Raw genomic sequence first — 134,532 nt, 5'->3', positions numbered from 1 at the left:
CGTTAGTTAATGAACCATGGAGGTACCCTGCTCTACAGGTGGTATCATTGGATCTGATTCATTTGATTAAACGCAATTACATGTTTTAGGGCTGCAACCATAGAAATACAATGTATATATTCTACTAAAAAGCTATTGTCAACTTCATGTCTATAGTTATTTTGTTCAGTGTTCACTGTGAGCCTGTTTGTGCAACTATTATTGAATTTGCATAGAAAAGTAATTTGGTTGCAAATGCAACTGGGGCCATGTAAATCATTTTTAGGCTACTGATTCCACCAGTGGCACCTTGTATGACCATACAAGTCTATTATGCGACTGAGCACAGTCAAATTATTTGGTTGCAAAGTCACTGCCCTGCCCTACCTCTGCCCCACAAGGACCATTAACACAAGGCTTATAGTTCTGCCTGGACAGGAACATTAACACAAAGCTTATAGTTCTGCCTGGACAGGAACATTAACACAAGGCTTATAGTTCTGCCTGGACAGGAACATTAACACAAGGCTTATAGTTCTGCCTGGACAGGAGCATTAACACAAGGCTTATAGTTCTGCCTGGACAGGAACATTAACACAAAGCTTATAGTTCTGCCTGGACAGGAACATTAACACAAGGCTTATAGTTCTGCCTGGACAGGACCATTAACACAAGGCTTACAGTTCTGCCTGGACAGGACCATTAACACAAGGCTTATAGTTCTGCCTGGACAGGACCATTAACACAAGGCTTATAGTTCTGCCCGGACAGGAAAATTAACACAAGGCTTATAGTTCTGCCTGAACAGGAACATTAACACAAGGCTTATAGTTCTGCCTGGACAGGACCATTAACACAAGGCTTATAGTTCTGCCTGGACAGGAACATTAACACAAGGCTTATAGTTCTGCCTGGACAGGACCATTAACACAAGGCTTATAGTTCTGCCCGGACAGGAACATTAACACAAGGCTTATAGTTCTGCCTGGACAGGAACATTAACACAAGGCTTATAGTTCTGCCTGGACAGGACCATTAACACAAGGCTTATAGTTCTGCCTGGACAGGAACATTAACACAAGGCTTATAGTTTGCCTGGACAGGAACATTAACACAAGGCTTATAGTTCTGCCTGGACAGGACCATTAACACAAGGCTTATAGTTCTGCCTGGACAGGACCATTAACACAAGGCTTATAGTTCTGCCTGGACAGGAACATTAACACAAGGCTTATAGTTCTGCCTGGACAGGACCATTAACACAAGGCTTATGTTATGCCCGGACAGGAACATTAACACAAGGCTTATAGTTCTGCCCGGACAGGAACATTAACACAAGGCTTATAGTTCTGCCTGGACAGGAACATTAACACAAGGCTTATAGTTTTGCCAGGACAGGACCATTAACACAAGGCTTATAGTTCTGCCTGGACAGGAACATTAACACAAGGCTTATAGTTCTGCCTGGACAGGACCATTAACACAAGGCTTATAGTTCTGCCTGGACAGGACCATTAACACAAGGCTTATAGTTCTGCCTGGACAGGACCATTAACACAAGGCTTATAGTTCTGCCCGGACAGGAACATTAACACAAGGCTTATAGTTCTGCCTGGACAGGAACATTAACACAAGGCTTATAGTTCTGCCTGGACAGGACCATTAACACAAGGCTTATAGTTCTGCCTGGACAGGAACATTAACACAAGGCTTATAGTTCTGCCTGGACAGGAACATTAACACAAGGCTTATAGTTCTGCCTGGACAGGACCATTAACACAAGGCTTATTGTTCTGCCTGGACAGGACCATTAACACAAGGCTAGTTCTGTATCTTTACCTGATAAGGTACTGCAGGATAGAGTTCTTAAATGCCAAAGACAATAAGTCATGTTGAGACAATGGCTTCAACAAATGTAAAAAGTCTACTTAATTAATGTCCCTAGCCAGTGGGTTTGAGTAGGGTGTCTCCTTTCTCACTACTGGCTATTATATCATTCAGTGTCGTTTTAAATGTCAGAGCCTTATCTGCTACACGTTCCTGCACCATTAGAATGTTTTCTGTCTGCTTGGCCTTTATAACAATCGATCTGACAATAGCTACAGCTAACCAGTCAGTTGCTGAAAATATCCTATACCATGTAAATACACCTGGCTCTGTCCATACTGGTCTTTATTCTGTCCCTTTGAATAAACCTCAAGCACAACATGACATAATACTGTCATGTGTTCAATAGTGCCTCTAACAATTTCTGCCTTGAGATCATGTAAATTCTGCCATGAGATAATGTAAATTCTGGCATGAGATCATTTGAATTATACCTTGAGGTTTTAGGCTATTGTTCCAGCCCAGCACTAAAATACCTCATACAACTAGTTAAAGCCACTGTCTGCAAGATGTCCAGTAATTTCACATACTGAAATATGACTAGTTTTGAATACCTTTATGTAATTGTCTTACTTTATTATAACCCCCATAAATGTAGTGTAATCTGAGACTTATTTAGAGCTTCATATCACGTTTAAAACATGTCATGGGATGTCATTCCTTTAGCACTACAGGTATAGCATAGAAATCAAGTGGTCGTTCTGATATTTCTTCATTTCTTTCTTTTTACATTGGATGATGTGCTTTCTAGGTATTATTACTGCACGGTTGGAGCTAGAAACACAAGCATTTCACTGCACCTGCGATAACATATGCAAATCTGTGTACACGACCAAGAAAGTTTGATTTGAAGTGCTAGTTTCATGTGAAAATCTCGTAGCATGCATTTGTTCCATTGTTTACTGTCGCGACTTCCACCGAAGGTGGCTCCTCTCCCTGTTCGGGTGGTGCTCGGCGGTCGTCGTCGCCGGTCTACTAGCTGCCACTAATCCTTTTTTCTTCTTCGATAAGTCTTGTCTGTTTTGTTTGTGCACATGTTCCTTGTTTATGTTGATTAGTGTGGGTATTTATTTTCTCTCTACCCGCTTTGTTTCGTGTGGGTTTGTTTTCGTTTCCCTGTTTTATGTTGGGTGACGTTATTTTTGTTAATCAATTTCATTCAGGTTATGTCCTTAGGATTTTTGTTCTATTGGTCATTATCCGACAGTGTATTTTTGTCCTGTGCCTGTATGGTTTTGGATGGACTTTATTAAACTCTTGTGATTGCATTTATCTCCTCTCCTGCGCTTGACTCCTACACCCACCTCTCGTTGAGAGACGTTACATTTACATTGTTGTTGGTGGCCCATTTAGTTTAATCAATGCTACAGTAAATATAGTTACAGTAAATGCTACAGTAAATATAGTTACTGTAAATGTAGTTACAGTAAATGCTACAGTACTTATAGTTACAGTAAATGCTATATATGACCAGGCCTGGGTTCAAATACTATTTGAAATCTTTCAAATACTTTGAGTGTTTTCTTTAATCTGCCTGGTGTGCCAGGTGGGCAGGATTTGCACTTTTGGGACTTTTCTTTTGATTCCATTGCAGCCAGCATGCTCAATCAAGCACAGCTAAGGTATTTGAACCCAGGTCTGTATGCAACCTATGGTGAAGTTGTTGGTACTGTAGCAGTTGTTTCGCATTGGGTTTCTCCCAGTGTGGGCATTACGGTATGGAGCCTCCATCATATTTGTAGAAACGAAAGAAAGAAAGGTGGGGAACTTCCAGTGATGTGTTCCTATGGGAATACTTGAAAACAAATTGGAACATGGATTGCATCATTCAAGTCACGAGAGTATCCCAAAGTTGATGGGTTTATTGTTCCCCTCGCCACTCTCTAGAAGTCACCCTCTGAGTTTCGTCAGCAACACGTGACAACAGAGGGCTCACCGAGCGAATTGGTAGGGGCAAGGGGGTGATTTGGGATTCACGATCTCTGTCTGTCTGTCTGTCTGTCTGTCTGTCTGTCTGTCTGTCTGTCTGTCTGTCTGTCTGTCTGTCTGTCTGTCTGTCTGTCTGTCTGTCTGTCTGTCTGTCTGTCTCTCTGATTCTCTCTTTGTCTGTCGATCTCTCTCTATTTCTATCTCTCTTGGTCAATAACAAAAGTATTTATATGCCATTATTATTATTATTGTTATTTCTATTATGATTAGTGTTATTGTTCTTATTATTATTATATGTCATGTTGCCTTATGTTGCATTTTTACATATTTGTTTACATGATTCTAAATGTTTTTACATTACTTTGAATATTTGAGAAAAGTTATTTTATATTTTCCATTTCTACACAAAGCAGGAAAAACAGTAAAAGTTGCTTCAATGCCAACTGGTAGTTTCCAGTATCGCTTTACTGAACAACTAATTCATTAATTGAGTCATTCATTAGTTAATCGTGTGTCATGGCCTAAGTCTCTCAAAAGTGGAGAAGGCTTCAGTGGAAGTTTAACAAAGACATGAGAATGTAATAATGCTGAATGTTTTTCTTTATTAATGTTGGCAGAAGCTGCAAGCATCTCCTATGGAGTCCGTTACACAGGGTAGTACAAGTCTAGTGACTGTAACATCTTAATGTCTGTGTCCTGATGTCAGAATGTAACAATAACAGTGGACCACTAACTCATTAAAATATAACTAACAGACATTGAAAATATATTTGTATCACAAAATATATTTGTTAATTTTTTGTTTGTTTTGAAAGCAGAAATAGACTTGTTTGATTAAAACATCTTGACGGAAAATGAACCAAGATGAATGTATGTCTCGAAAAGATATGGACCACGCACACGACTCAATAGTTTTCTGAATTCACAAAATATAAGTTTACCCTAGATGTACAATTTAGAGTTGAATGAACTTGTACACTAATATGAGGTTATGTTAACAAAATGTCCCGTGTTGACATAACTTACCATTTTAAGGCAGTGGGTTATAACATTTTACAGTTTTGGTATTGATAGAAGCTGTAGACAGAGGCGCCATCTAGATGACAGATTTCAGTAAATGCAAGATGTCATATTTAGAACTTAAATCTCAATGCAAATAGGTACGGATATTGCTCATATGTTTCTCCACATACGGCAAAGTAGTAGAATCCTTATCTGATTCCTAACAGGGGCTTGATCTGTATTTACACTAAAGCACAGTTCAGATCACTTAAATATGTTGCACTTTTCAGTTTGAAAACAACTTTGCACCACAGGTCTTTGACTGTTTCTCTCTTTTTCACATCCTCAATTTTAAATTTCTCATAAGGGGGGATCAAAACCTCTGCCTCAAGTGGCCCCACGATCGTATATTTTTCCACAGAGGCACCATAGCATGTTTCAATTTCAAAACAATTTTCAGTTCCAAATTCTGCAGCAAGAGTCTGAGAAGTAGAGGTTGAGAGGAATTTGCCAAATCTAATTTCTTGATTTAATTGACCCTGGTAAACACGTTTGGTTCCACGGTATACGGTTTTCAAACATTCATTGGGATTATTTTTTTCTTTCAGAATACGTATGGCATCAGACAGTAGAAAATGCCATGCATAGAACTCAAATGTTTTTGCTTTGTATTTATCTTTTCCCACACGAACTGCATCATTGAGGTTTTTGTACAAAACACCAGAGTACAACTTGATTGCAAGAATATGTTCAACTGTAAGTTCCCCATCAGATTCTTTGTTGTCAAGAGCATCATAATGGTCTGTCCAACCAGTTCCGAAGTCGTCCGTATTGGCTGTAATCTCGTCTTTCAGGTACACTTTCACCTTAGTCAACATAGCTGGTACACAGCCCTTGTATGCATCATCGACAGATGAAAGTGCCATGTCCAGAACGGTATCAGGCCTCACCTTGGAGAGAAGAAAAAGGATTTAGCTATTTCACCTTTTTAGGATTTAAAATTCATTTTAAACATTCAGTTTGGGTATGTGACACGTGCACACACACAAACATACCATTCCATTCACCATACTGAAGGTCAATGAGAAAACAGCCCACACTGCAAACTTCACCATCTTCACTGCAATCTAGAGTATACTCAAAGATTATCCTAGTTATTATCAGGTTACAGCTCTCTGGTGCTTGTGGCTGTGATGTTACCAAGTTGCCTTCACTTTGGTGCGTCTCCCTCCCTCCGGACAGTAATTTATCCTGTATCTGCTATTTGCATAGCTAAAATGCCACTTCAGTACAGGTCTCATTCATACAATAGAAACTCTCGTGCCAGTCTCCCATTGGCTGTTTTTGCAAGTTAGTTTTGAATCTATGTTGGTCTTATTCCTCTACCCTTTTTTGTAAATTGAGCGTTGCCCAAGGAAGATGAAAACGGACATTTACATGTCACTTGACATCATGTTTACTCCATAACTCTGTACTGAGTAGGACCAGTTTGATACTGTATTGTAGCTGAGCTTCTACTGTTGTCAGTACCCAATGTTTGTTTTAGCTCGTTGCCTCTAAATGAATAAAACAGCATAACATATCTTTTAAATCTAGTTTTTGAGTGCTGACACAAATTAATCTGATGTTTTAACTTACATTGCTTCTCGACGCCCGCCTATGCCCAATTACAAAAAGTAATGTATGAACCACTAATTGTAACTCTAATGTCCCTAGGCGTTGTTTAACTGGGCTATATTCTCTCTATCTCACTCGTGACCATCCCCTTCACACCACTTGAACAATTTCAGGCTTATTCACTGTTTGTTCAGAGCTTAATCAGGTGCAGTCCAGGACCAGGGTTGTGGACCAATGACCTGCCGGCCAATTTCCATTTACAACTAACATGCCACTTCAGTTTAAGTCTCGTTTTTACCCCACAAACTCTTATGCCTGTCTAGTTACTGGTTTGTTTCAGAATAACGTTATACGTTGGGCTCATTCCTCTGTCCTTTTCTGGACATCAGAGGCTGACTTCTCATTCTGCCTGGACAGGTGTATTGACACAAGGCTTGTAGCTCATCTTGATAATGTACTATAGGATAGGGTCATTACCATATTGCTCTTCACATGAGCCATTGCTGTTGAGTGGTTGTAAGTCTACTCTGGCCAACGCTTCTAGGCTCCCCCTTACATCCCCCCAATACAATAGCACAAACAGCAGGCCTTGGGTCTATTTAACACACTCCTGATGTAATGGAATGTCATTCCTTGAGCACTACAGATACTGTCATGTCCCTAGTGCTATTTAAATCTCATATGTATTTACTCTACTGTAACTGATATACACTTTTTAAGAAGACTGTGGCTTTAAGGCCTTTGATGATGAGTTGATGATATGTTGAATTGAGTGTTTTTATTGCTGGGCTGGAACAATAGCCTGCATCTGTAGCTCTCCAGGACTAGAGGTGGTTACCACTGATGTAGAGAAGAGAGAGAGGTAGCTGAAAATAGTCGGTCTGTTTTATGCATGAAATGCTGCTCCCCTCTGGTAGTTGTGGAGAATGCACAATGTAATCACTTGTTGCCGGTGGACTTTGAATCCCATAGAACTGCTTTAATTGTGCTCAGTGATGCTTTATTGATGCTACAGGGCAAGTGCTCAAAATATATGATAAATCATAATTAAATATAAATTACACCACATTAGTGAATACATGTTTCTATATAGACACAGTAAATGCTACAATACATTGTTACAGTAAATTCTACAGTTGTCATATGCGTCGTAAGGATTGGACCAAGGCGCAGTGGGTAAAGTGCTCATCTTCTTAATTTATTAGAAATAACACTTAAACAAAAGAAACAAATGACGAAACAGTCCCATAAGGTGCACATACTATACAGGAAATAACCACCCACAAAACACAAGTGAAACAAACACAACTAAATATGGCCTCCAATTAGAGACAACGACAACCAACTGCCTCTAATTGGAGGTCATTGCCAAAAACCAACATAGAGCTAGAAAACTAGAATAAACATAGAACAAAACCAAAAACACACAGAAACAACACCCCCCACGCCCTGACCATACTACAATGCCAAATTAACCCTTTTACTGGTCAGGACGTGACAACAGTACATATAGTCACAGTAAATACTACAGTAATTACAGTTACAGTAAAGTATACAGTAAATAGAGTTACAATAAATGCTACAGTACAAATTGTTACAGTAAATGCTACAGTACATGTAGTTACAGTAAATGCTACAGCAAATATAGTTACAGTTAATGCTACAGTAAATATAGTTACAGTAAATGCTATGTATGACCAGACCGGGGTTCAAATACAGTTTTAAATCTTTCAAATACTTGGAGCGTTTTATTTAACCTGCCTGGAGTGCCAGATGGGCAGCGTTTGCACTTTGTAGACTGTTCTATTGGTTCCATTGCAATAGGCAAGCTGAATTAAATGCAGCTAAAGTATTTGAAAATGTTTCAAATAGTATTTGAACCCATGTGTGTATATAACCTATGATGAAGTTGCTGGTAGCAGGATTTCTATATTAGATTTCTCCCTGTGTGGGCATTACATTATGGAGCTAAGGACCTGGCAGAAGAAGAACAATGTGAATATACAGTATATAACATAGGTCTACAATGATGGGAGAATCCACAGGGAACAACCAAGCAAAAGCAACCCAGCCTGTTTCGTTTCACTCTCTGAATGAGAGAGAGGTTCATTGACTAACAGACAGTTCGACTGCTGTATTTTCCTAAACAGCTTTACAATTCAGATTGTACTGGAACCCTACACTCTCCAGTTTGAAGAGAGATTTACAGTTAAGAACATTCTGGCCTTTTTCCTGTTTGGTAATTTTGAACATCTCAAAAGGTGGTATCAACACCTCCTTCTCCTGTTCTCCCAACACTGGGTAGGACTTGAGATAAGCTCCTGCACATGTCTTTATCTCAAAGCAGGACTTCTCTCCAAATGATTGACTAATTCCCTTGTCAAGAGAGCTCGAGGCAAAGAAGCCAAATCTGATTAGTTGGTTAACTTTACCGCCAAACTCCATGTTGGTTCTCCGGTATGTGGTGTGACAGCCCTGTTGGTTTTCTTTCAGGAGGCGGAGAGCATCAGTCAGCAGGAAATGCAGGGAGTGGAACTGGAAGGAGGTTGTGTACTCTGTTCTATTGGTCCGGACTGCTTGGTTGAACACTGGGTATATCTTAGTTTGACCTCCTGAGTAAGCACAGATAGCCTTGATATGATCATGTGTAAGTTTGTCTTTAGAATTGTACTTGGACTTGTCCTTTTGGAATCGTTGCTTCACATTTTTTGCACATCCTTCTGCCTTCATCCAGGCTTGTTTGAAGATCCCTACATTTCTAATTTCATGTTTCAGATATTCCTTCTGCACCTTGTTGTGCATTTGTTCAGTGCAGCCATTATACATGTCGTCAACACAGTTAAGGACCATGTCTAAGGGTTTGAGGGAATTGAGACCGGGCCGACGGAGATGAACCTTCAGAGAATAAGGAGGGGAAAAACAGCCCAAAAAACAAGAGGAATGGTTTATGAAAACGTTTAACTGTAGTGATCTTGTTCACAGATGAATTATAGCACCACCATATGCTGGTAATACCCTTTCATAACAAGGTTCTCATCTCAAAATCCTATAGTTCTACAGAACAAACAGAAGTTGATGCTGGATAGTGAGCAATGCTGAAAAGGCCTATGTGCTAAAACACTTCCAGAAGTAATCTTCTAGTTCTATGTTACAGATTGAGATCCTCTTACCATCTTGGAGTCCACACCCAGAGTCCAAGCATGGAAGACACACAGCACAGCAAAGGTCAGGATGATTTCTCTCCTCATGACTTCAACACCTGTAGTAAAACAATATGTACAGGAGACAAATACCAATCAGCATAACAGTACCCAACATGATACAACATAGCTTTGATATTATTCACTTTTAATAAATAGAAAAATAGGATTAATTGCAATAGCACCATATAGGAGCTGATAGTAAACAAACATACTGGCAATCATTATATTCATTATACAAATAGCTTATAATGATCTGGTAGTTGAACTTACCAGACTGGAGCACGACAGAGGTTGTTTTGTATTGTTCAGCTTCAGGACTTGTGTTTTGCAGACTCTCTGATAAGATCTACTTATACCAGATATTGTGTTTATAGTGGTGTCAAAGCAACAGTTAGTGTCAAAGCAACCTGTGGATAGACAGTAGATGTTATGACAGTTAACCTGTGCATAGACAGTAGAAGTTATGACAGTTACTCTGTGGATAGAAAGTAGATGTAATAACAGTTAACCTGTGGATAGACAGTAGATGTTATGACAGTTTGCCTGTGGATAGACAGTACATTTTATGACAGTTAACCTGTGGATAGACAGTACATTTTATGACAGTTAACCTGTGGATAGACAGTACATTTTATGACAGTTAACCTGTGGATAGACAGTAGATGGTATGACAGTTAACCTGTGGATAGACAGTAGATGGTATGACAGTTAACCTGTGGATAGACAATATGATGCTCATTTGTTGCTGCGTGCAACTCAACTGCAATATAGTTGGCCTGGAACGAGACATCTCTCTCCTCATTGTGGTTGATAGATTGAGCACTACTTAGCTCTGACCTCACAGATACAGGAAACTACTAACCCTGCTGCTGCTCTCCCTCCCATCTCACTCTGACAGAATCAGTTTCCTCTTTTCTCTGGTTTTCCAGTCTACTTGTTAATGTTTGGCCTCAAGTCTATTTCAAAGCCATGACTAAGTGTTACTTCTCTGTAAAACTATATCTATAACTATGACTCATTTTAAAGTCAACAATAGGTTTTTCTATATGTCCTACCTGCATGTAAGTGGAATGACAGTGTTGATCAGATGAGCCACTTCAGCTTCCTATTTGAGGTGTAAGTTGCTAGGGTGTGCTGCTGCTGCTTACCATTTTAAACCAATCAGAGAACAACTTGAGAACTAGTGGAGTTGCTTTTAGTGAGATACATTTACATTTAAGTCATTTAGCAGACGCTCTTATCCAGAGATGTAATATTATCTTCTGTAGATTCACACCAGATTTACACATGGTGGGTAAAGTGGACAGGAGATGTAATATTATCTTCTGTAGATTTACACCAGATTTACACGTGGTGGGCAAGAGGACATGAGCTGTAATATATATCTTCTGTAGGTTTATACCAGATTTACACATAGTGGATAAAGGGGACAGGAGCTGTAATATATATCTTCTGTAGGTTTATACCAGATTTACACATAGTGGGTAAAGAGGACAGAAGATATAATATTGCTCAATGCTTTTCTTTGCTGGTTTTAAGTTCTAGTGCACATGACAACAAATCAGAACTTACGACCAGAGACGTCATGAAAATAGGGGGAACAGGGGCACGTGTCACCTCACATTTGTCCTGTAAAAAAATACATACAGTACATTTGGAAAGTATTCAGACCCCTTGACTTTTTCCACATTATGTTACGTTACAGCCTTATTCTAAAATGGATATAAAAAAAACAATTCCTTGTCAATCTACACACAATAACCCATAAGGACAAACCAAAAATGGGTTTTTGAAGTTTTTGCAAATATATAAAAAAATAACAACTGAAATATAACATTGACATAAGTATTCAGACCTTTTACTCAGTACTTTGTTGAAGCACCTTTGGCAGTGATTACAGCCTCGAGTCTTTTTGGTTATGATGCTACAAGCTTGGCACACCTGTATTTGGGGAGTTTCTCCCATTCTTCTCTGCAGATCCTCTCAAGCTCTGTCAGGTTGGATGGGGAGCGTCACTCCACAGTTATTTTCAGGACTCTCCAGAGATGTTGATCGGGTTCAAGTCCAGGCTCTGGCTGGCCCACTCAAGGACATTCAGAGACAGGTCCCGAAGCCACTCCTGCATTGTCTTGGCTGTGTGCTTAGTGTCGTTGTCCTGTTGGAAGGTGAACCTTTGCCCCAGTCTGAGGCCCTAAGCACTCAGGAACAGGTTTTCATCAATGATCTCTCTGTACTTTGCTCCGTTCATCTTTCCCTCAATACTGACTAGTCTCCCAGTCCCTGCTGCTGAAAAATATCCCCACAGCATGATGCTGCCACCACTATGCTTCACCGTAGGGATGGTGCCAGGTTTCCTCCAGACGTGACGGTTGGCATTCATGCCAGAGTTCAATCTTGATTTCATCATACCAGAGAATCTTGTTTCGCATGGTCTGAGAGTCCTTTAGGTGCCTTTTGGCAAACTCCAAGCGGGCTATCATGTGCCTTTTACTGAGGAGTGACTTCCATCTGGCCTGACTGGTGGAGTGTTGAAGAGATGGTTGTGCTTCTGGAAGGTTCTCCCATCTCCACAGAGGAACTCTAGAGCTCTGTCAGAGTGACCATCGGGTTCTTGGTCACCTCCCTGACCAAGGCCCTTCTCCCTGAATGCTCAGTTTGGCCAGGCAACTTGCTCTAGGAAGAGACTTGGTGGTTCCAATCTTCTATGATGGAGGCCACTGTGTTCTTGGGGACATTCAATGGTCCAGACATTTTTTGGTACCCTTCCCCAGATTTGTGCCTCGACACAATCCTGTCTCGGAGCTCTACAGACAATCCCTTCGACCTCGTGGCTTGGTTTTTGCTCTGACATGCACTGTCAACTGAGGGGCCTTATATAGACAGGTGTGTGCCTTTCCAAATCATGTCCAATCAATTGGATTTACCACAGGTGGACTCCAATTAAGTTGTAGAAACATCTCAAGGATGATCAATGGAAACAGGATGCACCTGAGCTCCATTTCGAGTCTCATAGAAGGGGTCTGAATACTTATGTAAATAAGGTATTTCAGTTTTTTAGTTGTAATAAATTTGCAAACATTTCTAAAAACCTGTTTTTGCTTTGTCATTATGAGTCATTGTGTGTAGATTGATGAGGATTTTTTTAAATCCATTTTAGAATAAGGCTGTATCGTAACAAAATGAGGAAAAAGTCAAGGGTCTGAATACTTTGCGAAGGCACTGTATGTATTTGTTTTTTCTCTCTGTAAAACAACCTATGACAATTTAAGAATTTGGCTTTAGCTAGCCCAGATAGGTAGGGCTCCTAAGTGGCGCAGCGGTCTAAGGCACTGCATATTAGTGTTAGATGCGTCACTACAGACACCCTGGTTCGAATCCAAGCTGTATCACAACCGGGTGGCGCACAATTGGCCCAGTGTTGTCTGGGATTGGCCGGTGTAGGCTGTCATCGTAAATAAGAATTTGTTCTTAACTGACTTGCCTAGTTAAATTAAAAACCTCATACTGTAACTAGCTACCAAGAAACCATTTCAGGCTATCAAGTTATTAGTATTTTTACATAGAATTAAGAGCAATGATTATGGCTATAGATTATTCCTGCAATCTCACAATGCATGGATAGGTGTTCAACGTATCAGTTAACCACATCTTATAATATAGGAAACTGATTCCCGATTACGCAGTTGATGACTTTACCAGCAGCCATTAGATAATGGCTGCAGCCTGTTTTCAATATAATTGTCCTGGAATGAGACCATTCTCTCCTTGTTGTTGTTGATAGATTGAGTGGTACTAAGCTCTGACTTCACAGACACAGGAAACTACTAACCCTGCTACTGTTCTCCCTCCCATCTCACTCTGACCTCACAGATACAGGAAACTACTAACCCTGCTACTGCTCTCCCTCCCATCTCACTGACCTCACAGATACAGGAAACTACTAACCCTGCTACTGCTCTCCCTCCCATCTCACTCTGACCTCACAGATACAGGAAACTACTAACCCTGCTACTGTTCTCCCTCCCTCCCTCCAATTAATTTCAAAGCCATGACTAAGTGTCATTACATTGTACAACTACTGTATGTTGAATAATGGGTGAAGAATGACCACGTTATCAACAATCTCACTCAGATGGGATGATTGAAGCTTCAGGTTATCTTTGGCTATATCTTTATTTAAATCTGAGTATCTTTGTAGCCCATTCTAATTATTACCTGAGAACAAACACATTTTCTTCAAGTGAGATGAAATTCATCTCTTTATAATGGATGTGTAGGTAGTGGATAAATAGGACATGAGATGTAATATTGTTGAATGCTTTTCATTATAGGTTTTTAGCAAAAGCTGCAGTTCACATGACAACAAATGCAAATTCACTGGCAGAAGAAATGTTAACAATCTAAGCAAACAATGTGGGAAACATTTATAACAGGACAGATCTGACAATCTGAAAGTGGATGGGGATGCCAGGGGTTGAAATAAAATCTGCATTTCATATTTGACTGAAAGCAGAACAGCTGTGTTGCTGTTTTAATTTTACTCTCCTTGGAGTGGTCCAACAATCTGGCATTTCAGGTTACTTTTTCCTTTCTTAGTACTCTCCAGTTTGTAGACAACGTCACACCAGAGGTCGTTCTTGTCTTTTTTTTGCATCACCTTGGTGATTTTGAACACCTCGTAGGGGGGAATCAGCACCTCCCTCTCATGAGCCATCTGAGAGTACCCCCACAGTTGGGCACCAAAGTAGGTAGTGATCTCAAAACAGGTGCGAGTTCCAAAGCGTTCACCGGCGATTTTCTTGTCTAAAGAGCTTGATATGAACTGTCCGAATCGCATTTCAGTATTTCGGACACCGTGGAAAGACAGGTTGGTTCCTCGGAAGGTTTGGAAACGCTTATTGTTTGTGTTCAGGATTCGTAAGGCATTGGTCAGAAGGAAGTGCAGGGAGTGGTACTTGAATGTTGTGCTGTAGTTCTTCTTTTGGGTACGAGTGGCCTCGTTGAATGACTTGTACATTTGGGAGTATTCAGTCACATACACCTGGATTGCCAGGGAATAGTTTTTAGACAGTGCTTTGTTCGGTGTGTAACGGGCCTCAGCATCGGTCCAAGCCTGGTTGAAATCTTTGTTATTTAGTCTCTCTGTTTGCAGGTAATAGTCACGCACCTTCCTGAACATCTTCTTCTCACAGCCCTTGTAGGAGTCATCAACAGAGTCTGGAGCCATGTTTAAAGGGATGTTGGATTTTAGACCATGCAGAGGGAGACTGACCTATAGTGAATGGAGAGAGAAAAATAGACAAACAGGTAAAAAATAAATACAATTATGATGAGAGACAAAACGTAAGGCTGGCCATCAGTCATAATGTCTTCACAAACTTTGTCCATACTAAACTTTTGCTTGTTATTTTGATCATTTAATCACTCTCTCTCTCATATTCAAATGCACTCAAAATAGGGTTGTATCTTACCATCTTTGTGTCCACACCCGGAGTCCAAGCATAGAAGACACACAGCACAGTAAAGGTTATGATGTTGTCTCTCTCCATGACTTCAACACCTGTAGTAAAACAACATGGATAGGAGACCATACCAATCAGCATAACAATAACCAACATGATAAAACATAGCTTTGATATGATCAACTATTTAAAAATTGATAGGAGTTACTGCAATGCCACCATTTAATGAAGCCGTATCGTACAGAGATTACAATGAGGTTTACAGTATTTTTGGCACTTTGTACAACGATTTAGCACTACGAAAATGTCACCCTGTATCTTATATCCACTGTTGTTGTAACATCTTATCAGAATATAAAGATAGTTTAGCTGGACTTACCAGACTGGAGCACGGTAGAGGTAGTATTGTATTGTTCAGCTTCAGGACGTGTTTTTGCACACTACTTGCTACTTATACCTGGTCAGAGATCTGACTTTACAAGCAGACATGACCACAAACCCTGTTCCCACACTGAAGCACCAAGATAATATCTGCACAAAGTCATGCAGATCTTCATGTCTGCACATGTACACATGCATGAGAATGTACACAGCTCTTCCTTGGTTCACCACAGGGCCATTTTCAACTAAAAGTGATGCTGCTGATAAAGAGTTAACGTTCCCCCTTTCTGTCTTTCTGACGCTCCCCTAGACCCCAAATCAACCACTGCACCGTGTGGTCAGTTGTCATGTTCAGTCTCTCAGGTTGTGTGACTGGTAATGACATCACTGGATGAGTTCCAGACATTTCTCAGTAACACGTAGGAGTTGGCAAGACAGCACAATTCTTATTTTCGGGTATTTTCCCCCTCAGAACCCAGACTAAAGTTTGAGACCCTCTTGATGGTGTGACACAGTCATCATCTGGCTGAGTTTAGTGTAAACCACAACCACAACACAAACAACCTGACAAAGATAAATTCAGTTACCCAGATGTAACTATATAGGTGTCATCATTACTGTATAAGATATTCATGATCATTTCCATCTCTTAGAGATATTGTGTTTTATAGTGGTGTCAAAACAGGTGTCAAAGTAACCTGTGGATAGAGAGTAGATGTTATGACAGTTAACCTGTGGATAGACAGTAGATGTTATGACAGTTAACCTGTGGATAGACAGTAGATGTTATGACAATTAACCTGTGGATAGACAGTAGATGTTATGACAGTTAACCTGTGGATAGACAGATGTTATGACAGTTCACTGCCACCCAATGACCTCTGTTGCCTCTGCCAGTCAACAAGATGGCTGCTGAAAGCTTCCTTCATAACCAAGTCCCGCCCCCTCTCTCTCCTCCAACACCACTCATGATGTTGGCCACGTTCCAGGCTGACTACATTGAAGTCGCCTGCCAGATCTCACAACTCCTGGATTACTGTTTAACATATCAGTTAACCACATCATATGGTATAGCGATCTGATGCTCATTTGTCGTAGCGTCAAACTCAACAGCAATATAGTTGTCCTGGAACGAGACCGTTCTCTCCTTGGGGCCTTCCCTGTAGCTCAGTTGGTAGAGCATGGTGTTTGCAACGCCAGGGTTGTGGGTTCAATTCCCACGGGGGGCCAGCACAGAAAAAAATGTATGAAATTGTATGAAATGTATGCGTTCACTACTGTAAGTCGCTCTGGATAAGAGCGTCTGCTAAATGACTAAAATGTAAATGTTGTTGTGGTTGATAGATTGAGCATTACTGAGCTCTGACATCAGACACAGGAAACTACTAACCCTGACAGTGTTGATCAGATTAGCCACAGAGCTTTTAGCTTCCTATTTGAGGTGTTTGTTGCTAAGGGGTGCTACTGCTGCTGCTTACAATTTTAAACCAATCAGAGAACAACCTGAGAACTAGTGGAGTTGCTTTTTAATGAGATGTAAAATATATCTTCTGTAGATTTACAACAGATTTACACATGGTGGGTAAAGTGGACAGGAGATGTAATATTATCTTCTGTAGATTTACACCAGATTTACACATGGTGGGTAAAGAGGACAGGAGATATAATATTACTCAATGCTTTCTTTGTTTTTTTACACACATTCTAGTGCACATGACAACAAAACAGAACGTGTCATGGGGCACGTGCACCCTCACATTTGTCCTGTAAAACAAATATAAATATACAGTACCTGTCAAAAGTTTGGGTACACCTACTCATTCAAAGAGTTTTCTTTATTTTTACTAATTTCTACATTGTAGAATAATGGTGAAGACATCAACACTACGAAATAACATGTAATCATGTACATGTAGTAACCAAAAAAGTGTTAAATCAAAATATATTTTATATTTGAGATTCTTCAAAGCAGCCAACCTTTGCCTTGATGACAGCTTACACTCTCTTGTGCGTATGTATGGTCAAAAGACTATACATTACCCGCGCCTAGCTAGGACTCCCTCCCACCCGAAGGCCCAACTTCCTGCCTTTATCCCATCACTAACACACTTACCACAGTACAATGTACACACACACACACATAAATGGAGCTCTGAATGTTCTGTCTTTTATACAAATATGTCTAAACCAGCTTTAACTAGACTCTACTAAACATACATTCTACCAAACTAGTATCTCCCTACACTACTTCAAATGAACTATGATTTGCATATGTAAGTAGCCTTGTCTGAGCCAGAACAGCAAGAGGCCATCTTCTGTAACATGAAGAAGCTTGATGTACAAGTACGCCCCCTGGACAGGATGCTAGTACTTAAGGCCTTGTCCCCTGTTAGAGCCAAATAGCCAATTTGTATTTGTATGCAATAACCAGAGCATTATTAGTTGTATTATTAGTGTGAAGCCATTACTGGAGATGAATACCCCCCTTGCGGCCGGCGCAGTGGCTACAGGAGGAGGAAAGGTTATTTGAGGGAGGAAGTCGGGCCTTGGTTAGACGGGGGAGTGGTATAGTTTTTTGACCGCACTTGCTCGCACTTATTTCTTGAATTTACTGCACACAATATCAAATCAAATTTATTTAGATAGCCCTTCGTACATCAGCTGATATCTCAAAGTGCTGTACAGAAACCCAGCCTAAAACCCCAAACAGCAAGCAATGCATGTGAAAGAAGCACAGTGGCTAGGAAAAACTCCCTAGGAAAAACTCCCTAGAAAGGCCAAAAACCTAGGAAGAAACCTAGAGAGGAACCAGGCTATGAGGGGTGGCCAGTCCTCTTCTGGCTGTGCCGGGTGGATATTATAACAGAACATGGTCAAGATGTTAAAATGTTCATAAATGACCAGCATGGTCAAATAATAATAATCATAGTAGTTGTCGAGGGTGCAACAAGCACGTCCGGTGAACAGGTCAGGGTTCCATAGCCGCAGGCAGAACAGTTGAAACTGGAGCAGCAGCATGGCCAGGTGGACTGGGGACAGCAAGGAGTCATCATGCCAGGTAGTCCTGAGGAATGGTCCTAGGGCTCAGGTCCTCCGAGAGAAAGAAAGAAAGAGAGAAAGAGAGAATTAGAGAGAGCATATTTAAATTCACACAGGACACCGGATAAGACAAGAGAAATACTCCAGATGTAACAGACTGACCCTAGCCCCCCGACACATAAACTACTGCATAAACTACTGCGGCCTTCATTTATTGCCTTATAAGTTATTAGAATTAGAGGAATTATAAGGAACATTTTCGTTCCCCCATCTTTTATATTAGAAAGTCTGTAAGTTTTCTATGCTTGAACGAAGAAGCATCCTTTTGTTTGTAAACTTGCAATCCGAAGTGCCCCACTGCTATCATCTCTATGGACATGCAGTAAAGCCTGCGGTGAGTGTGTGTCCCAAATAGCCCCTCTCACCAGGGCAGTGGTCATATTTATTGGATGGAATAGAGAAAATATGCCATTACTTCCCGAATCCATCTTTTGAGTGCAGAGTGCCAAGCAGAGAGTTTTTGGGATGACTCAACTCCCTTTCAGTCTCAGGGCGGACACCGAGTTGGTTTTGTGTGTAATAGCCATTTCATAGAACTTGTGTCTGAATGCTCATATTCCACACGTAATGTTTTGCTTTACTCCACCACCTTATAAGACAGGTTTCGGCAACCCTGTTCCAGGAGAGCCCCAGGTACTGCAGGGGTTTGTTCCAACTAGGCACCACACTGAGCTACTTAGCTAATTGATCATCTTAGTGATTTCCTAAATTCAACACACCTGGTATTCCAGGTTGTATACAGATGGGCTATGAACAGGTGCAGTGATCTGTGAGCTGCTCTGACAGCTGGTGCTTAAAGCTAGTGAGGGAGATGGGAATCTCCAGCTTCAGTGATTTTTGCAGTTCGTTCCAGTCAGTGGCAGCAGAGAACTGGAAGGAAAGGCGACCAAAGGAGGAATTGGCTTTGGGGGTGACCAGTGTGATATACCTGCTGGAGCGCATGCTACGAGTGGGTGCTGCTATGGTGACCAGCAAGCTGAGAAAAGGCGGGGCTTGTAGATAACCTGTAGCCTAGCCAGTGGGTTTGGCGACGAGTATGAAGTGAGGGCCAGCCAACGAGAGCGTATAGGTCGCAGTGGTGGGTAGTGTATGGGGCTTTGGTGACAAAACGGATGGCACTGTGATAGACTGCATCCAGTTTGTTGAGTAGAGTGTTGGAGGCTATTTTATAGATGACATCGCCGAAGTCAAGGATCGGTAGGATGGTCAGTTTTACGAGGGTATGTTTGGCAGCGTGAGTGAAGAATGCTTTGTTGCGAAATAGGAAGCCGATTCTAGATTTAATTTTGGATTAGAGATGCTTAATGTGAGTCTGGGAGGAGAGTTTACAGTCTAGCCAGACACCTAGGTATTTGTAGTTATCCATGTATTCTAAGTCAGAGCTGTCCAGAGTAGTGATGCTGGACAGGCGGGCAGGTGCAGGCAGCGATCGGTTGAATAGCATGCATTTAGTTTTATTTGGCTAATGCTCAATGCTTTTCTTTACTGGTTTAAAACAAAGCTGCAATGCATAAATAAGACATGACGTACATGCTAACGAATGGCTATTCACTGTCTGAATAAAAATAAGCAATCCAAGCTAACAATATTGGTAACAATGTCTGACTAATTACACATGACTAAGACCATTTAGTCTGAACAAATTTCAAAAACAGTGTAAAAATGTTTCGTTGCATAAAAACGTACTTTGTGGCTACAGCCCCAAAAGAGAATTTAGAATGCTTACGGAGCAATCATTGTGGGTTACCCTAGGATAGGGGGCGCCACAGCGCATTTTGGAAAAAATTCGTGCCCATTTTCAACGGCCTACTAATCAAACTCAGAAGCTAGGATATGCATATAATTAATACCTGTGGATAGAAAACACCCTAAAGTTTATAAAACTGTTTGAATGGTGTCTGTGAGTATAACAGAACTCATATGGCAGTCAAAACCCCGAGACCGATTGAACCAGGAAGTGGAATTCTGAATTGTGGACTCAACTTCACGTCGTTGCCTATTATTCACACCGTGAGATATCGTTCATTGAGCACTTCCTATTGCTTCCACAAGATGTCGCCAGTCTTTACAAAGTGTTTTGAGCCTTCTACTGTCGAAACTCAGTGAATGAGACGCGTTGGAAATTGGTCACAGGGGGAGGGCCAATACCATTATGACGCCGGCGGCCCTGTCTACCCCCACCTTTGGAAACATTTTGAAACACAATGAAATCATCCCCCTCAAATCTTATTGGCTCTCTTGTTGAAACAGGCCCTGAAGATTTATGTTATACAACGTTTGACATGCTTGAACGAACCTAAATGGGAAAAAAATGTTTTATTTCGAAACGGCTGTAGCGCGCTCGGCAGAGTAGTTGGATACAGCATTCGGACACGCTAACAACAGCAAGCTAATGGAACATAAAGGATGGACTTTTTCGACCGAAAATACATCTGTTGTGGACCTGGGATTCCTGGAAGTGCTTTCTGATGAAGACAACTAAAGGTAAGGGATTATTGACAATATTATACAACATTAGATGTGAAATGCGATTGATCCAAGATGGCGCCGAGATGTATTTACTAGCTCATTTTCTGAGTATCGCATCCCCTTTTATCGCTAAGTGTGATTACCCAGTAAAGTTATTTTTAAATCTGGTATGACAGGTGCTTTCAAGAGATATTCATCTATAAATCTTAGAATGACAATATTACATTTTAAACATGTTTTCGAATAGTAATTCAGTAAATTGTAGCTCTGTTTCCCCGGATTGCATTTGACGGGAAAATAGTTAGTCAACGTCAGACGCCGATGTAAAATGCTGTTTTCATATATAAATATGAACTTTATTGAAGAAAAGAACGCATGCATTGTGTAACATGATGTCCTAGGTGTGTCATCTGATGAAGTTTGTAAAAGGTTAGTGCTGCATTTAACTGTTATTTGTGATGCATGTGGTTGGTCGGAAAATGGCTATGTTGCTGCTTTTTACGATGGACTCCTCTAACATAATCTAATGATTTGCTTTTCCTGTAAAACCTTTTTTAAATCGGACGACGTGGGTCGATTCAGGAGAGGTGTATCTATAAAACGATATGAGACATGCCTATATTTGAAAAAAAAAATTTATTAAATTTCGTTATGCTAATGTCGCTAGGAGTTTTCCCTGGATTTTGATCCCGCTGACGGGACGGGACGCTGGAGAGGTTAACCCCCTAGAGTCACTTGACATGCATCAATCTAATTAACATAATAAAAAAATCCACATCAAAATCCTCCTGTTTAAGCCAGAGATATCTGTTTTTGCAGGGGCTGTGTCTCAATCCATCACATCCGCCTATATCGGTCTTCCGCATCTGCGGTGGAAAGTGGCTGACCTACAGAAGTGTTTGTCAGACCAGGAACCTTTCGAAAATCGTTCTTCTCATGAAAACGTCTGCTCCATCCAAATGGTTTAGCCTAAAAACCCGTATGACCACTATGAAAAGGTGAGACTGACAAGCGTCAAGGGAGTTGTCTGAAGGTAACATTTTTTTTATGGAAGTATGGATGTAGTTCTGTGTCTTAGATATGGGTAAGACACTTCAAAACCTTATTCCAAATGATACATTTTTTTGACTGTATGTTTTGCCATTTATGAATGTGTTATTCAGTGCATTTTTATGGGCTATAGCAGAAGACAGGGACAAAATGTATGCACAGCGACGTGAGAGACTGATCAACAACTACAGGAAGCGTTTGGTTGGTTAGCGGAATAAACTAAGTTTGAGCCTATTCCTGGAAACATTGAACCACTGTAGTTTACATCAATTTTAATTTCTAGTGGTAGCTAGAAAAGTTATATTTTAGCGTTTTAGTGTTTCAGTGAATTGTTAGTGAGGGAGGCCCTGCTCTCTTGCTTCCCCAGTTGTTTAGATCATTTTTCATGCCAATCTCCTTTGCATTAGCGTAGCCTCTCCTGTAGCCTATCAACTATGTGTCGGTCTATCCCTGTTCTCTCCTCTCTGCACAGGCCATACAAACGCTTCACATCGCGTGGCCGCTGCCACTCTAACCTGGTGGTCCCAGCACGCACAACCCACGTGGAGTTCCAGGTCTCCGGCAGCTTCTGGAACTGCGGCCAACAAGGCAGAGTTCATCTCAGCCTATGCTACCCTCCAGTCCCTCGACTTCTTGGCGCTGACGGAAACATGGATTACCACAGAAAACACTGCTACTCCTACTGCTCTCTCCTCGTCTGACCACGTGTTCTCGCACACCCCGAGAGCATCTGGTCAGCGGGGTGGTGGCACTGGAATCCTCATCTCTCCCAAGTGGACATTCTCTCTTTCTCCCCTGACCCATCTGTCTATCTCCTCATTTGAATTCCATGCTGTCACAATCACTAGCCCATTCAAGCTTAACATCCTTACCATTTATCGCCCTCCAGGTTCCCTTGGAGAGTTCATCAATGAGCTTGACGCCTTGATAAGTTCCTTTCCTGAGGATGGCTCACCCCTCACAGTTCTGGGTGACTTTAACCTCCCTACGTCTACCTTTGACTCATTTCTCTCTGCCTCCTTCTTTCCACTCCTCTCCTCTTTTGACCTCACCCTCTCACCGTCCCCCCCTACTCACAAGGCAGGCAATTCGCTTGACCTCATCTTCACTAGATGCTGTTCTTCTACTAATCTCACTGCAACTCCCCTCCAAGTCTCCGATCACTCCCTTGTATCCTTTTCCCTCTCGCTCTCCTCCAACACTACTCACTGCCCCTACTCAGATGGTATTGCGTCGTCGCAACCTTCGCTCTCTCTCCTGCGACTCTCTCCTCTTCCATCCTATCATCTCTTCCCTCTGCTCAATCCTTCTCCAACCAATCTCCTGATTCTGCCTCCTCAACCCTCCTCTCCTCCCTTTCTGCATCCTTTGACTCTCTATGTCCCCTATCCTCCCGACCGGCTCGGTCCTCCCCTCCTGCTCCGTGGCTTGACGACTAATTGTGAGCTCACAGAACAGGGCTCCGGGCAGCCGAGCGGAAATGGAGGAAAACTATCCTCCCTGCGGACCTGGCATCTTTTCACTCCCTCCTCTCTACATTTTCCTCCTCTGTTTCTGCTGCTAAAGCCACTTTCTACCACTCTAACTTCCAAGCATCTGCCTCTAACCCTAGGAAGCTCTTTGCTACCTTCTCCTCCCTCCTGAATCCTCCTCCCCCTCCCCCCCCTCCCTCTCTGCGGATGACTTCGTCAACCATTTTGAAAAGAAGGTCGACGACATCCGATCCTCGTTTGTTAAGTCAAACGACACCGCTGGTCCTGCTCACATTGCCCTACCCTATGCTTTGACCTCTTTCTCCCCTCTCTCTCCAGATGAAATCTTGCGTCTTGTGACGGCCGGCCGCCCAACAACCTGCCCGCTTGACCCTATCCCCTCCTCTCTTCTCCAGACCATTTCCGGAGACCTTCTCCCTTACCTCACCTCGCTCATCAACTCATCCTTGACCGCTGGCTACGTCCCTTCCATCTTCAAGAGAGCGAGAGTTGCACCCCTTCTCAAAAAACCTACACTCGATCCCTCCGATGTCAACAACAACAGACCAGTATCCCTTCTTTCTTTTCTCTCCGAAACTTTTGAACGTGCCGTCCTTGGCCAGCTCTCCTGCTATCTCTCTCAGAATGACCTTCTCGATCCAAATCAGTCAGGTTTCAAGGCTGGTCATTCAACTGAGACTGCTGTTCTCTGTGTCACAGAGGCTCTCCGCACTGCTAAATCTAACTCTCTCTCCTCTGCTCTCATCCTTCTAGACCTATCTGCTGCCTTTGATACTGTGAACCATCAGATCCTCCTCTCCACCCTCTCCGAGTTGGGTATCTCCGGCGCGGCTCACTCTTGGATTGCGTCCTACCTGACAGGTCGCTCCTACCAGGTGGCGTGGCGAGAATCCGTCTCCGCACCACGTGCTCTCACCACTGGTGTCCCCCAGGGCTCAGTTCTAGGCCCTCTCCTATTCTCGCTATACACCAAGTCACTTGGCTCTGTCATATCCTCACATGGTCTCTCCTATCATTGCTATGCAGACAACACACAATTAATCTTCTCCTTTCCCCCTTCTGATAACCAGGTGGCGAATCGCATCTCTGCATGTCTGGCAGACATATCAGTGTGGATGACGGATCACCACCTCAAGCTGAACCTCGGCAAGACGGAGCTGCTCTTCCTCTCGGGGAAGGACTGCCCTTTCCATAATCTCGCCATCACGGTGGACAACTCCATTGTGTCCTCCTCCCAGAGTGCTAAGAGCCTCGGCGTGACCCTGGACAACACCCTGTCGTTCTCCGCTAACATCAAGGCGGTGACCCGATCCTGTAGGTTCATGCTATACAACATTCGCAGAGTACGACCCTGCCTTACACAGGAAGCGGCGCAGGTCCTAATCCAGGCACTTGTCATCTCCGGTCTGGATTACTGCAACTCCCTGTTGGCGGGGCTCCCTGCCCTTGCCATTAAACCCCTACAACTCATCCAGAACGCCGCAGCCCGTCTGGTGTTCAACCTTCCCAAGTTCTCTCACGTCACCCCGCTCCTCCGCACACTCCGCTGGCTTCCAGTTGAAGCTCGCATCTGCTACAAGACCATGGTGCTTGCCTACGGAGCTGTGAGGGGAACGGCACCTCCGTACCTTCAGGCTCTGATCAGGCCCTACACCCAAACAAGGGCACTGCGTTCATCCACCTCTGGCCTGCTGGCCCCCCTACCGCTGCGGAAGCACAGTTCGCGCTCAGCCCAGTCAAAACTGTTCGCTGCTCTGGCACCCCAATGGTGGAACAAGGTTCCTCACGATGCCAGGACAGCGGAGTCAATCACCACCTTCTGTAGACACCTGAAACCCCACCTCTTTAAGGAATACCTGGGATAGGATATAGTAATCCTTCTAACCCCCCCCCAAAAAAAGATATAGATGTACTATTGTAAAGTGGTTGTTCCACTGGATATCATAAGGTGAATGCACCAATTTGTAAGTCGCTCTGGATAAGAGCGTCTGCTAAATGACGTAAATGTTGGAGTCATTGCAGCTAAAGGTGGCACAACCAGTTTTTGAGTGTAAGGGGGCAATTTCTTTTTCACACAGGGGCATTGGATGTTGCATAACTTTGTTTATGAATTAAATGAAATAAGTACGTAATTTTTGTGTTATTTGTTCACTCAGGTTCCATTTTTTTTTTTTTTTCCCCCCTTTAATTAACTAGGAAGAGCTCATTGAGATTTGAAATCTCTTTTTGATGAGCGTCCTGGCCAAGAAAGGCAGCACCAAGTCATTACACAATTACAGACAGACAACATGAACAACTACAGGTAACTCTGCAGCCCTTTATCTAATATTAGGTTTTGGTTGAGGATCTGATAACATTCAGTATCAAAAATATGCAAAAAGTAGAGAAAATTAAATAGAGGGCAAATACTTTTTCACAGCATTGTATTACTCCCTGGGAAAAGTCATTAGTTACTGGTTATTGTGCTTTATATCACCCCAAAATGTTGGGCGTCCTCACTCAGTGTAAACAATGTCAACGTTACATTACATAGCCTATGCACCAGCTCAAGAAGCCTAATAATAACATCCCCAAAATCTACTACCAACACTCAGCTACAAGCTTCTTCGGCTCTCTGGGTCACAGCCTGTTCTCCTGAACGATTCGAATCAAGCATTGGTTGCTTGGATGAGTTAGGCCTACAGTCACCCTCAGCAGCAGTGGTCAGATCTCGGTAGGGGGAGTCTGTCGCTATGAGTTTTGTGTTGGTGCCATTACAAGTACTGGAGGAGATTGGAAGTTGTGTTTCTAGCAGTGGAGAGGTGTTTCTCGCCTGGGCATAGTTTACATTTTACTGTTATTTTCTTTCCATTTTGTCCAACCAAATCAAAGTAATGGGAGTACTTCCCCGCTGAGAAAGTCAAGGTTTTAGACACTTCTGCCATTTTTCATCTTCCTTACTAAAGCAGTTAGTTGTAGTGCTTGTGTAAACAGGAACCTGGTGAGAGGATGAAACCAATTAGAATCTGGGGCAGGGGGATTTAAAATATTGTGCCAACAGAGAGGAAATAATCATCACAAATATTTATTTGGATCAGTAACTTTAATTGAAAGGGAATGATAACAAAGTACAGATGAACTATCTTTGATCAGTAACTATAATGTTATTACTCAAATTGGAACAGTGTTAAATTGCTCCTTACCGCAAAACTTTATATTACTGTAACACATTGCCCCGACGCTGTTCATTGTTGTTAAGGATATTTCTGCTTGATTGTAAATGATTAAATAATTATACCCTGAATTTAGAGATATGGTCTATCTAGCCTGTAGAATGAGTAACTAAAGGGTTAAGCATAAATCTCATGAGATTGACTAGGATAAGAGAGAAATTGGTGTCTGTGTGTTTAAGTAAACACCAAGAACTGTTAAACTGTGGTTGACCTGACGTAGCTTGAACCCTCCAGATTTCCCTAATCTCAGAGTACTAAAAATGTCGGCAGGATAAGGATTTACGGTTTTGAGAGTTCTGGGGAAGAGGACAATTAACTCTTGATGTTAGTGTGTAATGTGTGTAAATGAGGAGCCTGGTATATAATGATGTCTCTGTACAATGGACTGCAGAACGTTCTCTGAATAAACTGTACAGACCTTTTGCAGAAAGCTGATTCCTTGTCTAATTATTCTTAACCCAGTGTCTTACAAATCTTGGGGATTAGTCAAAGCTTTTTGAATTATCATTGGGATTCAAAATTCACGTAACAGTTGTACATTGGTGGAGAGGAAGGATCAGTAATATACAATGAATATTAACATAATATAGATTATTATGTAGCCTGTATCTGATGCTCTGAGGAATGCAAAAAAACTGCTTCCCAGATAAATGTTTCCATCATTTCTCACCAGTTTGCAGTTCAGGATGCTCTTAGGTTCTCCAGTGCTCACTACTGTGTAGACTATTTCACAATCAGCTAATGTTCCTAATGGTGGGTTTGTCTTGACAATTGTGGCCTTGAATATCTCATAGGGGGGATTAAAACCTCACTCTCATCAACGATGGCAGAGTAGTTAGCCACATCTGCACAATAGCATGTATTGATCTTAGGCGTTCTGACACAATGTCTGATTTTGTTTCAAATGTTATTTGTCACATGGGTCGAATGTAAAAGGTGTAGTAGACCTTACAGTTAAATGCTTACTTACATGCCTTTAACCAACAATGCAGTTTTAAGAACAGAATAGAACAAAAAAAGTAAGAGATAAGAATAACAAATAACTAAATAGCAGCAGTAAATAACAATAGCGGGGCTATATACAGGGGGTACCGGTACAGAGTCAATGTGCGGGGGCACCGGTGTCAAGGTAATTGAGGTAATATGTACATGTAGGTAGAGTTATTAAAGTGACTATGCATAAATAATAACAGCGAGTAGCAACAGAGTAGAAGAGGGGGGAGGGCAATGCAAATAGTCTGGGTAGTCATTTGATTAGCTGTTCAGGAGTCTTATGGCTTGGGGGTAGAAGCTGTTTAGAAGCCTCTTGGACCTAGACTTGGCTCTCCGGTACCACTTGCTGTGGTAGGAGTCTTTGACAATTTTTAGGGTCTTCCTCTGACACCGGTCCTGGATGACAGGAAGCTTGGCCCCGGTGATGTACTGGGCTGTAGACACTACCCTCTGTGGTGCTTGTGGATGGAGGCCAAGCAGTTGCCATACCAGCTAGTGGTGCAACCCATCAGGGGGAATAGGTTTTGTCATGCCCTATTCACGACTGTCTTAGTGTGCTTGCACCATGTTAGATTGCTGGTGATGTGGACGCGAAGGAACTTGAAGCTCTCAACCTGCTCCACTACAGCCCCGTCGAGGATAATGGGGGCATGCTTGGTCCTCCTTTTCCTGTAGTCCACAATCATCTCCATTGTCTTGATAACATTGAGGGAGAGGTTGTTGTCCTTGCACCACTCGGTCAGGTCTCTGACCTCCTCCCTATAGGCTGTCTCATCGTTGTCGGTGATCAGGCCTACCCCTGTTGTGTCATCAGCAAACTTAATGATGGTGTTGGAGTCGTGCCTGGCCGTGCAGTCATAAGTCAACAGGGAGTACAGGAGTGGACTGAACACGTACCCCTGAAGGGCCCCCGTGTTGAGGATCAGCGTGGCGGATGTGTTGTTACCTACCCTTACCACCTGGGGGCGGCCCGTCAGGAAGTCCAGGATCCAGTTGCTGAGGGAGGTGTTTAGTCCCAGGTCCTTAGCTTAGTGATGAGCTTTGAGGACACTATGGTGTTGAATGCTGAGCTGTAGTCAATGAATAGCATTCTCACATAGGTGTTCCTTTTGTCCAGGTGTGAAATTGCAGTGTGGAGTGCAATAGAGATTGCATCATCTGTGGATCTGTTCGTGCGGTATGCAAATTTGAGTGGGTCTAGGGTTTCTTGGATAATGGTGTTGATGTGAGCCATGACCAGCCTTTCAAAGCATTTCATGGCTACAGACGTGAGTGCTATGGGTCGGTAGTCATTATGGCAGGTTACCTTAGTGTTCTTGGGCACAGGGACTATGGTGGTCTGCTTGAAACATGTTGGTTTTACAGACTCAGACAGGGAGAGGTTGAAAATGTCAGGGAAGACACGTCCTGGTAATCCGTCTGGCCCTGCGACCTTGTGAATGTTGACCTGTTTAATGGTCTTACATCAGCTGCGGAGAGCGTGATCACACAGTCGTCCAGAAGAGCTGATGCTCTCATGCATGTTTCAGTGTTACTTACCTCGAAGCGAGCGTAGATGTTATTTAGCTCGTGTGGTAGGCTCATGTCACAGGGCAGCTCTCGGCTGTGCTTCCCTTTGTAGTCTGTAATAGTTTGCAAGCCCTGCCACATCCGATGAGCATTGGAGTCGGTGTAATACGATTCGATCTTAGTCCTGTATTGAAGCTTTGCCTGTTTGATGGTTCATCGGAGGTCAAAGCAGGATTTCTTATAAGCTTCCGGGTTAGAGTCCCACTCCTTGAATGTGGCAGCTCTACCCTTTAGCTCAGTGCAAATGTTGCCTGTAATCCATGGCTTCTGGTTGGGGTATGGTCGTACAGTCACTGTGGGGATGACGTCCTTGATGCACTTATTGATAAAGCTAGTGGTGCACTCCTCAATGCCAACAGAAGAATCCTAGAACATATTCCAGTCTGTGCTAGCAAAATAATCCTGTAGTTTAGCAATTTTTTTAACCTTTATTTAACTTGGCAAGTCAGTTAAGAACAAATTCTTATTTACAATGATGGCCCTGCCTTGTTCAGGGGCAGAACAACATATTTTTACCTTGTCAGCTCGGGGATTGGATCTAGCAAGCTTTCGGTTACTGGCCCAATGCTCTAACCACTAGGCTACCTGCCACCCCAGACTACCCAGACTTCTTGCATTGCCCTCCCACTTCTTCCCAGCATCTCCTTCATCTGACCACTTTTTTGTAGACCGAGTCACTGGTGCTTCCTGCTTAAATTTCTGCTTGTAAGCAGGAATCAGGAGGATATAATTATGGTCAGATTTGCCAAATGGAGGGCGAGGGAGAGCTTTGTACGCGTCTCTGTGTGTGGAGTAAAGGTGGTCTAGAATTTTTTTCCCTCTGGTTGCACATTTAACATGCTGTTTCAAAGTATGAATGGCAACAGTCAGATATAAGTGCTGTGAATGATACTGGAATGATGTTGTTCCACACCCAGACCTGCGTTCTCAAGCTTTTTTGTTGAAGTCCTGGTAGATGGAGGGTTCTTGATTTGTGTATGCGTATATAGTACAGTATAGTGTAGTGTAGAACATAGCCATGAACTGTTGTTCTGGCAGAGCACGTCCACCGTAATCTTTCCATTCATCCTCTGCAACCTCACCTCATTGTACATGTAGTCTCTGCAGCCATCATGTTTGTCATCAACTGAACTATGGGACATGTCCAGTGGGAAAGTCATGTTGTCCAGTGAATAAGGCTTCTGTAAAAGTAACATTTAGTTACAGGTACAATACATTACTTTCTAAGACCTACCAGTTCCCTGTGTACCACTTAAGAACAACATTTGTTTACTCCTATGTGCATTAGTTTGATGTATATTCTCTCATATCACATATACTCAGTAGATAGCAGAGGAACTTGAGCTTTTAATGATCATCTCAATCAGACATGGGTTTTGAGATATTTTATCTGTGCCTTATTTTTAGCTTGCCTGGCTTAATAAACCAAAATAAAGTCCCCAGAGTGCAAACCCGACCCATCTGGCACTCCAGGCAGACAAACAAACACTCAAATTATTTGAAAGGATTTTCCAAGTATTTAAACCCAGGTCTGATGTCAATATAGAGCATCAAACTATGAGGCTTCACATTTCTAATAATACATAATACTGTGTGTATATATATATATATATATATATCTCACCAGTCCAAAGTAAAGACCAAGGATCAACACCAAGATCACCACTGCCACAATAGCACAAGTTCTGATTATCCATGTTTCCCTCATATCTAAAGATGAGAAAGACATAGAAACTGTGACTGACGATATGGATACACAATCAAATAGCACTGACCGGATGTTCAACAGGTTTAAGGAACAAAATATCATAGTCCAACTGGCAACACTCAATTTTAAATTGATAAAAACTACAATTAAAAAAGTAAAACATTCCATTCATTTATTATGGATTTTATAATTTTTTTACTGAATTCTAAATTGATTATTTTCTAAAACTATATCAATCAGTATTTCTTTCAATAATAATGTTTTTATTTGTATCAGTACATTTGTTGCTACATGAACAAACAACCAACATCAACTGCTGTTGTTAACTGTTCCTTAACTTTGTTTAGTTGAACTCACCACATTCAATGTTAACAGATCTTATCTTCTATTGTTCTCTTCTATTGTGTTTGCAGACTGGTTGCCTTGCTCTACTTGATCAGTCAGACACTGAATAAACAAGTCATAACTAGGGAGTTTCCTGTCTGATTTTATTATTCAAATAAATTATAAATGAATGATAGACTGAGGCTTGAAGGCTTCAAATAATCTGTTACTCTTTAATTTCACGCAGATTCTTTGGTTACAAGCAGTGTGCAAATTAATGGGGGGGTGCCTCAGCGACAAGTGTGAGACATGGGCTCCCATAAATGCAACAAAGTCAAACTGTGGGGGGTCTCTAAATATTTATAATTTGACTGACAGCAAGATATATCAATCTTACTGGAGAAAGCATCCGAGCGAAACAGTGCCCCTCTATCTCAGTAGACACTGAGTGTACAAAACATGTCCTCCACATTCTGAAATTGCAACCCCCCCCAGCTGGTATTGTAACTGCAATGTAACATAGCTCATGTTTCATCCCCTCTCGACTGAGGAGAATGAATATGCTATAAGGTGGCTAGTATTACTATCTAACAGCAGTTGTTTGTATGGAAATGTTTTGTAGCCTTTGTTTTGTCCCTTTTCAGAAGTAAATTAACTTGGCAAGCTTTTGCCAGTTGATGTACCGTTAGAGAGAGAGCTGGCCAAAAGTTGGCTTAAAACATTAGCAATTATTTTTACCTCAATCCAACTACATCTGAATCAAACGATAAAACCATCGGCCAAACGACTGAAGATTGATATTCAAACCTTTTTTTCAGTGCATTGTGAGTTGTATTAGTCAGTATGGCAATGTAACTTCATTGATCTGTCAGTTTCTGTAGCTAATTCCCTACTTTTCACTCTGATACAGTCAGTAGTAAACAGCTCTAACATTACAGGCTTCACTGTCATGGTTCACAGTAGAGGTCTGCGCAGGACTGATTTCTTCATCCTGCTCCCGCCCACACCCACTGGCTTTCTGTCCACAGCAAGAACTGGTCCAAAACCCAACCGCAGTCCCGCAATGTTATTTTAGGTGTATGTGACGCAGCTCACTTGCCAGCCATGGTCCCAGCAATTGTGCACCCTATAGGCAATATCAAATGCTAAAAAATAACTTAAGAAATGGGTTAAATTACCAATGATTCTCACATGGCCCTTACATTGTATTACTGGGCTATATCAGCCAACATGCTAGATGTAGTTTGAAGAGAGCAGAGTTGGAGAGACTTGCACTTTCTCTTGCAATATTTTTAAAGCCTACATTTTAGGAGTGTGAAGATTCCCAGCAGGGTCGGACAGCAAGGAAAGACCAGTCTATGGAGCTCAGGTGAATTTTGCAGTATTTTCAGTGAATAATACAAAGTTCCATCTTGAATTGATGGGTAGACCTACAGTAGCTTAATGACAACAGCTTAAACTTAAAGCTTCAGTCTGGGATCTGGGAATAATGGTAATTTCAATTATTGAACCATTTATTATTTTCTTGGATAATGTAATGTATAAATGTACTCCAATGTAATTATTTGTCATGCCTCATTTTAAGAGGATCGACTGGTGACAGGGGTCTCAGCAGGGTCAGGCAGCCGGGGAAGACAAGTCTGTGACAGAGGTGAGGTGAATTTTTGCAGATACAACACTTCATTCTCTCTGTCCAGCAAACACTGGACAAGCCAGATGCTAATTTAAGGCAGTCTGACAAACCTCCAAAGTTGATTTCCAAACTGTATCAAGGGTTGATAGAGGCTTTTCCCGATGACACAAAACATGTAAAACAAAAATGTGAGGAAGACCTAGGAGACGCTATTGATGATGATGATGAATGGATACAGACATGTATGAATGCCCAGTCATGTTCATATAATCAGACATAAATGACTGCAGTTTAAGACCATCCATAGAACATACTATATGCCAGTGAAACTGAATATCATGCACTCAGAAATTGTATTATTCTGCTGGAGGTGTAAAACACAAAAGGGGACATATTTGCATATGTTGTGGTCTTGTGAAGGCTGGCTAAATTCCGGCAGAGTGTGTTCTTTTATCTCACTTTCATAAGGTCTGGATGCTTTATATGGAATACTGTACTACTAAAGGAGTCTGTATTGAAAACATGCCCATGTCAGGGGAGATGCCTATTTAAGCAATCCGTAGCTGCTGGGCTGCTCAGTCCCGGCCCTGGGGGTCTGCTGTACTGTTATCACTTTGGACTTGGGCCAACACACCTGAAACCAATAATGAATGTTTCACTAAGATCCTGAAGCTGAGTGGGGTGTGTTGGGTTGGGGCCCTGCAGGGCCATGGACCCCTAGGGGCAGGACCGGGTGACCCAGCTATATTGTGTGCAAGTAAAAAGAGATCTACAGTACTATTAGGCCTATGATATGAATTATAGGGAGGTTGTACTGTTTCTGTCTGTTAATGTGTAGGTGTGTATGTGTGTTTTCATTGAACTTTTGATTTCGAAACCTTTCCCTTGAGACAAAAAACAAATATGGGAAGGAAACTGTGTTGGGGAGAGTTGAGTTATTGACTAGACTGGTGGGGGTCAGGCGTGTAGGCGGCTCGGGTTGGCTTGGCGGTCTGGCTGAAATTTGATATAGAGAATGTCTTAAAGCCAATCAAAAGTTAAGTCTGTACTTTATTTGTAAGAGTTGTTCATTTGTTAGGCTATTGGTTACAGGTGCAACACTTTATTGATTATTGAATTATCATGGCTCTAGTTCAGTCTTATCAATCACTTAACAAAACCATCAATAATGCCATAATGTTTCTGTTTGATCTTTTCCCCCTTTACGTCTGTAGTTGGTTTGAATGAAGATGGCAAAGAATGCAGTGTGGACAGTCTTCCTGTTGACCTTTGGTGTTACCATAGGGATGGCAAAGTTATATTCATTCAAGCGATACCTCTCTGTCCATTCTAGCAGCAAGCTACACAGAGAATGGATAAGTGAAACAGCTCGATTCGCACCAAATGGAATATAACATTGCGGATGAAGTTCAGAATAACACAATTTCATGTGTAGGACATCTAAAGACATGCATCATGAAACTGAGAGCGTTTCAGTTTCCAAAATGACGTATTTGGGTGTTTTTGGAGCATGTTTTGTTACTGCACAACGAGGATGAGGATGTGATTCGCTGGTTGGGATAAGTAAAAAAAAAATGTCTGTATCCTTTTATAGTATGCCATCAAAAATAGAGATTTGGTTGTAAAAAAGTTAACTTCTCCTTTAAACTGGAGTATATCCAGGCTATCTATGCTTACAGTTCAAGTCAGCCCGAAATATACAAAGATTTTAACAAAGCAGTCCGGACCAATAGGAAAGTCTACAAGTCCCCCGTCAAGTTCCACTCCCTGCATTTCCTGCTGACTGAAGCTATTCTCCTCCTGAAACAAAACCCAGATCAACAGGATTGTTACACCACATACAGAAGAACCAACACGGAGTTTGCAGGTGAAGTGAACAAGGAAATCCGTTTTGGCTTATTTTGCTCCAGCTCTTTGAGATAAAGACATGTTTTGGCTCAAGTCCTACCCAGGGATGGAAGAAAAGGAGAAGGAGGTGTTAATTCTGCCCTATGAGGTCCATTCATTTCTACTTAACTCTTTCTTTCCCCTCTTTTGACCACTCACAAGGCAGGCAATACACTTGACCCCACCCTTCCCCAGTCCCACTCACAAGGCAGGCAATACACTTGACCTCCCCTTTACTAGAGTCTGTTCTCCTACTAATCTCACTGCAACCCCCTCCAGGTCTCTGTTCTCCTACTAATCTCACTGTAACCCCCTCCAGGTCTCTAATCACTACTTTCTTTCCTTTTCTGTCTCCCTTTCCTCCATGCCTAACCCCAACCAGATGGTCATGTGCCGTCACAATTCTCTCTCTCTCTCTCTCTCTCTCTCTCTCTCTCTCTCTCTCTCTCTCTCTCTCTCTCTCTCTCTCTCTCTCTCTCTCTCTCTCTCTCTCTCTCTCTCTCTCTCTCTCTCTCTCTCTCTCTCTCTCTCTCTCTCTCTCTCTCTCTCTCTCTCTCTCTCTCTCTCTCTCTCTCTCTCTCTCTCTCTCTCTCTCTCTCTCTCTCTCTCTCTCTCTCTCTCTCTCTCTCTCTCTCTCTCTCTCTCTCTCTCTCTCTCTCTCTCTCTCTCTCTCTCTCTCTCTCTCTCTCTCTTATCATATCTCCCTTCTGCGAAATACTTCTACCGCATGTCTCCTGATTCTGCCTCTTTGACCCGACACTCCTCCCTTTCCGCATCCTATGATTTACACTGTCCCTTTTCCTCCCCTCCTGCTCCGTGGCTGAGTGACTCCTTGAGAGCTTACAGAACAGGGCTGCGGGCAGCTGAGCAAAAATGAAGGAAACGTCACTTCCGGAGGACCTATCATCCTTTCACTCCCTCCTCTCTACCTTCTCTTCTTTATCCGATGCCACGTTTTATCACTCTAAATGTGAAGTTTCTGCCTCTAAACCTAGGAAACTCTTTTCCACGCCCTCCCTCCTCCATCTCTGAGGAGGACTTTGTCAACCACTTTTAAAAGAAGGTTAACGACATCCGCTCCTCATTCACTCAGCCCATTGAGTCCACTGGCCCCACTCACACAGAACTACCCTATGCCTTGACTTATTTCTCCCCTTACTCTCCAGATGAAATCATGTGACTAGTGCGGTCTGGCCGCCCGACAACCTGCCCACCTGACCACATCCCCTCCTAGCCGCTCCAGCCCATATCAGGAGACCTTCTCCATTCCTCACGTCCCTCATCAACTCATCCCTGACCACTGGCTGCATCCCCTCTGACTTCAAAATGGCCAGAGTCGCTCCCCTCCTCAGGAAAACAACACTCGACCCCTCTGTCATCTAAAACAATGATATTTATTCCCGAAACACTTGAGCGTACTGTCTCTGACCAACTCTCTCACTATCTTTCTCTGAATAATCTTCTTGACCCTAACCAGTCAGGCTTTAAGATGGTTCACTCAACTGAGACTGCTCTTCTCTGTGTCACGGAGGCTCTCCGCTCTGCCAAAGCTGACTCTCTCTCCTCTGTTCTCATCCTCCTAGATCTATCTATTGCCTTTGACACTGTGGACCATCAGATCCTCCTCTCCACCCTCTCAGGGCTGGGCGTCTAAGTCTCTGCACACTCTTGAACTGCTTCAACCAGGTGGAATGGAGAGGATCTGTGTCAGCACCACGTACTCTCACTACTGCTGTCTCCCAGAGCTCGGTTCTAGGTTAAAATGTGTTAGAGCAGGGCTGGAACAAAAGCCTGCATACACAGTAGCTCTCCAGAGGAGGGTTGTCCACCTCTGGTGTAAAAGGATACAAAACAGTAGTTCTCCAGGAGGAGGGTTGTCCACCTCTGGTGTAAAAGGATACAAAACAGTAGTTCTCCAGGAGGAGGGTTGACCACCTCTGGTGTAAAAGGATACAAAACAGGAGTTCTCCAGGAGGAGGGTTGTCCACTTTTGGTGTAAAAGGATACAAAACAGTAGTTCTCCAGGAGGAGGGTTGTCCACCTCTGGTGTAAAAGGCTACAAACAAACTCTCCTCTTCTTCACTTGGAGTTAGTGTGCTCATTTTTACAGGTTTGCACTGTGGGAAGCAATGTAAACCCTGTCTCAGAGACACGTATGGAATAGAACATACCTTTGCATGAACTTCAGGTGTCTTTAAGATGCTGTATCTGTCTACAAGGCAGTCACAGCCTCTCCTCAGTGCTTCTGACAAATGACACTTATATAGAGTACCTGTCACACAAAAACAGACACACACACACACACACACACACACACACCCCACACAGGCAGGAAACACCACATGGCTTCTGAGAATTGTTTGTTCATACTTCTTTCATACTGAACTGTGTGTGAACATGACTAACAACAGAAACACCACTGCTGATACTGAGAAAGGGTATGCGTGTGTGTGTGCAAGCGTGCTTGCGTGCGTATTAGTACCGAAAGACCCTTAAACCTCATCATCTTTCCCCTCTATTCAGGAACCAATAGCCAATACACCACTAATCAATCAATTGATTGATCAATCAATCATTTGATCAATCAACCAATCAATTAATCAACTATCAGGGAATAAGGAAAACAGCACTAAGGCAAACCTTGAGGTCCCTAGTGTAAAATTCGAAGCCAATCAAGGACGGCAGAGGCGGGGCCCCACCTGCTATGAGAATCAGCTGGTGATGGGTGACATGCCTTTGGGCCAATCAGGGCGGGACGCTATGTGATGAGATGTCCAGAATTCACTTAATGGAAGTAAGTGTATTGCCAGGTACCACTTGTTGACGTATTTCTTGGTTTGTCTCTACCCAGTTCTTATTGTCCTTTCTGATTTCCCTCTTTTGGAGGGGGGGGGCTTATCATTTGTTGTAATCTATTGTTTAATTTTGCTGCACAAAGCAAGACAGTACAGTAAATATCCCCCCCCCCCACCAATCGGTAGTCTCCAGTATCATTTTATTGGACAATTCAACTTGTGTCATGTTATATTACATCTTAATCAGTGGCCCATGTAATGTTATAACTTCAGACTGTCTAAATGTAGTACAGTGAAAGTGAAAACTAAAAGGATGAGACATACTGTAGTCAAGATCAATGATTTTCTTTATTCGTTTTGCCACAAGCTGCAGAAGGCATATAAGTGTTTTAAAGTCTCCTATGGAGTCTGATACACAGGTTAATACAACAATCTTAATATTCACTATTTCAGACAGTCAGGATTGGGTTTTTATGTAACATCCACCAATAAACCAATTAAAGTTAAAACAAAAGCTTTAGACACTGAAAATACATTTTTTGGCTTCATTTACTTTAAGAAAGATAAGCAGCATAGCTGTTAGTTTTAAATCCTCTTTAGGGACAATGACTCAAGATCAACACAGATTTTCTTAATGAATTGTTGTTTTGTTAAAAATTTTGCAATTCAGGTTACTCAGTGTTTTGATACTCTTTAGTTTGTACACAACATCACACCAAAGGTTTCTATCATTTTCTTTCATCAGCACATCAGTAACACTGAACTCTTCATACGGTGGAATCAACACCTCCTTTTCATAATCCCCCAACACTGGGAAGGACTTCAGGTCAGCGCCAAAACACGTTGTTATCTCAAAGCAAGACTTTTCTCCAAATATTTCATTAATTCCCTTGTTGAGAGAGCTGGAGGCAAAGAAGCCGAATCTGATTACTTTGTTAACTTTACCATCAAACTCCATGTTGGTTCTCCGGTATGTGGTGAGACAGTTCTTTTGTTTTAGTTTCAGGATGCGAATGGCATCAGTCAGCAGGAAATGCAGGGAGTGGAACTGGAAGGAGGTTGTGTACTCTGCTCTATTGGTCCGGACAGCTTGGTTGAACGCTGGGTATATCTTAGGTTGACCTCCTGTGTAAGCACAGATAGCTTTGATGTGATTGTAACTAAGTTTGTCTATTTTATTGTTGTTTGATCTGTACTTTTTTGAGGCACAATTTTGTGCGTTTGCCCAGGCTTGTTCGAAGATCCCTCCTGTATTGATTTCATTTCGAAGATATTCCTTCACCTTTCTGCCCATTTTTTTATTGCAGCCTTCATACATGTCGTCAACAGAGTCAGAGACCAAGTCTAAGGGTATGCGAGAATTGAGACCAGGCTGACGGAGATGAACCTTCAAAGAAAATGGAGAGGAATAACAGGCAATAAGTGTAAAAACAGAGGAATATTTTGTAAATAGTTAAATTAATTGAAATTATCATTCTCTCTGCTCTCTTTCTAAATTTCATTAATTCAAATGTAATACGTTTTAATGGCATGAATAACGAGGTCAATTTTGCCAAAGCAAAGTGATACACACAATTATAAACAACAGTGACAACAATAAAAGTAGTAGCTATAATACTATGCACAATACCAGTTAAAAGTTTGGACACGTACACATTCAAGGTTTTTTCTTTATTTGTACTATTTTCTACATTGTAGAATTGTAGTGAAGACATCCAAACTATGAAATAACACATATGGAATCACGTAGTAACCAAAAAAGTGATTAAAAAAGTGTTAAACAAAATATATTTGAGATTTGAGATTTTTCAAACTTGCCACCCTTTGCCTTGATGACAGCTTTATACACTCTTTCGGGCATTCTCTCAACCAGCTTCATGAGGTAGTCATCTGGAATTGTCACGTCCTGACCAGCAGATGGAGCTATTGTATTCGTTTTGGGGTCAGGACGTGGCAGTTTTGTGTGTGTGAATGTTTGTGTTGGTGTTTGGGACTTCCAATTGAAGGCAGGTGTGTTGAGTTGCCTTTGATTGGGAGTCCTATATAGGTGTGTGTGTTTTTCTTTGGGGTTGTGGGTAGTTGTTCTTGCACTGCGTTTTTGTATGCCTGTAAGACTGTTCCTGTCGTGTGTATTGTTTTTCCAGTGGATGCTTTACTCCTTTTTTTTAAATTAAAATATGAGCATCCATATTCCCGCTGCAGTTTGGTCTATTCAACACGGCTCTTTTTGTGACAGGAATGCATTGTTGTGTTCGTTTCATGTTAATTCATTCTGTGTTCCCGGTCCAAAATGACCGCCCATTATAGCTTATTATTCATCCATAACAATATATATATTATCACCTAATGTTGTGTTAGATCTTAAGTTCTTGTGAACATAGGGCTCATTGACCTGAGCTCATACAACTCGTTTTTGAGGGGGGAAAGCATAATGTATGGATTATTTTGACTATAACAAATACTCAGATGAAACACGTTGTGCTATTTATCACAGACTACTTTTTGTCAAAGTTTAACAAGGACTCTCTCCTCTTCACCAGTGTCATGATCAAAGATATGATCAAGAGCCTCACATACAGTATATAATTTGGTCATTGTGCTGCCACAGAATGAATTGTGAGCAAGGCCTCAAAAAAGCTTTATATACCAGAGCTGTGACAAAAGTTCTATATATTATTGAAACAATGTTGCGATTGTTTGTGACAATGCCAACAGGTGTGGTTCCCGTGGGGGATAGATTCTATTGGGGAAAGGTTCCCATGGGGGTTGCCGTGGAAGCCAAGAAGGGGAGTGAGGTGTGTGTGTGTGTTTGTGTGTGTTCAAACCCACATGCATGTGGGGGTCTGGGAGAGGGAGTGTGTCCATCTGATGAATGGGGATGTCCCTGAACTCTATTTTATACACTAATTGTAGTCGCACTCATTAATTTCTAATGACCGATAATTTTTGACCGGGAACATCACAGGTGTGTTAAAGTTAAATGAAACACCCAAAATGTAATGAAAATCATCAAAATGTATTTTGTGTGTTCAGATGACCTGTGCGGACAAAGTCATGGAACCTTATGATAATCAGATTAAATTAACTACATTTTTCAGAGAGAACGTAAATCGGTCCAATTCGACCGGAACACAGCAAGAGGGTTAACAGGCGTGCCCTGTTAAAAGTTAATTTGTGGAATTTCTTTCCTTCTTAATGTGTTTGAGCCAATCAGTTGTGTTGTGACAACGTAGGGGTGGTATACGGAAGATAGCCCTATTTAGTAAAATACCAAATCCATATTATGTCAAGCACAGCTCAAATAAGCAAAGGGAAATGACAGTCCATCATTGCTTTATTAAGACATGAAGGTGAGTCAATCTGGAAAATTTCAAGTGCAGTCGCAAAAACCATCAAGTGCTATGATGAAACTGGCTCTCATGAGGACCGCAACAGGAAAGAAATACCCAGAGTTACTTCTGCTGCCTGCTGCAGAGGATAAGTTCATTAGAGTTAGCAGCCTCAGAAATTGCAGCTCAAATAAATGCTGAGTTCAGATGCATCTCAACATCAACTGTTCAGAGGAGAATGCATGAATCAGGCCTTCATGGTCAAATTGCTGCAAAGAAACCACTACTAAAGGACACCAATAATAAGAAGAGACTTGCTTGGACAAAGAAACACGAGCAATTGACATTAGACTGGTGGAAATCTGTCCTTTGGTCTGATGAGTCCAAATTTGAGATTTTTGGTTTGGTTGCAACCACCGTGTCTTTGTGAGACGCAGAGTAGGTGAACGGAAGATCTCTGCATGTGTGGTATCCACCGTGAAGCATGGAGGAGGAGGTATGATGGTGTGGGGGTGCTTTGCTGGTGACACTGTCTGTGATTTATTTAGAATTCAAGGCACACTTAACCTGCATGGCTACCACAGCATTCGGCAGCGATACTCCATCCCATCTGGTTTGTTTTACAACGGGACAATGAGCAGCCAACAAGTGCTCAGTTTATGTTCGGAATTCCTTCAAGACTGTTGGAAAAGCATTCCTCATGAAGTTGGTTTAGAGAATGCCAAGAGTGTGCAAAGCTGTCATCAAGACAAATGGTGGCTACTTTAATTTCTTAAGGCTAGGGGGCAGTATTCGGAAGTTCGGCGAGCTGGCGTGCCCAAAGTAAAATGCCTGTTACTCAGGCCCAGAAGCTAGGATATGCATATAATGGTATATTTGGAAAGAAAACACTCTGAAGTTTCCAAAACTGTTAAAATAATGTCTGTGAGTATAACAGAACTGATATGGCAGGCAAAAATCCGATCTCACCACTCATTATAATGACTGTCTATGGGAAAGTAAAAGATTGCAGTTCCTAGGGCTTCCACTAGAAGTCAACAGTCTGTAGAAAGAGTTTCAGGCTTGTTTTTTTGAAATTAGCTAGAATTTGTAGTTTTTCTAAGTGGCTCCCATTTTGGCTGTAGTCTTGTGGCGCTTGTGAATGAGAGTGCGCACTTCGATATTTATCTCTGGTAAAAAACATACTATTCTCCATCTTAAATTTGATCATTTATTTACATATTAGGGTACCTGAGGATTGTTTAGAAACGTTGTTTGACTTGTTTGGACGAAGTTTATTGGTATCTTTTGGGATTCATTTGTATGCATTTTGAACGAGGGAAACCGGTGGATTACTGAATCAAGCGAGCCAATTATACTGACTTTTTTGGGATATAAAGAAGGACTTTATTGAACAAAACAACAATTTGTGATGTAGCTGAGACCCTTGAGATTGCAAACAGAGGAAGATATTCGAAGGCAAGTGATTTATTTTATCGCTATTTCTGACGCCTCTGCTTGTTTGGGGAATGTTTGTAATGCTTTTGTACGCGGGCGCTGTCCTCAGATAATCGCATGGAATGCTTTCACCATAAAGCCTTTTTGAAATCTGACAAAGCTGCTGGATTAACAAGAAGTTAAGATTTTAAATTATGTAGGACACTTGTATGTTCATGAATGTTTAATATTACAAATTTAGTATTTTGAATATCGCACTCTGCAATTTCACCAGATGTTGGCTTGCGTCCCACCTAGCGCAAAGAGGTACTTTAAAGAATCTCATGGCTTAAAAATCCTTCTTTAACCTCTTATGGCTGAAATCCCGTTAACGCGATCGATTTGACAACATCCGGTGAAATGGCAGAGCGCCCAACTCCCATTATTACAAATATTTAACTTTCATACATTCACAAGTGCAATACACCAAATTAAAGCTGAACTTCTCGTTATTCTAGCCACCGTGTCAGATTTCAACAAGGCTTTACGGCGAAAGCAAACCACGCTATAATCTGAGGATAACACCCCATCAAACAAATACTGACAATCATATTTCATCCCGCCAGGCGCGACACAAAACTCAGAAATAACATATAATTCATGCCTTACCTTTGACGAGCTTCTTATGTTGGCACTCCAATATGACCCATAAACATCACAAATGGTCCTTTTGTTCGATTAATTCCATCGTTATATATCCAAAATGTCCAGTTATTTAGCACGTTTGATCCAGAAAAACACCGGTTCCAACTTTCACAATATGACTACAAAATCTCTCATACGTTACCTGTAATCTTTGTACAAGCACTTCAAACAACTTTCCTAATACAACTTTATGTCTTTTTTAACGCAAATAATTGATACAATTTAAGACGGGATAAACTGCGTTCAATACCGGAGGAAAACAAAGTGGAGAGTGCTTTTCAGGTCGAGGCCTCTATCAAAAAGTACACTTCCCTCGAGCCTCATTCTGAACAGGGCTACTTCTTCATTACACAAAGGAAAAACATCAACCAATTTCAAAAGACTGTTGACATCCAGTGGAAGCGATAGGAACTGCAAGCCACTGCCTTAGAATTCTAGAATCTCAATGAAATCTCATTGACGAGAGAGTGACCTTAAAAAAAAAAATTCCTGGATGGTTTGTCCTCGGGGTTTTGCCTGCCAAATAAGTTCTGTTATACTCACAGACATCATTCAAACAGTTTTAGAAACTTCAGAGTGTTTTCTATCCAAATCTACTAATAATATGCATATCTTAGCTTCTGGGCCAGAGTAGCAGGCAGTTTACTCTGGGCACATCAGTCATCCAAGCTACTCAATACTGCCACCCATCCATAAGAAGTTAACCTGTCTCCTCCCCTTCATCTACACTGATTGATGTGACATCTACAGTATATGAGATCATAGCTTTCACCTGGATTCACCTGGTCAATATGTCATAGAAAGCGCTCTTAATGTTTTGCATACTCAGTGTCCACTGAGACAGAGGGGCGCTGTTTTATTTAAATGCTTTCTCCGGTAAGATTGACGTACCTTGCTGTCAGTCAAATTATAAAATATTTAGAGACCCTCCCAGAATTTGACTTTAGGGGAGCTCATGTCTCACGCTATCATTCATTTACAATTTCTTTTAATAATAAAACCAGCCAGGAAACTCCTTAGTTATGACTTGTTTATTCAATGTCAGACTGATCAACTATAAGCAGAGCAAAGAGTGTGCAAAGCTGTCATCAAGGCAAAGGGTGGCTAATTTGAAGAACTTAAAATATACAATACATTTGTCACGCCCTGACCTTAGAGATTCTTTTTATGTCTCTATTTTGGTTTGGTCAGGGCGTGAGTTGGGGTGGGCATTCTATGTTCACCTTTCTAGGTTTTGTATTTCTTTGTTTCGGCCGGGTATGGCTTTCAATCAGGGGCAGCTGTCTATCGTTGTCTCTGATTGGGAGCCATACTTAGGCAGCCTGTTTTCCTTTGGGTTTTGTGGGTGGTTAATTTCTGTTTAGTGTTTTGTTATACCTGACAGAACTGTTTGGCTGTCATTTTCTTGTTTTGTTCAAAGTGTCTCGATTACAATTAAATATGAGCACTCAACACGCTGCGCCTTGGTCTACTCCTTCAGACAGCTGTTACAACATTTTGATTTGCTTAACACTTGTTTTTGGTTACTCCATGATTCCATATGTGTTATTTCATAGTTTTGATGTCTTCACTATTATTCTATAATGTAGAAAATAGTAACAATAAAGAAACTCTTGAATGAGTAGGTGTGTCCAAACTTTTGACTGGTACTGTACACACATATATATACAGTGGGGGGAAAAAGTATTTGATCCCCTGCTGATTATGTACGTTTGTCACGGTTGTCGTCGGTAATGGAGGACCAAAACGCAGCAGGTATGTGTATGCTCATCTTGATGTTTATTTACTTTCAAAAATGAATATCAAAATAACAAAACCACGAGAACGAACGAACGAACGAACGAACGAACGAACGAAATGAACGAATAACAACAACAACAAACAGTCTGGCAAAGCATAAGGCTCAACACAGAACAATCTCCCACAAAATACAAGACAAACACACCCAACTAATATAGGACTTCCAATCAAAGGCAACACCAAACAGCTGCCTTCAATTGGAAGTCCAACCCCAATTAACTCAACATAGAAACACACACACTAGACTAACCATAGAATACATGAAAACCAAACAGTGCCCAAAAACCCCGGAATACTTAAATCAAATGCCCTCTGCCACGTCCTGACCAAACTACAATACTAATTAACCCTTATACTGGCCAGGACGTGACAACGTTTGCCCACTGACAAAGAAAGGATCAGTCTATAATTTTAATGGTAGGTTTATTTGAACAGTGAGAGACAGAATAATAACAAAACAATCTTTGCATTTTAATGAGGGAAATAAGTGTTTGACCCCCTCTCAATCAGAAAGATTTCTGGCTCCCAGGTGTCTTTTATACAGGTAACGAGCTGAGATTAGGAGCATACTCTTAAAGGGAGTGCTCCTAACCGCAGCTTGTTACCTGTATAAAAGACACCTGTCCACAGAAGCAATCAATCAATCAGATTCCAAACTCTCTACCATGGCCAAGACCAAATAGCTCTCCAACGATGTCAGGGACAAGATTGTAGACCTACACAAGGCTGGAATGGGCTACAAGACCATCGCCAAGCAGCTTGGTGAGAAGGTGACAACATTTGGTGCGATAATTCGCAAATGGAAGAAATACAAAAGAACTGTCAATCTCCCTCAGCCTGGGGCTCCATGCAAGATCTCACCTCGTGGAGTTGCAATGATCATGAGAACGGTGAGGAATCAGCCCAGAACTACACGGGAGGATCTTGTCAATGATCTCAAGGCAGCTGGGACCATAGTCACCAAGAAAACAATTGGTAACACACTACGCCGTGAAGGACTGAAATCCTGCAGCACCCGCAATATCCCCTGCTCAAGAATACATATACATGCCCGTCTGAAGTTTGCCAATGAACATCTGAATGATTCAGAGGACAACTGGGTGAAAGTGTTGTGGTCAGATGAGACCAAAATGGATCTCTTTGACGTCAACTCAACTCGCCGTGTTTGGAGGAGGAGGAATGCTGCCTATGACCCCAAGAACACCATCTCCACCGTCAAACATGGAGGTGGAAACATTATGCTTTGGGGGTGTTTTTCTGCTAAGGGGACAGGACAACTTCACTGCATCAAAGGGACGATGGACGGGGCCATGTACCGTCAAATCTTGGGTGAGAACCTCCTCCCCTCAGCCAGGGCATTGAAAATGGGTCGTGGATGGGTATTCCAGCATGACAATGACCCAAAACACACGGCCAAGGAAACAAAGGAGGTACTCAAGAAGAAGCACATGAAGGTCCTGGAGTGGCCTAGCCAGTCTCCAGACCTTAAACCCATAGAAAATCTGTGGAGGGAGCTGAAGGTTCGAGTTGCCAAACGCCAACCTCGAAACCTTAATGACTTGGAGAAGATCTGCAAAGAGGAGTGGGACAAAATCCCTCCTGAGATGTGTGCAAACCTGGTGGCGAACTACAAGAAATGTCTGACCTCTGTGATTGCCAACAAGGGTTTTGCCACCAAGTACTAAGTCATGTTTTGCAGAGGGGTCAAATACTTATTTCCCTCATTAAAATGCAAATCATTTTATAACATTTTTGACATGCGTTTTTCTGCATTTTTTGCTGTTAAATAAACCTACTATTAAAATTATAGACTGATCATTTCTTTGTAAGTGTGCAAACGTACAAAATCAGCAGGGGATCAAATACTCCCCCCCCACTGTATATATACTGCTCAAAAAAATAAAGGGAACACTTAAACAACACATGCTAGATCTGAATGAAAGAAATAATCTTATTAAATACTTTTTTCTTTACATAGTTGAATGTGCTGACAACAAAATCACACAAAAATAATCAATGGAAATCCAATTTATCAACCCATGGAGGTCTGGATTTGGAGTCACACTCAAAATGAAAGTGGAAAACCACACTACAGGCTGATCCAACTTTGATGTAATGTCCTTAAAACAAGTCAAAATGAGGCTCAGTAGTGTGTGTGGCCTGCACGTGCCTGTATGATCTCCCTACAACGCCTGGGCATGCTCCTGATGAGGTGGCGGCTGGTCTCCTGAGGGATCTCCTCCCAGACCTGGACTAAAGCATCCGCCAACTCCTGGACAGTCTGTGGTGCAACGTGGCGTTGGTGGATGGAGCGAGACATGATGGCTCAGATGTGCTCAATTGGATTCAGGTCTGGAGAATGGGCGGGCCAGTCCATAGCATCAATGCCTTCCTCTTGCAGGAACTGCTGACACACTCCAGCCACATGAGGTCTCGCATTGTCTTGCATTAGGAGGAACCCAGGGCCAACCGCACCAGCATATGGTCTCACAAGGGGTCTGAGGATCTCATCTCGGTACCTAATGGCAGTCGGCTACCTCTGGCGAGCACATGGAGGGCTGTGCGGCCCCCCAAAGAAATGCCACCCCACACCATGACTGACCCACCGCCAAACCGGTCATGCTGGAGGATGTTGCAGGCAGCAGAATGTTCTCCACAGCGTCTCCAGACTCTGTCACGTCTGTCACGTGCTCAGTGTGAACCTGCTTTCATCTGTGAAGATCACAGGGCGCCAGTGGCAAATTTGCCAATCTTGGTGTTCTCTGGCAAATGCCAAACGTCCTGCACGGTGTTGGGCTGTAAACACAACCCCCACCTGTGGATGTCGGGCCCTCATACCACCCTCATGGAGTCTGTTTCTGACCGTTTGAGCAGACACATGCACATTTGTGGCCTGCTGGAGGTCATTTTGCAGGGCTCTGGCAGTGCTTCTCCTGCTCCTCCTTGCACAAAGGCGGAGGTAGCGGTCCTGCTGCTGGGTTGTTGCCCTCCTACGACCTCCTCCACGTCTCCTGATGTACTGGCCTGTCTCCTGGTAGTGCCTCCATGCTCTGGACACTACGCTGAAAGACACAGCAAACCTTCTTGCCACAGCTCGCATTGATGTGCCATCCTGGATGAGCTGCACTACTTGAGCCACTTGTGTGGGCTGTAGACTCCTTCTCATGCTACCACTAGAGTGAAAGCACCGCCAGCATTCAAAAGTGACCAAAACATCAGCCAGGAAGCATAGGAACTGAGAAGTGGTCTGTGGTCCCCACCTGCAGAACCACTCCTTTATTGGGGGTGTCTTGCTAATTGCCTATAATTTCCACCTGTTGTCTATTCCATTTGCACAACAGCATGTGAAATGTATTGTCAATCAGTGTTGCTTCCTAAGTGGACAGTTTGATTTCACAGAAGTGTGATTGACTTGGAGTTACATTGTGTTGTTTAAGTGTTCCCTTTATTTTTTTGAGCAGTGTATATATATATATATATATATATATATATATATATATATATATATATATCAAATAGAAAAAAACCCAAATACATATATATTACAAAAATGTAATACAAAAAGAAAATACTTTAATACCGCTCTCTCAATTCAATTTCACTTTAAGGGCTTTATTGGCATGGGAAACATATGTTAACATTGCCAAAGCAAGTGAAGTAGATGATAAACAAAAGTTGAATAAACAATAAAAATGAAAGGAAACATTACACTCACAAAAATTCCAAAAGAATAAAGACATTTCAAATGTCATATTACGTGCAAATATTTCTCTCTCTCTCTCAAAATAGTGTTGTATCTTACCATTTTGGAGTCTACACCCAAAGTCCAAGCCTGGATGAAATACAGCACAGCAAAGGTTAGGATCTTGTGTCTTGCCATGATGTCAACATATATTGGTCCAATTGCAAAATGTAATGGAGATGAGTTGCCTTTTAAGATACAGAAACAGCATTCAAATGTTCAGCTATCAGAGAGCCTTGTTATACCACTGTTCTTGAGGTTACTTTCACAGTCCCTCCTCTCTTGCTAGGAATAGGCACAAGTACCCATCAAACCACAAACACCAGTGCACGCACACACACACACACACAGACACACATAGCCAAGCGGTTAAGAGCGTTGGTCCAGTAATCGAAAAGTTGCTGGTTTGAATCCAATAGCTGGCAAGGTGGAAAAATCTCCCATTCTCCCCGGCTGCCGAGGACGTCGATTAAGGTAGCCCCCTGAACATCTCTGATTCAGAAGGGTTGGGTTAAATGTGTAAGATACATTTCGGTTGAATGCATTCAGTTGTGCAACTGACTAGGTATCCCATTTCCCTTCACATACTCACACACATTCAGTATGGTGCCTAGTTTGTACAAAATCCTGCAGTACCTGCGGCACTCCGGGAACAGGGTTTTCTACCCCTGGCCTAGTCTAAGCTTTGTCTGCCAATCATTCCGTTGAGTTAAATACTGCCCTCTTCTGCCCAGAATGCATCGCATCTAGACTGAAGGCCTCTGGGTACATTAGTGTGTGTTTACTTTTCAGTGGTCTCTCCTGCCAGTGTCCAGAGTATGATTTAGATAGTGTCCCAATATTCTAATAATGCTGGTTATGGTTGTTACCTTTCCTTTGTTATGACTGCGATGTGAGAGGCCTGGTAGGTTGACTGGGTTTACATTCCTTTGTTATGACTGAGATGTGAGAGGGCTGGTAGGTTGACAGGGTTCCATCATATTGCATTCATATGTTGAGGTATTTCAGTTCTGTGGTGGTTACAAAGGAAATGAGACAAGGAAAGGAAAGGAATGGAGAAGATTGAGACTATTGGGACATGGCCTTCGTGTTTGGGAACATAGCTGCTGAATCTTTCAAGTTTATGCCGGAGTCCAGCCACTGTCTAGATACTGTAGCACCTAATCCAGCAGACATATCTGTAGAGGGATGTGAGTTTGCACAGATCAATAGAGGTCACATTTGAACTCACACACAGGCAGGAAACACGACATGGCTTCTGAGAATTGTTTGTTCACACTTCTAGAAATACTGAGCTATGTGTGAACATGACTAACACCAGCAACATCCCCACTTATACTGAGAGAAGGTGTGTGTGTGTGTGTGTGTGTGTGTGTGCGTGACTACACACATCTCAGTTGATCAATCAATCAACCAACCAATTAATAAACTGTCAGGGAATAAGGAAAACAGCACGACGTCAAACCTTGAGGCCCCTAGTATAAACTTCGGAGCCAATCAAGGACTGCAGGGGCGGGGCCCCACCACCCACCACATGAGAATCAGCTGGTGATGGGTGACATGCCTGTGGGCCAATCAGGGCGGGGCGCTTTGTAAAGAGACGTCCAGAATTTACAGGTACCGCTTGTAGATCTCTCTCTCAAAAGAGTGAAGTATCTTACCATCATGGAGTCCACACCCAAAGTCTAAGCCTGGACAAAATACATCACAGTAAAGGTTAGGAACTTTTTTTTTTGCCGTGATGTGAAAATATATTATATATTGGTCCAATGGAAACTTTCAACGGAGATTAATTGTCCTTTAAGGTACAGAATCAGCATTCAAATGTTCAACTTTCAGGGGGTCTGCCAATCATTCCTTTAGCTGGTTGAGTTAAATACTGCCCTCTGCTGGCTGATGTGCAGAACACACCATGCCAAGACTAAAGGCCTCTGGGTAAGTTAGTGTGTGTTTGGTTTTCAGTGGTCTATCGAGCCAGTGTCCAGGGTACGATTTAGACAGTATCCCAATATTCTAATAATGCTGGTTATGATTGTTACCTTTCCTTTGTTATGACTGAGGTGAGAGGCCTGGTAGGTTGATAGAGTTCCATCATATTGTGATTGTATGGTGAGTTCTTTCAGATCTGTGATATTTTACAAATGATATGAGATAAAGAAAGGGGACAAGGAAAGGAAGGAAGCAGATTGAGACTATTGGGATGTGGCCTTAGTGTTTGGGCCACTGACTGTGTAGTAGATTGTGGCGTCCAGCCACTGACTGTAGTTTATGGTGGAGTCCAGCTTCTGACTGTGTAGTTTATGGTGGAGTCCAGTCACTGTATAGGTGCACATAATCCAACAGTTATATCTGTAGAGGGATGTGTGTTCACACAGATTAATACAGGTCACAATCTAATGCACGCAGGCATACACACACCCCCACACAGGCAGGAAACACCACATGGCTTCTGAGAATTGTTTGTTCATACTTCTTCAATACTGAGCTATGTGTGAACATGACTAACAACAGCAACACCACTGCTGATACTAAATAAAGGTTCCCATAGTAACAGTACAGAAAGACCCTGAAACCTCATCATCATCCTTCTCCTCTAATCAGGGACTGATTCTGGCCTGGAATACTGATAGCCAATATACCACTAATCAATCAAACACCCAGAATAATGGAAAGCAGCACAACAGTGAAGCTTGAGGTCCCCAGTACAGGGTTTCCCCAACCTTCTTCTCAGGGACCAACAGACGTGTCACATTTTGTTTTTAGAGCTACACTAGCACACTTGATTCATTCTACTAACCATCAACCCCTTGACTAAATTAAGCAGGTGTGCCAGTCTGGTGATCCCTGAGGAGAGGGTTGGAAAGTACTGAACCTAAACATTTTTATTTTATTTTTTTAAGTACTGAACCTAGTAAGCTACCCTGGTCCTGGAGTGCTGCAGGCACTTCATGTTTTTGATTTAACCGACCAGGAATACCAGGTGTGTTGAATTTCATCATTCACTTTACTGATCTATTAGCTCAGTTGGTCTGGTGTGGTGCCTAGTTGGGACAAAACCCTGCAGCACTCCAGGAACAGGGTTGCTTACCCCTGGCCTAGACTAAGCTTTGTCTGCCAATCATTCCTTTAGCTGGTTGAGTTAAATACTGTCCTCTTCTGGCTGCTGTGAGGAATGCACCTTTTCAAGACACTAAGGCCTCTGGGTACATTAGTGTGCGTTTTGGTTTTCAGTGGTCTCTCCTGCCTGTGTATGATTTAGACATTATTCCAATATTCTAATACTGCTGGTTACGGTTGCTACCTTTCCATTGTTATGACTGAGATGTGAGAGGCCTGGTAGGTTGATAGAGTTTACACCATATGAACACAATATGATGGGTCTTTCAGATCGGTGGTGGAGACAAGGAAAGGAAGGGATCTGGCCTTAGTGTTTGGAAACATTGCTACTGAATGTGTGAAGTTTATGTTAGAGTCCAGCCAATGTATAGATTGAATAGAGATCAATATAGGTCACATTCTAACACACACACTCACACAGGCATAACACCAGCAACACCACTGCTGACACTGAGAAAAGGTGTGTGTGTGGGTGCGTGTGTGTGTGAATGCCTAACAGTACAGAAAGACCCTTCAACATCATCATCATCATCCTTCCCCTCTAATCAGGGGATGATTGAGGCCTGGAATTCTAATAGCCAATATACCACTTTAATCTATCAACTGATTGATCGATCAGTCGATCAATCAACCAATTAATTAATCAACCTTTAGGGAATAAGGAAAACAGCACTATGGCAAACCTTGAGGCCCCTAGTATAAACTTCAGAGCCAATCATGGATTGCAGGGGTGTGGCCCCACCTGCTATGAGAATCAGCTGGTGATGTGTGACATGACTTTTGGCCAATCAGGGCGGTGCGCTTTGTGACGAGACGTCCAGAATTGACTTAATTGAAGTTAATGTATTACCGGATAAACCAGGTACCGCTTGTAGACTTCTTTCTCTGTTGCACTGTCTCTCTCTGTCTCTCTCGCTCTCCCTCCCTCTACCCAATTCTTATTGTCCTTTCTGATTTCCCCCTTATAGGAGACAGAATGTCCAGGGGGGAGTATGTTGTAATATTTAGTATTTTGTTGTAATTGTTGTAACCCATTGTTTGCTGTTGCTCCACAAATAAAGAAATTACAGTAAATATTCCCCACACCAATCGATAGTTTCCAGTATCACTTTATTGGACAATTCAACTTGTGTCATGTTATATTACATCTTAATCAGTGGCCCATGTAATGTTATAACTTCAGACTGTCTAAATGTAGTACAGTGAAGGTGAAAACTAAAAGGATGAGACATACTGCAGTCAAGCTCAATGATTTTCTTTATTCATGTTGAAACAAGCTGCAGAAGGCATATAAGTTCTTTAAAGTCTTCTATGGAGTCTGATACACAGGTTAGTTCAAACATCTTAATAATCACTATTTCAGATAGTCATGATGAGGTTTGTATGTAACATTCACCAACGAAGCAATTACCTTACTATATTAAAATCTTTAGACACTGAAAACACATTGTTTGGCTTTAAGAGGATAAGAAGCCTGGATGTTTGTCCCTAAAGATCATTTAAATCAATGACTCAAGATCAAGAGATTTTCTTAGTTAATAATTGTTTACTTAAAAAGTTTGCAATTCAGGTTACTCCTGGGGGCTTTGATATTTTTTAGTTTGTACACAACATCACACCAAAGGTTTCTATCATTTTCTTTCTTCAGCACAGCAATAACTCTGAACTCTTCATACGGTGGAATCAACACCTCCTTTTCATGATTCCCCAGTTTGGGGAAGGACTTCAGGTAAGCGCCAAAACACGTTGTTATCTCAAAGCAAGACTTTTCTCCAAATCTTTTACTAATTCCCTTGTCGAGAGAGCTGGAGGCAAAGAAGCCGAATCTGATTACTTTGTTAACTTTTACTGACATGTTGCTTCTTCGATATGTGGTGTGACAGCCCAGTTGGTTTTCTTTCAGGAGGCGGAGAGCATCAGTCAGCAGGAAATGCAGGGAGTGGAACTGGAAGGAGGTGGTGCACTCTGTTCTATTGGTCCGGACTGCTTGGTTGAACACTGAGTATATCTCAGGTTCCTCTGCTGTGTAAGCACAGATAGCCTTGATATGATCATGTGTAAGTTCTTCAGGATTGTACTTGGACTTGTCCTTTTGGAATCGTTTCTTCACTTTCTCAATAGTTGCACATCCTTCTGCCTTCATCCAGGCTTGTTTGAAGATCCCTTCGGTGGGGTTTTCATTTGGAAGATATTCCTCCTGCACCTTCTTGTACATTTTTTCAGTGCAGTGTTTGAACTTGTCGTCAATAGAGTTAGGGACCATGTCTAAGGGTACAGGGAAATTGAGACCAGGCTGATGGAGATGAACCTTCATACAATATGGAGGGAAAAAAATATAATTTATTTAATTTAATTTAAATTTCTCTCTCTCTCTCTCTCTCGTTGTTGATTTATTTTCTTTCTTTCTCATGTGCAGTCTAAATAGTGTAGTGTCTTACCATCTTGGAGTCCACACCCAAAGTCCAATCCTGGATGAAATGCATCACAGCAAAGGTTAGGATCTTCTGTCTTGCCATGATGTCAACATATATTGGTCAGATACAGAAACAGCATTGAAATGTCCAGCTTTCAGGAAGCCTTGTTATACCAGTGGTCTTGTGGTATTTTCACAGTCCCTCCTCTCTTGCTGAGAACAGACACCTACAGGCACAAGTACCCCTCAAACCACAACCCCCTTACCACAGTACACACACACTTTTTCTCAGTATCAGCAGTGGTGTTGCTGGTGTTAGTCATGTTCACACATAGCTCCCCGGGTGCCGATAACATTGATTAAGGTAGCCCCCTGCACCTCTCTCATTCAGAAGGGTTGGTTTAAATGTGGAATACACATTTTGGTTGAATGCATTCAGTTGTGCAACTGACTAGGTATTACCTTTCCCTTCACATACTCACACATATACTGTACAGTATGGTACCAGGTTGGGACATAATCCTGCAGTACTTGCTGCACTCAAGAAATAGGGTTGCTTACCCCTGGCCTAGACTAAGCTTTGTCTGTCAATCATTCCTATTGCTGGTTGAATTAAATACTGCCCTCTTCTGGCTGCTGTGAGGAATGCTCCGTGTCAAGACACTAAAGTGGCATTCCCCAAACTCTGTCCACGGGTCCCAAAGGGTGCACATTTGGGGTTTTTCCCCTAGCTCTATACAGTTTATTCAACTAATCATCAAGGTTTGATCATTTGAAACAGCTGTGTCGTGTTCTTGCAAAAACCAAAAAGTGCACTCCTTGGGGTCCCAACAACCGAGTTTGGGAAACACAGCCCTGAAGGCCTCTGGGTACATTAGTGTTTGTTTGTTTTTCAGGGTTCTCTCACCAGAGTCCAGGGTATGATTTAGACAGTGTCCCAATATTCAAATACTGCTGGTTATGTTTGTTACCATTCCTTTGTTATGACTGAGATGTGAGAGGCCTGGTAAGTTGATAGAGTTCCATCATATTACAGTCATATGGTGTGGTGTTTACAAAGGAAAACAGACAAGGAAACGAGACAAGGAAAGGAAGGGAGCAGATTGAGACTATTTGGACGTGGCCTTACTGTTTGAGAACATAGCTGATGAATGTGTAGTTTATTCTGGAGTCCAGCCACTGTCTAGATACTGTAGCACCTAATCCAGCAGACATATCTGTAGAGGGATGTGTGTTCACACAGATCAATAGAGGTCACATTCTAACACACACACACACACACACACACACACACACACACACACACACACACACACACACACACACACACACACACACACACACACACACACACACACACACACACACACACACACACATACACAGGCAGGATTCACACCACAAGGCTTCTGAGAATTGTTGGTTCACAATTCTTTCCATCTGAGCTATGTGTGAACATGACTAATAACTGTAAAGCCACTGCTGATACTGAGAAAAAGTGTTTGTGTGTGTGTGTGTTTGTGTGAATGCGTAACAGTACAGAAAGTTCCTTAAAGCTCATCATCCTTCTCCTCTAATCAGAGACTGATTCAGGCCTGGAATACTGATTGCCAATATACCACTAATCAATCCTTTGACTGTTCGATCTGTCGATCAATCAACCGACCAAATAATAAATGAATAAACTTTCAGGGAATAAGGAAAATAGCACTAGGTCAAAACTTCGGAACCAATCAAGGACGGCAGGGGCGGGGCCCCACCTCTTGTGAGAATTAGCTGGTGATACCAGTGGGCCAATCGGAGTAGGGTTTTTTGTGAAGTTGAAATAAGTGTATTACCGGATATGCTAGGTACCGCTTGTAGGCTTCTTTCTCCGTTGCTCTTTCTCTACCCAGTTCTTATTGTCCTCTCTGATTTCCCTCTTATTGGAGACAAAATGTTCAGGAGGGTGGAGAGTTTGTTGTAGTATTTAGTCATTTGTTGCAATTGTTGTAACCCATTGAGTGATACTGCTACACAAAGCAAGACAGTACAGTAAATATTCCCCCAGCAGTTGGTAGTTTCCAGTATCACTTTATTGGACAATTCAACTTGTGTCATGTTATATTATATCTTAATCAGTGGCCCATGTAATGTTATAACTTCAGTTTGTCTAAATGTAGTACAGTGAAGGTGAAAACTAAAAGGATGAGACATACTGTAGTCAAGCTCAATGATTTTCTTTATTCATGTTGAAACAAGCTGCAGAAGGCATATACGTTCTTTAAAGTCTCCTATGGAGTCTGATACACAGGTTAGTTCAAACATCTTAATAATCACTATTTCAGGTAGTCAGAATGAGGTTTGTATGTAACATCAACCAATGAATTTACCTTATTACAATGAAATCTTTAGACACTGAAAACAAATTTTTTGCTTTAAGAGGATAAGAAGCCTGGATGTTTGTCCCTAAAGATCATTTAAATCAATGACTCAAGATCAAGAGATTTTCTTAATGAATAATTGTTTTCTTAAAAAGTTTGCAATTCAGGTTACTCCTGGGGGCTTTGATATTTTTTAGTTTGTACACAACATCACACCAAAGGTTTCTATCATTTTCTTTCTTCAGCACAGCAATAACTTTGAACACTTCATACGGTGGAATCAACACCTCCTTTTCATGATTCCCCAGTTTGGGGAAGGACTTCAGGTCAGCGCCAAAACATGTCTTTATCTCAAAGCAAGACTTGTCGCCAAATTTGTTTTTACTCATTTCCTTGTCGAGGGAACTGGAGGCAAAGAAGCCAAATCTAATTACTTTGTTAACTTTACTGACAAACTCCACTTTGGTTCTTCGATATGTGGTGTGACAGCCCAGTTGGTTAAGTTTCAGGAGGCGAATGGCGTCAGTCAGCAGGAAATGCAGGGAGTGGAAGTGGAAGGAGGTTGTGTACTCTGTTCTATTGGTCCGAACTGCTTGGTTGAACACTGAGTATATGTCAGGTTTCTCTGCTGTGTAAGCACAGATAGCCTTAATATGATCATGTGTAAGTTTGTCTTTAGAATTGTACTTGGACTTGTCCTTTTCGAATCGTTGCGTCACATTTTTTGCACATCTTTCTGCTTTCATCCAGGCTTGTTTGAAGATCCCTTCAGTGGAGTTTTCATTTGGGAGATACTCCTCCTGCACCTTCTTGTACATTTTTTCAGTGCAGCGTTTGTACTTGTCGTCAACAGAGTTAGGGACCATGTCTAAGGGTATGGGGGAATGGAGACCAGGCTGACGGAGATGAACCTTCAGAAAATATGGAGGGAATAAAACAGGCAAAAGTGAAAAAGCAAGGATTTTTTTATATATTTAATTTTATTTAAATAGTCTTTCTCTCTCTTTCTATCTCTCACTCTCACGTTCTCAAATTCATTAAATTAAATTCAATATACTTTAATGAAATGAATAACAAGGTAAATGTTGCCACAGAAAAGTGACACACACAATTATGAAAACAACAGTGACAATAATACAAGTAGTAGCTATAATACTATAAAAATACTATATATACAGTGCATTCGGAAAGTATTCAGACCCCTTCAGTTTTTCCATATTTTAACAAATCGAACAAATAAACAAATATGTATCTAATACAAAAATGTAATACACATTTCTCTCTCTCCTTTCTTTCTATCTCAAATTCTTTCTTTCTTAATTGCAGCCAAAATAGTATAGTATCTTACCATCTTGGAGTCCACACCCAAAGTCCAAGCCTGGATGAAATACATCACAGTAAAGGTGAGGATCTTGTGTCTTGCCATGATATCAAAATGTACTGGTCCAATGGCAACTTGTAATGGAGATGAATTGTCTTTTAAGATACAGAATCAGCATTGAAATGTTAAACTTTCAGAGAGCCTTGTTATACCAGTGCTCTTTTGGTCATTTCACAGTCCCTCCTCTCTGACTGAATACAGGCACATACATGCACAAGTCCCCCTCAAACCACAAACACCACAGTTCAGACACACACACACACACACACACACACACACACACACACACACACACACACACACACACACACACACACACACACACACACACACACACACACACACACACACACAACACACCGTTTCTCAGTATCAGCAGTGGTGTTGGTGGTGTAAGTCATGTTCACACATAGCTCCCCGGGTGCGGATGACATCGATTAAGGAGGCACCCTGTACCTCTCTCATTCAGAAGGGTTGGGTTAAATGTGGAAGACACATTTTGTTTGAATGCATTCAGTTGTGCGACTGACTAGGTCCCCAGTTGGGAAAAAATCCTGCAATACCTGCAGCACTCCAGGAGTCTGTCAATCATTCCTTTAGCTGGTTTAATGAAATACTGCCCTCTTCTGGCTGCTGTGCAGAATGCATCGGGTCAAGACACTAAAGCAGGGTTTCCCAATCTCGGTTTGGGGACCCTAAAGGGGGCACGTTTTGGTTTTTGGCCTAGGCCTAGCTCTACACAGCTGATTCAACTAATCATCAAGCTTTGATAATTTGAAACAGCTGTGTAGCATTGGGGCAAAAACCAAACCGTGCACCCCTTTGGGAGAAACACTGCACTAAAGGCCTCTGGGTACATTTGTCACGCCTGCACCCGCTCCCCCTCCCTGGTGCTCGAAGGTGCAAGGCTCCTCAGCATCACGCACACCTGCCTTCACCCCGTCACGTGCATGAGCGATTATTGGACTCAACTGGACTCAGTCACCTGTGATATTACCTCCCCTATATATGTCTTTTCACCACTTCAGAGTTAATGTTTGTTGGTCTTAAATACCCGGTTCTGACGCTGTCGCTGTCCTGTTTGATGTCTGATGTCTGTTACTTATTAAATGTTCAACTCCCCGTACCTGCTTATCGACTCCAGCATTGGTTCTTACACATTAGCGTGTGTTTGGTTTTCAGTGGTCTCTCCTGTCAGTGGCCAGGGTATGATTTAGACAGTATCCCAATATTCTAATAATGCTGGTTATGGTTGTTACCTTTCCTTTGTTATGACTGATATGTGAGAGACCTGGTAGGTTGATAGGGTTCCATTCCTATGTTATGACTGAGATGTGAGATTGTCATCATATCACGTTCAAATGGTGTTGTCTTTCAGATCTGTGGTGGTTACAAATGATAGGAGATAAGAAAGGAAGCAGATTGAGACTATTGGGATGTGGCCTTAGTGTTTGGTAAGATAGTTCACAGGCCACTGACTGTGTAGTTGATGGTGGAGTCCAGCCACTGACTGTGGAGTTGATGGTGGAGTCCAGCCACTGACTGTGTAGTTGATGGTGGAGTCCAGCCACTGACTGTGTAGTCTATGGTGGAGTCCAGCCACTCTCCATAAGACACAAAAAAGTCACATGAATATCAATGTTTGTTCAGGAGAATGTTGCCATTGATAAACACTAATGTCGTTCAGAATGTCAACACTCATTATTTACCAAGAAGGGGAGAGAAAAGGTGTAAGTATGTTCCACCATCACCCTGTTACTGCTTCAATACAGGGACATTTTATTAGTCCACCATCACCCTGTTACTGCTTCAATACAGGGACATTTTATTAGTCCACCATCACCCTGTTACTGCTTCAATACAGGGACATTTTATTAGTTTACCATCACCCTGTTACTGCTTCAATACAGGGACATTTTATTAGTCCACCATCACCCTGTTACTGCTTCAATACAGGGACATTTTATTAGTCCACCATCACCCTGTTACTGCTTCAATACAGGGACATTTTATTAGTCCACCGTCACCCTGTTACTGCTTCAATACAGGGACATTTTATTAGTCCACCGTCACCCTGTTACTGCTTCAATACAGGGACATCTTATTTTTCTCTGTATCGGACCTGTGGGTGACTGTGTCCAGCGGAAGGCTAGAGAAGGAGGAGACATTGGCACAAACACTCACAATCACAGATTTCTACAGATTTGAAAGTCGGTGTCAATGTTCTCTCAAAAACAGAATGTTGGATGTCTGCATTCCAGCAACGTTCAGAAAACATTCTGATGTGTTTGGATAAAATGGTGCCATTGTCGTACTTCGGACCTGTGTCACTAAAGTTACAATAACTCAGGTTGTGTTATAAACTGGGTTGTTCCAGCCCTGAATGCTGATTGGCTGACAGCTGTGGTATATCAGACTGTATACCACGGGTATGACAAAACCAGTTTATAATAGCAATCAGGCACCTCAGGGGTTTGTGATGTATGGCCAATATACCACCTCTAAGGGCTGTATGCAGGCACTCCGCGTTGAGTCGTATGTAAGAACTGCCCTTAGCCGGGGTATATTGGCAATATACAACACCCCCTTAGACCTTATTGATTAATTATACCACGTCATACAGTATTGCTAGTGGTCAAAAATCTAGCCAAGGTGAAACACATTGACAGTGCTTCCTGGGTTAAGAACTGAGGTCATGTTTCTCTTAGCTGATAACATGTGTCCCTAGCAATGTAAGGGTGGTGGGTTCGATTCCCGCTGGAGTCACATACCCTATATTAAAGATGTATGCACCCACTGTACTATAAATCACTTAGGATTAAAGGAGTTGCTAAATATTTGCTAAAAATAAATGCAACAGTTTACTGAGTTACAGTTCATATAAGGAAATCAGTCAATTTAAATAAATAAATTAGGCCCTAATCTATGGATTTCACATGACTGGGAATACAGATACAGTATACATCTGTTGGTCATAGATACAAAAGGTAGGGGTGTGGATCAGAATACCATTCAGTATCTGGTGTAACCACCATTTGCCTCATGCTGTGCGACACATGTCCTTCACATAGAGTTAATCAGGCTGTTGATTGTGGCCTGTAGGAATGTTGTCCCAATCCACTTCAATGGCTTGTGAAGGTGGTGGATATTGTCTGGAACTGGAACACGCTGTCGTACACGTTGATCCAGAGCATCCCAAACATGCTCAATGGGTGACATGTCTGGTGAGTATGCAAGCCATTGAAGAAATGGGACATTTTCAGCTTCCTGGCATTGTGTTCAGATCCTTGCGACATGGGGTCGTGCATTATCATGCTGAAACATGAGGTGATGGCGGTGGATGAATGGCACAACAATGGGTCTCACAATCTCGTCATGGTATCTCTGTAGATTCAAATTGCCATTGATAAAATGCAATTGTGTTCGTTGTCCTTAGTTTATACCTGTGTTAATGTCATTGTAGGTGTAACTATCTGGAGGTGGTTTAAATAAACAAGGGATAGTTTCACTCAACCTGTTTTCCTATCACTTTCCCCTCTCTCTTTCTCACTCTCTCTCTACTCTATTTACTTCAATCAGTGGGAATTATATTTTACTCATCTTTGACTCCTCCCTGTGTCTCTCTCTATCTCTCCCTCTACCACTGTCTCTCTCTCTCTCCCTCTAACACTCTCTTTCTCTCTCTCTCTCCCTACCTCTCTCTCGCTACCGCTCTCTCGCTACCTCTCTCTCTCTACCTCTCTCTCTTTACCTCTCTCTCTCTACCACTGTCTCTCTCTCTCTGTGTTTAGTCATTGTATTGTTCCTCAGTGTATTTTGTGTGATTGTTGAGTATTCACACATGAAGTGTCTGTCATCACCACCTCTGAGTAGACAGCAGATACCTCCATACCAAAACAATATGAAGTGTCTGTCATCACCACCTCTGAGTAGACAGCAGACACCTCCATACTAAAGCATACAGATTGTTTGTAGTATACAGAAGCTATGACTAACCTTCATTTATACGTTCATTATCTCCTCTGTCATCCCTCTCTCCCACTCCCACCCTCTTTACAACTTTGTCATTCACCTTTTCCTTTCCTTTCTTCTAAGACTCTCCTTTTCTACATATTTCCTCCATCTCTCTCTCTGTCTTTTAAAGGTTATTGTCCTTTCTGGACATCTGTAGCATCCTGTTACTGTACTTTATGTAGAACTGGAATGATTCGCTCTACTTCTGTGTTACCTTCCGCCTGAACATTGACAGGAAATGGGAGTGACCTGATTGCCATGGAAATGAAGGTGAAAGCAAATGAATGGATGAAGAAGTAACCTGACAGGGTAATTGTGTCAGAACAGAGGAAGGCCAGAAAAGGAGAATCCGTTGGTTCTCTCTCTCATCACTTCAGGGTGAATCCTAACTTCAGGTCCAATTTTCACTTAATCTCCATATGACATCAATGCGTCACTAAGTGAAAGTTTGACTTACAATGGGGGAAAAAAGTATTTGATCCCCTGCTGATTTTGTACGTTTTCCCACTTACAAAGAAATGATCAGTCTATAATTTTAATGGTAGGTTTATTTGAACAGTGAGAGACAGAATAACAACAACAAAAAATCCAGAAAAACGCATGTCAAAAATGTTATAAAATGATTTGCATTTTAATGAGGGAAATGAGTATTTGACCCCTCTGCAAAATATGACTTAGTACTTGGTGGCAAAACCCTTGTTGGCAATCACAGAGGTCAGACGTTTCTTGTAGTTGGCCACCAGGTTTGCACACATCTCAGGAGGGATTTTGTCTCACTCCTCTTTGCAGATCTTCTCCAAGTCACTAAGGTTTCGAGGCTGACATTTGGCAACTCGAACCTTCAGCTCCCTCCACAGATTTTCTATGGGATTAAGGTCTGGAGACTGGCTAGGCTACTCCAGGACCTTAATGTGCTTCTTCTTGAGCCACTCCTTTGTTGCCTTGGCCGTGTGTTTTGGGTCAATGTCATGCTGGAATACCCATCCACGACACATTTTCAATGCCCTGGCTGAGGGAAGGAGGTTCTCACCCAAGATTTGACAGTACATGGCCCCGTCTATCGTCCCTTTGATGCGGTGAAGTTGTCCTGTCCCCTTAGCAGAAAAACACCCCAAAACATGTTTCAGTCCTTGATGGCGTAGTGTGTTACCAATTGTTTTCTTGGTGACTATGGTCCCAGCTGCCTTGAGATCATTGACAAGATCCTCCCATGTAGTTCTGGGCTGATTCCTCACCGTTCTCATGATCATTGCAACTCCACGAGGTGAGATCTTGCATGGAGCCCCAGGCCGAGGGAGATTGACAGTTCTTTTGTGTTTCTTCCATTTGCGAATAATCACACCAAATATGTCACCTTCTCACCAAGCTGCTTGGCGATGGTCTTGTAGCCCATTCCAGCCTTGTGTAGGTCTACAATCTTGTCCCTGACATCCTTGGAGAGCTCTTTGGTCTTGGCCATGGTGGAGAGTTTGGAATCTGATTGATTGATTGCTTCTGTGGACAGGTGTCTTTTATACAGGTAACAAGCTGTGGTTAGGAGCACTCACTTTAAGAGTGTGCTCCTAATCTTAGTTCGTTACCTGTATAAAAGACACCTGGGAGCCAGAAATCTTTGATTGAGAGGTGGTCAAATACTTATTTCCCTCATTTTAACTTCTTGAGGATATGGGACAGTATTTTCACGGCTGGATAAAAAACGTACTGGTTTTAAACTGGTTACTACTCTTGCCCAGAAATGAGAATATGCATATTATTAGTAGATTTGGATGGAAAACACTCTGAAGTTTCTAAAACTGTTTGAATGGTGTCTGTGAGTATAACAGAACTCATATGGCATGCAAAAACCTGAGAAAATCTCAACAAGGAAGTGAATGATCTGAGAAATGTACTTTTTCTTTCTAGTCCCTTTCGAAACTACAGTGCCTGTGGGGTTCTAAGGCTTCCATTGGCTCTCTAAAGGGTTCAGAAAGCGGATTGAGGCGTCATCTGTCTCTGGGCAGAGTATGTTAGCACACTTTGTCAGTGGACTGCCTATTGACTAGGACAGTGGGATGCGCGTTCACGAGACCAAACAATTTTTTTTCTTTCACTCTTTGAACGAATACACGATTGTCCGGTTGGAATATTATCGCTATTTTATGAGAAAAATACCATAAAAATTGATTTTAAACAGCGTTTGACATGCTTCTAAGTACGGTAATGGAACATTTAGATTTTTTTTGTCTCGATATGCGCTCCCACGTTACCCTTTGGATAGTGACCTGAATGCACAAACAAAATGGAGGTAATTTGGACATAACTATGGATTATTTGGAACAAAAACAACATTTGTTGTGGAAGTAGCAGTCCTCGGAGTGCATTCTGACGAAGATCAGCAAAGGTAATACAATTTTTCTTATAGTAATTCTGAGTTTAGTGAGCTCGAAGTTGGCGGTGTCTGAATTGCTAGCGGTGATGGCTAAGCTAGGTACTCAGAATATTGCAAAATGTGCTTTCGCCGAAAAGCTATTTTAAAATCTGACATAGCGATTGCATAAAGGAGTTCTGTATCTATAATTCCTAAAATAATTGTTATGTATTTTGTCAACGTTTATGGTGAGTAATTTAGTAAATTCACCGGACGTTTTCGGTGGGAATGCTAGTTCTGAACATAACATGCTAATGTAAAAAGCTGTTTTTTATATATAAATATGAACTTCATTGAACAAAACATGCATGTATTGTATAACATAATGTCCTAGGAGTGTCATCTGATGAAGATCATCAAAGGTTAGTGCTGCATTTAGCTGTGTTTTGGGTTTTTGTGACACATATGCTTGCTTTGAAATGTGATTATTTTTGGCTGTGTACTCTCCTAACATAATCTAATGTTTTGCTTCCGCTGTAAAGCCGTTTTGAAATCGGACAATGTGGTTAGATTAACGAGTCTTATCTTTCAAATGGTGTAAAATAGTCTATGTTTGAAAAATTGAAATAATAGCATTTTTGAGGTTTTTGTATTTCGCGCCACGGGGTTCCACTGGCTGTTGAAAATGGTGGGACCTTGACGTCCCAATGACCCAGACAGGTTAAAATGCAAATCAATTTATACAATTTTTGACATGCGTTTTTCTGGATATTTTTGTTGTTATTCTGTCTCTCACTGTTCAAATAAACCTACCATTAAAATTATAGACTGATCATTTCTTTGTCAGTGGGCAAATGTACAAAATCAGCAGGGGATCAAATACTTTTCCCCCCACTGTAAGTGGAAGTTAGGATTCTCCCCTGCGGGTAATAGTGATGAAACAGTGGGACGCCAGAAAAGGATACATTAGCTCACACACACACACACACACACACACACACACACACACACACACACACACACACACACACACACACACACACACACACACACACACACACACACACACACACACACACACACTGAGACATCTAAACAGTAGAGACTTCTGAGGGGAGGATGGCTCATAATAATGGCAGGTTGATGTTTGATATTGATATCATTCCATTGACTCCATTCCAGCCATTATTATGAGCCTACCTCCCCTCAGCAGCCTCCACTGATCTAACAGTACGTTCACAATACACATTCACTCATAAAACATGAAATATCACTTTTCTCCTATGTGTTGCTAAATGCTGCTTCTCTTATTGAACTAAGACAAAACCGACAACTGCTGACAGAGAAAAGAAGCCTTTATGGGAATGAAAAGTTAGCCAATTGTTATGAGATACATCACTTCACAGAATGTCCCCCAAATGGTACCCTATTCCTTAAATAGTGCACTACATTTGACCAGGACTCATAGGGCTCACAGGACTCATAGGACTCATAGTGCTCATAGGACTCATAGGGCTCACAGGACTCATAGGGCTCACAGGACTCATAGGGCTCACAGGACTCATAGGACTCATTGTGCTCATAGGGCTCATATATAAGGAAAAGGGTGTAATTTGGGACACTACCTTAATGTGTATTGTATTGTGTGTATTGTATTGTGTATTCATGTGCTAGGTAAAGTCCCGCCTTATCTCTGCTCGCTGGTCACCATAGCTGCACCCACCCGTAGCACGCGTCCCAGCAGGTATATCTCACTTGTCACCCCCAAAGCCAATTCCTCCTTTGGCCGCCTCTCCTTCCAGTTCTCTGCTGCCAATGACTGGAATGAACTACAAAAATCTCTGAAACTGGAAACACTTATCTCCCTCACTAGCTTTAAGCACCAGCTGTCAGAGCAGCTCACAGATCACTGCACCTGTACATAGCCCATCTATAAATAGCCCAAACAACTACCTCTTCCCCTACTGTATTTATTTATTTATTTTGCTCCTTTGCACCCCAGTATTTCTACTTTGCACACTCATCTACTGTCAAATCTACCATTCCAGTGTTTTAATTGCTATATTGTATTTAATTCGCTACCATGGCCTATTTATTGCCTTTACCTCCCTTATCTCACCTCATTTGCTCACATTGTATATAGACTTATTTTTCTACTGTATTATTGACTGTATGTTTGTTTTACTCCATGTGTAACTCTGTGTTGTTGTATGTGTCAAACTGCTTTGCTTCATCTTGGCCAGGTCGCAGTTGTAAATGAGAACTTGTTCTGAACTTGCCTACCTGGTTAAATAAAGGTGAAATAAAATATTGGAGTCAGACCTCGATACGGACAGTAAGACCTCTCCCACTGTCCTCCCACTGCTCTGACTCTCTCTCTCTCTCACACACACACACACACACACACACACACACACACACACACACACACACACACACACACACACACACACACACACACACACACACACACACACACACACACACACACACACAGAAACACACACACACAGAAATACACAAGTAAACACGTACTGTACACACACGGCCCTCCTCCTCCTGTGTATCTGGAGGAGTGTTCTGGTTTGGAAGTCTTGTCACGGCCACCTGAACACTGAATGAGTGACTTCCCCTCCCCTTGTCACTCCACCCCGGTGTAGCAAGTTATCCTCTTAGTGACCCCTTCGAGATAGGATGCTGTTAACAACAAAATGTCATAATTCAACTTTCTCAAACATACAACTATTTTACACCATTTTAAAGATACACTTCTCCTTAATGTAACCACATTGTCCGATTTCAAAAAGGCTTTACAGCGAAAGCAAAAAATTAGATTATGTTAGGACAGTACATAGACAAAAATAACCACACAGCCATCTTCCAAGCAAGGAGATGTGTCACAAAAACCCAAAATACAGCTAAAAATAAGCACTAACCTTTGACGATCTTCATCAGGTGACTCTCCTAGGACATCATGTTACACAATACATGTATGTTTTGTTCGATCAAGTTCATATTTATATCCAAAAACAGAATTATACATTGATGCGTGATGTTCAGAAAATTTTCAGAAAATGTTTTGCCTCCAAAACCCCCGGTCAATGAGCACACATATATTACAGAAATACTCATCATAAACGTTGACAAAATATATAACAATTATTTAAAGAATTATAGATATACTACTTCTTAATGCAAGCGCTGTGTCAGATTTCAAAATAACTTTACGGAGAAACCACATTGTTCAATATTCTGAGTATGGCGCTCATGGCATCAACAAAACTCTGAATTAGTGTTATAAATCTTTCCTTACCTTTGCTGATCTTCGGCGGAATGCACTCGCAGGATTCCCACTCTCACAAGAAATGTTCATTTGTACGATAAAGTCCATCATTTTTGTCCAAATACCACCGTTTTGTTGGTGCGTCCAGAACACTATTCCAAAGGCACGAGGCGGGGGCGCAATTAAATAGACGAAAAGCTCAAAAGTTCCATTACCGTTTGTAGAAACATGTCAAACGATGTTTACAATCAATCTTTAGGGTATTTTTAACGTAAAAATGCGATAATTTTCCAACCAGACAATAGCGTATTCATTCCAGAAGGAAAAGAAGGAATGGCGAGCTCGCGGGCTCGCGCATCACCAAGTCCCTTGTCCTCAGACAGGCCACTAATTGACTGAGCTCCTATTTTCTGCCCAGTAACAGGAGACGGATGAAAAAAGTTTCTAAAGGCTGTTGACAGCCAATGGAAGCCTTAGGAAGTGCAACGTGACCCCACAGACACTGTAGTTTCGATAGGGATTCAAAAGAAGAACTACAATTCTCAGATTTCCCACTTCCTGGTTGGATTTTTCTCAGGTTTTTGCCTGCCATATGAGTTCTGTTATACTCACAGACATCATTCAAACAGTTTTAGAAACTTCAGAGTGTTTTCAATCCAAATCTACTAATAATATGCATATCCTACCTTCTGAGTCTGAGTAGGAGGCAGTTTAACCTCTCTGGGCTAGTCAACAGCCAGTGGAATCCCGTGGCGCGATATTCAAATACCTTAGAAATGCTATTACTTCAATTTCTCAAACATATGACTATTTTACACCATTTGAAAGATAAGACTCTCCTTTATCTAACCACACTGTCCGATTTCAAAAAGGCTTTACAACGAAAGCAAAACATTAGATTATGTCAGCAGAGTACCCAGCCAGAAATAATCAGACACCCATTTTTCAAGCTAGCATATAATGTCACAAAACCCAAAACCACAGCTAAATGCAGCACTAACCTTTGATGATCTTCATCAGATGATACTCCTAGGACATTATGTTATACAATACATGCATGTTTTGTTCAATCAAGTTCATATTTATATCAAAAACCAGCTTTTTACATTAGCATGTGAGTAGCATGTGACTAGCATTCCCACCGGACACTTCGGTGAATTTACTAAATTACTCACGATAAAAGTTCACAAAAAACATAAAAATTAAGAATTATAGATACAGAACTCCTTTATGCAATCGCGGTGTCCGATTTTAAAATAGCTTTTTGGTGAAAGCACATTTTGCAATATTCTGAGTAGATAGCCCGGCCATCACAGGCTAGCTATTTTGACACCCACCAAGTTTGGTACTCACCAAACTCAGATTTACTATAAGAAAAATTGGATTACCTTTGCTGTTCTTCGTCAGAATGCACTCCCAGGACTTCTACTTCAATAACAAATATTGGTTTGGTTCCAAATAATCCATAGTTATATCCAAATAGCGCCGTTTTGTTCGTGTGTTCAAGACACTATCCGAAGGGTAACGAAGGGTGACGTGCCCGGCGCGTATCGTGACAAAAAATGTCAAAATATTCCATTACCGTACTTCGAAGCATGTCAAACGCTGTTTAAAATCAATTTTTACGACATTTTTCTCGTAGAAAAGCGATAATATTCCGACAGGGAATCTCCTTTTCGGCAAACAGAGGAAAAAATCCCAAAGGCGGGGGCGGTCGGGGTCACGCGCATAAGCCCAGTGTCCCTTGATCGGCCACTTGAGAAAGGCGATAATGTGTTTCAGCCTGGGGCTGGAATGACGACATTCTGTTTTTTCCCGGGCTCTGAGCACCTATGGACGATGTGGGAAGTGTCACGTTAGAGCAGAGATCCTTAGTAAATGATAGAGATGGAAAAGAAGTTCAAGAAATGGTCAGACAGGCCACTTCCTGTAAAGGAATCTCTCAGGTTTTGACCTGCCATTTGAGTTCTGTTATACTCACAGACACCATTCAAACAGTTTTAGAAAATTTAGGGTGTTTTCTATCCATATGTAATAAGTATATGCATATTCTAGTTACTGGGTAGGAGTGGTAACCAGATTAAATCGGGTATGTTTTTTATCCAGCCGTGTCAATACTGCCCCCTAGCCCTAACAGGTTAAAGTGCGTTCGTTAGATAACTACAAGTTATTTTAGTGATATGGTACAATGTGATTTGAGATATGGTCAGGACTTACGTGAGAATATTTCTGGCTCCCCTCTGTCTCTCTCATGTCTCCCCCTTCATTCCCTTGTCTCTCTCATGCTTCCCTCTTCATTCCCTTTTCTCTCTCATGCTTCCCCCTTCATTCCCTTTTCTCTCTCATGCTTCCCTCTTCATTCCCAATCTCCACCCAGGCATTCAACTACAGATCTTTAACCTTGAGTAACCTCTCCTTGGTTTGCTCTCTGTCCATTGTGTCTCTGTATGTTCCAACAGGCTCACAGAACCAGGAAGATACTTGATATTGGACTCTGATCATATATCACACATAGAGAGAGTTATTGGATACCTTCTCTACCAATCTCCTTGGACCCTCAAGACTTTATACGCTGCAATGCAGACCTCCCTCTTGATGGCGCTGTACCTGTCCATTCCAGGGGGCACCCAGGCCTTCAAACTCCGTATCGCAGGAGGGGGCTCGTTCACACACCGTGACATCACACAAAGGGCTGTATTACGCAAAACCGCCGAGGTCTTCCGCGCCCTGGCTGCCGCCCAGGGGCGGAACTTCAGCCTGCCGGTGAATTGACCATTGGTCAATGTTGTGACAGACCGCAATGAGCTACTGGAAATGAACTAATGTTTTTGTAATTGGTTCTATAATAAAGTAATGAATGTGCTAATATTTTTTTTCACCAGACTGATAGTAAGTCTCTTACTTGTGAGTTTCCCCTACAAACCAATTAATAACCTCTCTCTCTGACGGGTCTGACTGACTGTTCCGTCAGTAACAGTCAGTCAGACCAATCCTGACTGAGTTAAACTCATTGATGAATGACTGTTGTGACAGAAAACAAAGTTCTCAATACAAGTCTCCACTGCCTCTCTCTCTCTCTCTCTCTCTCTCTCCAGATTGATGACAGTCTCTCTCTCTCCAGATTGATGACAATTCTCTCTCTCTCTCCAGATTGATGACAATTCTCTCTCTCTCTCTCCAGATTGATGACAGTCTCTCTCTCTCTCCAGATTGATGACAGTCTCTCTCTCTCTCTCTCCAGATTGATGACAGTCTCTCTTTCTCTCTCCAGACTAATGACAATCTCTCCATCGTCAAACTACAGAAGGCCTGCTCTGCAGACTCCTCGTCTCCACCATCCTTATCCAGAGCGCCATTGTCAAGATGTACCTTAGTAACGCCCTGGTGGACATGGCGTTTGCTCTGAGCAAGGTGAGGATGACAAGATGACTATGAGAATGATGGTGATGATTATAATGGTTATGATGATGGTGATGATGAATTTAGTGATGATGATGACTATGATAATGGTGATGATAATGGAGATGAGGATGATAATGAAGGTGATGATAATGGTGATGAGGATGATGATTAGGATTATGATAATGGTGATGATCATGCTGATGATGGTGACAGTGATGATAATGATGACAATTACGATAACTATGATGATAATGCTGTGGTTGAGGATAATGATGATGATGGTAATGGGGATGACGATAATGGTGATGATAACATATATGAGGTTGATGATGGTGATGATAATGGTGACAAGATGATAATGATGACACGATGATAATGATGTTGCTGATGATGATGTGAGCGAGGCGCACCACTTCGACGGTGAGACTTTCCAGGGGGGGTGTCGGAGGTCAAGGCCAGCGTCAAAAGAGGGAGCTTCCTATTGGCCAGGCTGGCGCTGGGACGCGTCTGTAACACACTACAGGTGAGCTGTCTGTCACACTACAGATGAGGTGACACAAACAAGCATGCATGCACACGCACAGACCCACACACACACATACTACAGGTGAGAGAGGGAGATGATGAAGACTGATTGTGCTGATACTGTTGAGTTGATTGTGACTGTCTCTCCAGGATTTCTACAGCCACAGTAACTGGGTTGAGAAGGGAACAGACAGCCGTACAGCACTCTGATTAGACCTGACCTGCAACTGGTGAACCTGGCAGGTATTGTTTGTGGAACTATCTGTAGTTTATTTAAACCACCCCCAGATATACCCACCTATATCGGCACAATACAGGTAACTAACTACATGCAACACAAACACGTAGCTAAAACGCCTACATTATAAAGGCATTTGTTCATAAAATAAAGAAACCTCTCCTCACGGATTGATAAAGAAGTATTTGGGTGTGTGCCATTGTCAACACTAAACCACTCCCTCTTTGTATCAGTCGACCAACCAGCCTGGAGATAATAGACTTGTCATCGCTTCTACACACTTCACACCCCTCTATAAATAGTCACTTTAACTCTACCTACATGTACATATTACCTCAATTACCTCGACTAACCGGTGCCTCCGCAAATTGACTCTGTACCGGTACCCCCTGTATATATAGCCTCGCTATTGTTACTTTACTGCTGCTCTTTAATTATTTGTTACTTTTATTTTTTACTTAACACTTTTATTTTTTTAACTGCATTGTTTTAGGGGCTTGTAGGTGAGCATTTCACTGTTGTATTCGGCGCATGTGACAATTACAATTTGATGACCCACACACTGCACTCTACAGCAGATTGTCTCTCTCTCTCGCTTCTCTCTCTCTCTCTCTCTCCCTCTTCAGGCCCCAGTACTCCTGTTCTAACCCCCTCTCCTGCCTCTTCAGGCCCCAGTACTCCTGTTCTAACCCCCTCTCCTGCCTCTTCAGGCCCCAGTACTCCTGTTCTAACCCCCTCTCCTGCCTCTTCAGGACCCAGTACTCCTGTTCTAACCCCCTCTCCTCCCTCTTCAGGCCCCAGTACTCCTGTTCTAACCCCTTCTCCTGCCTCTTCAGACCCCAGTACTCCTGTTCTAAACCCCTCTCCTGCCTCTTCAGACCCCAGTACTCCTGTTCTAAACCCCTCTCCTCCCTCTTCAGGCCCCAGTACTCCTGTTCTAACCCCCTCTCCTCCCTCTTCAGGCCCCAGTACTCCTGTTCTAACCCCCTCTCCTGCCTCTTCAGGCCCCAGTACTCCTGTTCTAACCCCCTCTCCTGCCTCTTCAGGCCCCAGTACTCCTGTTCTAAACCCCTCTCCTGCCTCTTCAGGCCCCAGTACTCCTGTTCTAACCCCCTCTCCTCCCTCTTCAGGCACCAGTACTCCTGTTCTAACCCCCTCTCCTCCATCTTCAGGACCCAGAACTCCTGTTCTAACCCCCTCTCCTCCATCTTCAGGACCCAGTACTCCTGTTCTAACCCCCTCTCCTCCATCTTCAGGACCCAGTACTCCTGTTCTAACCCCCTCTCCTGCCTCATCAGGCCCCAGTACTCCTGTTCTAACCCCCTCTCCTGCCTCTTCAGGACCCAGAACTCCTGTTCTAACCCCCTCTCCTGCCATCTTCAGGACCCAGTACTCCTGTTCTAACCCCCTCTCATCCCTCTTCAGGCCCCAGTACTCCTGTTCTAAACCCCTCTTCTGCCTCTTCAGGACCCAGTACTCCTGTTCTAACCCCCTCTCCTCCTTCTTCAGGCCCCAGTACTCCTGTTCTAAACCCCTCTTCTGCCTCTTCAGGCCCCAGTACTCCTGTTCTAAACCCCTCTCCTCCCTCTTCAGGCCCCAGTACTCCTGTTCTAACCCCCTCTCCTCCCTCTTCAGGCCCCAGTACTCCTTTTCTAACCCCCTCTCCTGCCTCTTCAGGCCCCAGTACTCCTGTTCTAACCCCCTCTCCTCCCTCTTCAGGCCCCAGTACTCCTGTTCTAACCCCCTCTCCTCCCTGTTCAGGCCCCAGTACTCCTGTTCTAACCCCCTCTCCTCACTCTTCAGGCCCCAGTACTCCTGTTCTAACCCCCTCTTCTCCCTCTTCAGGCCCCAGTACTCCTGTTCTAACCCCCTCTCCTCCTTCTTCAGGACCCAGTACTCCTGTTCTAACCCCCTCTCCTCCCTCTTCAGGCCCCAGTACTCCTGTTCTAAACCCCTCTCCTCCCTCTTCAGGCCCCAGTACTCCTGTTCTAACCCCCTCTCCTCCCTCTTCAGGCCCCAGTACTCCTGTTCTAACCCCCTCTCCTCCCTCTTCAGGCCCCAGTACTCCTGTTCTAAACCCCCTCTCCTCCCTCTTCAGGCCCCAGTACTCCTGTTCTAACCCCCTCTCCTCCCTCTTCAGGCCCCAGTACTCCTGTTCTAACCCCCTCTTCTCCCTCTTCAGGACCCAGTACTCCTGTTCTAACCCCCTCTCCTCCCTCTTCAGGCCCCAGTACTCCTGTTCTAAACCCCTCTCCTCCCTCTTCAGGCCCCAGTACTCCTGTTCTAACCCCCTCTCTAGGCCCCAGTACTCCAACCTGTAGGAACTGTATGGGAGGTAACTGTACTGATAACATCCTACCAGAGGTCTTACAGCAGGGCCTGCTCACCTCTGGATACTTCAACCTGTTCTCCTCCAACAAACCTGCATGTACACACACACACACACACACACACACACACACACACACACACACACACACACACACACACACACACACACACACACACACACACACACACACACACACACGCGCGCACACACCATTTCTTCCTCTTCTTGATAGACAGCAGCTAATGGGGATCCTAATAAATACAACAACAAAAACATTTTATGTAATCTTTATTTAACTAGGCAAGTCAATTAAGAACAAATTCCTATTTACAATGACGGGCTAGCCCTGCCAAACCCGGACGACGCTGGGCCAATTGTGCACCGCCATATGGGACTCCCAATCACAGCCGGATTATGATACAGCCTGGAATCAAACCAGGGACTGTAGTGACGCCGCTTGCACTGAGATGCAGCGCCTTAGACCGCTGCGCCACTTTGGAGCATTGATGCAAACTAACTCACACACTCATCTCTCCCACTCCTAGGTAAGTGTAGCCACGGCAGGTTGTTTGAATGGACCAGCGGTCGGGACCCGGTAGGGGGCATCAACAAGGACGACGTGGGGTCCAGTCACGGTCACCTCCACCACACTGCAGCTGACGTGGCCGTCAACGCTACCATGGAACTACTGGAGGACATCAGAGGAGCTGCCGGGGACAAGGACTTCCTACAGTGAGAGAGAAAGGCGGAAGTAGGTGGGCAATGTTTAGGCGAGGTGATTATTTGTGATGTTTTGTGTTAAATTGGAGGATTTTATCACTACTATAGGCAAGGATTAGACTACTATATGATGAGGGAGATGTCATGGTAAACTGTTGTGAGGAGCTAGGATAACAAAGGGTGTTTTTGGTTAATAATTTCTACTCCATAATCTCCCTCGCACTCTCTCATCCCCCCCTCCGGGTTAATAGGCATCACCCATTAGGCAGTGTTGTGTTTTTTTATCGACACCATAGGCAGTATGAGTGGTGACATCACTGAGGCTAAGAGAGTGTCCTTCTCCGTCATCGACAGTAAGAGAGGAACCCAGCAGGAAACTTCATCATACATCCTGGTCCCCTTCAACGACCCAGGTGGGTGTTAACCTGGTCTCAGATCAGCAGGAACATACATCCTGGTCCACTTCAAAGACCCAGGTGGGTGTTAGCCTGGTCTCAGATCAGCAGGAACATACATCCTGGTCCCCTTCAACAACCCAGGTGGGTGTTAGCCTGGTCTCAGATCAGCAGGAACATAAATCCTGGTCCCCTTCAATGACTCAGGTGGGTGTTAGCCTGGTCTCAGATGAGCAGTAACATACATCCTGGTCCACTTCAATGCAATGACCCAGGTGGGTGTTAGCCTGGTCTCAGATCAGCAGCAACATACATCCTGGTCCCCTTCAACGACCCAGGTGTTAGCCTGGTCCCAGATCTGTTGTGGCCAACTCCAACATTATGGTCAAGCCACATGCCAATTGCCTCCCTGAAATTGGGAGGCAATTTTAACCCAAAGCTCTTCTCTTTTTACTTGTGTGGAATAACATTACATTTTCACGTCCCATCAAATCTTACACAATTAGTAATTTGTGGTGTGTGTTTGTGTTTGCAGGATTTGGGCCTCTGATCATCACAACAAATGACAGACATTTTCTAAAAGAGCATCAACACCCTGACAGCATCAGGAGGAGGAGATGTACCAGAGCTGTGTCTGTCAGGACTACAGGTGTGTGTGTGTGTGTGTGTGTGTGTGTGTGTGTGTGTGTGTGTGTGTGTGTGTGTGTGTGTGTGTGTGTGTGTGTGTGTGTGTGTGTGTGTGTGTGTGTGTGTGTGTGTGTGTGTGTGTGTGTGTGTGTGTGTGTGTGTGTGTACAGGCATTGTCATGAGCAAAAGTTACATTCACAGTGCCAATATGAAGGCTGAACGGCTGCATTTGAAATGTGGTTTCCTGTTTTGGTAACTCTGCCAGAGCTGGTTAATTAGCCAGTGGACTGAACATGTTATTTCCCATAGAATTCCAGTACTTGATCGCAGTGTGGTCTGACTCTCTGATGTGTGTGTTGTAATTCCCAGCTGGCCCTCACGGCGGCGCCACCCTCCTCTGAGATCTTTGTGTTCACTGATGCTCCTGCTAAAGACACTGCACTGAAGAGCACTGTCACTGCCCTCATAGAGAGCACCAAGTCTGTGGTTAGTAGCTTTCACTACTGTTAATCTTTCTCTCTCTGTCTCCTTCTCTTTCTCTCTCTCTCTCTCTCTCTCTCTCTGTCTCCTCTTTCTGTCTCTTTCTGTGCTTCTATTCATCACTTTCTCTGTCTCTCCCCCTTTTGGAGACAGTTTACTGTTCGTGGGCTCACAAGTTGTCTGAGTGAGATCTGATGAAGTGTGATGTAAAGGCTAGCCATTATGATTCATCTCAACATATCTTATTTCTTTACTGCCATTCTTTCCTAACATCCACTTTCCTTTCATCCTTTATTCTGTCATCAACCTCTAACTCTCTTCTCCTCTCTCTACTTCTCCTCTGCTCCCTCTCCTCAGGTGACCTTCATGTTGACTGACAACCTCCGATCCAGTCGACGTCCCCGTAGGCATTCCGTGCGCGGAGCTTCAGCCGTATGGCCCAGTCAGGATGGAGCCTCCAACCGGATGGCCCAATCAGACGCTCAGCTGTATCGTGACCTTGCCCAGGCCTCTGGAGGTCAACCAATCAGTCAATCAATTGATCGTGTTCATAAAGCAGTTGTCCCAAAGTGTTTTACAGCTTCTTATAGAGTTCTCAGAACATACTGTGGTCCCTTCCCTCCAGGTCAGGCCATTGAGGTAACCAAGGAGGATCTGCACCGGGCCACCAGCATCATCGAGGACGCCTCCGCTGCAGCACAGGTATGGTAATGTTTTGGCTTACAGGCTATAGATCAATGTCCTCCTGCTCAGTGTTCAGTCAGTCACTCTCTCTCACTGGACAAGCTGTACAATTGCACACCCTAACAATGACCTCAACTGTGTTGTTAACATATCTAATGTATTGTCAATTAACCTCTCCTCCTCCTCCTCCTCCTCCTGGTGAATGTGTTGTTAACCTGTTGAGGTATAGGGGGCAGTATTTTCACTTTTGGATGAAAAGCGTGCCCAGAGTAAACTGCCTAATACTCGGGCCCAGAGTCAAATATTTGCATATTATTAGAAGATTTGGATAGAAAACACTAAAGATTCTAAAACTGTTTGAATGATGTCTGTGAGTATAACAGAACTCATATGGCAGGCAAAAGCCTGAGAGGTATCCAACCAGGAAGTGGGAACTCTGAGGCTTGTAGTCTTTTCAAATGATTGTCTATCCAAACTACAGTGTCTGTGATGTCATATTGCACTTCCTACGGCTTCCACTAGATGTCAACAGTCTTTAGAACCTTGTAGTCTTTTCAAATGATTGTCTATCCAAACTACAGTGTCTGTGATGTCATATTGCACTTCCTACAGCTTCCACTAGATGTCAACAGTCTTTAGAACCTTGTTTGAGGATTCTACTGTGCAATTTGATTGAATAACACCTGGAACAAGTAGTGGCCTGGCTGGGGTCACTTAGTTACCTCATGCGCAGTCACGCAGAGCTAGCCATTTTTCTTTTTCTTCTGTAATGAATACGCTATTGTCCGGTTGGAATATTATCAAAGTTTTATGTTAAAAACACCCTAAAATATTTATAACAGTATTTTAGTGTTTTGACGACGCCGTGGCTTGACGGTTAACTGTATCGCTTGCATTGATGGCCGAGCTCTGTACTCAGAATATTGAACAATAAGCTTTCTCCATAAAGTTATTTTGAATTCTGACACAGCGGTTGCATTAAGGAGTAGTTTATCTATAATTCTTTAAATAATTGTTATATATTTTGTCAACGTTTATGATAAGTATTTCTGTAAATTGATGTGCTGATTCACCGGCAGTTTTGGGAGGAATACATTTTCTGAACGTCACGCGCCAATATAAAATGGGGTTTTTGGATATAAATATGAACTTGATCGAACAAAAAAATGCATGTATTGTGTAACATGATGTCCTAGGAGTGTCATCTGATGAAGATCGTCAAAGGTGACGCCTGTTCTTGCATTGGAAATGGCTGTGTGTAATTTTATGTCTATGTACTGTCCTAACATAATCTAACTTTATGCTTTCGTCGTAAAGCCTTTTTGAAATCGGACAATGTGGTTGGATTAAAGAGAGGTTTATCTTTAAAATGGTGTAAAATAGTTGTATGTTTGAGAAATTTGAATTATGACATTTTGTTGTTTTGAATTTGCCACCCTGATATTTCATTGGCTGTTGAATAGTGTGAACCGTGGGTGGGACGGTAGCGTCCCAGGCAGCCCTGAGAAGTTAACATATCTAATGTATTGTCGATTAACCCCTCCTCCTCCTCCTCTTCCTCCAGGTGACTGTGTTGTTAACCTGTTAGGGCTAGGGGGCAGTATTGACACGGCTGGATAAAAAACATACCCGATTTAATCTGGTTACCACTCCTACCCAGTAACTAGAATATGCATATACTTATTACATATGGATAGAAAACACGCTAAAGTTTCTAAAACTGTTTGAATGGTGTCTGTGAGTATAACAGAACTCAAATGGCAGGTCAAAACCTGAGAGATTCCTTTACAGGAAGTGGCCTGTCTGACCATTTCTTGAACTTCTTTTCCATCTCTATCTTTTACTAAGGATCTCTGCTCTAACGTGACACTTCCTACGTCGTCCATAGGCGCTCAGAGCCCAGGAAAAAACAGAATGTCGTCATCCCAGCCCCAGGCTGAAACACATTATCGCCTTTCTCAAGTGGCCGATCAAGGGACACTGGGCTTAGGCGTGTGACCCGACCGCCCCCGCCTTTGTGATTTTTTCCTCTGTTTGCCGAAAAGGAGATTCCCTGTCGGAATATTATCGCTTTTCTACGAGAAAAATGGCGTAAAAATTGATTTTAAACAGCAGTTGACATGCTTCGAAGTACGGTAATGGAATATTTAGAATTTTTTTGTCACGAATTGCGCCATGCGCACGACCCTTCTTTACCATTTCGGATAGTGTCTGGAACGCACGAACAAAACGCCGCTATTCGGATATAACGATGGATTATTTTGGACCAAACCAACATTTGTTATTGAAGTAGCAGTCCTGGGAGTGCATTCTGACGAAGACAACAAAGGTAATCAAACTTTTATAATAGTAAATATGATTATGGTGAGTGCTAAACTTGCCGGGTGTCTAAATAGCTAGCCCGTGATGCCTGGGCTATGTACTTAGAATATTGCAAAATGTGCTTTCACCAAAAGCTATTTTAAAATCGGACATATCGAGTGCATAGAGGAGGTCTGTATCTATAATTCTTAAAATAATTGTTATGCTTTTTGTGAACGTTTATCGTGAGTAATTTAGTAAAATGTTAGCGAATTCCCCGGAAGTTTGCGGGGTATGCTAGTTCTGAACGTCACATGCTAATGTAAAAAGCTGTTTTTTGATATAAATATGAACTTGATTGAACAAAACATGCATGTATTGTATAACATAATGTCCTAGGGTTGTCATCTGATGAAGATCATCAAAGGTGAGTGCTGCATTTAGCTGTCTTCTGGGTTTTGGTGACATTATATGCTGGCTTGAAAAATGGGTGTCTGATTATTTCTGGTTTGGTACTCTGCTGACATAATCTAATGTTTTGCTTTCGTGGTAAAGCCTTTTTGAAATCGGACAGTGTGGTTAGATTAACGAGAGTCTTGTCTTTAAATAGCTGTAAAATAGTCATATGTTTGAGAAATTGAAGTAATAGGATTTTTAAGGTTTTGAAAATCGCGCCACAGGCTTCAAGTGGCTGTTACGTAGGTGGGATGAATTCGTCCCGCCTAGCCCAGAGAGGTTAACATATCTAATGTATTGTCTATTAACCCCTCCTCCTCCTCTTCCTCCAGGTGACTGTGTTGTTAACATATCTAATGTATTGTCTATTAACCCCTCCTCCTCTTCCTCCTCCTGGTGAATGTGTTGTTAAGATATCTAATGTATTGTCTATTAACCTCTCCTCCTCTTCCTCCTCCTCCTCTTCCTCCAGGTGACTGTGTTGTTAACATATCTAATGTACTGTCTATTAATGGATTATCTAAAGTGCGTGTGTGTCTGTTTCAGGTCAGAACTCTGTTCATTTTGGCTACCATTTCGTGGAGGTTTTCGGAGGGGCTCATGGAGACTTTGGCCTCAGAGAGGGCCGTCCTCTCACAGGTAACAATAAATAACAGAAGAAACCATCTTCAGTACCAACTTTTTCATCTTCATCTTCCATAGCATCACAGCAGAGTAGTTTCAAATAATGTAAAAAATAATAACTTCCTCTTCCTCTCTACTTCACCTTAGCTCTCTGTTTCTACCTCGTTTTCTCCCTCGCTCCGTTACCCTCTCTCTCATTCTTACTCTCTATTTTCCTCTCTCTTCATTCTCCTCCCCTTCCTCTATTTCTCTGTTCACCACCCTGTCTCTACACCCCCTCTCTCTCTCCTCTTCCTCCATGGTGTGTCTGAGGGGAGAGAGCAATAGCGCCACCACCAAATCATCACCTAGTCTCTTCCAGAGACAGGCCTTCACTCAGATAAAGACTTCCAGCATCTCTGTTAATGTCAGTCTTGTAGAGCTCGGAAATTGCACACTTTTCCGTTGGACCTGGGCCGCTAGGGTTCTGATGAAAAGCAGTGCACTATAATGAATAGGATGGCATTTTGGACACTCTGTCTTATTGTTAAAAAGTGAAGTTCTTCTCTCGCCAGGCCCAGGCTGACAGTACTCTAGAACCCGGGTCCACCATCTCTGTCCACTTCACCGTGTCAATGGCCAACGGAACAGGAGGAACTTTTACCATCCGAGCCACGAACAACCGCGGCTTCATTTCCTCCTTCCCCGCCAGTGTCTCCATTGGGACCGGGGGAGGAGCGGCCAACGGTACGTGACCCTAACGGCGCCTGCCAGCACCCCATCGGTAACGGACGTCACCTTGACCATTGAGGCCGAGTCCGCTGGAGCCACAGACTTGAACTACTCCATCCTGCGTCTCTTCTGTTTTCAGCAAGGTAAGGGTCATGTTCCAAAACCCTAAAATGAACTACTCCGTCCTGCATCTCTCTGTTAGCAAGGTAAGGGTCATGTTCCAAAACTCAACAATTAACTACACAGTCTGCATTTCTCTGTTGTCAGCAAGGTAAGTCTCATATTCCAAAACTCTAAAATGGGCCTGGCCTCCTTTCCTCATATCCTCTCTCCCTCATGGCCCCTGATTTGAATGCTACCAGCTCTACAGGTCAGAGATGGTTCTACCACTAGCAGCTCTACAGGTCAGAGATGGTTCTACCACTAGCAGCTCTACAGGTCAGAGATGGTTCTACCACTAGCGGCTCTACAGGTCAGAGATGGTTCTACCACTACCGGCTCTACAGGTCAGAGATGGTTCTACCACTAGCGGCTCTACAGGTCAGAGATGGTTCTACCACTAGCAGCTCTACAGGTTAGAGATGGTTCTACCACTACCGGCGCTACAGGTCAGAGATGGTTCTACCACTAGCGGCTCTACAGGTCAGAGATGGTTCTACCACTAGCGGCTCTACAGTTCAGAGATGGTTCTACCACTACCGGCTCTACAGGTCAGAGATGGTTCTACCACTAGCGGCTCTACAGGTCAGAGATGGTTCTACCACTACCGGCTCTACAGGTCAGAGATGGTTCTACCACCACCACTACTACTTCAGTTGACTGACTAAGCTCTCTATCGCTCCCTCTCTGTCTCCCCCCTCCTCCAGGTGACAGATTTCACCCCTCCCCAGTGCGGGGTGGTCAGCTTCTCGTCCAGCTGCCCGGCTGACTGCAGTCCTTCTTACTGGCAGCTCTCTGCCAACCTCACCGACGGTGCCAATGGGACGGGCATCGACCGAGTCACCCTGCGCCAGGGCAACGGAACCCTGAACACTTCTACAGAGGTGGGCACCGGGGGCGAGAACATGACCCGGGTGGCATACAGCGCCACCTGCTGTTCAAAGAAGGTAGAACTGGTGGTAGTGGACAGGGCAGGCAACGTGGGTGTGTGTCTGGGCTCAGTGAGTGACTCTGTGGGGGTGGTTGTGAGCTCTACAGCCCAGGTCTCCGTCACCAACACTACAGCTGTACCTGTAGTTAGTACTACATCCTCCTTGGGGCCACGTTTGACTCTGTCCCTGTATCTAAGGATCTGTGTAATGCTTTATCTCCTCCTGTGGAATAGAGTAGAGCTGTAGAGTTGTATAATAGCTCATGTAGGTAGATGTCATGTGGAACAGTGAAATCATTGCAAAGAGAGTCAAGTCATCAGACATAACATGTTATCTTGTACAAAAAGACAGGGTGGAAATATGTAATGAACTCTGTCATAATACATTGTGATGTTACATTGATGTGCCACACAGACAGCATAGATAGAAAACAGGACCCCTATAAGGCATACGGCCATTGGTGATGTATGTGATGATGTCACAGGGTCAAAATTATTCCGCAAAAAAATTATCACCTCAATTATCGCTTGAATCTTATGTTTAAAACTGATGTGCACTATGGGAAACAAACATTTTTCCATTAGAAGCTAAAGTGGGGGAAGTCACGTGGTCACGTTTTTATAGGGGACAGTGCACATTAACCTCTTGACGGTCGCCTAGGATAGGGGGCGCCACAGCGCATTTTGAAATAAATTCGTGCCCATTTTAAACGGCCTACTACTCAAACTCAGAAGCTAGGATATGCATATAAGTAATACTTGTGGATAGAAAACACCCTAAAGTTTCTAAAACTGTTTGAATGGTGTCTGTGAGTATAACAGAACTCATATGGCAGTCAAAACCCCGAGACAGATCGAAACAGGAAGTGGAATTCTGAATTGCGGACTCAACTTCATCACGTTGCCTATTAATCACACCGTGAGCTATGGTTCATTGAGCACTTCCTATTGCTTCCACTAGATGTCCCTAGTCTTTACAAAGTGATTTGAGTCTCCTACTGTGAAAACTGACAGAATGACACGCTGTGGAACGTGGTCACACGGAGAGGGCCATCACCATTATGACGCCGGCGCCCCTGGCTACCCTCCCCTTTCGAAACGTTTATAAAGACAATGCAATCGTCCCCCTTGAATCTTATTGGAGCTCTGGTTGAAAGAGGCCCTAAAGATTTATGTTATACAACGTTTGACATGTTTGAACGAACCTAAATAAGAAAAAAATGCATTTTGTTGAAAGAGTAGCCCCGCGCACGTCGGAACTTTTGGTGCAGCCTTCAGAACGCGCTAACAACAACAAGCTAATGGAACATAAAGGATGAACTTTTTCGAACGAAAATACATTTGTTGTGGACCTGGGATTCCTGGAAGTGCCTAAGGATGAAGATAATCAAAGGTAAGGGATTATTGACAATAGTATACAAGACTAGATTTGATATGCGATTGTTCCAAGATGGCGCTGACCTGTATTGCTAGCCTATTGTTCTGAGTATCGCATCCCTTTTATCGCAAAGTGTGATTACCCAGTAAAGTTATTTTTAAATCTGGCATTACAGGTGCTTTCAAGAGATATTCATCTATAAATCTTAGAATGACAATATTACATTTTAAAAATGTTTTCGAATAGTAATTTAGTAAATTGTAGCGCTGTTTCATCAGATGCATTTGAGGGAAAATAGTTAGTCAACGTTACGCACCGATGTAAAATGCTGTTTTTATATATAAATATGAACTTTATCGAACAAAAGAATGCATGTATTGTGTAACATGATGTCCTAGGTGTGTCATCTGATGAAGATTGTCAAAGGTTAGTGCTGCATTTAGCTGTTTTTGGTTATTTGTGATGCATGTGATTGGTCGGAAAATGGCTATGTGGCTACTTTTACGATATACTCCTCTAACATAATCTAATGTTTTGCTTTTGCTGTAAAGCCTTTTTGAAATCGGACAACGTGGTTCGATTCAGGAGAGGTGTATCTATAAAACGATATAATTTGAAAAAAAAATTGAAAAAAAAGATTATTACATTTTGTTATGCTAATGGCGATAGGATTTTTCGCTGTATCGTGTATCGTGTGCCTACATCTGCATGTTAACTTGTGGGCAAGCAGTGGGAGATAATTTATATAAACGGTAAACAGAAGGGGGCTTAATACTGACCCTTGTGTGACCCCAATGTTATAGTAAAGAGTATCCGACTGAGCGTCTCCCAGACGAACCCTTGACAGTTTCTCATCAGTTAAAACAGTGCCACCTACAGTAAGGCACAGGAACAGACACAGGGCATTTGTAACGATATCACAAGAACCTGGATAGACTTAACATACACCTGCTAGACAGAAAACACAGTACGTTGTTGTAGATGTCTGAGGCCATCTATGCTGAGGCAGATATGACCAATAAGGTCAAGTTTGACAGAGGTGAGATGGCGGAGAGGATTGTGGATATCTACGTCAGTGCAGACACCCTGAGAGACGATGAGAACAACACCAAGAGAGAAGAGACAGCAGACACTGCTCCTAATAATGGACCAGGAGACCAGCATTCAGGTAACACACACACACACACACACACACACACACACACACACACACACACACACACACACACACACACACACACACACACACGCACAAAGGTTTATTTGATGTGTCTACAGAGCCTGATAGCTCAGGGAAGAGACCCTTCCCAGATTTTGCAGTGTGTCTGGGGATGCTGTGTATTCTAATAGCTTGGATCATAGGCCTGTCTGTCTACTGTGAGTTGGTGTCCAAATTCATTGCTTATCACCTAGTTGTAAGAAGTGCTGGTGATTACGACTATTCACTTATTGTTTTACCTAGTAACTATGTTGCATCCTAGTAACTAGTTGCATCCCTGCCTGATATGGCAACCGCTCGGCCTCCGATCGCAAGGCACTACAGATGGTGGTGCATACGGCCCAGTACAGCACTGGGGCTAAGCTGCCTGCCATCCAGGACCTCTACACCAGGTGGTGTCAAAGGAAGGCCCTAAAACTTGTCAAAGACCCCAGCTATCCAAGTCAGAGACTGTTCTCTTTGTTACCGCATGGCAAGCAGTACCGGAGCGGCAAGTCTAGGACCAAAGGCTTCTCAACAGCTTTTAACGCCAACCCATAAGACTCCTGAACAGGCAATCAAATGGCTGCCCGGACTATTTGCATTGAGTCCCGATACAGACCAGATACAACAACATGACTATATAGAGAGACCAGCTACAGACCAGATACTACAACCTGACTAAAGAGAAAGACCAGCAACCGACCAGTAGTAACACCCTGAATAAAGAGAGAGACCAGCTACAGACCAGATACAACACCCTGACTAAAGGGAGAGACCAGTTACAACACCCTGACTAAAGAGAGAGACCAGCAACAGACCAGTAGTAACACCCTGACTAAAGAGAGACCAGCTACAACACCCTGACTAAAGAGAGAGAGACCAGCTACAGACCAGTAGTAACACCCTGACAAAAGAGAGGCCAGCTACAGACCAGATACAACACAATGACTGAAGAGAGAGACCAGTTACAGACCAGTAGTAACACCCTGACTAAAGAGATTCCAGCTACAGACCAGTTACAACACACTGACTAAAGAGAGAGACCAGTTACAGACCAGATACAACACCCTGACTAAAGAGCGAGACCAGCTACAGACCAGATACAACACCCTGACTAAAGAGAGAGAGACCAGCTACACACCAGTAGTAACACCCTGACTAAAGAGAAAGACCAGCTACAGACCAGATACAACACCCTGACTAAAGAGAGAGAGACCAGCAAAAGACCAGTTACGACACACTGACTAAAGAGAGAGAGACCAGCAACAGACCAGTAGTAACACCCTGACTAAAGAGAGAGACCAGTTACAACAACCTGAATAAAGAGAGAGAACAAGATGACAGAGAGGGGAAGGGCTGATGAGGGTGAGATCATTTGATGATGTCACTGATATTTCATTTATAAATGTGAGATATATAGACATCTTCCTCAATTAAATCTCTCTCTCTCTGAACATATTCATGAATTTATTTAAAACCTACAGTATTTACTTTCTGAGATACAGTAGTAGTTTCCTGTCTTCAGTAGTTATGTGATGGACACATCGCCAGACAATGAATGACACACTACAAGTACACGGCTGCATAAGAACAGATGGAAGGGAACACCATGAGGTTATTAACTTCGTACAGTGGACTCCTGATAAGTGTTAGACATTGGAATCAAATACTATTTCAAATCGTATAAAAATACTTTGTGCATTTGTGATAGCCTGCTAGAATGTCAGATGGGCGGGGTTTGAACTTTTGAGACTTTTCTATTGCAACAGGTAAGCTCAATTAAGCACAGCACAGCTTAAATATTTTTGATTATTTCATATAGTTTTGAAGTCCACACTCAGTTGTCAGGAATATAAGATAAAAAGGTGAAAAGGAGAATAAAATGTGATAGCCTCAACCACCCATGTTACTCTTTAATCATAGTCCGTGCATGGACTCCACAAGGTGAGAAAAGTGTTCCACAGGGATGCTGGCCAATGTTGACTCCAATGCTCCCCACAGTTGTCTCAGATTAGGCTTGGACGGTAAACCAGGGTATTTGGAAATAGCCACTGAATGGTTTTTCAATACCGTCAATGCCGTAGAGATTTTCAATACCTTTTAATATTTGTAGTAATTTTTATGTAAATACCTGCAGTCAAATTGTGCAATGATTTAGTAGATAAAACAGACCGCGTTCTTATTTCAGATGTCACATTATTTGACATTATGAAGCTTACTTAGTTCCCCAGCACAGTTGAGACAGTCACATATTTGTTGTATGTAGCACAACAGGAGAAAGTGGGAGCAGGTGAGTCCAGCTGTGTGTCGACAGGGGTCGCATTTTTATATTGACATTCAGTGTTTTTTTTATTCAATAGAGTGATCAGGGACCTGCAACTACAGTTTTCCTTCAAAGAAAATACATTAGTGCAACACATTTGGCAGAAAATAGCTTCATTTTCTTCAGATGAAGTGTAACACTATTTGGCTGGCAGCCACACAAGTAAATGAGCTTAGAATGAAAAAGCAAGGTGTTTTTAAACGATGCATGGCCATCATATTTCTAATGTTTTGCTTAAAGTTAATCTTTCATTTTACCAGAAATGTACCGGTGGGGAAAAAGCTACACATCAGTTGGAGCACTTTCTGCTGATAGAAAGTGAATTCTCATCCGAATTGGAAGTGCAACTGAAGCACTAACTTTGTCTCAGAAATTAACAATAAGGAGCATTTTAGATCTGTGTTTACAAAACACAGCAAGATATTTCTTATGCGTTTTCTTCTTCTTTCCTCTGTAAAAAAAACTGAATTCTGCGTTAACATGACCCGTATCGCGGCGTCATATTGTGTTAGCTTTCTTCCGTGTTTGAGAAGGCAAATCCCTTTGGATGAGTTACTTGTACAGCTGCCACTGCTATCTTGATTTCCTTGCGTTTCCCATCTGCTCCTCCCCCTCTTCTCTGAGCAGACAGGCCTGTAGCCCTACTAAGTACAGACTCCACACAGACATAGTGTGTAGACATGCTGCTGGAGAGCCAGTATTCATGTATACAATGTCTCTCATTCACCTTCGCTTGTAAATGTCTAAACTCATCAAAAATGACATTCGCTAGCTCGTACCTATACTTGGTGCATTCGGAAAGTATTTAGACCCCTTGATTATTTTAAAGACTTTTAAAGACATGGAAAGTTGACAATTGTGGCACAAACCATAACTGGATCCATGAGAAAAAGAGTTAACAATAACCTACTCTTGCATCTCTACACTCTTAGCACCTTTTTTTCTATCTAGAACTGAAAAGGGTTCTTCGGTTGTCCCATAGGAGAGCCCTTTTGGCTCTAGGAAGAACCCATTCGGTTCCAGGTTGAAACCTTCTGGGTTCCCTGTACAACCCTTTCCACAGAGGATTCTACATGGAACCCAAAATAGTTCTACCTGGAACCAAAAAGGGTTCTCATCTGGGGACAGCAGCAGAACCCTTTTGGAACCCTTTTGTATTTTTTGGTGTACTTTTAACCCTTTTTTTCTCCCCAATTTCGTGAAATCCAATTGGTAGTTACAGTCTTGTCCCATCGCTGCAAATCACATATGGACTCAGGAGAGGCGAAGGTCAAGAGCCATGCATCCTCTGAAACACAACCCCGCCTAGCCTCACTGCTTCTTGACACACTGCTCGCTTTACCCGGAAGCCAGCCGCACCAATGTGTAAGAGGATACACAGTACAGCTGGCAACTGAAGTCAGTGTGCTTGCGCCTGGCCTGTCACAAGGAGTCGCTAGAGCGCGATGGGACAAGGACATCTCGGCCGGCGAAACCCTCCCCTAACCCGGACGACACTGGGCCAATTGTGCGCCGCCTCATGGGTCTCGCGGTCTCGGGCAGCTGCAACACAGCCCGGGATCGAACCCGGATCTGTAGTGACGCCTCTAGCACGCCTCTAGCACCTTAGACCGCAGCACCACTCGGGAGGCCCCAGAACCCTTTTTTCTTAGAGTGTAGGTTTGAGAAGTAGGAGAGGAGATAGTCTTTCCTAGAATCTTGACCTGATTGAGATAGAGCCTTAGTGTCACATGGAATGATGCTGGAGAGACGAAGCAGGTACGGGGAGTGGAATGAGACGGACATGGAATGAGACAGGAACAGCGTCAGCAAACTAATACAAAAGACAAAAACAATACAATGCAGAAGCGGGGAATAGAGCTAGGGAACTGACAAATATAGGGGAGGAAACAAACAGATGATAAGTGAGTCCAGGTGAGTCCAATTTCGCTGATGCGCGTGACGAGGGAAGCCAGGTGTGCATGATGGATTGCAGGAGTGCGTGATGCAGGGCAACCTGGTGCCCTCAAGCGCCAGGTGGAGGGAAGAGCGGGAGCAGACGTGACACTTAGTGTCAGAAAGAGCCGTAGAGGAGGAAGAAGACAACTGGAGAATGAGGAAGAGAGAAAAATAAGACAAATATTGATGTTTAGATTTAGAGGAGACTATGTAGACATACAGTACCCTGGAAATATATCAATCATTTATTAGCAATATGTCATGTGGTTTGCCATAGGCATATGCTCAGCTAAATTATTTTCTTGATTTTTTTCATGGTTAATTATTAGCAAAAATCGCTTCGTTCTCCTTCTTATTAAAAGGCACATATTAATAAATAAAGGAACAATGTCTACCAGCTTCCTGATTGAATGTGATTGGATACTTAATAAAAGAGTGTCACATGCAGTTGGACACAGACAAAGGCCAGAACAGTACTGAGGGGACACATGCATGGCGCATGAAGACACACACACGTGAAGTTCCCCTTTTAAACCTCTGGTAAAGATGAAGACATAGATTTCCTCACACTGCTATCACACACAGACAGCATAGATAGGAAGAAAGGACTTGATTTGGCCATCGATGGCCGGTCACAAGCCATTACGTAACTACCTTATGAATGATGCAATAAACAGGCCTTTTAAAGTGATAGGCTGAAAGGCTGCAATCAGACCAACTACTCAACAATGAAGTTAGAATCATACAGTAGATATTACCATTAGGAGTCAGTTAGAAAGGTAATCATACAGTAGATATTACCATAAGGGGTCGTTAGAAAGGGAATCATACAGTAGATATTACCATAAGGAGTCAGTTAGAAAGGGAATCATACAGTAGATATTATCATTAGGAGACAGTTAGAAAGGTAATCATACAGTAGATATTACCATTAGGAGTCAGTTAGAAAGGTAATCATACAGTAGATATTACCATAAGGGGTCAGTTAGAAAGGGAATCATACAGTAGATATTACCATTAGGAGTCAGTTAGAAAGGTAATCATACAGTAGATATTACCATAAGGGGTCGTTAGAAAGGGAATCATACAGTAGATATTACCATAAGGAGTCAGTTAGAAAGGGAATCATACAGTAGATATTATCATTAGGAGACAGTTAGAAAGGTAATCATACAGTAGATATTACCATTAGGAGTCAGTTAGAAAGGTAATCATACAGTAGATATTACCATAAGGGGTCAGTTAGAAAGGGAATCATACAGTAGATATTACCATTAGGAGTCAGTAGAAAGGTAATCATACAGTAGATATTACCATAAGGGGTCGTTAGAAAGGGAATCATACAGTAGATATTACCATAAGGAGTCAGTTAGAAAGGGAATCATACAGTAGATATTACCATTAGGAGTCAGTTAGAAAGGTAATCATACAGTAAATATTACCATAAGGAGTCAGTTAGAAAGGTAATCATACAGTAGATATTACCATTAGGAGTCAGAAAGAGAATCATACAGTAGATATTACCATAAGGAGTCAGTTAGAAAGGGAATCATACAGTAGATATTACCATAAGGAGTCAGTTAGAAAGGTAATCATACAGTAGATATTACCATAAGGAGTCAGTTAGAAAGGGAATCATACAGTAGATATTACCATAAGGAGTCAGTTAGAAAGGTAATCATACAGTAGATATTACCATTAGGAGTCAGTTAGAAAGGTAATCATACAGTAGATATTACCATTAAGAGTCAGTTAGAAAGGTAATCATACAGTAGATATTACCATAAGGGGTCAGTTAGAAAGGTAATCATACAGTAGATATTACCATTAGGGGTCAGTAGAAAGGTAATCATACAGTAGATATTACCATAAGGGGTCGTTAGAAAGGGAATCATACAGTAGATATTACCATAAGGAGTCAGTTAGAAAGGGAATCATACAGTAGATATTATCATTAGGAGACAGTTAGAAAGGTAATCATACAGTAGATATTACCATTAGGAGTCAGTTAGAAAGGTAATCATACAGTAGATATTACCATTAGGAGTCAGTTAGAAAGGTAATCATACAGTAGATATTACCATTAGGAGTCAGTTAGAAAGGTAATCATACAGTAGATATTACTATAAGGAGTCAGTTAGAAAGGGAATCATACAGTAGATATTACCATAAGGAGTCAGTTAGAAAGGTAATCATACAGTAGATATTACCATTAGGAGTCAGTTAGAAAGGTGATCATACAGTAGATATTACCATTAGGAGTCAGTTAGAAAGGTGATCATACAGTAGATATTACCATTAGGAGTCAGTTAGAAAGGTAATCATACAGTAAATATTACCATAAGGAGTCAGTTAGAAAGGGAATCATACAGTAGATATTACCATTAGGAGTCAGTTAGAAAGGGAATCATACAGTAGATATTACCATTAGGAGTCAGAAAGAGAATCATACAGTAGATATTACCATTAGGAGTCAGTTAGAAAGGTAATCATACAGTAGATATTACCATTAGGAGTCAGTTAGAAAGGTAATCATACAGTAGATATTACCATTAGGAGTCAGTTAGAAAGGTAATCATACAGTAAATATTACCATAAGGAGTCAGTTAGAAAGGGAATCATACAGTAGATATTACCATTAGGAGTCAGAAAGAGAATCATACAGTAGATATTACCATTAGGAGTCAGTTAGAAAGGTAATCATACAGTAGATATTACCATTAGGAGTCAGTTAGAAAGGTAATCATACAGTAGATATTACCATTAGGAGTCAGTTAGAAAGGTAATCATACAGTAAATATTACCATAAGGAGTCAGTTAGAAAGGGAATCATACAGTAGATATTACCATTAGGAGTCAGTTAGAAAGGGAATCATACAGTAGATATTACCATTAGGAGTCAGAAAGAGAATCATACAGTAGATATTACCATTAGGAGTCAGTTAGAAAGGTAATCATACAGTAGATATTATCATTAGGAGACAGTTAGAAAGGTAATCATACAGTAGATATTACCATAAGGAGTCAGTTAGAAAGGGAATCATACAGTAGATATTACCATTAGGAGTCAGTTAGAAAGGGAATCATACAGTAGATATTACCATTAGGAGTCAGTTAGAAAGGTAATCATACAGTAAATATTACCATAAGGAGTCAGTTAGAAAGGGAATCATACAGTAGATATTACCATTAGGAGTCAGTTAGAAAGGTAATCATACAGTAAATATTACCATAAGGAGTCAGTTAGAAAGGGAATCATACAGTAGATATTACCATTAGGAGTCAGTTAGAAAGGGAATCATACAGTAGATATTACCATTAGGAGTCAGAAAGAGAATCATACAGTAGATATTACCATTAGGAGTCAGTTAGAAAGGTAATCATACAGTAGATATTATCATTAGGAGACAGTTAGAAAGGTAATCATACAGTAGATATTACCATAAGGAGTCAGTTAGAAAGGGAATCATACAGTAGATATTACCATTAGGAGTCAGTTAGAAAGGGAATCATACGGTAGATATTACCATTAGGAGTCAGTTAGAAAGGTAATCATACAGTAAATATTACCATAAGGAGTCAGTTAGAAAGGGAATCATACAGTAGATATTACCATTAGGAGTCAGTTAGAAAGGTAATCATACAGTAAATATTACCATAAGGAGTCAGTTAGAAAGGGAATCATACAGTAGATATTACCATTAGGAGTCAGTTAGAAAGGGAATCATACAGTAGATATTACCATTAGGAGTCAGAAAGAGAATCATACAGTAGATATTACCATTAGGAGTCAGTTAGAAAGGTAATCATACAGTAGATATTACCATTAGGAGTCAGTTAGAAAGGTAATCATACAGTAGATATTACCATTAGGAGTCAGTTAGAAAGGTAATCATACAGTAAATATTACCATAAGGAGTCAGTTAGAAAGGGAATCATACAGTAGATATTACCATTAGGAGTCAGTTAGAAAGGGAATCATACAGTAGATATTACCATTAGGAGTCAGAAAGAGAATCATACAGTAGATATTACCATTAGGAGTCAGTTAGAAAGGTAATCATACAGTAGATATTATCATTAGGAGACAGTTAGAAAGGTAATCATACAGTAGATATTACCATAAGGAGTCAGTTAGAAAGGGAATCATACAGTAGATATTACCATTAGGAGTCAGTTAGAAAGGGAATCATACAGTAGATATTACCATTAGGAGTCAGTTAGAAAGGTAATCATACAGTAGATATTACCATTAGGGAGTCAGTTAGAAAGGTAATCATACAGTAAATATTACCATAAGGAGTCAGTTAGAAAGGGAATCATACAGTAGATATTACCATTAGGAGTCAGTTAGAAAGGGAATCATACAGTAGATATTACCATTAGGAGTCAGAAAGAGAATCATACAGTAGATATTACTATTAGGAGTCAGTTAGAAAGGTAATCATACAGTAGATATTATCATTAGGAGACAGTTAGAAAGGTAATCATACAGTAGATATTACCATAAGGAGTCAGTTAGAAAGGGAATCATACAGTAGATATTACCATTAGGAGTCAGTTAGAAAGGGAATCATACAGTAGATATTACCATTAGGAGTCAGTTAGAAAGGTAATCATACAGTAGATATTACCATAAGGAGTCAGTTAGAAAGGGAATCATACAGTAGATATTACCATTAGGAGTCAGTTAGAAAGGGAATCATACAGTAGATATTACCATTAGGAGTCAGAAAGAGAATCATACAGTAGATATTACCATTAGGAGTCAGTTAGAAAGGAAATCATACAGTAGATATTACCATTAGGAGTCAGTTAGAAAGGTAATCATACAGTAGATATTACCATTAGGGAGTCAGTTAGAAAGGTAATCATACAGTAAATATTACCATAAGGAGTCAGTTAGAAAGGGAATCATACAGTAGATATTACCATTAGGAGTCAGTTAGAAAGGGAATCATACAGTAGATATTACCATTAGGAGTCAGAAAGAGAATCATACAGTAGATATTACCATTAGGAGTCAGTTAGAAAGGTAATCATACAGTAGATATTATCATTAGGAGACAGTTAGAAAGGTAATCATACAGTAGATATTACCATAAGGAGTCAGTTAGAAAGGGAATCATACAGTAGATATTACCATTAGGAGTCAGTTAGAAAGGGAATCATACAGTAGATATTACCATTAGGAGTCAGTTAGAAAGGTAATCATACAGTAGATATTACCATTAGGAGTCAGTTAGAAAGGTAATCATACAGTAAATATTACCATAAGGAGTCAGTTAGAAAGGGAATCATACAGTAGATATTACCATTAGGAGTCAGTTAGAAAGGGAATCATACAGTAGATATTACCATTAGGAGTCAGAAAGAGAATCATACAGTAGATATTACCATTAGGAGTCAGTTAGAAAGGTAATCATACAGTAGATATTATCATTAGGAGACAGTTAGAAAGGTAATCATACAGTAGATATTACCATAAGGAGTCAGTTAGAAAGGGAATCATACAGTAGATATTACCATTAGGAGTCAGTTAGAAAGGGAATCATACAGTAGATATTACCATTAGGAGTCAGTTAGAAAGGTAATCATACAGTAGATATTACCATAAGGAGTCAGTTAGAAAGGGAATCATACAGTAGATATTACCATTAGGAGTCAGTTAGAAAGGGAATCATACAGTAGATATTACCATTAGGAGTCAGTTAGAAAGGTAATCATACAGTAAATATTACCATAAGGAGTCAGTTAGAAAGGGAATCATACAGTAGATATTACCATTAGGAGTCAGTTAGAAAGGGAATCATACAGTAGATATTACCATTAGGAGTCAGTTAGAAAGGTAATCATACAGTAGATATTACCATTAGGAGTCAGTTAGAAATGTAATCAAACAGTTAGTTAAGATGGATGACTACGTCAATGAAGAGGTTATTGAAGAAAACAAAGTTATTGCGGAAAACAAGAACAGAGCAAATCAAGTCAAAATGTATTTGTCATGTGCACCAAATACAACAGGTGTAGACCTTACAGTGAAATGCTTACTTACTGGCTCTAACCAACAGTGCAAAAAACGTATTAGGTGAACAATTGTCACGACTTCCTCTCCATTTTCGGGCTGGGGTTCGGCGGTCGTCGTCGCCGGCCTACTAGATGCCACAGATCCATTTTTCCTTTTCGTTTGTGTCTGTCTGTTTTGTCACACCTGTGTCCTATTAGTTGATTTCAGTGGGTTTATTTACCTCCGCTGCCTACTAGTCTTTGTGCGGGAGTGTTTGCTGTGTTACTTTGTTAGGGGTGCGTGTCTGCACCACGGGATTTTCTTTTCTCACGGTAGTTGTGCCGTTTTGGAATTTGTTTAGGAGTAGAGGTTTCTCCTCCGTGTGTTGCATTACTTTCCCTGTGTGTGGCGACTTCGTTTGGGTGTGTTTCCCCCATGTTGTTGTTGAGTTGGGACTCCTTAATAAACGATTGTGCCACTGGGACTTCCTTGCTCTCCTGCTCCTGATTCCTGCACCTCCCTCCTCCTAGGAGGCACGTAACAACAATAGGTAAGTAAAGAAATAAAACAGAAAAAATAACTGTAGCGAGGCAATATACATTAGTGAGGCTATAAAAGTAGCGAGGCTACATACAGACACTGATTGAGTTAGTATGTACAAAGAAAAGAGTGAAGACTGAGACCCATCGCTCAGGTAAAAACAAGGAAAGCTCTCTATCACACACATACCGTACACAGACAAAGACTTAAACACATGAACAAAAGCACTAAACAAAAATGCTAACTGATAGCAACTTATAGTTTGAACTGTGTTTTTGAGGCTATACATACAGTTTGTTTACAATATTGTTTAGAAACAATTAATTAACAGGTTATACGTTGGGTTCTGATGGGGAATGACTGTTGAACTAAGGCATGAGGCATTTATAACTTATATCTTTAAGAATGGATTGGTAGACTTTATATCATACAACAGCTGTGAGAAACAGTCCTATTGTGGCTGATTATGTCACACCCCCACCCTCTTATACCTGTGTGTGTGTGTGTGTGTGTGTGTATGCTTGTGTTGTGTGTGTGTGTGTGTGTGTGTGTGTGTGTGTGTTCTCACATCAGTGTGCATCTCCTCAGGACCTGAGGATTCAGGGAGAACACTCTACAGGATGGTTGCTGTGAGCTTGGGGATGCTGTGTGTTCTACAAGTCACTCTCAAAATCTCCCTGAGACTAGTCTGTGAGTGTATTGTTATCTAATCATCACAATATATCAGACTTTCACAACAAGGTCTCAACTTCCCTAAGTTCGTCCTCTGTTAGACATGTTTAAGGAACTTGCAAACCACATCCAAGATATTGTATCTTCTTTCAGTAGACTCTCTAGACCAGTGTTTCTCAATCCTGGTCCAGGGGCACCAAAAGGGGTGCACATTTTTATTTTTGTCATAGCAGCACACAGCTGATTCAAATTATCAACTCATCAAGCTTTGAGGATTAGAATTACGTGTGAAATGCTAATGTCAATACAAAAATGTGCACCCTTTATAGACCTGTCAAGGCTGTGGGTAACTGGTGAAAGGAGTCAGGCGCAGGAGAGCTGAGATGCGTGGATAAGGTATTTAATACAAGATAACACCAGTATAAACACAATACTAAGGTGCGGGAAAAATACCAGTACCACGAAATAAACGGGCGTAATAACAATAGAACAATAGAACAAACACGCTCACAAACAAGGGGGAAACCAGAGGGTTAAATAATGAACATGTAATGAGGGAATTGAAACCAGGTGTGTAGAAAACAAAGACAAAACAAATGGAAAATGAAAAGTGGATCGGCGATGGCCAGAAGGCCGGTGACATCGACCGCCGAGCGCCGCTCAAACAAGGAGAGGGACCGACTCCGGCGGAAGTCGTGACAAGACCAGTGGTTTTTAAACCTCTTCTCTGGGACCCCCAGCTGTTCCATGTGTATTTCAGGGGGACCCCCAGCTGTTCCATGTGTATTTCAGGGGGACCCCCAGCTGTTCCATGTGTATCTCAATCCTAAAGCCTTGAGGAATTGAAACGGTTTTGCTTCAATGATGTCAACCGTATAAAACCTTTAGGTAACACTTTTTGGATAGCCCCAAGTAATTATATTTATTTATTGTGTTGTATTCTTCAACAGAGCAAAACTGTTACTCTAATGGATGGATGAGGTTTGAGCACAGCTGTTACTACATCTCTACTGTGAAGAACACCTGGTATTACGCCAGACAGGACTGTCTGGGGTGAGGAGCAGACCTGGTGATCGTAAACGGTGATATGGAACAGGTGAGAGACAGAGAGAGATATGGTGGGGGGGGTTTATGATCAAACATCCCTTGGTCAGTAATGTATCTTCCAGTATTTAACACATGTGGTCTATAGTAGTTGACAATATCAGTATCTGTAACGGCTGTCTTCATTGTCAGACGAAACAGCGAAGTCATCGTCTGAAAAAGTGGACCAATACGCAGCGGAGGATGTGTTCATCATTAGGAATTTTAATAAATGAAAGAACACTACAAAAATAAACAAAAGACAGCAAAACAGTCCTGTCAGGAATAACTCTAAACAGAAACAATCCCCCACAAAAACCCAAAGGAAAAACAGGCTCCTTATGTGTGACTCCCAATCAGCAACAACGAACTACAGCTGTGCCTGATTGGGAGCCACACACGGCCCAAAACAAAGAAATACAAAAACATAGAAAAATGAACATAGAACGCCCACCCAATGTAACACCCTGGCCTAATCAAAATAAAGAACAAAAACCCCTCTCTATGGCCAGGGCGTTACAGTATCTTTCTCACCAACAGGAGTTTCTCTTCAAATTCAGCAAAAGTTTCTGGATTGGTCTGACTGACTCTGTTACTGAGGGGACCTGGAAATGGGTGGACGGCAACCCACTGACCACCCAAAGGTAAGAGACTACTGCTCTAATAACACTGACCACAGTGTGATTCTGTGTGTTGTTCATACTCTAGGTTCTGAGAGAGTGGCCAGTCTAACTCTGTTGTTTCTACTGCAGGTATTGGGAGAGTGGACAACTGTGTGTGGTTCTCTTACAGTTCATCAGACCAACGAAAATGGCATGACTATCCGTGTTCATCTCTAAGTTACTGGATGTGTGAGAAATAGTTCTCTCTCACTCTTAGTTAAGATGTTGATTGTCATGCTGAAAGTCATGATACCAGCTACAGTGCCTTCAGAAAGTATTCACAGCCTAGACTTTTTCCACATTTTGTTGTTTACACGCTGAATTTATAAATGGATTAAAATGAGATTTCATTGTCACTGTCCTAAACACAATAACTCATAATGTCAAAGTGGAAATATGTTTTTCATTTTTTTTTTTTACAAATTAATAAAAGATTTAAAGCTGAAATGTGTTGAGTCAAAGTATTCAACCCCTTTGTTATGGCTAAATACGTTCAGGAGTGAAAATGTGCTTAACCTTGACACATAATAAGTTGCATAGACTCACTCTGTGTGAAATACAGAGTACAGTATGTCTACATACTCTTCTTTAAATCTAAACACAACAATTATTTGTCTTTTTTCTCTCTTCCTCAGTCTTTTAATTTTCTTCTTCCTCCTCTGTCTCTCTCTGACACTAAGGCTCCTTTCTCCCATCTCCTCTACTCCCAACTCCTCTCCTCTCCTCCTGTTTCCTTTCTCCTCACCTCTCCTCCTGTCTCCTCTCGTCTCCTCCTGTCTCTTCTAATCCCATCTCCTCCCTACCGGAGGAAAAAGTCCACGGTCTTTCCCATTGGACAATATTATCCAATGTGTTTTGAGAAGGAAGCGAAGAGAGCGAGAGGGTACAAGGAGGAATCAAGGAAGGATGAATTGAGGAAAGCCCATCGGCGTGTCTAATACCATTACTCTGTAAAATGCTTCTTCGTTATTTTTATTAGCAACATTGCCATAGGCTTATGCTTAGTTAAAAAAAATGGTTTCATAAAACCGTGTGACCTGCAGTTGGACACACACAGAATTCGGAACATTACTGAGCGCACACACACACATACTTCCCTTTTAAAATTCTGAGAAAAATGCTGACATAGATTTTCCCCACACACTTCTGAATAACTCTACATTGATGTCACACACTTCTGAATAACTCCTTACACTGACGTCACACACAGACAGTATAGAAAGACAAAAGGCCCCTATATGGCATCAGGCCATTGGTGATGTATGGGATGAAATCGGTGGCTGGCCTCAAGCCATAACGTGACCTCAGTTTGAAGGCTGGGGTGTTAAAGCCTCAGTAATGTTATATGATCTATATGTGAATTCAGAGGGTCAAATTTTTTTATCCACTAAAATATATGATAACTTCAATTATAACCTGAATCATATGTTTAAACCATGTGCAGGGTGGGAAACAAATGTTTCCGTTAGAAGGTAAAGTGAGGGAAGTCACGTGGAGGCCAGTGACTTGTTGATTTGACAGTTTCAGTTAAAACAATGTCACTTACAGTAAGGCACAGGGACAGACACAGGCAGAGGTAACATTATCACAAGAACCTGTGTAGTCTTAACATAGACATGTTAGACAGAAAACAGTATGTTGTTGGAAATGTCTGAGCCCATCTTTACTGAGCCCTCCTGAAGAGTCTTACCAGTCAATGCCACGTGAAAAGTTAGCTATTCGCTGGCGCAAGTGAGGACACTTCAGGCTGAGGACTAAGTTTCACACATCTCCATGTGCTCTACACACACACACACACACACTGGACAGTGACTACAACCTGACTGAGGAGAGAGACCAGCTACAGACCAGTTACTGTAATACAGTATATTGTAATTTAACATTAAGGACATCTAGTTGTTAAAGGACTAATGACTCACTATGGTATGGAGTAACATCTAGTTGTTAAAGGACTAATTAATCACTATGTATGGAGTAACATCTAGTTGTTCAAGGACTAATGAATCACTATGGTATGGAGCAACATCTAGTTGTCAAAGGACTAATGAATCACTATGGTATGGAGTAACATCTAGTTGTTAAAGGACTAATGAATCACTATGGTATGGAGTAACATCTAGTTGTTAAAGGAGTAATGAATAACTATGGTATGGAGTAACATCTAGTTGTTAACCTCTTGACGTTACCCTAGGATAGGGGGCGCCACAGCGCATTTTGGAAAAAATTCGTGCCCATTTTCAACGGCCTACTAATCAAACTCAGAAGCTAGGATATGCATATAATTAATACCTGTGGATAGAAAACACCCTAAAGTTTCTAAAACTGTTTGAATGGTGTCTGTGAGTATAACAGAACTCATATGGCAGTCAAAACCCCGAGACCGATTGAAACAGGAAGTGGAATTCTGAATTGTGGACTCAACTTCACGTCGTTGCCTATTATTCACACCGTGAACTATCGTTATTTGAGCACTTCCTATTGCTTCCACAAGATGTCGCCAGTCTTTACAAAGTGTTTTGAGCCTTCTACTGTCGAAACTCAGTGAATGAGACGCGTTGGAAATTGGTCACAGGGGGAGGGCCATCACCATTATGACGCCGGCGGCCCTGTCTACCCCCACCTTTGGAAACGTTTTGAAACACAATGAAATCGTCCCCCTCGAATCTTATTGGCTCTCTTGTTGAAACAGGCCCTGAAGATTTATGTTATACAACGTTTGACATGTTTGAACGAACCTAAATGGGAAAAAAAAAAAAATTCCGACACGGCTGTCCCGCGGCCGGCAGAGCTTTTGGATACAGCCTTCAGACGCGCTAACAACAGCAAGCTAATGGAACATAAAGGATGGACTTTTTCGACCGAAAATACATCTGTTGTGGACCTGGGATTCCTGGAAGTGCTTTCTGATGAAGACAACTAAAGGTAAGGGATTATTGACAATATTATACAACATTAGATGTGATATGCGATTGTTCCAAGATGGCGCCGAGCTGTATTTACTAGCTCATTTTCTGAGTATCGCATCCCCTTTTATCGCTAAGTGTGATTACCCAGTAAAGTTATTTTTAAATCTGGTATGACAGGTGCTTTCAAGAGATATTCATCTATAAATCTTAGAATGACAATATTACATTTTAAACTTGTTTTCGAATAGTAATTCAGTAAATTGTAGCACTGTTTCATCGGATGCTTTTGACGGGAAAATAGTTAGTCAACGTCAGACGCCGATGTAAAATGCTGTTTTCATATATAAATATGAACTTTATTGAACAAAAGAATGCATGCATTGTGTAACATGATGTCCTAGGTGTGTCATCTGATGAAGTTTGTAAAAGGTTAGTGCTGCATTTAGCTGTTTTTTGGTTATTTGTGATGCATGTGGTTGGTCGGAAAATGGCTATGTTGCTGCTTTTTACGATGAACTCCTCTAACATCATCTAATTATTTGCTTTTCCTGTAAAACCTTTTTGAAATCGGACGACGTGGGTCGATTCAGGAGAGGTGTATCTATAAAACGATATGAGACAGTCCTATATTTGAATTTGTTTTTCAATTACATTTCGTTATGCTAATGTCGCTAGGAGTTTTCCCTGGATTTTGATCCCGCTTGCGGGACGAGACGCTGAAGAGGTTTTAAAGGACTAATGAATAACTATGGTATGGAGTAAGTTGTTAAAGGACTAATGAATATCTATGGTATGTGTGGTGGCTAATTTCTGCATTACCAAATGAGGAGAGTTACAAACTTCGCACACCAGTCAGAGTTATACTTAAAACTACATCTTTAATAATTAAGATGCTTTTGCAAAAGCACTTGACCTTCAATGATGCGCTATCTCTAATGAACCGTTGAAAAAGTGACTACACAAAAGTACAAAGATCTTTTATAGCCAAGATACACCCTTCTGAACGTACATGACGAACAACAGATCTTAGGAACAGTTCACAAATGTTAAGTTTTGTATGAAAGATACAGTCGTATGAAAAAGTTTGGGCACCCCTCTTGAGGCTGCATAATAATTTACTCTGTCGTCACAGAAAATGATCACAGTGGCATGCCATTCATTTTCTAATAAAAGCTGAGTACTGGGGTATTGTCCAGACAAAGATTTTTAGTGTAGTAATATTAAGTTGTATGAAATTAAATCAGATGTGAAAAATAGGCTATGCAAAAATTTGGGCACCCTTGTCATTCTGTTGATTTGAATACCTGTAACTACTTAGCACTGATTAATTGGAAGACACAATTGGTTTGGTGAGCTCATTAAGCTTGAACTTCATAGACAAGTGCATCCAATCATGAGAAAAGTTATTTAAGGTGGCCAATTGCAAGTTGTTGTTCTCTTTGACTCTCCTCTGAAGAGTGGCAACATGGGGGCCTCATAACAACTCTCAAATGACCTGAAAACAAAGATTGTTCAACATTATGGTTTAGAGGAAGGCTACAAAAAGCTATCGCAGAGATGTAAGCTGTCAGTGTCCACTGTGAGGAACATAGTGAGGAAATGGAAGACCACAGGCACAGTTCTTGTTAAGGCCAGAAGTGGCAGACCAAGTAAAAGATCGGAGAGGCAAAGGCGAAGGATGGTGAGAACGGTCACAAACAGCCCACAGACCACCTCCAAAGACCTACAACATCATCTTGCTGCAGATGGTGTCACTGTGCATCGTTCAACAATTCAGCGCACTTTGCACAAGGAGAAGCTGTGTGGGAGAGTGATGCGGAAGAAGCCTTTTCTGTACACACGCCACAAACAGAGTCGCTTGAGGTATGCAAACGCACATTTGGACAAGCCAGCTTCATTTTGGAATAAGGTGCTGTGGACTGATGAAACAAAGATTGAGTTATTTGGTCATAACAAGGGACGTTATGCATGGCGGCAAAAGAACACAGTGTTCCAAGAAAAACACTTGCTACCCACAGTAAAATTTGGTGGGGGTTCCATCATGCTGTGGGGCTGTGTGGCCAGTGCCGGTACTGGGAATCTTGTTAAAGTTGAGGGTCGCATGAATTCCACTCAATATCAGCAGATTCTTGGGAATAATGTTGAAGAATCAGTCACAAAGTTGAAGTTACGCCTGGGCTGGATATTTCTACAAGACAACGACCCAAAACACTGCTCAAAATCTACCCGGACATTTATGTTCTGGAATGGCCATCCCAGTCCCCAGACCTGAATATCATTGAGAATCTGTGGGATGATTTGAAGCGGGCTGTCCATGCTTGGCAACCATCAAACCTAACTCAACTGGAGATGTTTTGTAAGGAGGAATGGTCCAAAATACCATCATCCAGAATCCAGACACTCATTAGAGGCTATAGAAAGCGTCTAGAGGGTGTTGTTTTAGCAAAAGGAGGCTCTACTAAATATTGATGTGATGTTTCTATTGGGGTGCCCAAATTTATGCACCTGTCTAATTTTGTTTTGATGCATATTGCACATTTTCTGTTAATCCAAAAACCTAATTTCACTACTGAAATATTACTGTGTCCATCAGATATTTGATAGATCAAAATGAAATTGCTGATCCAAACACCCAATTATTTATAAATGGAAATCATGGAAATTGTCAGGGGTGCCCAAAGTTTTTCATACGACTGTATCTATAAAACATAGCAGACAGCAACTGCTGTATCAACAGTGTTCATTGTATAGACCAGTATCTGGTCCTCCTACCCCAAACTGGAACCGTCTCTCCCTGGTACGGTATAGAACAGAACCATTAGCTCATCCAATGGCATAAATCAATTGACAACTCTAGATACTCCCATCTCAAGTAAACCCCCTCTTGACTCCACTCCTGGACAAGCTCACTGAGGGGAGTGACTTGCACACAGACATTGTGGAGACAAATAATTGGTTCCCAATTAATCACGCCATCTCTTCACATGGTTTAACAGATACATTCACATATGACAAGTATCTCACATAAGCATATTATGCAAATCAAACATTTTAATGATCTATGTTACCCAACTAATTCTGATTCATCCGCCACATATGAAGTAACATCTACTTGTTAAAGGACTAATGAATACCTATGGTATGGTGAAGCAGTGTGTAATAGATTGCTAATTGACATGATGACAAACAGGAGAGATTGAAGATTTGTTTATTGTAAAAAGTTGATTTTGTTTAATTATTTCTATTGCAAAATGTATTTAGATGTCTTGTTTTCGACCCAAATCAACAAACAAAGTAAACAGCATCATCTTAGTTAATATATTCATTTACTAGACCTACTGTTGACCAATTATTACTTGTGTTTGGGATGACAAATCACTTATAATATTAGGCCCAAAAAAACATGAAAAAGAGGAAGAAATAAAGCACGCAACAGAATGATCAAGGGATGAAGAGGAAGTTACACACAACTCTCTGGTCCACAAGGCTTAATCCCAAATGGCATCCTATTCTCTATGTAGTGCACTTAAAGAGAATATGGTGCCATTTGTCTCACATCCCAATAGTCTCCTTCCTATTGGTGGATAGAGCCTTGAAATATTCTAACACCTACAGCCTTCCTATTGGTGGATAGAGCCTTGAAACATCATGTCACCAGCTTTCAGCCACAGACAGAGAACAGAGAAGTACAGGATTTAGACACATCACACCAACTGCTGCTCAGACAGTTAGAAAAGTAATCATACAGTAGATATTACCATTAGGAGTCAGTTAGAAAGGTAATCATACAGTAGATATTACCATTAGGAGTCAGTTAGAAAGGTAATCATACAGTAGATATTACCATTAGGAGTCAGTTAGAAAGGTAATCATACAGTAGATATTACCATTAGGAGTCAGTTAGAAAGGTAATCATACAGTAGATATTACCATTGGGAGTCAGTTAGAAAGGTAATCATACAGTAGATATTACCATTAGGAGACAGTTAGAAAGGTAATCATACAGTAAGTCAATACTGTAAGTAAAACTAAGTTAGAATCCTAAATATTACAATAAGAGGTCAGACAGACTTAATTAGTTGATTTATTGAATGATTGGTGTAATCATTGATATTCGGTACGGTTAATTAAGATGGCCGACTACGTCAACAAACAGGTGATTGAATTAAACAAATTTATGGAAGAAAACCGGAACAGAGCAACGAGGAGTGTAAAGACTGAAACCCATCTCTCAGGTAAGAACTAAGTATTCTAAGTATCTTAGTCTCTCACACAGTAGCTGAGGCACGCAGGCAGGTCTGCACGTACAAACCGAACGCATTCACACACGGACACAAACACACACTAGTAAAACACTTCTACATTTTGTCCTGTCTTCTGGGTGGTTCAGTTGGTACGGAGCTTGGGGTTCAAAACCTGCTGTGGTCACGTACACTAAAATGTATCAATTCAATGTATTTTTTCTTCAGTTATTGAAACTATTAGGAACTATTTAAATATGATTAATTGAAAATATCCTTTTTAAACAACAACACAGTGGACACCCCGCCTGAGGGGTGTCCACTCTCAAATTCATCGAGAGAGCTACAGTATGTCTGCAAGGAGTGACCATTCATGATCAAAATGATAGTTTGAACCATTTGAGGCTATGCAGTGTTTGTTTACAATTCCATTGTTTATAATTCCATGGTAAAACAAGTTTATATTTCGGTTCTGATGGGACTAGACAGTTAAACTAAGATCATGAGGTATTTCTAAGTTACATTTTTCAAGAATCAATTCAGTAAATATTATTAATTTAAATTTATGTTAATTTTTTTTAAATATAGAAATCGCAGATTGACCCTTTAAATCATGCTATGGCTATATTGTGTTACTTTGGTCATTTCTTCATACAGTTGCTTCCTGTTTATCAGATTGGAGATGACCACAAGCTTGAGCAAACTGTTGCTGCCAACCCTTAATCGAAAGAAAACCAATGACGCAATGGAAATGTTTGGTTCTCAGAATAAGTTAGGGATGTGTGTTCTCTTTTAATCTTAATCATTAGTGATGATGGTGTGTGTGTCTGTCTGCGTGTGTGTATGTGTGTCAGCGAGTGTGTGTTCCTCTACAGATGGAAGAACAAGACTCTACAGGCTGGCTGCTGTGTGTTTTGGAGTGCTGTGTGTTCTACAAGTCATTCTCAACATCTCCCTGAAACTGGCTTTCTGTGAGTGAGGTTTTGTCCCAAATGACACCCTATTAGCGCTCTGGTCAAACGTAGTGCACTATATAGGGGATAGGGTGCCATTTGGGACTCTATCCCATTTGGGACACTATTCCATGTGTAGTGCATTACTTTTGACCAGGGCCCATAGGACAGATGTGTATTTTATTATCACACCATAGTTCTGTACTTACAGTGCAAGGATCTCAATTCAGACTTGATGTTACATAACTTGTGGGAATGGTAGTTTGTCAATATTGTTGACATGGTCCATGGAGAAAGTAGAATCTACTGTAATTGGTGCACTTGGCCTTGTGTACGTCACTGAACATGGTGTACATTGTAAACACCACAACCAGGATTGTGTTCCAAATAGCACCCTATCCTCTTTAAAGGGCACTACTTTTGACCAGGGTACATAGGGCTTTGGTCCATGGTACTGCACTATAGAAGGAATAGGGGGTCATTTGGGACGCAAAACATGCAAGAACATCTTTGTTTTTCAGCTGGCTCTAACGAAGAGAGAAACCAGTTAGAGGCATGTTACAACACCACTGGCCTGCCGCAAGACAGAGACCAGTCAGATACCAGTAGTCGTATCATTGGCCTGTGTACAGAAAGAGACCAGCTGCAGAAGGAGAGAGACCAATGCCGGAGGAACATGAACCAGCTAGAGAGGAAGAGAGGGCAGTTACTGAGGGACAGAGACCAGTTACTGAGGGAGAGAGACCAGTTACAGAGTGAGAGAGACCAGTTACAGAGTGAGAGAGACCAGTTACAGAGGGAGAGAGACCAGTTACAGAGGGAGAGAGACCAGTTACAGAGGGAGAGAGACCAGTTACAGAGGGAGAGAGACCAGTTACTAAAGGAGAGAGACCAGTTACAGAGTGAGAGAGGCCAGTTACTAAATGAGAGAGACCAGTTACAGAGTGAGAGAGACCAGTTACAGAGTGAGAGAGACCAGTTACTAAATGAGAGAGACCAGTTACTAAAGGAGAGAGACCAGTTACAGAGTGAGAGAGACCAGTTACAGAGTGAGAGAGACCAGTTACAGAGTGAGAGAGACCAGTCAGAGAAAACAGATGACAAAATACAGTTACAGGAGCGTAATAATGCCCTGACTAAAGACAGGGACATGTTGAGAGACAGGGTCAGTGTTCTGACCAATGAGAAGGTGGCACTGGAGGAGAGGCTCTCTGAGTGTGGTAAGTAGTCAAGTCAGTCACTAGGGCTGCATCCCTCTTCTCTACCGTTCATTCTCCCGAAGGGTGAATTTACAGCCTGACCACAAAGACTAGACGTAACATAGTAAAAGTAAATCTGTGGCACTCAAATTACTATGATATGTTACGTTTGGTTTAGTTACATAAGACAGAAGGTTACTTAAGGCAAAAAAAGAAGGGAGATGGGTGGCCATATGATGCAACCGTCTATCAACCCAAAGGTTGCGTGTTTTAATCACATCATGGACGAATTCAGTATTTTTAACTTATTAGCAACTATGCAACTACTTACTACTTTTTAGTTACTTTGTAACTACGTATATACTTAACATGTGAGCTAACAATTCCCATAACCTTAACGTAACCCCAACCCTAAACATAATCCCTAAAACCTAGCCTAGATAATGTTAGCAACCGAGCCACATAGCTAACGTTAGCCACAACAAAGTGAAATTCATAACATATCATACAAAATGGATGATGGACATCTACAAATTAATACATACTATGTGAGATTTTACATACCATACCAACGTTTACCATGTTACGTATGTTACTGAGACCAGGGTGGAACAACACTGTGTGCTGTGCACACCAATCATGGATTCAGCAATAGTTAAATGACAATGTAAATGAAAATATACAGTACAATAAACACGTGTTATATATTTCACATATTATGTACATTTCTTCAACAGAGCTAAACATTTGTCAGAAAATCTGGAAATCTTGTCCAGAGGGTTGGAGGCTCTTGGGATCCAGCTGTTACTTCCTGTCGACTCAGATGAAAACCTGGGAGGAGAGCAGACTGGACTGTCTGAACAGAGGAGCAGACCTGATGATCATAAACAACAAGGAGGAACATGTGAGTGAGTGAGTGAGAATCAAATGTAATTGGTCAGTAATGTATCTTCTAGTATTTAACACATGTGGTCTATAGTAATTGACAATATCAGTATATTTCTCACCAACAGGAGTATCTCTGTGGCATCAACAAGATTGTCTGGATTGGTCTAACTAACTCCGTTACTGGGGGGACCTGGAAATGGGTGGATGGCACCGCACTGACCACGGCAAGGTAAGAGTCTAATGCTCTAATAACAGTGACCATCACAATGTAAGAGAAACTGCTCTATAATAACACTGACCATCCCAAGGTAAGAGACTACTGCTCTATAATAACACTGATCACCCCAAGGTAAGAGACTACTGCTCTAATGACACTGACCACCCCAAGGTAAGAGACTACTGCTCTATAATAACACTGACCATCCCAAGGTAAGAGACTACTGCTCTATAATAACACTGACCACCCCAAGGTAAGAGACTACTGCTCTATAATAACACTGATCACCCCAAGGTAAGAGACTACTGCTCTAATGACACTGACCACCCTAAGGTAACAGACTACTGCTCTATAATAACACTTACCAGGCAAGTCAGTTAAGAACAAATTCTTATCTACAATAACGACCTACCCTGGCCAAACAAGGACGACGCTGGGCCAATTATGCGAATTATGCGCTGCCCTATGGGACTCCCAATCAAGGCCGGATGGGATACAGACTACTGCTCTCTAATAACACTGACCACAGTTTAAGGAGTTGGACTGATTCTCTGTGTTCATACTCTAGGTTCTGAGAGAGTGGTTAGTCTAACTCTGTGTTGTTCATACTCTAGGTTCTGAGAGAGTGGTCAGTCTAACTCTGTGTTGTTCATACTCTAGGTTCTGAGAGAGTGGTCAGTCTAACTCTGTGTTGTTCATCTTCTAGGTTCTGAGAGAGTGGTTAGTCTAACTCTGTGTTGTTCATACTCTAGGTTCTGAGAGAGTGGTCAGTCTAACTCTGTGTTGTTCATACTCTAGGTTCTGAGAGAGAGGTCAGTCTAACTCTGTGTTGTTCATACTCTAGGTTCTGAGAGAGTTGTCAGTCTAACTCTGTGTTGTTCATACTCTAGGGTTAGAGAGAGTGATCAGTGTAACTGTTGTTTCTACTGCAGCTATTGGAGGAGTGGAGGCCCTTATGGTGGTGGAGTGGAGAACTGTGTGGTGTTACCTTACTGGTCATCAGGCTACAGAGGATGGTGGGACTATCGTTGTTCATATCCACAGTACTGGATGTGTGAAAAAGGCCTCTTGTAGGTACTGCTGTTTAAGGAACAATGAAGACGGATTATATATTTTGTTACAATGGCACTCTGAACTAGACGTTGGAAAGAAAGGCACACACACACACAAAACAAATCAGGTATATATCACCCAATAGCTGTTGTCAATGTTAAGATGTATAGTTCATTATGTAACATTGCATGTAGGCTGTACACAAATCTCTCTCTCTCTACCTCTACCTTTCTCATGTTGATGGTTGTTTACAGTGCTGAAAGGTTACGAGATGATTCCACCTAGTGGTTAAAGTGAGAGATGAACTCACCATAGAGTTGAAATAGTGGTATTACAGACTTGCATATGGGCTTTTCCTCAATTCATCCTTCCTCGATTACTCCCAGCATCCTCTCTCCTCCCTTCCTTCTCAAAACATATTGGAGAATACAATCCTCGGAGAGGGACCTTCTCTAATAGGGTTGAGGAGGAGAGGAATTTTATGTTACGTATTGATGAGTGTGTAGACACTCTGCTCTAAAATGCTTGTATTCATTGTTTTTATTAGCAACATGTCATGTGATTTGCCATGCTTCCGCTAAGTTCATTAATAATTTCTCTGTATTTTTTTCATGATCAATTATTATCATCAATCCCTTTTATAATAAGAAGAACAAAGGCACAGATTAATAAATAAATGAACAACGTCCTCTGAGGTCTACCAGCTTCCTGATTGAATGTGATTGGATTGTTAAAGTGTTACCTGCAGTTGGACATAGAGGACAGAACAGAACAGAACTTAGAGGACACACGCTGTATGCAGGCAGACACGCACACACGCACGCACATCTGTGAAGTTCTCCTTTTAAACCTCTGATAAAGATGCAGACAGATTTCTTACACACACTTCTGAATATTTCCTCACACTGATGTCACACACACACACACAGCATAGATAGGACAAAAGGCCCCTATATGGCCATCGATTGCCAGTCACGGAGTGCAAGCCAAAACGTGCCTTCTTATGAACAATGACACAAGCAGGACTTGCAAAATATGACGTCCTGCTTGAAAGTGATTGGATACTTAAAACATTCTATCAACTGCAGTCAATCACAGACAGACATCAGAGAGGTACCAGTGGAGACGCATATCAGAGTAACTACTCAACTACTAGTCACTGAAGTTAGAATCATACAGTAGATATTACCATTAGGAGTCAGGTAGAAAGGTAATCATAATGTTAGGATGGATGACTGAGTCAACAGACAGGTTATTGCACTAAACAAGGTTGTTGAAGAAAACAAGGTTATTGAAGAAAACCAGAACACAGCAATGAGGAGTGAAGAGTGAGACCCATCGCTCAGGTAAGAACTAAGGAATCTATCACACACTGACAAAGACTTACACAAATACATGACACAGAAACATGGATAAAAAAGAATATTTTTTTTAGATACACTGCGCCAAAAAATAAAAGGGAACACTTAAACAACACAATGTAACTCCAAGTCAATCACACTTCTGTGAAATCAAACTGTCCACTTAGGAAGCAACACTGATTGACAATAAATTTCACATGCTGTTGTGCAAATGGAATAGACAACAGGTGGAAATTATAGGCAATTAGCAAGACACCCCCAATAAAGGAGTGGTTCTGCAGGTGGTGACCACAGACCACTTCTCAGTTCCTATGCTTCCTGGCTGATGTTTTGGTCACTTTTGAATGCTGGCGGTGCTTTCACTCTAGTGGTAGCATGAGACGGAGTCTACAACCCACACAGGTGGCTCAGGTAGTGCAGCTCATCCAGGATGGCACATCAATGCGAGCTGTGGCAAGAAGGTTTGCTGTGTCTGTCAGCGTAGTGTCCAGAGCATGGAGGCGCTACCAGGAGACAGGCCAGTACATCAGGAGACGTGGAGGAGGCCGTAGGAGGGCAACAACCCAGCAGCAGGACCGCTACCTCCGCCTTTGTGCAAGGAGGAGCACTGCCAGAAATGACCTCCAGCAGGCCACAAATGTGCATGTGTCTGCTCAAACGGTCAGAATCAGACTCCATGAGGGTGGTATGAGGGCCCGACGTCCACAGGTGGGGGTTGTGCTTACAGCCCAACACCGTGCAGGACGTTTGGCATTTGCCAGAGGACACCAAGATTGGCAAATTCGCCACTGGCGCCCTGTGCTCTTCACAGATGAAAGCAGGTTCACACAGCACATGTGACAGAGTCTGGAGACGCCGTGGAGAACGTTCTGCTGCCTGCAACATCCTCCAGCATGACCGGTTTGGCGGTGGGTCAGTCATGGTGTGGGGTGGCATTACTTTGGGGGGCCGCACAGCCCTCCATGTGCTCGCCAGAGGTAGCCTGACTGCCATTAGGTACCGAGATGAGATCCTCAGACCCCTTGTGAGACCATATGCTGGTGCAGTTGGCCCTGGGTTCCTCCTAATGCAAGACAATGCTAGACCTCATGTGGCTGGAGTGTGTCAGCAGTTCCTGCAAGAGGAAGGCATTGATGCTATGGACTGGCCCGCCCATTGCCCAGACCTGAATCCAATTGAGCACATCTGGGACATCATGTCTCGCTCCATCCACCAATGCCACGTTGCACCACAGACTGTCCAGGAGTTGGCGGATGCTTTAGTCCAGGTCTGGGAGGAGATCCCTCAGGATACCATCTGCCACCTCATCAGGAGCATGCCCAGGTGTTGTAGGGAGGTCATACAGGCACGTGGAGGCCACCCACACTACTGAGCCTCATTTTGACTTGTTTTAAGGAAATTACATCAAAGTTGGATCAGCCTGTAGTGTGGTTTTCCACTTTAATTTTGAGTGTGACTCCAAATCCAGACCTCCATGGGTTGATACATTGGATTTCCATTGATTATTTTTGTGTGATTTTGTTGTCAGCACATTCAACTATGTAAAGAAAAAAGTATTTAATAAGATCATTTCATTCATTCAGATCTAGGATGTGTTATTTTAGTGTTCCCTTAATTTTTTGGAGCAGTGTATATTTATATTATCTTCTAAAGGACAATCAGCAGTTGAAACTAAAAGAAAGCGTACTCCCCACCCCTGTTTCGATAAATAGCTGAAATATAAACCACTCAATTCCATAAACAGCACTATGGATGCAAGAAATGGCCATCCATTATATAAAAAATGATAGTTGAGGCTATATAGTTACTTTGTTTACAAACAATGTATGAAAACAAGTATATATTTGGGGTTCTGATGGGGTACAACAGTTAAAGAAAGTCATGAGGCATTTATAAATTATATTGTTCAAGAATCAAATCGGGACATATCATAAATGTTTAAGACAAAAAAATTGATGTAGCAACTGCAGATTTCACTTTAAATATGCAAATAGATGCCTTTTGTTTTTGATATATTTAGGACTAGCTAAATACTTGCCAGCCATTCTAAAACTGGCTGAAGCTCTTTGTTAAGTGTTGCAGTGATTTCCCTTGCTGTGGTAGCTGCCTTGTATAATGTTGAATCATCAGCATACATTGACACACAGGCTTTACTCAGTGCTAGTGGTAGGTCATTAGTAAAAACTGAAAAAAGTTAAGGGCCTAGAAAGCTGCTCTGGGGTATCCCAGACTACCTGGTTTATGTTAGAGGCTTCCAATAAGATAAACAGTAGGTAATTAAAGTCCCCTGTATATATATATTCAACATTTTCATTAGTGATATAGAGTTGTAACAGACATTTATAAGAAGCTTTATGTGTCTGGTGTATGTGGGTGGAACTTAAATTAGATATTTACCTGATTTGTTGGATATCTAACAATTATTTACTTAACAAACAGTATGATATTTATTTCCTGCTAATGCTGTATTTTATGGTCTCCACTCTAACACTCTGCAGCTAATCTGGGCGTATGGTTTTATTAGGGATAGCTTGAGCTGACAATTGGCAGCTGGCAATCCAGCGACAGGATGTGGGGTGGTTGTAATTGGGATAGAGAGGACTAGAACAAAGGCCTCAATGGTCCTTAGACATCCTGGCATCTGGGAAATTAGGCCAAGGTCAGGGGTTAAGATAACGCCAGGTGCAGATAAAGACAGGATGAGCCCAAAGTGGCTTATGGTGCCCCCCAAACTATATGGGAGGTGTGGAACCAAGCATTCTAGGTATTCCCTATATAAACTGTGCATTGTCTGTAAAGGATAAGCTCTCAGCTTAACAGTCAGTCAAGACTGTTGGGCTGACGGTTTCATTATTGCAATAATTAATCGATATTAAATAAAGATGATTGTTTGAATAAATGACCAACTGTCTCTAAGTACTGAATTTCCATGACAAACTTCCCCCAGTAGACGTGGATGTTACTCAGGAATCTGATAAAAAGGTGAAAAGAAGTGGAAGAAGGTGACCAGCTACAGATCAATTACAACAACCTGACTAAGGAGAGAGACCAGCTACAGACCAATTACAACAACCTGACTAAGGAGAGAGACCAGCTACAGACCAATTACAACACCCTGACTAAAGAGAGAGACCAGTTATAACAACCTGACTAAAGAGAGTGACCAGCTACAACAACCTGAAAAAAGAGAGAGACCAGCTACAAACTGACTGAAGAGAGAGACCAGCTACATAGGGAGAGAGATGATCATGAGAAAGTTCTCTAATCGTTTACTTAATAAATGATCATGAGAAAGAGGTTTTCCATTTATAAGACCAACACAGCTGCAGAGAGTGACCAACTACAGACCAGCTACAACACCCTGACTAAAGAGAGAGACCAGCTACAACAACCTGAAAAAAGAGAGACCAGCCTCCACACCCTGACTAAAGATATAGAAAACTTAAAGCCTATTTAACACAAGCTGACTGAGGAGAGAGAGAGATCAGCTAGAGATCAGATACAACAACCTGACTAAAGAGAGTATATGATCATGACGTCAATTGCACATGCCTCATATGCAGAAAACTTGTGTTTGTGTTGTTTAATAATAAGAGGTGCAGAATAATAAAAAGTAAAATGTTTTTGTCTTGTAGAACAAACCTGTCCTGAATGCTGGCAGAAGTTTGAATCCAGTTGGTACTTCCTGTCTACTGAGACTAAAACCTGGAATGAGAGCAGAGAGGACTGTCTGGAGAGAGGAGCAGACCTGGTGATCATAAACAGTGATATGGAACAGGTGAGTGAGTGAGAATTTTAACAAAAGCACAAATTAATAAATAAAGTAACAATGTCCTTGAACATGGTCTACCAGATTTCTGATCAAATGTGATTGGACCTTTAAAGTGTGACCTGCAGTTGGACACAGAGGGCAGAACAGAAAGCTGCACAGACAGAGCCGCACACTGCACACAGTCAGAACCACACGCACGCACAAACACACGCACATCTGTGAAGTTCCCCTTTCAAACCTCTGCTAAAAGATGCAGACAGATTTCTTACAAACTTCTGAATATTTCCTCAAACTGATGTCACACAGACAGTATAGAGGAAAAAATTCCCCTATTTGGCCATCGATTGCTAGTCATGGAGTGCAAGCCATAATGTCACTTCCTTATGAACAATGCCACAAACAGGCCTTGCGAAATATGACGTCCTGCTTGAAAGTGATTGGGTACTTAAAACATTCTATCAACTGCAGTCGACCACAGACAGTCATCAGAGAGGTACCAGTGGAGACGCATATCAAAGCAAATACTCAACTACTAGTCATCATTCAGTAGATATTACCATTAGGAGTCAGTTAGAAAGGTAATCATACAGTAGATATTACCATTAGGAGTCAGTTAGAAAGGTAATCATAAGTAAGTTAATAGTATAAGTAAATGCAAAAATAATGTATATTACAATAAGAAGCCAAACAGACTGAATTAGTTGATTCATTGATTGGGGTAATCATTGATAGTCGGTACAGTTAGTTAAGATGGCCAACTACGTCAACAAACAGGTGATTGAATTAAATGAAGTTACTGAAGAAAACCAGAACAGAGCAACGAGGAGCATGAAGAGTGAGACCCAACTCTCAGGTAAGGACAAATAATTCTGTGTATCTTATCCTCTCTCACACACACTGTAACACACACCTAACAATGCAGGCATGAACCGAATGCACAAAACACACACTAATACCACATAATAGAAAAACACTTGTACATTTTTATTGTTCTGTCTTCTGGGTGGTTCAGTTGGTATGGAGCTGGTTCAGTTGGTATGGAGCTTCGGGTTCAAAACATGCTGGGGTGACGTTCACTAAAATGTATCAATTCAATGTATTTTTTCACTTCAATTTTAAAAACGATTAGGAACTTTTTAAATATACGATTATTTGAAAATAACCTCTTTAAACAACAGCACAGTGGACACCCCGCCGGGGTTGTAAAAATGTAACCACTCTCAAATTCATAGACAGAGCTACAGTATGTTTTCAAGGACTGATCATCCACGAGATCAAAATGATAGTTTCAACCATCTGAGGCTACACAGTGTTTGTTTACAATTCCATGGTAGAACAAACTTATATTTGGGGTCCTGATGGGGTTAGAAAGTTAAACTAAGTTCATAGAGCATTTACGTTTTAAGTTCCATTCTTCAGAATCAATGGGGAAATATCATTCATTTAAATGTAAAAAAATAATGTGATATTGCAGATTGCCCCTTTAAATCATGCTAAAGTTACATGTAATTTCTTCATACAGTAGCTTCCTGTTTTCAGAATTGAGATTTACATTTACATTACATTACATTTAAGTCATTTAGCAGACGCTCTTATCCAGAGCGACTTACAAAATGGTGCATTCACCTTATGATATCCAGTGGAACAACCACTTTACAATAGTGCATCTAAATCTTTTAAGGGGGGGGGGTTAGAAGGATTACTTTATCCTATCCTAGGTATTCCTTAAAGAGGTGGGGTTTCAGGTGTCTCCGGAAGGTGGTGATTGACTCCGCTGTCCTGGCGTCGTGAGGGAGCTTGTTCCACCATTGGGGTGCCAGAGCAGCGAACAGTTTTGACTGGGCTGAGCGGGAACTGTGCTTCCTCAGAGGTAGGGGGGCCAGCAGGCCAGTGGTGGATGAACGCAGTGCCCTTGTTTGGGTGTAGGGCCTGATCAGAGCCTGAAGGTATGGAGGTGCCGTTCCCTTCACAGCTCCGTAGGCAATCACCATGGTCTTGTAGCGGATGCGAGCTTCAATTGGAAGCCAGTGGAGAGAGCGGAGGAGCGGGGTGACGTGAGAGAACTTGGGAAGGTTGAACACCAGACGGGCTGCGGCGTTCTGGATGAGTTGTAGGGGTTTAATGGCACAGGCAGGGAGCCCAGCCAACAGCGAGTTGCAGTAATCCAGACGGGAGATGACAAGTGCCTGGATTAGGACCTGCGCCGCTTCCTGTGTGAGGCAGGGTCGTACTCTGCGAATGTTGTAGAGCATGAACCTACAGGATCGGGTCACCGCCTTGATGTTAGTGGAGAACGACAGGGTGTTGTCCAGGATCACGCCAAGGTTCTTAGCACTCTGGGAGGAGGACACAAGGGAGTTGTCAACCGTGATGGCGAGATCATGGAACGGGCAGTCCTTCCCCGGGAGGAAGAGCAGCTCCGTCTTGCCGAGGTTCAGCTTGAGCTGGTGATCCGTCATCCACACTGATATGTCTGACAGACATGCAGAGATGCGATTCGCCGCCTGGTTATCAGAAGGGGGAAAGGAGAAGATTAATTGTGTGTCGTCTGCATAGCAATGATAGGAGAGACCATGTGAGGATATGACAGAGCCAAGTGACTTGGTGTATAGCGAGAATAGGAGAGGGCCTAGAACAGAGCCCTGGGGGACACCAGTGGTGAGAGCGCATGGTGCGGAGACAGATTCTCGCCACGCCACCTGGTAGGAGCGACCTGTCAGGTAGGACGCAATCCAAGCGTGGGCCGCGCCGGAGATGCCCAACTCGGAGAGGGTGGAGAGGAGGATCTGATGGTTCACAGTATCAAAGGCAGCAGATAGGTCTAGAAGGATGAGAGCAGAGGAGAGAGAGTTAGCTTTATGATGACAGCACTCTTGAGCAAACTCTTCCTGCCAACCCTAAATCGGTGGAAAGCCAATGGCGCAATGGAAATGTTTGTTTCTCAAAGTTCTAATCATAATCGTTAGTGATGTAGGAGGATATGTGTTGTGTTTTAATCATAGTGCGTGTTCCTCTGCAGATGAAAGAACAAGACTCTACAGGCTGGCTGCTGTGTGTTTTGGAGTGCTGTGTGTTCTACAAGTCATTCTCAACATCTCCCTGAGACTGGCTTTCTGTGAGTGAGCCTGTATCCCAAATGACACCCTACTAGTGGACTAGTCAATAGCAATGCATTAAATAGGGATTTGGGATGCTATTCCACGTGCATTCGGAAAGTATTCAGACCCCTTGACTTTTTCCACATTTTGTTACGTTACAGCCTTTCTCTAAAGATGTATTTTTTCCTCATCAATCCACAAACAATAGCCAATAACGACAAAGAAAAAACATGTTTTTAGAATGTTTTGCAATTTACTAACAATGAAAAACTGAAGCACCTTTGGCAGCTATTACAGTCTAAAGTCATCTTTGGTATGGCATTCAGGCCAAAAAGTTCATTCTTGGTTTTATCAGAGAAGAGAATCTTGTTTCTCATGGACTGAGAGTCCTTCAGTTGTCTTATGGCAAGCTCCAAAAGGGCTGTTAAGTGCCTTTTACTGAGGAGTGGCTTCAGTCTGGCCACTCTACCATAAAGGCCTGATTGGTGGAGTGCTGCAGAGATGATTGTCTTTCTGGAAGCTTCTCTGATTTCCACAGAGGAACTATGGAGCTCTGTCATAGTGAACATTGGGTTCTTGGTCACCTCCCTGACCAAGGCCCTTCTCCCCCGATTGCTCAGTTTGGCCGGGAGGCCAGCTCTAGGAAGAGTCTTGGTGGTTCTAAACTTCTTCCATTTAAGAATGATGGAGGCCACTGTGTTCTTAGGGACCTTCAGTGCTGCAGAAATGTTTTGGTACCCTTCCCCAGATCTGTGCCTCGACACAATGCTGTCTCGTAGTTCTAATAATTCCTTCAACCTCATGGCTTGGTTTTTAATCTGTCATGCACTTTCAACTGTGGGACCTTATATAGACAGGTGTGTGCCTTTCCAAATCATGTCCAATCAATTGAATTTACCACAAGTGGACTCCAATCCTGTTGTAGAAACATCTCAAGGATGAACAATGGAAACAGCATGCACCTGAGCTCAATTTCGAGTCTCATAGCAAAGGGTCTGAATACTTATGTAAATATGGTATTTCTGTTTTTATTTTCAATAAATTCAAATCAAATAAAACAAAATTGTGTTAGTCACATGCGCCAAATACAACAAGTGTAGACCTTACAGTGAAATGCTTACTTAACTTCTTACATCTAGATGTTCCGCTAGCATTCCCACCCAAAATTTCTGGTGAATTTACTAAATTACTCATCATAAACGTTGACAAAATACATAAATTATTTTAAGAATTATAGATACAGAACTCCTTTATGCAATCGCTATGTCAGATTTTAAAATAGCTTTTCGGCGAAAGCACATTTTGCAATATTCTGAGTACATAGCTCAGCCATCACAGGCTAGCTATTCAGACACCCGCCAACTTCGGGGTCACCTAAACTCAGAATTACTATTAGAAAATTTGTATTACCTTTGCAGTTCTTCGTCAGAATGCACTCCCAGGACTGCTACTTCCACAACAAATGTTGTTTTTGTTCCAAATAATCCATAGTTATGTGCAAATATCTCAGTTTTGTTTGTGCGTTCAGGGCACTATCCAAAGGGTAACGCGCATCGCCAAGGGTAACGCATATCGAAACAAAAAAATTCAAAATGTTCCATTACCGTACTTCGAAGCATGTCAAACGGTGTTTAAAATCTATTTTTATGCTATTTTTCTTGTAAAATAGCAATAATATTCCAACCGGACAATGTTGTATTCATTCAAAGAGGAAAATAAAAAATTGCGAGGTCTCGTGAATGCGCATCTCCAGTCTCTGAGTCACCAGACAGACCACTCAGAAACTGACCTGCTATACTTTGCCCAGAGACAGGAGACGTGTCAATCCGCTTTCCGAAGGCTTTAGAGAGCCAATGGAAGCCTTAGAAAGTGTCACGTAACAGCTCAGATACTGTAATTTTGATAGAGATGCAACAGAAGGACTACAATTTCACAGACAGGCCACTTCCTGCCTGGAATCTTCTCAGGTTTTTGCCTGCCATATGAGTTCTGTTATACTCACAGACATCATTCAAACAGTTTTAGAAACTTTAGAGTGTTTCTATCCAAATCTACTAATTGTATGCATATTCTAGTTTCTGGGCAAGAGAACCAGATTAAATCGGGTACGTTTTTTTAAGCCGGCCGTGAAAATACTGCCCCCTATTCACATCAGGTTAAGAGCCCCTAACCAACAGGGCAGTTTCAAAAAATACAGAAAAGAATAAGAGATAAAAGTAACAAGTAAATAAAGAGCAGCAGTAAAAAATAATATATACAGGTGTGTGCCGGTACAGAGTCAATTCGCAGGGGCACCGGTTAGTTGAGGTAGTATGTATACGTAGGTAGAGTTAATTAAAGTGACTATGCATAGATGACAACAGAGAGTGGCAGTGGTGTGGAAAGGGGATGAGGGCAATGCAAATAGTCTAGGTAGTCATTTGACTAGATGTTCAGGAGTCTTATGGCTTGGGGGTAGAAGCTGTTTAGAAGCCTCTTGGACCTAGACTTGGCGCTCCGGTACCGCTTGCAGTGTGGTAGCAGAGAGAACAGTCTATGACTAGGGTGGCTGGAGTCTTTGACAATTTTTAGGGCCTTCCTCTGACACCGCCTGGTATAGAGGTCCTGGATGGCAGGAAGCTTGGCCCCAGTGATGTACTAGTCTGGTCGCACGACCCTCTGTAGTGACTTGCGGTCGGAGGCTGAGCAGTTGCCTCACCCGGCACTGATACAGCCAGTAAGGATGCTCTTGATAGTGCAGCTAGACCCTGTGTTGAGGATCAGCGTGGCAGATGTGTAGTTGCCTACCCTCACCACCTGGGGGTGGCCCGTCAGGAAGTCCAGGATCCAGTTGCAGAGAGAGGTGTTTAGTCCCAGGGTCCTTCGCTTATTGATGAGCTTTAAGGGCACTATGGTGTTGAACGCTGAGCTGTAGTCAATGAATAGAATTCTCACATAGGTGTTCCTTTTGTCTAGGTGGGAAAGGGCCGTGTGGAGTGCAATAGAGACAGCATCATCTGTGGATCTGTTGGGGCGGTATGCAAATTGGAGTGGGTCTAGGGTTTCTGGTTGATGGTGTTGATGTGAGCCATGACCAGCCTTTCAAAGCACTTCATGGCTACAGCCATGAGTGCTACGGGTTGGTAGTCATTTCGGCAGGTTACCTTAGTGTTCTTGGGCACAGGCACTATGGTGGTCTGCTTAAAACATGTTGGTATTACAGACTCGGACAGGGAGAGGTTGAAATGTCAGTGAAGACACTTGCTACACGTCCTGGTAATCCGTCTGGCCCTGCGGTCTTGTGAATGTTGACCTGTCTAAAGGTCTTTATCACATTGGCTACGGAGAGCATGATCACAGTCTTCCGGTACAGCTAGTGCTCTCATGCATGTTTCAGGGTATAACGGGATTTCTCATAAGCTTCCGGGTTAGAGTCCCGCTCCTTGAAAGCGGCAGCTCTAGCCTTTAGCTCAGTGTGGATGCTGCCTGTAATCCATGGCTTCTGGTTGGGGTATGTACGTACGGTCACTGTGGGGACGACATCATCGATGCACTTATTGATGAAGCCAATGACAGATGAGGTGTACTCCTCAATGCCATTGAAGGAATCCCGGAAGGTATTCCAGTCTGTGCTAGCAAAAGTCCTGTAGCTTAGCATCTGCTTCATCTGACCACTTTTTTTTATTGATCTAGTCACTGGTGCTTCCTGCTATAATTTTTGCTTGTAAGCAGGAAACAGCAGGATGGAATTATGGTCAGATTTGCCAAACGGAGGGTGAGGGAGATTTTTGTATGCATCTCTGTGGGGCGTATAGGTGGTCCAAAGTTATTTTCCCTCTGGTTACACATTTAACATGCTGATAGAAATTTGGTAAAACTGATATAAGTTTCCCTGCATTAAAGTTCCCGGCTACTAGGAGCGCATTCTCTGGATGAGTGTTTTCTTGTTTGCTTATGGCAGAATACAGCTCATTCAATGCTATCTTTGTGCCAGCCTCTGACTGTGGTCGTATGTAAACAGCTACAAAGAATATAGATGAAAACTCTCTGTAGGTAGTGTGGCCTGCAGCTTATCGTGAGAAACTCTACCTCAGGTGAGCAATAGCTCGAGATTTCCTTAGATATAGTGCACCAGCTGTTGTTTACAAAAATACATAGACCGCCGCCCCTTGTCTTACCAGATGCCGCAGTTCTATCCTGCTGGTACATCGTATAGCCAGACAGCTGTATGTTGATTTTGTCTTCGTTCAGCCACGACTCCGTGAAGCATAAGATGTTATATATTTGATGTAAATGTATAAGATGTTATAGATTTACAAAAATTACAAAACCTGTTTTTGTTTGTCATGAGAATTGTGTGTAGATTGATGAAGAAAAAAAATATTTTAATCCATATCCAGAATAAGGCTGTAACGTAACAAAATGTGGAAAAAGGAAAGGGGTCTGAATACTTTCCGAATGTACTGTAATGCATTAGTTTTGACCAGGGCCCATAGGACAGATATGTATTTCATTATCACACTATAGTTATGTTCTCACAAAGCAAGGATCACAATTCAGACTTAGACGTTACATAACTTGTGGGACCAGTAGTTTGTCAATATTGTTGACACACAAAACAAAATGTTGATTTCATTATTACTGAAACAGGATCCAAGTGGTATATATAAAGATCCAGTCAATTTGGAAAATTGGAGGGCTCTTACACTTCAGTGTTGAGATGCAAACATTCTAGCTAAATGCTTGGCGCATAGAAATTAAAAGGTTTTGACAGATACTATTCATCCTAATCAGACAGGTTTTTTTACATGGATGATACATTGGAGATAATATAAGACCAGTACTGGAAACAATAGAATATTATGAAATGTTAGAAAAACCTGGCCTGCTTTTCATAGCTGATTTTGAAAAGGCTTTTGATAACGTATGACTGGAGTTTATATATAAATGCATGGAATACTTCGATTTTGGAGAATCTCTTATAAAATGGGTTAAAGTTATGTATAGTAACCCTCGGTGTAAAATAGTAAATAATGGCTACATCTCAGAAAGTTTTAAATTGTCAAGAGGAGTAAAACAGGGTTGTCCACTATCGAGCATATCTATTTATTATTGCCATCGAAATGTTAGCTGTTAAAATTAGATTCAACAATAATATTAAGGGATCAGAAATCCGTGGCTTAAAAACAAAGGTGTCATTGTACGCTGATGATTCATGTTTTCTTTTAAAACCACAATTAGAATCTCTCCACAGCCTCTTACAGGATCTAGATACTTTTTCTAACCTCTCTGTATTAAAACCAAATGATGATAAGTGTTGATGATAATGATGATATTATGTATTGGATCACAACAAAAATTCAACTTTTACATTACCGTGTAGTTTACCAATAAAATGGTCCGACGGGGATGTGGACATACTCGGTATACATATCCCGAAAGAAAGAAATGATCTCACTCCAATCAATAGAAAATGAATAGAAAGTTAGCAAAAATAGATAAGATCTTGTTACCATGGAAAGGAAAATACCTGTCTATTTGTGGAAAAATCATCCTGATTAACTCTTTAGTCATATCACAGTTGAACTATTTGCTTATTGTTTTGCCTACACCTAGTGACCTGCTTTTTAAATTATATGAACAAAAAATATTCCATTTTATTTGGAATGGCAAGCCAGACAAAATATACCAAATTTATATTTATATAACGAACATCAATTTGGAGGGCAGAAATGATTAAATACAAAAGTTATACTTAAATCTGAAATGGTTCTCCAGCAAATTACTGTAGTAACAATGTCTCACCCCATGTTCAAGAATGGCCTTTTCCCTTTATTCAGATTGCAACTGCTCACTTCCGGTTATATTAAAGCGTATTCATCTCCAAAATATCGTTATTTTTTAATCAAGCCTTAGAAAGTTGGTTGCAGTTTCAGTTAAATCCATCTGAAAAGAAAGAACAAATAAATCAACAAATATTGTGGTTAAACTCAAGTATACTAACTGAAAAAAAAATGTATTTTTCGAAGAAATGTTTAAAAAAGGTATAATTTTAGTGAATGACGTCATAAATAGGACTGGTGGAGTTATGTCACACATGCAGATAACACAGACATATGGAAATGTCTGCTCTAACCAAATTTACATACCAACTGATTGCAGCATTGCCACAAAAATGGAAGAGGCAAGTTGAAGGGGGAAAAAGTAAAGAACTTGTCTGTCAGCCCTGCATTAAAAAACAAAAATGGTTAATGAAATTTGTGAGAAATAAAAATAAAAGCACCAAAAAATTGACAGCTGCGCCATATAAATTACAAAATAGTGGGGAAGAGACTTTCAATGTACCGATTCCATGGCACATGGTTTATGAATTGACACGCAAAACAACGGCGGATTCAAAACTCACATTTTTCAATTTGCAACCAATTGCAACCAATAGAATGTTATTTCTATGGGGGATACAATCTTCCCAGCTCTGCAGATTTTGCTGCGAGGAGGCAGAGTCATTAGATCATTTATTTTGGTACTGTCCATATGTTCTGTAGCTCATTCTTGGTCACACTTCCAGGAATGGCTGAAGAATTGCAAGATTTACCTAGAACTAACGCTGCAGATAGCAGTACTGGGTGATTTGAAAAGTCAGAGTCAATCGATCAAAAATATAATTATTATTTTAGAAAAAATGTATCTTTAATTTACATTCTCTAGAAACTATGAGAATAGAAAGGTTCAGTACTTTTGTGAAGCATCCCAGCACAGTTGAAAAATATATTGCAAATAGAAATCCCTAATGCATGGTGTTAAGAGATTGATGGGAGAAGTTGAACGGAGCTGAAGGGTGGGACCAATAACAACAAGATAACAAACGTAAAACATACAGGGTCTGTAAAATGTGTACAGGTCCAGAAATGTTGTGAAATAGCAGAGTTACAAATAGAAATCAAACTGGATGGACATCAGAAATAGAGGAAGGCCAGGACTGAGAACAAACAAAATATAACTTTTGTCAAATAGATTGTGTCTGTAAAATATGTATAAACTGAAGGTAGAAGCTTAAATGTTAATGTGTATTAGTTTACTCCAATTGGAGGAGGGGTGGTAGGGTCTGTGGGGAATAATAAAGGTGTATTATAAAATGTTTATGTGTGTATATATATATATATATATATATATATATATATATATATATATATATATATATATATATATGTATGATATGTATGTATGTATATGTATATATCTAGATAGATATATATTTACCAAAAACATATATGGGGGATTGGAAATGATGCAGACAATTACATTGATGGAAGCAACAATCTGTCCTCAATATTAAAACTGATCCACCCCCCCCAAAAATAGAAAAAATAATAATGTTGACATTGTCCACAGAGAACGTAGTAACTACTGTAACTGGTGCCCTTGGCCATGTGTAAGTCACTGAACATGGTGTACATTGTAAACACCACAACCAGGACTGTGTCCCAAATGGCACCCTATCCTCTTTAAAGGGCACTACTTTTGACCAGGGTACATAGGGCTTTGGTCCATGGTACTGCACTATAGAAGGAATAGGGTGTCATTTGGGATGCATGACATGCAGGAACTTCTTTGTTTTTCAGCCGGCTCTAATAAAGAGAGAAACCAGTTAGAGGCCTGTTACAACACCACTGGCCTTGCGCAAGAGAGAGACCAGCCAGATACCAGTAGTGGTATCATTGACCTGTGTACAGACAGGGACCAGCTGCAGAGGGAGAGAGACCAGTGTCGGAAGAACATGAACCAGCTAGAGAGGGAGAGAGGCCAGTTACTGAGGGACAGAGACCAGTCAGAGAATACAGAGGACAAAAAACAGTTACAGGAGCGTTACAATGCCCTGACTAAAGACAGGGACTTGTTGAGAAACAAGGTCAGTGTTCTGACCAATGAGAAGGTGGCGCTGGAGAAGAGGATTTCTGAGCGTGGTAAGTAGTCAAGTCAGTCACTAGGGCTGCATCCCTCTTCTCTACCTTTCATTCTCCCAAACTGTGAATTTGCAGCCTGACCTGAAAGATAGTAAATGTAAATCTGTGACACTCAGAATAGTATGATATGTTACGTTTGGTATGATTACATAAGATAGGTTACTTAAGGCAAAAACAAAAAGAGGAAGGATGGGTGGCCATATTATGCAACCCAAAGGTTGCATGTTCGAATCACATCATGGACGACTTCAGTATCTGTAACTTATTAGCAACTTTGCAACTACTTGCCACTTTGAACTACTTTGTCACAATATACTTAGCATGTCAGCTAACCATTCCCTTAACTCTAACCCTAACCCCTAACCCTAACCTTAATCTCTAACCTAGTTTAGGTTAGCATTCTAGCCACATAGCTAACATTAGCTACAACAAAGTGAAAACATATCATAAGTAACTGATGATTGACGTACACAAAATAATACACACCATGTGAAATGTAACATATCATACTAAATGGAGGGACACAGATTTATGTTTACCATGTTACGTCCAGGGTGGAACTTGCAGTGTGCACTTGGACACTGTGTGCAGTACACACCAATCATGGATTCACCAATAGTTAAATGACAATGTAAAAAAATATTCAATACAATAAACAATGTGTTATATATATTCACATATTATGTACATTTCTTCATCAGGGATAAACATTTGTCTGAAAATCGGGAAACCTTGTCCAGAGGGTTGGAGGCTCTTGGGATCCAGCTGTTACTTCCTGTCGACTCAGATGAAAACCTGGGAGGAGAGCAGACTGGACTGTCTGAACAGAGGAGCATATTTAGTGATCATAAACAGCTTGGAGGAACAGGTGAGTGAGTGAGTGAGTGAGTGAGTGAGTGAGTGAGTGAATCAAACATCTCTTGGTCAGTAATGTATCTTCCAGTATTTAACACGTGTAGTCTATAGTAGTTGACAATATCAGTATCTTTCTCACCAACAGCAGTTTCTCTTGGACGTCAATAAGAGAGGCTGGATTGGTCTGACTGACTCTGTTACTGAGGGGACCTGGAAATGGGTGGACGACACCCCACTGACCACCCCAAGGTAACAGACTACTGCTTTATAATAACACTGACCATCCCAAGGTAAGAGACTACTGCTCTATAATAACACTGACCACCCCAAGGTAAGAGACTACTCCTCTATAATAACACTGACCACCCCAAGGTTAGAGACTACTGCTCTATAATAACACTGACCACCCCAAGGTAAGAGACTACTGCTCTATAATAACACTGACCACCTCAAGGTAAGAGACTACTGCTCTATAATAACACTGACCACCCCAAGGTAAGAGACTACTGCTCTAAAAACACTGACCACCTCAAGGTAAGAGACTACTGCTCTAAAAACACTGACCACCCCAAGGTAAGAGACTACTGCTCTAAAAACACTGACCACCCCAAGGTAAGAGACTGCTGCTCTAAAAAAGGAGTAGGACTGATTCTCTGTGTTGCTCATAATCCAATGAGTACAAGGTGAGATATGATCCTCCAGGTGTATGGAGACTTTTACCAAATGACATATTGTTTCAAATCATATTTCAACTCATAGATGTCATTCTACAAGCACTAAAGATATATCATAGAAACCAAGTACTATTTGCATATGAACATTATATAAAAAAGAATACAAATAAAGTTGTGTTTGTAGGTCCAAGCTTGATGAGGTATCCTCAAGATTGACTGTTTACTTTGACATTTTTTGTTGTTGATTTTTGCGCTGACTGTATGCAATGGCTCTCTTGCACTGGTTCTATGCACACTCACTAGATTCTACCCACACACTCACTAGACTCTACCCACACACTCACTAGACTCTACCCACACACTCACTAGACTCTACCCACATACTCACTAGACTCTACCCACATACTCACTAGACTCTACCCACATACTCACTAGATTCTACCCACACACTCACTAGACTTTACCCACACACTCACTAGACTCTACCCACATACTCACTAGACTCTACCCACATACTCACTAGAATCTACCCACACACACTCACTAGAATCTACCCACATACTCACTAGATTCTACCCACACACTCACTAGAATCTACCCACATACTCACTAGACTCTACCCACATACTCACTAGACTCTACCCACACACTCACTAGACTCTACCCACACACTCACCAGACTCTACCCACACACTCACCAGACTCTACCCACACACTCACCAGACTCTACCCACACACTCACCAGACTCTACCCACACACTCACTAGACTCTACCCACACACTCACTAGACTCTACCCACACACTCACTAGACTCTACCCACACACTCACTAGACTCTACCCACACACTCACACACTCAGACATACTACACTGATACTCCAACACACACACTACACACACACACTCAAAACACACACAACCACACACACACACACACACACACTTTTCACATGCAGTGCTGCTACTCTGTTTATTATCTATCCTGATTGCCTAGTCCCTTTTACCCCTACCTACATGTACATATTACCTAAATTATCTCAACTACCTCGTACCCTTGCACATTGACTCGGTACCGGTATTCCTTGTTGTTGTTATTTTATTGTGTTAATATTTTCCTTTTTCTATTTAGCTAATTTTTTTTTTTTATCTGACATTTTAACTCTGCATTGTTGGGAAAGGACCCGTAAGTAAGCATTTCACGGTAAAGTCTACACCTGTTGTATTCAGAGCATGTGACAAATCTTTAGCATTTTATTTTCTCTGTCTTGTTTACCCTGTAGTTACTGGTACTCACCGCAGCCTGATAATGGTGGTGACAACCCAGCAAATGGGGAGGAGGACTGTGTTGAGCTGAACACAGAAACATGGCATCCTGTAAAAGCATGGAATGACCAATCATGTGAAGACAATCGTTACTGGATTTGTGAAAAAAGTGTTTAACAACACCATGACAACAGAGGAGGCAGGTGGGAGGGCATGCGGGCTCATTGTAATTGCTGGAATGCAATTTATGGACCGGTATCAAACGCATCAAACATATATAAAACACATGTTTGACTCCGTTCCATGAATTCCATTCCAGCCATTACAATGAGCCTGTCCTCCTATAGCTCCTCCCACCAGCCTCCTCACATGACACCATACTGTAACACAGATACAGATACCTGCGCGGCCGAAATGAAGCAGCTTGCACTCTTGGCCTCGCACGCTAGCAGAAACATAACACTGTGTTTCATATCTTACTGCTTTCTTCAGTGCGCTGTGCTCTCCTGACACCAAATAATCAATCCTTTTTAATATTAATTCAATGGATTGGCGATTGCATTGTCTGTGGATCTATTGGTGCGGAAAGCAAATTGAAGTGGGTCTAGGGTGTCAGGTAAAGTAGAGGTGATATGATCCTTGACTAGTCTCTCAAAGCACTTCATGATTACAGAAGTGAGTGCTACAGGCGATAGTCATTTAGTTCAGTTACCTTTGTTTTCTTGGGTACAGGAACAATGGTGGCCATCTTGAAGCATGTAGGGACAGCAGACTGGGTTAGGGAGAGATTGAATATGTCCATAAAATTTGAGATAATTTCTGTTCCTTAAAGATAATAGCAGTTCACTCAATCTTAAACCCGATGAACATTCAACTGTCAAATGGGACTTAGATGAAGATCACATCAAATGTCATGACCAATTTATGCAGAAGTCCAGGTAATTCCAAAGGGTTCACATACTTTTTCTTGCCACTGTATCACTAACCACAATACCTTTGTTCTCTCTCTGTTCTCCTGTACGCTCCTCTGTCTGTCCTGTGGACCTCTGTCTCTCTATGTAGATGCAGAATAATATCAGTGCATTTGCAATTGTATTGTAAACACACAAAATCTATGCACTTACTCCTGCAATTAGAACGACTGTCTCTGTGTTTGCTGAGCTGCATCTCTCACCCTCTTTCTCAAGAAGAAATTCTGTATGTCCATCTTGTTTTTTCAACAGATAATTGAGCTGACGTTACCAAAAGTAGCTAGTGTCATGTTAGTCATTGATGCCCCTCAAGTTAGCTAGCTAGCTGGGTTTATTAGCAATTTTTTGTATATTTGGACAGTAATTGATTAGACAGTAATTGGTTAGTGATACTATTTGGGTGGTGAACAGAGCTCCAGCAGTTGGATTTAGTGTCCAGTGTCCAAAAAGCTAATCTGGGTTGTCCCTAACGTTAGTTAGCTAGTTTAACGTAATCTGTCAGTGCAGCTTTTGAGTCAACATGTTGAATTGTAGCTAAATTACTCAAATCTGGTTTACTGTGAGGTCAATAACTCTGAATAGCCTCATCATGGGCTAACAAAAGTAGCTAGCTATAGTAGTAGCAAGCTAAGAAAGTTTACCTCCGGTTCTCCTTCTCATCTTTGTACGCTCTCCCTCAGAGAATGAACAGATGCCCGACAACATATTAATTATTTGGACGAATCAAAATGACTTTGAAAACAACTTTGACTCCACAGTATACAGAAATGCTGGTTTTAGGTACCACTAAAAAAGGCAGGCCAGGGCTCATGATTGGAGTATTTATTGCAGTGTGTAATGCAGTGTAACCTAGTTTGCTGTACACCCTCCCAGCAGGGCGAAAGACTCGGGCTGAGGCAAAATCCTTCATGGCTAATGCCAAAGAAAGCCCAGTTCTAGTGGCATCAATTTTCTCTATAGTTTAAGAGTGTGTAGACATACTGTAATCTGTAAAATGCTTGTATTCAATGTTTTTAATATAAACATGTTATGTGATTTGCCATAGGCTTGTGATTTTTCCATGATCAATTATTACATAAACTGCTTTAATAATAAGAAGAATTAAGGCACAGATGAATAAATAAAGGAAACGTCCTTTAACAAGGTCTACCAGCTTCCTGATTGAATGTGATTGGATTGTTAAAACAGTGTGACCTGGACACACACAGAGGGCAGAGAGGTACTGAGATGGCACACACACACACACACACACACACACACACACACACACACACACACACACACACACACACACACACACACACACACACACACACACACACACTGTGTTCTGTGAAGTTTACCTTTTAAACCTCTGATTAAGATGCAGACAGATTTTCTACATACACTTTGAAATAACTCCTCACACTGACGTCACACACAGACAGTATTTAAAAAGGCCATTAGTGGCATAGAGAGAGAGAGTCATAATGTGAACTCCATTTGAAGGCCAGTCAAAGTGATAGGATGAAAGACTGCACTCGTCACTACTTGTTGTCAAGCAGCTATCATGTTATATCACTCTGTTTAGAATATCCTGTTAGGTCTACCAACTTCCTGCTTGAAGGTGATTGGATTCTTAAAACATTCTATCAACTGTAGTGGACCTCAGACAGACAACAGAGAGGAACCTGGTGGAGATGCACATCAGAGTAACTACTCAACTACTAGTCACTGAAGTTCAAATCAAATGTATTTATATAGCCCTTCTTTCATCAGCTGATATCTCAAAGTGCTGTACAGAAACCCAGCCTAAGACCCCAAACAGCAAGCAATGCAGGTGTAGAAGCACAGTGGCTAGGAAAAACTCCCTAGAAAGGCCAACACCCAGGAAGAAACCTAGAGAGGAACCAGGCTATGAGGGGTGGCCAGTCCTCTTCTGGCTGTGCCGGGTGGAGATTATAACAGAACATGGTCAAGATGTTCAAATGTTCATAAATGACCAGCATGGTCAAATAATAATAATCACAGTTGTTGAGGGTGCAACAAGTCAGCACCTCAAGAGTAAATGTCAGTTGGCTTTTCATAGCCGATCATTGAGAGTATCTATACCGCTCCTGCTGTCTCTAGAGAGTTGAAAACAGCAGGTCTGGGACAGGTAGCACGTCCGGTGAACAGGTCAGGGTTCCATAGCCGCAGGCAGAACAGTTGAAACTGGAGCAGCAGCATGGCCAGGTGGACTGGGGACAGCAAGGAGTCATCATGTCAGGTAGTCCTGAGGCATGGTCCTAGGGCTCAGGTCCTCCGAGAGAGAGAAAGAAAGAAAAGAGAGAAAGAGAGAATTAGAGAGAGCATACTTAAATTCACACAGGACACCGGATAAGACAGGAGAAATACTCCAGATATAACAGACTGACCCTAGCCCCCCGACACATAAACTACTGCAGCAGCAGAGACACTGTTAGAACAAGTTAGAATCATACAGTAGATATTACCATTAGGAGCCAGTTAGAAAGGTAATCATACAGTAGATATTACCATTAGGAGTCAGTTAGAAAGGTAATCATACAGTAGATATTACCATTAGGAGTCAGTTAGAAAGGTAATCATACAGTAGATATTCCCATTAGGAGTCAGTTAGAAAGGTAATCATACAGTAAGTTAATACTGTAAGTAAAAGTAAGTTTTATATATATATATATATATCATATATATTACAAAAAGAGGTCAGACAGACCTAATTGATTGATTGGGGTAATCATTGATATTCGGTACTGTTAGTTAAGATGGCCGACTACATCAACAAACAGGTGATTGAATTAAAGAAAGTTACTGAAGAAAACTGGAACAGAGCAACAAGTGTGAAGACTAAGACCCATCTCTCATGTACAAAGAATTATCTATTTTTCACTCTCACACAGACACGGATGCAGGCAGGTATGCAGGCATGAACCTGCATACCTGTGTGTGGTGGTGGTACCTTACTGGTCATCAGGCTACAGAGGATGGTGGGACTATCTGTGTTCATATCCACAGTACTGGATGTGTGAAAAAGGCCTCTTGTAGGTACTGCTGTTTAAGGAACTCTGAAGACAAATTATATATTTTGTTAGAATGGCACTCTGAACTAGACATTGGAAAGAAAGGCACACACACACACACTAATACCACATAATAGGAAAAACGTGTACATCTTCTGTGTGGTTCAGTTGGTGCGTAGCATGGGGTTCAAAACCTGCTGGGTCACGTTCACTAAAATGTATCAATTCAATGTATTTTTTTAGTTTAGTTATTGGAACTATTTAAATACGATTAATTCAAAATAGCCTTTTTCAACAACAACACAGTGGACACCCCACCACTGTTTTTGGTAAACAGCTGAGGGACGGGGCTGTAAAAATGTTACCACTCTCAAATTCATACACAGAGCTACAGTATGAATGCAAGGACCGACCATCCACGAGATCTAAATGATAGTTTTAACTATTTGAGGCTACACAGGGTTTGTTTACAATTCCATGGTAGAACAAGCTTATTTTTTGGGTCCTGATGGGGTTAGACTGTTAAACTAAAGTCAGAAGGCAATTATAAATTACAGTTAAACAAAATGTGATATAGTAATCACTGATTGCCCCTGTAAATCATGCTATAGCTATATTGTCTAATTTATTCATGCAGTAGCTTCCTGTTTATCAGATTTGAGATGACCACAAGCTTGAGCAAACTGTTGCTGCCAACCCTCGATGGGGGAAAACCAATGGTGCAATGGAAATGTTTGGCTCTCAGAATTCTAATCATAACCATTAGTGATGTAGGATGACGTGTGTTCTGTTTAGAACAATCATTAGTCATGTAGGATGACGGTGTGTGTGTCTACATGTGTTTCTGTGTCTGTTTTTCTGTGTGTGTTTCTGTGTCTGTGTTTCTGTGTGTCTGCGTGTGTATGTATGTTTGTGTGTGTGTGTGTTTCTCTGCAGATAGAAGACTAAGACTCTACAGGCTGGCTGCTGTGTGTTTAGGAGTGCTGTATGTTCTACAATTCACTCTCAACATCTCCCTGAGACTGGCTTTCTGTGAGTGAGACTGTGTCCCAAATGACACCCCATTAGGGCACTGGTCAAACGTAGCGCACTAAATAGGGGATAGGGTGCCATTTGGGAACCTTTTCGATTTGGGAACCTAGGGTGTCATTTGGGACCCTATTCCATGTATAGTTTTAACCAGGGCCGATAGTACAGATATGTATGTCATTATCACACCATAGTTCTGTTCTCACAAACCAAGGGTCACAATTCAGACTTACATACATTACATAGCTTGTGGGACCAGCAGTCTGTCAAAATTGCTGACACACTAAAAAAAACAGTGTCCCAAATAGCATTCTATCCTCTTTAAAGTACACTACTTTTGACCATGGCACTTAGGGCTTTGGTCAAAAGCAGCTCACCATATAAGTAATAGTGTCATTTGGGACACATCCCAGGAACTTCTCTTTTCTTTCTTTCAGCCCGCTCTAATGAAGAGAGAAAACATTTATAGGGCTGTTGCAACACCACTGGTCTGGTGCAAGAACAGACAGATACCAGTTGTATCATGGCTCTGTGTACAGCGAGACCAGTGCCGGACGAACAGAAACCAGTTACTGAGGGAAAGAGACGAGTTAGACAGAGAGCAACCAGCTGCAATAGGAGAGAGACCAAGAGAAAACTGACAAAAAACAGTTACAGGAGTGTTACATTGCCCTGACTAAAGAAAGGGACAGGTTTAGTGACAGGGTCAGTGTTCTGACCAATGAGAAGGTGGTGCTAGAGAAGAGGCTCTCTGAGTGTGGTAAGTAGTCAAGTCAGTCACTAGGGCTGTGTCCCCATTCTCTACCCTTCATTCTCCAGAAGTGTGCCCTTGTTCAGTCATGCATTTAAATGCATTGGATTGGTGCAATCATATTCCTTTAAATCAATGAGGGAGAGTGTACAAGTGTATATTTCGGGAGAAGGGTTTAGCTTCGGAATTTAACCTCATGAGTGCACCCTCAAGGATTTGCCAACAGTTAATTACAATGTTAGAATTTGTTGTTCAATACGTGTAACATAGTATATTTCTCTGACAGAGCTAAACAGTGGAAAACCTGTCCTGAAGGAAACCTGTCGCAATATGGAGAGAGGGGAACG

General features: G+C 41.9%; 7 protein-coding genes and 1 long non-coding RNA gene across 10 annotated transcripts; 3 read left to right on the top strand and 5 right to left on the bottom strand.

Annotated features, from left to right (window-relative positions):
- Positions 1 to 7,858: 7,858 nt before the first annotated feature.
- Positions 7,859 to 9,629, bottom strand: LOC106602167 (erythroblast NAD(P)(+)--arginine ADP-ribosyltransferase-like). Its single transcript, XM_045717639.1, has one exon. It carries the CDS (start codon positions 9,262 to 9,264, stop codon positions 8,557 to 8,559), a length of 708 nt encoding a protein of 235 aa, XP_045573595.1. The 5' UTR covers positions 9,265 to 9,629; the 3' UTR covers positions 7,859 to 8,556.
- Positions 9,630 to 13,923: 4,294 nt separating this feature from the next.
- LOC106602219 (ecto-ADP-ribosyltransferase 5) lies at positions 13,924 to 15,670 on the bottom strand. Its single transcript, XM_014194731.2, has 3 exons — positions 15,459 to 15,670; positions 15,089 to 15,177; positions 13,924 to 14,889 (listed from the first exon to the last, which is right to left on the bottom strand). The coding sequence occupies exons 2-3, from the start codon at positions 15,164 to 15,166 to the stop codon at positions 14,155 to 14,157; spliced, it is 813 nt and encodes a 270-aa protein (XP_014050206.2). The 5' UTR covers positions 15,167 to 15,177; positions 15,459 to 15,670; the 3' UTR covers positions 13,924 to 14,154.
- Positions 15,671 to 38,022: 22,352 nt separating this feature from the next.
- Positions 38,023 to 48,883, bottom strand: nar5 (Ecto-ADP-ribosyltransferase 5). The gene is given in 2 exon segments (NM_001141011.1): positions 38,023 to 39,079; positions 48,745 to 48,883. Coding segments are annotated over 2 exon segments (834 nt in total). The 5' UTR covers positions 48,823 to 48,883; the 3' UTR covers positions 38,023 to 38,323.
- Positions 48,884 to 53,089: 4,206 nt separating this feature from the next.
- Positions 53,090 to 54,317, bottom strand: LOC106602217 (erythroblast NAD(P)(+)--arginine ADP-ribosyltransferase-like). The gene is made up of 2 exons (XM_014194727.2): positions 54,240 to 54,317; positions 53,090 to 54,109 (listed from the first exon to the last, which is right to left on the bottom strand). Exons 1-2 carry the CDS (start codon positions 54,315 to 54,317, stop codon positions 53,348 to 53,350), a joined length of 840 nt encoding a protein of 279 aa, XP_014050202.1. The 3' UTR covers positions 53,090 to 53,347.
- Positions 54,318 to 56,418: 2,101 nt separating this feature from the next.
- nrt1 (NADP+--arginine ADP-ribosyltransferase 1) lies at positions 56,419 to 58,077 on the bottom strand. The gene is given in 2 exon segments (NM_001141135.1): positions 56,419 to 57,488; positions 57,926 to 58,077. Coding segments are annotated over 2 exon segments (861 nt in total). The 5' UTR covers positions 58,004 to 58,077; the 3' UTR covers positions 56,419 to 56,705.
- A 17,747-nt stretch (positions 58,078 to 75,824) lies between these two features.
- LOC106602226 (uncharacterized) lies at positions 75,825 to 76,719 on the top strand. Its single transcript, XR_001328188.2, has 3 exons — positions 75,825 to 75,863; positions 76,211 to 76,327; positions 76,679 to 76,719. It is a non-coding gene; the product is annotated as an uncharacterized lncRNA (long non-coding RNA).
- Positions 76,720 to 104,587: 27,868 nt separating this feature from the next.
- LOC106602223 (CD209 antigen) lies at positions 104,588 to 110,136 on the top strand. Of its 2 annotated transcripts, none has more exons than XR_006769533.1 (6): positions 104,588 to 105,132; positions 105,993 to 106,109; positions 106,613 to 107,311; positions 108,028 to 108,202; positions 108,304 to 108,407; positions 109,328 to 110,136. XR_006769533.1 is itself a non-coding variant. In XM_045716396.1 (6 exons), exons 1-6 carry the CDS (start codon positions 105,030 to 105,032, stop codon positions 109,467 to 109,469), a joined length of 1,332 nt encoding a protein of 443 aa, XP_045572352.1. In that variant the 5' UTR covers positions 104,588 to 105,029; the 3' UTR covers positions 109,470 to 110,136. The 2 variants fall into 2 exon arrangements, 1 of the variants encoding a protein (XP_045572352.1); XM_045716396.1 differs by having other exon boundaries at positions 108,028 to 108,194.
- Positions 110,137 to 110,566: 430 nt separating this feature from the next.
- LOC123742408 (C-type lectin domain family 4 member M-like) lies at positions 110,567 to 130,532 on the top strand. 2 transcript variants are annotated; one of them, XM_045716399.1, is made up of 7 exons: positions 110,567 to 110,650; positions 115,152 to 115,434; positions 117,601 to 117,696; positions 125,281 to 125,622; positions 126,324 to 126,490; positions 126,623 to 126,726; positions 128,432 to 130,532. In XM_045716399.1, the coding sequence occupies exons 2-7, from the start codon at positions 115,332 to 115,334 to the stop codon at positions 128,589 to 128,591; spliced, it is 972 nt and encodes a 323-aa protein (XP_045572355.1). In that variant the 5' UTR covers positions 110,567 to 110,650; positions 115,152 to 115,331; the 3' UTR covers positions 128,592 to 130,532. The 2 variants fall into 2 exon arrangements, with proteins under 2 accessions (XP_045572355.1, XP_045572356.1); XM_045716400.1 differs by lacking the exon at positions 110,567 to 110,650 and having other exon boundaries at positions 114,449 to 115,434.
- The last annotated feature ends 4,000 nt before the right edge of the window (positions 130,533 to 134,532 follow it).

This window comes from Salmo salar, chromosome ssa04, assembly GCF_905237065.1.
Source record: "Salmo salar chromosome ssa04, Ssal_v3.1, whole genome shotgun sequence".
Classification (NCBI taxonomy): domain Eukaryota; kingdom Metazoa; phylum Chordata; class Actinopteri; order Salmoniformes; family Salmonidae; genus Salmo; species Salmo salar.
Note: the sequence above shows the minus strand (reverse complement) of the source record. Positions and strands in the feature narration are given on the sequence as shown.

Coding starts and splice junctions, on each gene's coding strand:
- LOC106602217 (XM_014194727.2), bottom strand. CDS start 54,317: ATGGCAAGACAGAAGATCCTAACCTTTGCTGTGATGCATTTCATCCAG. Junction 54,110..54,239: donor TGGGTGTGGACTCCAAGATG/GTAAGACACTAC, acceptor TATTGTATGAAG/GTTCATCTCCATCAGCCTGG.
- LOC106602223 (XM_045716396.1), top strand. CDS start 105,030: ATGGCCGACTACGTCAACAAACAGGTGATTGAATTAAACAAATTTATG. Junction 105,133..105,992: donor GACTGAAACCCATCTCTCAG/GTAAGAACTAAG, acceptor TATGTGTGTCAG/CGAGTGTGTGTTCCTCTACA. Junction 108,408..109,327: donor ACCGCACTGACCACGGCAAG/GTAAGAGTCTAA, acceptor TTTCTACTGCAG/CTATTGGAGGAGTGGAGGCC.
- LOC123742408 (XM_045716399.1), top strand. CDS start 115,332: ATGGCCAACTACGTCAACAAACAGGTGATTGAATTAAATGAAGTTACT. Junction 117,697..125,280: donor CTCCCTGAGACTGGCTTTCT/GTGAGTGAGCCT, acceptor TTTGTTTTTCAG/CCGGCTCTAATAAAGAGAGA. Junction 125,623..126,323: donor GAAGAGGATTTCTGAGCGTG/GTAAGTAGTCAA, acceptor TTTCTTCATCAG/GGATAAACATTTGTCTGAAA.
- LOC106602167 (XM_045717639.1), bottom strand. CDS start 9,264: ATGGTCCTTAACTGTGTTGACGACATGTATAATGGCTGCACTGAACAA.
- LOC106602219 (XM_014194731.2), bottom strand. CDS start 15,166: ATGGAGAGAGACAACATCATAACCTTTACTGTGCTGTGTGTCTTCTAT. Junction 14,890..15,088: donor CGGGTGTGGACACAAAGATG/GTAAGATACAAC, acceptor CATTCACTATAG/GTCAGTCTCCCTCTGCATGG.